This window comes from Heloderma suspectum, chromosome 2, assembly GCF_057233095.1.
Source record: "Heloderma suspectum isolate Gila_16-S chromosome 2, 16-S_ref, whole genome shotgun sequence".
Classification (NCBI taxonomy): domain Eukaryota; kingdom Metazoa; phylum Chordata; class Lepidosauria; order Squamata; family Helodermatidae; genus Heloderma; species Heloderma suspectum.
This window is the reverse complement of record NC_139459.1, coordinates 406,500,226-406,640,295: the sequence shown is the minus strand read 5'-3', so window position 1 is coordinate 406,640,295 and position 140,070 is coordinate 406,500,226. Positions and strand designations below refer to the sequence as shown.

Sequence of the window (140,070 nt, the reverse complement as noted above, 5' to 3'; positions counted from 1 at the left end):
CCCATTCTGGCCCCTTTGGTTTTCTCCTTTGTGTATTTGAGTTATTTTATTTGGGCATTCATGCCACTAATGTCTATCTTGTCCACACTGGGCACACTGGTTCTTTTTTAAGAATCTTCTGCCTCTGCCAGGTCTTCTTCTTTTCTTCTTTCGTTTACGTCTTCTTGGGCCTCTTGGTCGAGGGGGGTGTACTGGCGATAGGCATCTGAAAGACGCTCCAAGCACGCTCTGGGGCCTCGGTGGCACCTTGCAGCACTTTAGACACTTTGGTCATATTAATTGACTTCTTTATACCTGCTTTTACGGCTTTTAACAGCAGGGTTTGATACTGGGTGAGGTGCTCTGGCCCCACTTGTGTTTTGGGATTCCGGCGGGGGGGGGGGGTTACTTACAAGGAGACTTTATTGGGTAACTTACAGCACACAGGCGTACCTAATGGTTGGATCAGACAGCTTCTCTGAACCACGAGCTATTGGGCTAAATGGGTTTTATACCATACATGTTACCCATGAGGCAGCACAACACTAGCAAGCATTTTCAGCATAGGCTAGAAGTGTTTGGTTCTCAGGCACAGCTTCCTGTAAACAACTTCGCTTCCCAAAGTGCTTGTTAACACTTTTATTCATTAGTATGGGAAGACAAATTTTTTCTCTTTCTTTTGCTTTCTTTTTCTTTGCTGATCTGCCTGTATTGCAGATCATGTTTCAAACTTTTTACATAAAACTTTCTGCTCCATGTACCAGCCTTGTCTCTTCATTTGTCTTTTTTCAAGTTAAACTCACTTCCTTAAACCTTTCTGCCTTACACTAGTCCCAATGACACACATTTGGGATAGGCTCTTCTTCTCCTTCTAGTTACATTTTCTTTATCTTAAAGAACTATTACATTATTGTGGCTACTTTACCCCAGGTAATAAGCTCCAGGCACAATCAGCTGCTTTTAATTTACCCTGGGGCAACTATGGCCACGCTTCTTTTTTACAAATGTTTTTTCTTTGCCTCTTGCCTTTTTTTTTCTTTTTTTTCTCCCTCTCTATCTGTCTTCTACTTTCTCTATTCCTTCTTTTCTACTTGCTTTTGTCTTTCTTTCCTTGTCATTCATTGGGAACCACACTTAGTATTATTTGGAGTTGCAACTAACACTAATCTGCAAATATCACATATATTTTATGATATTTAAGAAATCATAAAATATACACAACAAACTTTTTCTGCAAGTTAACACAATGAATGGAAAACACTTCTTGCATGGTAAGGCATGATGGAGCAGATCCAGCAATTATACTGCTCTTCTGGCTGAAAGCTCAGGGCTCATCAAAATCAAGGGACAGGCATACCCACACACGCAAAGAGTTCTAGGTCACCATTTTTGCATCGGCAACTCTATGCTGCATGAGTTCTGGCAGAAGGAAATCTAAAAGTCACAGATCAAACTCAGCCTGCTGTACACTGAGCTGACTACAAACACAGACACACGGTCCACAGCGATGAGAGTTCAAGTTTATCAAAAGCTTCACAGCACTGTCCATGGCAAGTCTTTGACAATTTAAAATTTTAGTCCATGTGCAGAGTGTCTCTAAAAAGCCCAGACAATGATGGAGGCAAACAGAGAAGGCTCTGGGCAATGAAGATGCGATGTTTCCAGCAAAGGCTCTCCACTTTTGCATCAGTTTAAAAAGGGGAAATGTGGCCCTACACCCCTTCTGACAGACAAGGGCCTTTAACTTTTTAGCAAGGCCTCTGTCTAAACAGAGCGGCACGGCTCAGCTCTCTAGCCGTGACGCTTTAACCTGGGCAACTCCTTTGTAAATTTTATTTTACTTCCGTCAGGTTCTCTCACAGACATTTTAAAAACTTACTCTTTTTTTTTCTCTTCTAACCTGGTACACGAAAGCACTGAAACAGTGAGTGCCGAAACTCAGGACGCTGGGGGGTGATGGGCATCGCCTTATACTTGCATTTTTCAGGCAGCCATTAATCTTCGGGGAGGCGGTGGGGTGATTTGCAGGACTTCAGAGGCAAGCTTCCCAGTTTGTTTGTATTTGTAAATCCCAAGCTCAAAACAGGACACGATGAGGTGCAGGGCAGCCAAATTCTTGCTTTGGCACGGGCAACAAATAACTCGGGTCAGCTTTCTTCGCTGGGGTCTCAAACAGGAAAACAGTCTTAATTTAAAGTTGTAACATCACTGACAGCGTCAGCCAGCCAGCTACACAGATCTCATTGTTTTTCAAGACAGTTGCTCCAATATCTTATTTTCTTCTCAATCAGGTTGGGTCTCCCAGCTTACACAGTTTATTGCAGCTTTTAGGAGCACGGTAGTAGCGCGATTTTGGCTTGGCCAGGAACATGCTGTCTGGTTTCTCGGTCTCTTCAGCACACACACTTAGGCAGTGTAACACGACACTCAAATCAGTGAGATTTCTTCATTGCAGGGAATCCCACGGCAAAAGCTTAATGGTTACGCTCTTCAGAAATCATATAGCCGATGGTCAGTAGCTACAGGCTCTATGCAATTCTAACACAGCTCAAAGCTAAACACGGCTACCTTGACAGAGATCTTCAACATGGTCTCTCCGCTTCATTCTGCTTTGGGCCAGTTCTATGGCATACTTTTCACTCGAAGAGGGGTCTAGCCTGTGCTCTGGGGGCTGATTCTTCACCTTTATTTCTATTTTGCCTTCATCTTCTGGGTCTTCATTTTCAGTTTCTATTCCTTAGGGATTTCATCTCAATTAGGCGAGGTGATGATGTTGCACAACTCAGAACATTGTGGGCAATTTTCCTGCCCCCCCCCCCCCCTCGGCACGTTAGGCTAACAGCTACTTCTTCGGCCTTACGCTCTCACGCTCCCACGCTTTGTTAAAAGCCAGGCTGTCCTGCAACATTTCTCTAATTAACAGCCTCAGATCTTGTTCTTTTTTTTCTCTCGGCTTGGCCTTGAGCTTTTTGCTGTTTTTTCTCTCTATTCTGAATCTTTTTAAAAAAACCTTTTTCCTTCTTTGTTTGACATATATTCCAAGGGGGTGCAAGGTTTGCTTCCCCCACCACCCATAGCCTCCCTCCTAAATTGAAGACAGACACAATTAGGGAATGGGAATTGGTCAGTGAGGAAGTCTCACTGGCCGACACAAGAGGATTTTACACACCACGCACTTTGCTACTGGCCTGGGCACCCAGACGGTCAACGGTATGCGTCGGAAACCGCAGTAGCCACTCGCACAATCATCAATCTCTCCACTGCATCCATATGTCCCTGCCACCCACTTTTCCCACTTTTTACCAGAGCGGAAAGCGGCTTCCCCAGCTTCCTACTGAGTACTGGCGTGCTGGGTACTGGCGCCCACTCGGGGGTGTGATCAGGCCCCCCTTCTACCCGCAAGGAGTAGGTTCTTTTGCATACGTATACCACCAACACTGACCTTCCTCATAAGGCGGGGCCCTCTTTTTCTGCCCAGTGGCCTTTCTCCCTAAAGGCGGGGCCCTCTTTTTCCCATATACTTGCCTTTCTCCTGAAGGCTTCCAATGTGGGTTTCAACGCAATTGCAGCTGCGATACAGGCAGGGCTCAAGTTCCTTCCTCCGCTTCCCAAGGTTCTCTTGCTGCTCGCTGCCGTTTGGGCGATCCTGGCGCAGGCCTTCTCCCATTCACTCGACAAAAAGGTCGGTGGCGCCAAGAAAGGGAGGCATGCGCCGAGCTTGTCCTCCCAGTGCGGCGATCAAGAGCAGGCAACTGCCACCTGTCTGGCTCAGAGCCTGCCGCATCCGAGTCACGGCACCATTTATGTTGCAGAACCCAGAGTCAGAGAGACCACGGAGTGAAGGAAAAAGAGATTCTTTATCTAACGCGCGGGCTTAAGGCTGGAATCATTTCCAAAGAGCCAGAAGCCCCGAAATACATCAGCACATTGCTTTTATAGACATTGTGACACATATGAAACGGCTCCTCCTCCCCCTCCCGCGTGGGGTTGCAGTCCTCAACATTTCTTCTCCTAGCACCATTGTTTATAATACAAGAACTGGGTTATAGGGTAGCCGTGATAAGGAGAGAACAGAAGAGAACAGCAGAGAACAAGATATACAATTGTATGACCTTTGACAAGATAAGGAATTCCTGTGTCTCGTCAGCTTACAACAATATATTCGAGGGAGAAAGAGCTCAGCAAGAACATGAAGCATGAGACAGCATGAGGCTACTTAGTCTGACCCTCGATATGGCTGCTACACAGCAAAAGCTACCCAAGAGTTTTTCAAGGCAAAGAAGTGGGATGTTCCTCAGTGGCCAAGTCAGTCACCTGGTCTCAGCCCAACAGAGCATGCTTCTCACTTGCTGAAGACAAGACTGAAGGCAGAAAGACCCACAAACAAGCAGCAGCTGAAGGCAGCTGCAGTGAAGGCCTGGCAAAGCATCTTGAGGGAGGAAACTCAGCATTGGGTCATGTCCATGGGTTCCAGAGTTCAGGCAGTCATTGACTGCAGAGGATTTTCATCCAGTTATTAAAGGCGGTCCTTCAGTTTGAAATGATGTTGGTTTGTTCCATTACTTATGAGCCACCACCGATGGGGTGTGTGTGTGTCTGCCACTGGCTGTCCTTCCTGAATGGCTAGTGCCCCACTTTTGTCACACCCCTTGAATTACAGCTGGAAATCCTGGCTTCGCTCCCATCTGTGTGTGTTTCCTTTCAGCTTCAATGTGGTGGTGTACAGAGGCCAACTGCCAAAGCAGTTATCTTTGTTCCAGTATTTCTGGCCCTGACTGTACTTGCTAGGCACTTCTGGGATAAAATCTCTTGCATCTGCCGGGATTAAGGCTCCAGTGATACAGCAGGTGAATCAGGTGAGGTATCCAGAGCAAAGAGCACAGTTTTCTTGGATGAATTTCAGTTGGCACAGTTCAGGAAACAGCCTGGGTCACCCTTTATGATATCGTATGTTGGGAGAGAGACAGGGAGTGTGACCTTGTTGACTTTCCTTGACCTCTCGGCAGCATTTGATCCCGTCGACCATGCTGTCCTTCTGGGACGGCTCTCTGAGCTGGGAGTGAGAGGCACTGCATTGCAGTGGTTTCGCTCCTTCATGGTTGGCTCCAGAAGGTGCTGGTTGGAGAGTATTGCTCAGTCCCATGGAATCGCCAATATCGGATTCCGCAGGGGGAGGCTTTGTCCCCCTGCTGTTCAACCACATGATGTTGAGTGCGGTCAACCAGAGTTCTGGGGTGTGCTGTCGTCGGTATGCTGATGCCACACAACTCTGTTTCTGTTTTTCTTCTTCATCTCATGAGGCTGTGGATGTGCTAGATCAGTGCTTGGATGAGGGCTAATCAACTTAATCTTCTTGGTGGTGCCCCCCCTCCCATTACGGAACAATCTCCCCAGTGACGCTAAGCCTGGCTTCGACGTTGTTCTCTTTTCAGCACCATGTTAAAACCTTCCTTTTCTCTCAGGCATTTGGCAGCATATGATGAGGTTTTAATTAGGTCCTGGATTTTATTGTTGATTGTTTAAAAATGCTCAGCTTTATATGTGTGTGTGCACTGTCTGCTTATATGTTGTATGTTTTTTAATACTATGTCAGGTGCTCCAGACCCCAGTGTGCCCCAGACACCTTTCTTGGCCCCCACCAAGGTGCCCTGCCCATCCCACTTTTTCTTTCTAATTAACACATTTTCTTAGCAGCAGCTGGGATTGCTGCGAAAGTGGTTCCTGTTGCTGCTGAAAACTGTCGCTTCAAAGGAGTTATTGAGTCTCATGCACGTACACCTCGCCCCTCTGCCTTGTACTCAGTCTTTGGGGCAAGTTACTTGTCCTTTGCCATCCCTCCCATGGGAGCCATTTTGTGGTGATGCCCAGGACAGTTCCTTAAATTGCCAAATGTGCCCATAACCCCAAAAGGTTGCCTTCCCCCATACGATGTGTAATACTGTATTTTCATTTATATTGCAATAACGGAAATGAAAATGAAATGAACTCCCCAGCTAGGAAAGAATCTTGCTTGAAATGCTGGAGCCCTGTTGCTGCCGGTCAGTGCTGACATGCTGGGCTGGATGGACCCAGGGTCTGACCCAGTATAAGGCAGCTTCCTATCTCCCTATGAACAGAAAACTTTAATAAAAATAGGAGTTACATTTTGGGGGTGGAGTTCAATACTGCTCGCGTACACAGTGCTATGTCTGGCTGCTCAGAAGCAAGTCCCATTACGTGCAATGAGACAAGAGTCCCAGGAAATCATACATAGGATTCTGGCACAAATTATTTTTGTGGGGATGTTTGCAGCCTGATATTCTGCATGTTCACTCAGAAATAAGTCTTGAGCTGTGAGTGTGATCCTGCAGCTTTAATAAACTGCCCAGCCATTTCCAGTCCACTGAACACCTCTTAAAATACCGCATATTGCTCTCACGAATTTCGTTTGCACCGCCTCCAGTGGGACAAAATTTTCATGTACACATAATTCTGAGGCATACAGCGTCTGGGCTAGTTAGTACCTTCACAACAAAAACCTGGATGGCCAAAGGGACATGCTGCCCTCCTTTGTTATAGAAGAAGGGATGCCTTTACACTCCTCTGCACATTTGCAGGAGCATGTTTTGATCCCCCACCCCCATGCCCCGTTCCTGATGAGTGAAAGGTTAGTCCTAAATACCTATAGGTAATAAAACTGCTCGAGTGGATGGTCATGTATTTGCCATTGGTGCTTCACCTCTTCCTGGAAAAAAACACAACCTTCAATTTACCATAGTTGACTACTAATTGTTCCTTTTTAGAGTAACTATTCGGGGCCCTCATCAAGTGCCTCAGTCCAATTCTTGTCAGTGATAAAAGGACCGTATTGTCTGCATAAAGCAGAACTGACAGAGGTCTCTTAGACAAACTGAGGAGCTGAGAGCAAACCTCCACTAGGCTTTTGGCCAGGGAATTAAAGTAAAAGGGTGGGGGCTGCCCCCCCCCCCGTTTCTCTCCAGTAAAAGTAGGACTAGGCCTAGATAGGCGGCCCATGCTGTTGCATCTTGCCCGCAGTTGGGTATTTTCATACAGGCTGCAAATAAAAGTCAACAAATGACCAATATTAGCGACCTCAAACTTTCCCCACAATCTATCTATTGATATCAGATCAAAGAGCTCTCCCAGATGTAGCTGTGTACTTCTCAACCAGATATTGCAGAACAAACCCATGCTCCGCTGTGGAGCTTGCGCCCATAATCCAGCCTGCTCATCTTCCGAAATGGTTTCCTGCTCCAGCCAGTTATGCAATTTTTCAAGTAAATGGCTAGCATACAGCTTACCAATAATATTCCGCAAGCTATTAGGTCTGTAATTCGCAGGATCAGATCTTTTCCCTTTTTTATAGATTGGAATAATAATAGCAAGCCCTCAGGAATACCTGCTGAGTGATTGATACATGTGATCAATGAAAAGATACATTTTTCTCTGTACAGGGAACAAACGTGGCGGCTTGCTGTTTGGATTAACAGAGGAAGAAATGCGTAATGGCGAGGCAGATCCTTCTGAATATAATAAATAGCCTCTAATGATGACTAGACCTGACAGAGTGGCGTGCAGAGCTTCTATTGGTTATCAGTATTTTTGATGTTTATGGGCTGCCTATTGGAACATAGTCTCTACAAGAGGGCTCACAGCAATAGGTAAAAACTGCAATAAAACCAAAATTTGTAATAGAAACCAGGCAGAGGTTTGCAGTGTGTTTCTTGCCACCTCTGTTCTACCTCTTAACCGAAGCGTTTCATTGCCTTCAGCTCCTCAGGACGCCGAGAGCTGGCACGGCCCTTTGTGAACCGTCTTTACCAATAGCCCTGCCTTCCCAGATAGAGGCTAAGGCCTCAGAAGGAGCGCCAGCTAAAACTACAGGAACCACCTTTGGGTTCAGCAGTCACCAGGGGCAAATTTGATCTTCCGTGCTGGTAGAGGTAACCTGAAAGCCCATCTTGATCAGGTGGTGGTTCCATTCATGACAATGGAGCTAGCAAAGCCGCCTCTAGCCACAAGGCATCCTCGCCCATTCCTGAGAATACCAGATCAAGGTATTCTCTGCTAGTCAAGCAGTCTTGCTGGGCAGGCATAGAGTTTCCAGAGAGAAGCTAGAGCAGTAGCCAAGGTCAAATGCATGAGGTATCCATCAAGCAGAATCAGAGTCCAAAAGGTAGTGCCAGGAAGAAATTTTGATGTTTAGTAGGGCTAGAGACCATGATATGGCAAAAGATCAGTTACCACCTTTGGCTTTTCTAGCCAGCAGTTCCCCTGTCGATATTCCTAAGAAAACCTTACCTTTCCACAAGGCCAGGAGATCTGCAGGTTCAACCAGGCCATTCCCAGACCAGCAAAAAATCTGAAACAGCCAAGTAGAACCAGAGTGGGTCTTTATGTCCTTGGATTTCCAGACTCAAGACATTGACTCTGACAGACAGATTCCAGGGTCCAGGCTTCTCTGGGTACCAATAGTGAAATCTGCAGACCAGATCAGGCATGTGAACACTAGAGGCCTCTTCCCATGAATGTTTGTTATACCTCGCTAGAGGGGCCCTCCTCCCATGGGTCTGCCCCTGACAGACACAGAAGAGGGGAGTTCTGCTTCAGAGGAAGAGGCTGAGTGCTCACCCAGTCCCAGAGAGGCAGATTAGTGGGACTTGTCTAAGATGAAGTACACAACTCCATGTAAGAACTCCTTGGGAGCAAAGATAGTAACGAATAGCAGCTGAGCTGTGGGTGGGGCTCAGGAGGCCCTGGGAATATGAGGCTTCATTTTTGGTCAGGACTTTGCTGAAAACAACATCAGTTCTCAGCCCCGGTTTCTTGTATCCTGACCCTGACTTGTGTTCGGACCTCCATCTTATCAACCTTGGACTTCTGCCTGATAATGCCTCTGGATTCTGATTCTACCTGCCCGATATGCTGTGTGTGTGTGTGACCTAGGCTATGTTCCTGACCTGGGTGGGAGCATAGGGTGGGCGGGAGCTGTTGCACTCATGCCCTGCTTGTGAGTTCCCAGTCAACAGCTGGTTGGCCACTGTGTGAACAGAGTGCTGGACTGGAGGAACCCTTGGTCTGGGTTCTAGACTTATCTCTAGAAAATTCTTGTTGGCCAGGAAAAACTCTGTTTCATTCTTGGGTGGCGTAAGTGATTCCTCCATTGCAATTAACTGTGTGTGTGTGTCTGTCTGTGTGTTTGCATAGCACGCTGCTCTTCCGGTCTGTACCCCACCCTGTCAATGAGGTACTGAAATCAGCCATGGAACAGACAGAAGTAAAAAATTCTGGCCACTTCATACTTCTCTTTTCCTCCCTTGATTACTGGAGGTGGAGGGACAGTCTGAAAGGGTAGAATCCAGTAGAGATGGATGGAAAGCAGGGTGAATTTGTAAATTTACTGAGCTGTGAATTGTGGGGCATGATTGCATATGATAGCTTCGGTTGGGCCATGTCAACAGAAGATACGATGGGTGAATAAATGATCCGTGTACATGGGCCATCTTTGAAAACGGGTCTATCATGGCAAGAGTAGTATTATGACTATTTGATGGAGGTAGATCCATAATGAAGGTCAAAGACAGTGCCGTCCGTGGCCCTACTGGACTCTGCAAAGGCTGGAGTAATGTGGCCAATTTACCAGGCTGATCCTAGGCTTGGTGGCTGGTCTCACATTAGTCTGGGAGAGAAGGCTGGACCTTGGTTTTCATCACAAAGGTTTTTTTAAATTGTTCCTTTATGATCTTGAGGTGCTGAATACACATCGGAAAAGTACCTCTCTCTAAACCTTGGGGAAATTTCATGATTTCAGCTCTAAATTTCTCACTATAGCAGACTGAACCCTTTTGTTTTTCTTTGATACTTTCATTCAACTACATGTTGTTGTTCAGTTGTTCAGTCATGTCCGACTCTTCGTGACCCCATGGGCCATAGCACGCCAGGCCTTCCTGTCCTGCGCTCTCCTGGAGTGTGCTCAAGTCCATATTCATTGCCTCAGTGATGCTATCTAGCCATCTCATCCTCTGCCGTCCCCTTCTCCTTTTGCCTTCAGTCTTTCCCAGCATCAGGGTCTTTTCCAGAAAGTTTTCTCTTCGCAGTAGGTGGCCAAAATATTTCAGCTTCAGCATCTGTCCTTCCAATGAGCACTCAGGGTTGATTTCCTTTAGGACTGACTGATTTGACCTCCTTGCAGTCCAGGGGACTCGTAAGAGTCTTCTCCAGCACCACAGTTCAAAAGCATCAATTCTTCGGCGCTCAGCCTTCCTTAGAGTCCAGCTCTCACAGCCATACATTACTACTGGGAGAACCATAGCTTTGATTAGATGGACCTTTGTCGGCAAGGTGATGTCTCTGCTTCTTACTATGCTGTCTAGGTTTGCCATAGTTTTCCTCCCAAGGAGCAAGCGTCTTTTAATTTCATGGCTACAGTCACCGTCTGCGGTGATCTTGCAGCCCAAGAAAATAAAATCTGTCACAGCTTCCATTTCTTCCCCTTCTATATGCCAGGAAGTGATGGGGCCAGATGCCATGATCTTAGTTTTTTTAATGTTGAGTTTCAAACCAGCTTTTGCACTCTCCATTTTCAGCCTCAACAAGAGGCTCTTTAGATCCTCTTCGCTTTCTGCCATTAGGGTGGTATCATCTGCATATCGGAGGTTGTTGATAATTCTCCTGGCAATCTTAATTCCGACCTGTGATTCATCCAACCCGGCGTTTCTCATGATGTACTCTGCATATAAGTTAAATAAGCAGGGCGACAATATGCAGCCTTGTCGTACGCCTTTCCCAATTTTGAACCACTCGGTTGTTCCATGTCTGGTTCTTACTGTTGCTTCTTGACCCTCGAACAGGTTTCTCAGGAGACAGGTAAGGTGGTCTGGTACTCCCATCACTTTAAGAATTTGCCACAGTTTGTTGTGATCCACACAATCAAAGGCTTTGGCGTAGTCAGTGAAGCAGAAATAGACATTTTTCTGGAATTCTCTTGCTTTCTCCATGATCCAGCGAATGTTGGCGATTTGATCTCTAGTTCCTCTGCCTCTTCGAAACCCAGCTTGTACTTCCGGTAGTTCTCGGTTCGCATACTGCTGAAGCCTAGCTTGTAGGATTTTGAGCATCACCTTGCTGGCATGTGAAATGAGCGCAATTGTGCGGTAGTTTGAACACTCTTTGGCGTTGCCCTTCTTTGGAATTGGAATGTAAACTGACCTTTTCCAGTCTTGCAGCCACTGTTGAGTGTTCCAAATGTGTTGGCATATTGAGTGCAGCACTTTAACAGCATCATCTTTTAGGATTTTAAATAGCTCAGCTGGAATACTGTCATCTCTGCTAGCTTTGTTGTTACTAATGCTTCCTAAGGCCCACTTGACTTCACTCTCGAGGATGTCCGGCTCAAGCTCAGTGACCGCACTATCATGGCTATCAGGGACATTCAGACCTTTCCTGTATAGTTCTTCTGTGTATTCTTGCCACCTCTTCTTAATCTCATCTGCTTCTGTCAAGTCCCTGCCTTCATTGTCCTTTATCATGCCCATCTTTGCACAAAACGGTCCCCTGAGATCTCCAATTTTCTTGAAGAGATCTCTAGTCTTTCCCATTCTGTTGTTTTCCTCGATTTCTTTGCATTGTTCATTTAAGAAGGCCTTCTTGTCTCTCCTTGCTATTCTCTGGAACTCTGCATTCAGTTGGGTATATCTTCCCCTTTCGCCCTTGCTTTTCACTTCCCTTCTTTTGTTAGCTACTTGTAAAGCCTCCTCAGACAGCCACTTGGCTTTCTTGCATTTCTTTTTCTTTGGGATGGATTTCGTTGCTGCCTCCTGAACAATGTTACCGACCTCCGTCCATAGTTCCTCAGGCACTCTGTCTATCAGGTCTAATCCCTGAAATGAATTCCTCACCTCCACTGTATATTCATCAGGGATATGATTTAGGTCATACCTGAACGGTTTAGTGGTTTTCCCGACGTTCTTCAATTTAAGCCAAAATTTTGCAAGAAGCAGCTCATGATCTGAGCCACAGTCAGCTCCAGGTCTTGTTTTTACTGACTTTATAGAGCTTCTCCATCTTTGGCTGCAAAGGACATAATCAATCTGATTTCGATATTGACCATCTGGTGATGTCCATGTGTAGAGTCGCCTCTTGTGCTGTTGGAAAAGAGTGTTTGCTATGATCAGCGTGTTCTCTTGGCAAAACTCTATTAGCTTTTGTCCTGCTTCATTTTGTACACCAAGGCCATGCCTGCCTGTTATCCCGGTGATTTCTTGACTTCCTACTTTAGCATTCCAATCCCCTATGATGAAGAGGACATCTTTTTGGGGTGTTAGTTCTTGAAGGTGTTGTAGGTCTTCATAGAACCGATCAACCTCAGCTTCTTCGGCCTCAGTGGTTGGGGCATAGACTTGAATTACTGTGATGTTGAATGGTTTGCCTTGGATTCGTACTGAGATCGTTCTATCGTTTTTGAGATTGTACCCCAGTCCTGCTTTTCCCACCCTTTTGTTGACTATGAGTGCTACTCCATTTCTTCTCAGGGATTTTTGCCCACAGTAGTAGATATGATGGTCACCTGAATTAAATTCGCCCATGCCTGTCCATTTGAGTTCGCTGATTCCCAAGATGTCAATGTTCAGTCTTGCCATCTCATGTTTGACCACCTCCAGCTTACCTTGATTTATTGATCTGACATTCCAGGTTCCTAAACAATATTGTTCTTTACAGCATCAGAGTTTCTTTTCACCACCAGACACATCCACAGCTCAGTGTCCCTTCGGCTTTGGCCCAGCCGCTTCACTCTTTCTGGCACTTCTTGGAAATACCCTCTGCTCTTTCCCAGTAGTATATTGGACACCTTCCGACCTGAGGGGCTCACCTTCCGGCGTCATCTCTTTTAGCCTTGTGATACGTTCCATGGGGTTTTCTTGGCAAGAATACTGGAGTGGGTTGCCATTTCCTTCTCCAGTGGACCACATTTTGTCAGAACTCTCTGCCATGACCTGTCCGTCTTGGGTGGCCCTGCACGGCATAGCTTATGGCTTCACTGAGTTACACAAGCCCCTTCGCCACAACAAGGCAGTGATCCATGAAGGGGAGACTAATCTAATTTAGATTCTAAGCATCTCAGTGGTGGATCCAAGGATACTGTTGGGAACACTGTTGGGAACACAATGGAGCCAATTCCCTGGGGAGGTGGCGGGCTCTCCCACACTGGAGGCGTTCAAGACGAGGTTGGACAGCCATCTGTCAGGGATGCTCTGACTTGGATTCCTGCACTGAGCAGGGGGTTGGACGCGATGGCCTTGTAGGCCCCTTCCAACCCTACCATTCTATGGTTCTGGAAACACTTTTCTGGGAGCGTTAAGCATGTTGCCTGCCTTTAGATAAAAATGCAGAATTCCAGTAATAATTCATTTATTAATAAATTTGCAATTTTAGATGGTATTTATAAGCATTAGAAGGTGTTAATATTACTAAATTTGGCCCTCTTCCTGTGGAACTCCCTGCCTTTAGAGGTCAGGCAGCCGCCAACATTGTGTTCCTTCCGGTGCCTCCTGAGGACGTTCTTTCAAGAGGCCTTCCTCGTATGACCAGCTGTGGTTTGTTAAATGCCACTTTGTCGGGGTGTGTCTTTTTTAAAAAATGTTTTAACTCTTTTAACCATTGTTTTATTATTTTATCATGTTGTTCACCTCTCCAAAATCTTCAGATGAGGAGCGGTATATAAATATTGTAAATAAATAAATAAATTTACAAATTAACTTACTGAGCCACGATTGTCATTGTCCTACAAAACCCTTGAACGACTTGGGACCAGGATACCTAGCAAACCGCCTTCCTTTATTGATACCCAGGCAACATCAAAGATCGTTGGAGGCGGCCTTGCTGGTCGTTCCAAAACCAATGGAGCGTCGCCATGAAGAAGCCTGACAGCAGGCCTTCTCAGGAGCAGCACCCGTCCTCTGGGAGAATAAAAAGGTCTTCATCTGGTGCCGAAAGGAGTACAAAGTAGTCGTCAGGCTAACCTCTGTAGGGAGCTCATTGATTCTATGATTCCAAAGCCAGGGGGCCATAGCAGAAAAGGCCCTCTTCCTGGTAGCCACCTGCCTCACTTCCTTTGGTGGGAGCTCCCACAGAAGGACCCGAGATGATCTTAGGGCCAGGGCAGGTACATAGGGTAGGAGGCAGTCCTTCAGGTAGCCTGGCCCCAAGCCGTTTAGGGCTTTGAACGTTAATACCAGCACTTTGAATCAGGCCTGGACGTGGACTGGCAGCTTATCTCTCGTTTGTTCCTCTGAGGTTTTTGCCAACCTGCGTTTATGTAGACTCTTTGCAGGGCCTGGGATGATCAGGGAACAAACAATACAAAAGCCCCAGTCACGATCCTTGACCCTGGAACAGCAGTGCAGGCAGCATAAAATGGCTGGGGCTTTGGCAAGATCCCTTTCCAGACCAAATCTGAGCTTACACACACCGTAGAGAAGGGGGTGAAGGCTGGAGGCTAGACTTTGTAGAAAGACCTCTGCAAATAAAGGAAGGGTTCAGAGATGCCTCCCCTGGGTCAGTGTGACCCATTCCTGATACTGGAGATGGAGGCACGTTGAGACGCCCGAGTCTCAGTTGGGAAGGACCACTGTGTCTGTTTTAAAAGGGGGCTTTTGCAGAGCTTCCGCTGTGGCAAGGCGAGGGCCTGAGTGGAAAGCGGAGGAGCAGTGAGAGCAGCACAGGTTCTGCGCTGATAATTGCTCTAACTTAACCACTGTGTATCTGTTAGCGAGTGGTCCGCGCTTGACGCCATGCACTGATCAGTTGCCCTAGGAAGGATTTCTACCTGGTTTGCACCAGCTCTTCCTCAGTTTGGACAGAACCTCCCTCAGGCCCGGCTCTGTGCTGCTGCTCTGGACTGCACCCTGAAGGCCTGGCCTGGCTTTTTCACCTCAGCCCATTTCATCTCATCCAGCCACCTATTTATTTATTGCATAGCCATAAGCTATGCCGTGCAGGGCCACCCAAGACGGACAGGTCATGGCAGAGAGTTCTGACAAAATGTGGTCCACTGGAGAAGGAAATGGCAACCCACTCCAGTATTCTTGCCAAGAAAACCCCATGGAACGTATCACAAGGCTAAAAGAGATGACACCGGAAGATGAGCCCCTCAGGTCGGAAGGTGTCCAATATGCTACTGGGGAAGAGCAGAGGGTATTTCCAAGTAGCGCCAGAAAGAGTGAAGCGGCTGGGCCAAAGCCAAAAGGACACTCAGCTGTGGATGTGTCTGGTGGTGAAAAGAAAATCCGATGCTGTAAAGAACAATATTGTTTAGGAACCTGGAATGTCAGATCAATGAATCAAGGTAAGCTGGAGGTGGTCAAACATGAGATGGCAAGATTGAACATCGACATCTTGGGAGTCAGCGAACTCAAATGGACAGGCATGGGCGAATTTAATTCAGGTGACCATCATATCTACTATTGTGGGCAAGAATCCCTTAGAAGAAATGGAGTAGCACTCATAGTCAACAAAAGGGTGGGAAAAGCAGGACTGGGGTACAATCTTAAAAATGATAGAATGATCTCAGTACGAATCCAAGGCAAACCATTCAACATCACAGTAATTCAAGTCTATGCCCCAACCACTGAGGCCGAAGAAGCTGAGGTTGATCGGTTCTATGAAGACCTACAACACCTTCTAGAACTCACACCAAAAAAAGATGTCCTCTTCATCATAGGGGATTGGAATGCTAAAGTAGGAAGTCAAGAAATCACTGGGATAACAGGCAGGCATGGCCTTGGTGTACAAAATGAAGCAGGACAAAAGCTAATAGAGTTTTGCCAAGAGAACATGCTGATCATAGCAAACGCTCTTTTCCAACAGCACAAGAGGCGACTCTACACATGGACGTCACCAGATGGTCAATATCGAAATCAGATTGATTATGTCCTTTGCAGCCAAAGATGGAGAAGCTCTATACAGTCAGTAAAAACAAGACCTGGAGCTGACTGTGGCTCAGATCATGAGCTGCTTCTTGCAAAATTTCGGCTTAAATTGAAGAACGTCGGGAAAACCACTAAACCGTTCAGGTATGACCTAAATCATATCCCTGATGAATATACAGTGGAGGTGAGGAATAGATTTCAGGGATTAGACCTGATAGACAGAGTGCCTGAGGAACTATGGACGGAGGTCCGTAACATTGTTCAGGAGGCAGCAACGAAATCCATCCCAAAGAAAAAGAAATGCAAGAAAGCAAAGTGGCTGTCTGATGAGGCTTTACAAGTAGCTGAGGAAAGAAGGGAAGTGAAAAGCAAGGGAGAAAGGGGAAGATATACCCAACTGAATGCAGAGTTCCAGAGAATAGCAAGGAGAGACAAGAAGGCCTTCTTAAATGAACAATGCAAAGAAATCGAGGAAAACAACAGAATGGGAAAGACTAGAGATCTCTTCAAGAAAATTGGAGATCTCAAGGGAACGTTTTGTGCAAAGACGGGCATGATAAAGGACAAAGAAGGCAGGGACCTAACAGAAGCAGATGAGATTAAGAAGAGGTGGCAAGAATACACAGAAGAACTATACAGGAAAGATCTGAATGTCCCTGATAGCCATGATAGTGCGGTCACTGAACTTGAGCCGGACATCCTCGAGAGTGAAGTCAAGTGGGCCTTAGGAAGCATTAGTAACAACAAAGCTAGCGGAGATGACAGTACTCCAGCCGAGCTATTTAAAATCCTAAAAGATGATGCTGTTAAAGTGCTGCATTCAATATGCCAACAAATCTGGAACACTCAACAGTGGCCACAAGACTGGAAAAGGTCAGTTTATATTCCAATTCCAAAGAAGGGCAACGCCAAATAGTGTTAAAACTACCGCACAATTGCGCTCATTTCACATGCCAGCAAGGTGATGCTCAAAATCCTACAAGCTAGGCTTCAGCAGTATGCGAACCGAGAACTACCGGAAGTACAAGCTGGGTTTCAAAGAGGCAGAGGAACTAGAGATCAAATTGCCAACATTCGCTGCATCATAGAGAAAGCAAGAGAATTCCAGAAAAACGTCTATTTCTGCTTCATTGACTACGCTAAAGCCTTTGATTGTGTGGATCACAACAAACTGTGGCAAATTCTGAAAGTGATGGGAGTACCAGACCACCTTACCTGTCTCCTGAGAAACCTGTACGAGGGTCAAGAAGCAACAGTCAGAACCAGAGATGGAACAACCGATTGGTTCAAAATTGGGAAAGGAGTACGACAAGGCTGCATATTGTCACCCTGCTTATTTAACTTATATGCAGAGTACATCATGAGAAATGCCGGGTTGGATGAATCAGAGGTCAGAATTAAGATTGCTGGGAGAATTATCAACAACCTCAGATACGCAGACGATACCACCCTAATGGCAGAAAACGAAGAGGATCTAAAGAGCCTCTTGTTGAGGGTGAAAGAGGAGAGTGCAAAAGCTGGTTTGAAACTCAACATTAAAAAAACGAAGATCATGGCATCTGGCCCCATCACTTCCTGGCATATAGAAGGGGAAGAAATGGAAGCAGTGACAGATTTTACTTTCTTGGGCTCCAAGATCACCGCAGACGGTGACTGTAGCCATGAAATTAAAAGACGCTTGCTCCTTGGGAGGAAAGCTATGGCCAACCTAGACAGCATAGTAAGAAGCAGAGACATCACCTTGCCGACAAAGGTCCGTCTAATCAAAGCTATGGTTTTCCCAGTAGTAATGTATGGCTGTGAGAGCTGGACTATAGGGAAGGCTGAGCGCCGAAGAATGGATGCTTTCGAACTGTGGTGCTGGAGAAGACTCTTACGAGTCCCCTGGACTGCAAGGAGGTCAAATCAGTCCATCCTAAAGGAAATCAACCCTGAGTGCTCATTGGAAGGACAGATAATGAAGCTGAAGCTCCAATATTTTGGCCACCTAATGCGAAGAGAAAACTCCCTGGAAAAGACCCTGATGCTGGGAAGGACTGAAGGCCAAAGGAGAAGGGGACGGCAGAGGATGAGATGGCTAGATAGCATCACGGATGCAATGAATATGAACTTGAGCACGCTCCAGGAGAGAGCGCAGGACAGGAAGGCCTGGCGTGCTATGGTCCATGGGGTCACGAAGAGTCGGGCACGACTGAACGACTGAACAACAACAACAACAACAATCCCACCTTTTTCCCTCCTGAAGGCGCCCAAGGCAGTGTACATAATCCTCCTCCTCTCCATTTTAGCCTCACAACAACCCTGTGAGGTGGGCTGGGCTGAGAGTCTGTGACTGGCCCAAAGTCACCCAGTGAGCTTCCACAGGCAAGCAGGGACTCGAAGCCAGATCTCCCGGCTCCCAGTCCAACACTCTGGCCACTACACCACACTGGCTCGCCCATCCCTCATCCTTCTACTGCTCAGTTTTGATCCTGGATTTATTAGTTGTTTACTGTTTATGTTATGTTAAATACAGATGAAGCTTTAAGTTATACAGAAGTGGATTGGATGTGAATTTAAATGCCTGGATAGACACACAGCCCAATGCGTGCTGAGGCCAGAACACAGTGCTGCATGTTTTTCTCTCTCTGACAGAAAGCATTTCCACAACTAGCAAGGTTGAAATGGCCTCTTTTTCCAACCACAGACTACCACACTGAAATTAGCAGAACATCAGCTGTTTATTAACAATACAGATCAGATTTAGACTTTTGTTTTTGTCACGAGATGCTCCTTTGTATTCAGATCGGGCCTCAGTACAATGATGTAGCACTTGGGAAGGAAGATGCAGCCCAGCAACCCAGCACTGGAGGCCAAGATGGAGAAGACCTGCACGGCCACCATGTATTTCCCCTTGGTGCTCAGGTAGGTGGGCACAAAGGACACCCACACGCTGCAGAAGACCAGCATGCTGAAGGTGATCAGCTTGGCCTCATTGAAGGCCCCGGGCAGCTTCCGGGCTAGGAAAGCCACCGTGAAGCAGATGGCAGCCAGGAAGCCCATGTAGCCAAGGGCAGCATAGAACATGGCGACAGACCCTTCATTGCACTGCAGGACGATCTGTCCAGGCTGGGAGTGCATGTCGGAGTCAGGGAACGGGGGAGAGAGGCCCAGCCAGATGGTGCAGATGATAACTTGGGCACCGGAACAGGAAATGACAATGGAATTGGCCAGACTCTTCCCCAGCCATCCCCTCGCTCTGTTCCCTGGCTTTGTGGCCAGGAAGGCCAGCACCACAGTGATTGTTTTGGCCAACAGAGAAGAGATGGCAACCGAGAAGATGATGCTGAAAGCCATTTGTCGGAGGAGGCAGGTGGCTTTTCTTGGCCTCCCAATGAAGAGGAAGGAGGACAAGAAGGAAAGCAGGAGGGCGACGAGGAGAATATAGGAGAGGTCCCGGTTGTTGGCTTTGACTATTGGGGTTTCAAGGAATTTAATGAAGATTCTCAGTACAAGTCCCGTGGTTAAGGACAAGAATAGGGCAAAGGAAGCCAGGATGATCCCCAGATACTCTTCATAGGACAGGAAGGTTGTAACCTTCGGGATGCATTCATCTCGGTCCTGGTTTGGATGCTGCTCGTCCGGACACCTGCTGCAATGGTCCGCATCTGGAAAGAACAGGAGTACCATCTCCCTTATATCTTTAGCCTTCTCTGCCCTTTCACAATCCATCCAAGATATTTCTCTGGTGTGACAGCCACCACACGTTCATTTCATGCAGGACACAGACCAGCTGGGCCTCCTCGTTCTCCCATGTGAACAAGCCACAGTTGGTGTTCCACGTGTTTCAACATGACTTTAACCCTGTGATGGGGAACCTCCAGCCTTATCCGGCCTGCAGAGGTTTGCCATCTGGCATGTGAAGCCTTCATGAATTCCTCAAGGGACGGGGCTTGGCCTCTGATCTCCAACCCTGCTGTTATCTCTGAACTGTAATTGGAGATAACAGAGGGGAATGTGGATGGCGAGGGACTTGGCCGCTCCTCCCAGCTCAGCCTGTGTGTGTTACTCATTGTGCATCACCCCCATAGGGAAGGTGTGTGGCACACACAGCCTCAGGGCCTGTAGAGAACTGCCTGGGGGGTGACCCAGCCCCCGCCGTAATTTAGTTCCCTGTCCCAGTCATATTGTTATAAGACTTGGGTTGGACAGGTGAATGGATTCAGGAGTATTCCTGGAGAATGCCTTTTTAATCCTCAGAAACTTGTCAAATATCTCCTCCTTTGCTACAGAAATTACTACTCAGTGGCCCACAACGCCTGGGAACTCAGAGATTCCTCTGAAAGGTGAGAGCAATTTGGCGGAAGGGCATGCCTTTCTTCCTCCCCCCATGCCTTAGTTAAGGCTGACGTAATCTAGGTGTAATATAGAGAGTGAAGTCAAGTGGGCCTTAGGAAGCATTAGTAACAACAAAGCTAGCGGAGATGACAGTATTCCAGCTGAGCTATTTAAAATCCTAAAAGATGATGCTGTTAAAGTGCTGCATTCAATATGCCAACAAATTTGGAACACTCAACAATGGCCGCAAGATTGGAAAAGGTCAGTTTATATTCCAATTCCAAAGAAGGGCAACGCCAAAGAGTGTTCAAACTACCGCACAATTGCGCTCATTTCACATGCCAGCAAGGTGATGCTCAAAATCCTACAAGCTAGGCTTCAGCAGTATGCGAACCGAGAACTACCGGAAGTACAAGCTGGGTTTCGAAGAGGCAGAGGAACTGGAGATCAAATCGCCAACATTCGCTGGATCATGGAGAAAGCAAGAGAATTCCAGAAAATCGTCTATTTCTGCTTCATTGGCTACGCTAAAGCCTTTGATTGTGTGGATCACAACAAACTGTGGCAAATTCTGAAAGTGATGGGAGTACCAGACCACCTTACCTGTCTCCTGAGAAACCTGTACGAGGGTCAAGAAGCAACAGTAAGAACCAGAGATGGAACAACCGATTGGTTCAAAATTGGGAAAGGAGTACGACAAGGCTGCATATTGTCACCCTGCTTATTTAACTTATATGCAGAGTACATCATGAGAAATGCCAGGTTGGATGAATCACAGGTCGGAATTAAGATTGCCGGGAGAAATATCAACAACCTCAGATACGCAGACGATACCACCCTAATGGCAGAAAGCGAAGAGGATCTAAAGAGCCGCTTGTTGAGGGTGAAAGTTGTTGTTGTTGTTCAGTCGTTCAGTCGTGTCCGACTCTTCGTGACCCCATGGACCATAGCACGCCAGGCCTTCCTGTCGTGTGCTCTCTCCTGGAGTGTGCTCAAGTTCATATTCATTGCATCGGTGATGCTATCTAGCCATCTCATCCTCTGCCGTCCCCTTCTCCTTTTGCCTTCAATCCTCCCTAGCATCAGGGTCTTTTCCAGTGACTTTTCTCTCCGCACTAGGTGGCCAAAATATTTGAGCTTCAGCTTCAGTATCTGTCCTTCCAATGAGCAGTCAGGGTTGAGTTCCTTCAGGATTGACTGATTTGACCTCCTTGCAGTCCAGGGGACTCGTAAGAGTCTTCTCCAGCACCACAGTTCGAAAGCATCAATTCTTCGGCGCTCAGCCTTCCTTAGAGTCCAGCTCTCACAGCCATACATTACTACTGGGAAAACCATAGCTTTGATTAGACGGACCTTTGTCAGCAAGGTGATGTCTCTGCTTCTTACTATGCTGTCTAGGTTTGCCATAGCTTTCCTCCCAAGGAGCAAGCGTCTTCTAATTTCATGGCTACAGTCACCATCTGCGGTGATCTTGCAGCCCAAGAAAGTAAAATCTGTCACTGCTTCCATTTCTTCCCCTTCTATATGCCAGGAAGTGATGGGGCCAGATGCCATGATCTTCGTTTTTTTAATGTTGAGTTTCAAACCAGCTTTTGCTCTCTCCTCTTTCACCATCAACAAGAGGCTCTTGAGATCGTCTTCGCTTTCTGCCATTAGGGTGGTATCGTCTGCATATCGGAGGTTGTTGATAATTCTCCTGGCAATCTTAATTCCGACCTGTGATTCATCCAACCCGGCGTTTCTCATGATGTACTCTGCATATAAGTTAAATAAGCAGGGTGACAATATGCAGCCTTGTCGTACTCCTTTCCCAATTTTGAACCACTCGGTTGTTCCATGTCTGGTTCTTACTGTTGCTTCTTGACCCTCGTACAGGTTTCTCAGGAGACAGGTAAGGTGGTCTGGTACTCCCATCACTTTAAGAATTTGCCACAGTTTGTTGTGATCCACACAATCAAAGGCTTTGGCGTAGTCAACGAAGCAGAAATAGACGTTTTTCTGGAATTCTTTTGCTTTCTCCATGATCCAGCGAATGTTGGCGATTTGATCTCTAGTTCCTCTACCTCTTCGAAACCCAGCTTGTACTTCTGGTAGTTCTCGGTTCGCATACTGCTGAAGCCTAGCTTGTAGGATTTTGAGCATCACCTTGCTGGCATGTGAAATGAGCGCAATTGTGCTGTAGTTTGAACACTCTTTGGCATTGCCCTTCTTTGGAATTGGAATGTAAACTGACCTTTTCCAGTCTTGAGGCCACTGTTGAGTGTTCCAGATTTGTTGGCATATTGAATGCAGCACTTTAACAGCATCATCTTTTAGGATTTTAAATAGCTCAGCTGGAATACTGTCATCTCCGCTAGCTTTGTTGTTACTAATGCTTCCTAAGGCCCACTTGACTTCACTCTCGAGGATGTCCGGCTCAAGCTCAGTGACCGCACTATCATGGCTATCAGGGACATTCAGACCTTTCCTGTATAGTTCTTCTGTGTATTCTTGCCACCTCTTCTTAATCTCATCTGCTTCTGTTAAGTCCCTGCCTTCATTGTCCTTTATCATGCCCATCTTTGCACAAAACGGTCCCCTGAGATCTCCAGTTTTCTTGAAGAGATCTCTAATCTTTCCCATTCTGTTGTTTTCCTCGATTTCTTTGCATTGTTCATTTAAGAAGGCTTTCTTGTCTCTCCTTGCTATTCTCTGGAACTCTGCGTTCAGTTGGATAGATCTTCCCCTTTCTCCCTTGCTTTTCGCTTCCCTTCTTTCCTCAGCTACTTGTAAAGCCTCATCAAACAGCCACTTGGCTTTCTTGCATTTCTTTTTCTTTGGGATGGATTTCATTGCTGCCCCCTGAACAATGTTACAGACCTCCGTCCATAGTTCCTCAGGCACTCTGTCCATCAGGTCTAATCCCTGAAATCTATTCCTCACCTCCACTGTGTATTCATCAGGGATATGATTTAGGTCATACCTGAATGATTTAGTGGTTTTCCCTATGTTCATTAATTTAAGCCGAAATTTTGCAAGAAGCAGCTCATGATCTGAGCCACAGTCAGCTCCAGGTCTTGTTTTTACTGACTGTATGGAGCTTCTCCATCTTTGGCTGCAAAGGACATAATCAATCTGATTTCGATGTTGACCATCTGGTGACGTCCATGTGTAGAGTCGTCACTTGTGCTGTTGGAAAAGAGTGTTTGCTATGATCAGCATGTTCTCTTGGCAAAACTCTGTTAGCTTTTGTCCTTCTTCATTTTGTACACCAAGGCCATGCCTGCCTGTTATCCCGGTGATTTCTTGACTTCCCACTTTAGCATTCCAATCCCCTATGATGAAGAGGACATATTTTTTTGGTGTGAGTTCTAGAAGGTGTTGTAAGTCTTCATAGAACCGATCAACCTCAGCTTCTTTGGCCTCAGCGGTTGGGGCATAGACTTGAATCACTGTGATGTTGAATGGTTTGCCTTGGATTCGTACTGAGATCATTCTATCGTTTTTAAGATTGTACCCCAGTCCTGCTTTTCCCACCCTTTTGTTGACTATGAGTGCTACTCCATTTCTTCTAAGGGTTCTTGCCCACAGTAGTAGATATGATGGTCACCTGAATTAAATTCGCCCATGCCTGCCCATTTGAGTTCGCTGATTCCCAAGATGTCGATGTTCAATCTTGCCATCTCATGTTTGACCACCTCCAGCTTACCTTGATTCATTGATCTGACATTCCAGATTCCTAAACAATATTGTTCTTTACAGCAACAGAGTTTCTTTTCACCACCAGACACATCCACAGCTGAGTGTCCTTTCGGCTTTGGCCCAGCCGCTTCACTCTTTCTGGTGCTACTTGGAAATACCCTCTGCTCTTCCCCAGTAGTATATTGGACACCTTCCGACCTGAGGGGCTCATCTTCCGGCGTCATCTCTTTCAGCCTTGTGATACGTTCCATGGGGTTTTCTTGGCAAGAATACTGGAGTCGGTTGCCATTTCCTTCTCCAGTGGACCACATGACCTGTCCGTTTTGGGTGGCCCTGCACGGCATAGCTTATGGCTTCACTGAGTTACGCAAGCCCCTTCACCACAACAAGGCAGTGATCCATGAAGGGGGAGGGTGAAAGAGGAGAGTGCAAAAGCTGGTTTGAAACTCAACATTAAAAAAACGAAGATCATGGCATCTGGCCCCATGACTCCCTGGCATATAGAAGGGGAAGACATGAAAGCAGTGACAGATTTTACTTTCTTGGGCTGCAAGATCACCGCAGACGGTGACTGTAGCCATGAAATTAGAAGATGCTTGCTCCTTGGGAGGAAAGCTATGGCAAACCTAGACAGCATAGTAAGAAGCAGAGACATCACCTTGCCGACAAAGGTCTGCATAATCAAAGCTATGGTTTTCCCAGTAGCAATGTATGGCTGTGAGAGCTGGACTATAAGGAAGGCTGAGCGCCGAAGAATTGATGCTTTTGAACTGTGGTGCTGGAGAAGACTCTTACGAGTCCCCTGGACTGCAAGGAGGTCAAATCAGTCCATCCTAAAGGAAATCAACCCTCAGTGCTCATTGGAAGGACAGATACTGAAGCTGAAGCTGAAATATTTTGGCCACCTACTGCGAAGAGAAAACTCTCTGGAAAAGACCCTGATGCTGGGAAATACTGAAGGCAAAAGGAGAAGGGGACGGCAGAGGATGAGATGGCTAGATAGCATCACCGATGCAATGAATATGAACTTGAGCACACTCCGGCAGAGAGCGCAGGACAGGAAGGCCTGGCGTGCAATGGTCCATGGGGTCACGAAGAGTCGGACACGACTGAACAACAACAACAAAATCTAGGTGTCTGTGAAGGGGAGGGTCTGAGCGAGAAGAAGAAGAGATGCCGAGAGCAGAGTGTGGGGTCTCCAACCATCTCGGCACTGCGCGCTCTCTCTCTCGCTCTCTCTCTGGAGATCTGACGTCAGAGCAGTGGATGTTGGTTGCCCATTGGGGTGTTCAAGCCAGCTTCCCCAACATGATGCCCCCTTGGATGTGTTGGACTACAACTCCCATCATGCACATCCTGCATGGTTTAAACTGTTCCTCCACCTATGCTCAATCTATGCTCAACTAGGGTCATCCCTTGAAGTTGAAAGTTGAGAGATTAAGGACAGAGAAAAGGATGTCCTTCTTTGCATAGCACAGAGATCAACTTTGGAACTTACTACCACAACATATAGGGTGTGTCTACAGGAGCGCTTGATTGCATACTTGTGAATGGTCACTCATGGAAGTTTGCGAGTCCTTTACATAACACTGTCAACCTCCAGGACATCTCCCCCTTTATCCCACTTTCAAAAAGACTGGACATAAGCTAGTAATAAAAGTTAATGGAGCCATATTGGCAGTGTGTAATACTGGCGTGGCGCGATGAACTTGCCAAGGAAGGACTTTCCTCGATTCATTTCAAACCACATGTCTGCCATGTAAATGCCTGAGCACATTTCTCCATCGATGGGAGGGAGAAGAGTGTAAAATGCCTCCCTGCAATGAAGGGCGACAGATCTGACCCCACCCCCAAAATCAGAATCGACATCCTCTGTTGATTCAGAGCAAAGTTGAATGGGGCTTACTCCAAAGTAAGTGTGCCGAGGGTTGCAGATTTACAGCACAATCTTACGTCTACCCAGAAGTAAGTCATAGCTTTCCTGGGGGCTGTGAGGAAACAGTACAGCGTAAGTTAAGTGATGAAAACAAGAACGCCCCCCCCACTCCTTTGCACACGTGCCAGAAAGGGAGGGAGGTGCTCCCTCGATTCAAACCATGTGTCTGCCATGTAAAGGAGCCCATCATAATCCTGCAAAGAAACTGAAAGCAGAAAGCCCCAGTAAAGATGTGGGGTTTTTTTTGCTTACAATAGAGACACCCACAGTGATGGCCGCCAACTTGGACAACTTTAAAAGCGGATTAGAGGAATTCATGGAGGAAGGTAAGGCTATCCATGGCTACTGGCCCTGATGGCTATATGCTACCTCCAGTATCAGAGGCAGTGTGCCGCTGTAGACCAGTTGCTGCGAACATGGGCGGGAGGGCCCCGTTGCACTCACGCCCTGCTTGTGGGCTTCCCACTGGGGCATCTGTTTGGCCACTGTGGGAACAGAAGCCTGGACTAAATAGGACTTTGGTCTGATCCAGGAGGGCTCTTCTTACGTTTTTATATACTTGTGTGAATAAAATCAAATATTACAAAATGCCACTAAACCCTCACTGCCCTCCTTCCAAAGGAACCCAAACCTTGGTGAGCACTCCCTCCCTGGGATTTCTCATCTCCCAGAGAACTGGGTGAATATAACAATATCAACCATGTGGGCCTTGCACATGATTTAAAGTGAAGAAGACACATGTAGGCTGGTGGTGCTGATCCCATCCACTGTCTCCCCACCCTCCAGCCCTCAGTCCATCCTCCCAGGTCATTTATTGTGAAAAAAAAATGGATATTGCAGGAAAGGATCCAACTTTAGAAAGGCCTTTAAGGAAACCTTTGGAGGACATGTGTGGGTCAATCTTCACCCTCCTCCTCAGGGGCTGCCTTCTCCTCTGGTGTCACCCACCTTCCTGGCTGGAGATGGTCCCTTCCGCGCAGGGAGTGCAGTCATAGCAGCAAACGGGCCTTCCTTCCATCACCACCTTGACAAATCCCGGGCGACAGCTTTCCACACATCTGGAACGCGGCAGGGTCTAAGCAGAAAGACGAGGACCAACAAGGAAAATGTGTTAGGACGCATTTATCTGTAGCAATGGTTTGGTACAGTCGGAAAGGACCCAGCAGAACCTCTAGGGTTTACCGTGAAGCCTGCAACCAAGCCTGAGCATGTGCAGCTGAAGCAACTGCATGTTGCTTCCGTGTTTACTCCCCCTGAGCCTCCACTTCCTTCCCCTTCCTCTGCTATTTCCCTCATGTTGAATTTTGGATTGGAAGCACCTTGGGGCAGGGACCTGTCCTCTTGTGGTCCATAAAGTGCCAGGCACAGTGGCAGGTGTTATATACATGGATCAATAATGTGAGTACCAAGTAACCCGCAGCCTGTGGTGGAAGGCAGTCCTTCGGGGTCCATCTAGGTAAGGGAGTGAGGTAAACGCCCCACTCTCCGAGATCCTGAAGAACTGCTGCTGGTTAGAAATGACAGGGAGCCAAAGCCACAAGAACATAAGAAGAGCTGTGCTGGGTCAGACCAAGGTTCATCTAGTCCAGCATTCTGTAGCGCCACCTAGACCAGCCTCCTCCAGTCTAAGAGCCATCTGGATGTGTTGGAGTACAACACCAATGGGAATACGGGGGGTGTGCGCACGCGCGCGTGCACGTGTGTCAGTCTTAACACACTGCATGGACACCAGGTTCTGCAGGGCTGACCTAGAGTCTGTGGAATTTCTTAGAGGTTAAGGGAGAAAAATAAAACCAGTGAAATGAATGATTTTCCTCACCTGGTTGAGCCATTTGGGCCACACAATGGCATCCTGGTTGATGGTGAACGTCAGGCCTGGGGGTCCCCGTCTTTCCATACTCCCAAATTTAACCCTAACGACGGACTTATTGGGAAACTTCACCCAGTTCATGATGTCAAAGTCGGCTGCCAGGTCCCCGTTCTCCAAATGCACTCCGTCCATAGAATTATTGTAGAACTGGGGGTTTCTCAGGAAAGGGTGAAGCTAGAATGCCAGAGGAAACACCAGCATGGAGAAGACAAGAAACCACACTCCATGCCTCGGTTGTGCCCATGTCGCGCCTGAATCTTGCAAGGCTCATGGCTGGTTCAGATTCAAGTGTCTGAGTGTGTCTCTCAACATTCACAAGGGAAATGATTTCATCCCTGATTGTCCCTTAGCAGTTTGGGAACCTGAAGCCACTAGGCGTACACACCCAGTTTGCACATAACAATAATTCCTGGTTTGTTTAATCTAGGAACTGCGGTGGCTGAGCGGGAGCAGAGGAGCGTGCTTCCTCCCGTGCCCTTGCTGCTTCTGCCATCAGTCAACAACCCAGGGCTGTTGGCACGGCGCTGGAAGCTGGCGAGAGTTCTGCAGTCGGGGCCTGGCCGTACCCTCAGGCTGAGGGTGGACAGCCACTTCCTGGGACGCACGCTGGGCACCATACAGAAAGGTGGCAGATTGCCAGGTGTGTGTAATCTTAAACACATTGACCTGGGAGTAAGTTCGAACTCAAGGGGATATGGCATTCATTATGTAGTAAACATATTATTTATATATAATATATACTATTAAATGTGTAGAGTGTGCTTGGGAGAGACACTGAATTTCTTGCCTCAGTTGTACAGGTTGATTATAAAAATGCCCCTAACACACAGCTGTTATGTTCTTGATATACAGACAGATACAAGAAACACTACTAGATATAAAACTTCAAACATCATACTGCCTTCATACAAATGCATGACACGATCACACTTGGAATACTGTGTACTGTCCCAGTCACTGCACCTCAAAAAGGATATTGTAGAGTTGGAAAAGTTGCAGAAATCGCCAGTTAAAATGATCAAGGGGCTGGAGCATTTCCCTTGTGAGGAAAGGTTTCAACATCTGGGACTATTTAACTTAGAAAAAAGTGGGTAAGGGTACTGTGCTGTACTTTTTGTTTAGTATGTGCTTGGGAGAAGCATCTGAATGTTTTGGCTCAGGCATCATGGAATTGTAGAAGTTGCTTTTAAAATATCTTCCCACCACAAAACTATTATCTACTCAATATAAAAACAGATGCAAGGAACACTTTTACACATAGTGGAGAAATTATGGGGAAATGTATAGCTTGGCACAAGATTAAAAGTCACCAGAAAAATAAGAAAACTGCATGCCTATCAAACACAATCAGCACATGAGCCATCCAGACACCTAGTCTAGGGTCCAGGACGACACAGACACTCCTGCCAATGAGAGCTTGGGGAGGGAGACAGGCAGGGGTGGTCCTGAACTAGCTGCCAGCAACTGGTGCCCTAGGCGAACCATGCAATTCCCCCGCCCCCAGTCCAAGGGCAGATCTAGGCTGAGTTTTTTGGTAAAGTGGGAAACAGTGTGCCCCTATTTTCCATTTAATGAAGAGGCAATCCTCCACCCTGCATCTTTGGAAGCAGAAATATTATGATTTATAACACACTATCTATCTGTCTATCTACCTACCTACCTACCTACCTATCTAAAGCTCTGTCTCCCAGCTGAGCAGAGCAGAGGAAGCTGCTCCAGCTGGTCTAGGGGCTAGACAAGGAAACCAGCTCCCAGAGAGGATCGGAGCAAGCGATCAGGGACAGCCAACAGGAGTTGGCCAAGGGAGTTGCAGTGGAAGAGGAGACAAAGGCAAAGTGTGAATAGAGGACACAGCACAGGCTATTCCAGTACAAGCAGAAAGCTAGAAACATAAAGGGAATAGAGACTATCGAAAGAAAAGATTCTTCAGTGGTGGTGACCTGCAAGGTCTGCACCATGTTTGTTTTCTTGCCTGAGATCAATATGGCCTACATCTGCAACAAGTGCAAGCTGATCATGCTGCTGGAAGAAAAAGTAGGAGGACTGGAGCAGCGAGTGTTGACCCTCCAGGGGATAAGAGTACACCAAGAGTTCTTGGACAGAATGGGGGAACTACAGCAGCAAAGTGAAGAACAGAAGCTAGAAAAGCAATAGCAAGCTGAGGCAGAAGAGGAAACTGCTGAGGTGAGGAAAAATGAAGTAGAGGATACTCCTTGGAAAAGGGTGACAGTTAGGAGCAGATGAACTAGACGCCACTCTGCGCCAGTGGAAGCAGTGAAGCTGTGGAACCGTTTCCAGGTACTTGCGGATGAGACTGGAGGACAGCCTGCAGAGGAAGAATCACAGGGGAACCTGCATGAGAGTGAGCAAGAGGCTGAAGGTCAGTCCAACAGAGGCGATGAAACCCAGGCCTACAACAACAAGAAGAGAGGAGTGGTAGTAGTGGGAGACTCCTTGCTGCGTGGGATCGAGACCCAAGTATGTCGCGAAGTCCCGTGGACTCGCCAGGTATGCTGCCTCCCGGGAGGACGGATTAGAGACGTGACTGAAAGGTTGCCTGCACTCATAAAGCCCACTGACAGGTATCCCTTTCTTGTCATCCATGTGGGAACAAATGATCCCGCCAAGTGGAGCTACGAAGAAATCACGTCAGACTTTGAAGCTTTGGGAAGGAAACTCAAGAACTTTGGAGCCCAGATAGTTTTCTCATCCATCCTTCCAGTAGTTAGAAGAGGGATAGAAGGTGGTGCTGACGAGAGAGATTTGGATTCTGGGACCATGGGCTATACTTCTGGGAAGATGGGCTATTGGCAAGGGACGGGTTGCACCTCACAAAGGCTGGGAAGAATGTGTTTGGCCACAGCATGAAGAACTTCACCAGGAGGGCTTTAAACTGAATCCTATCGGGAAAGGAGATGTAGAAGTGGGGGTAACAATGGACGAAGGCTCATGCACCACAAGGGAGAGAACAGCTCTAATAGAGCCCAATAATAGTCTTCAGAAACATGTAGGAAGAAAGCCAGACTATGAAGCACATGGTCATCGATGTCTATATACTAATGCCCAGAGTATGGGAAGCAAACAGAATGAACTTGAACTCTTAATACAGGAGGGAAATTATGACTTAATAGGTATAACTGAGACTTGGTGGGATGACTCTCATGACTGGAATACAGCAATTGAAGGATATAACTTGTTCAGAAAGAACAGGAGGAACAGAAAGGGAGGTGGAGTTGCACTATATGTTAAAAATACATATCTCTGCACAGAAATACAGGAGGATGAGCTTGGTAGCCCCGTCGAGAGCATGTGGGTTAAAATAAATGCAGCAAAGAATAAAAGGAACATGGTGGTCGGAGTCTACTACCAGTCACCCAATCAAGGAGAAGATGAGGATGAAACTTTTGAAAAGCAAATAGCCAATGTTTCAAGGAAGCATGATGTAGTAGTAATGGGAGACTTCAATTTCCCCGATATTTGTTGTGAGAAGGATTCTGCAAAACATGGCCCCTCTAAGAGATTCCTGACTTGTGTTGCTGATCATTTCCTCCTACAGAAAGTAGAGGAAGGAGCTAGAGGATCAGCTATCCTTGACTTGATCCTAACCAACAGAGATGACTTAGTAGATCAAGTAGCAGTTTCGGGAACTTGGGGGGAAAGCGACCATGTTATACTTGAGTTCTTGGTTCTAAAGGAAGCAAAATTTGCAGATGACACAAAATTGGGCAGGATAGCTAATACTTTGGAAGACAGAAACAAAATTCAAAGTGATCTGGATAGACTGGAGCGCTGGGCAGAAAACAACAGAATGACATTTAATAGGGATTAATGCCAAGTTCTGCACCTAGGAAAAAGAAACCAAATGCACAGTTACAAGATGGGGGATACGTGGCTCAACAACACGACAAGCGAGAAAGATCTTGGCATTGTTGTCGATCACAAGCTGAATATGAGCCAACAATATGATGTGGCTGCAAAAAAGGTCAATGCTCTTTTGGGCTGCATTAATAGAAGCATAGCTTCCAAATCCCAGGAAGTACTAGTTCCCCTCTACTCAGCACTGGTTAGGCCTCACCTGGAGGACTGTGTCCAGTTCTGGGCACCACACTTTAAGAAGGATGCAGACAAACTGGAGAGGGTTCAGAGGAGGGCAATGAAGATGATCAGGGGACTGGAAACAAAACCCTATGAGGAGAGACTGAAAGAACTGGGCATGTTTAGCCTTGAGAAGACTGAGGGGAGATATGATAGCACTCTTCAAGTCCTTGAAAGGTTGTCACAGAGAGGAAGGCCAGGATCTCTTCTCCATCATCCCAGAGTGCAGGACACGGAATAATGGGCTCAAGTGACAGGAAGCCAGATTCCGGCTGAACATCAGGAAAAACTTCCTGACTGTCAGAGCAACATGACAATGGAACCAATGACCCAGGGAGGTGGTGGGCTCTCCCACACTGGAGGCGTTCAAGACGAGGCCGGGCAGCCATCTGTCAGGGATGCTCTGACTTGGATTCCTGCATTGAAGGGGGTTGGGCTTGATGGCCTTGTAGGCCCCTTCCAACCCTACTATTCTATGATTCTAAGCACTGTATCAGTACAGAGAGACTGATAAAAACAACAGGATGAGTGCAGCCCTGGAAGAAGCAACCCTGGAAGAAGGGTCCCAGTTGCATCCTCGGGGCGACATGGCCACAAGGTGCAGCCAGCTCCTTGGCTCAGCCCTCCGAGGGCCAAGGAAGCAGCTGCTCTGGGGAGCTTCTCAGTCCCTGCCTCCAACTGGGAGCAGCCGCGGAGTGGGAAGAAACCCTGCGTTGGTTACGGGAGGCCCCGGTCCCAAAGGCGGGCAGGTGGCCTGACTCAGCCCCCCATCCCCAGATGGTCCCTCACTCATGTCCACAGCCTCTGTCGTATTCCCTCTGTGAGTGCACGGGAATTGAAACAATGACATCTTTGTTTTATTTGCATTTCTTAGTCGGTACGCTTCCCCTCAAATTTGGTGCCCCAGTTACGTTGGCGCCCTACGCGACCACCTCATTTACCTATATGGGTGGGCCATCCCGGCTACAGGGAGGTGCTGAAGAAGCAGCCAAGAGAGGAGGCAGGAAGGCTGAGGGAGAGCCAGCAAGATGGCCGACTCCAGTGGGGGAGCCGAGGGAATGGGCCTCTGCAGAGACAGAAGAGCTGCACCAGTGATGGGGGTCTGCGAACGGATGGGCCGAATCCCCTGCGGCCAGGCTGAGGGGGCAACAGAGGGACCACCACAGGGTTTCACAACTGTGTTTTGTGCATAATTTGCAAGATTTCATCTCATTTCCTCATATTAGAACTTCAAGGCAATCATTCTGGAATTCTACGATTGATCACCACGTTCAGCAGGGACACCTGTGATGGAACAGGGAATACCTGCCATGGCTGCAGCCTTTGAACGCTCAGCCTGTCTCTACCCTCCACCACCTTCCTCTTGAATCTGGATGAATAAGCGGCATCTAAGGAATGTGCCACAGCGTGGACGGTGTTGTAAATGACGTAGCTGTCTAGAGAGAGGATTCTCTCCACGCTCTCTGGGTGCAGGGCCTCCAGTTTCTCGTTCTCTCTGCATCTTGTCCAGCCTTTCACAGACAATGCATGCTTTGAATATGAGCAGTGAAAGGCCTTCTCCACAAACTGCTTGAAAGGAGAGAAAAGGGATAGAAAAACAACGTATTTTCTCTGTTTATTTGTCTGGATAAAGAAGGAAAAAAAACCATGGATGTGCTGGAAAGAGATGTCATTATACATCAACTCCAAGGTGATGTCCCACAAAGCAGTTGTGATCCAGACTTTCCCTACAACAGGTTTCATCAATGTTTTAATTACTTTTTGCATCATGTGTATTCCATTTAAGAAGGAACGTGTCTCTGCACAATAAACAAAGACATTAACTTGTCTCCACTTGTGCAATGAAGGATAACGGATCACCACTTTGTTAATATTCATTCCTGGGATGGTTTGCGTGAAACCAACGCAGACACCGTTCCTGCTGAGCTCCGGCGTCAAGGTCTTCACACATCTCTCTCCGTTGTCGGTGTCTGGAGCGATGAGACCTGTCATTGTCCACCTGAAATGCAGGAGCAGTTTGACAATCCCTGGGTACTGGGTTCCTTCTTTGGGGACCGTCGGGTAGAAAAACGGGAACTGAGTCTGATCACTCAGAACATGAGAAACAAAACCATAACTGACCTGGCAAAGAAAAGAAGAGACGGGTGGTTTGTTTTGCTTCACAACCAAATTTCAATTCTTAACTGGATATCTCTGAAATCTGGCAGTATTCACCCCACTTTCCCAGCAGAATTTAACATGGCCAAGAGACACAACCCTGGAGAGGAGGATGCTTGAATTTTAGGTGATCCACAGCTGCAGAATGGTTTGCCCTCCTCTCTCAGAAAAGTCCCTGTGTGCCCCTTGCTTTCTGAGCTATAAGTGCACAACTGAGGACCCAACCACACATTACGTTTATCATGTGATTTGCCCTTGAGTGCTGGATTGTTCTTCCACAGATAGCCAGAGCGCCCCCCCACCATACCAATTGGGACCCTGGTGTGAGGGTAGGGGTGCTTTGCACCTCATTGTGCATCCAGATCACCCCCATGCCTCCTATTTACATGGGGAGGGGAAGTGCCTCTTGAAGTCTTTTGGATAACTTTTTGATTTCATAGAATCATAGAATAGTAGGGCTGGAAGGGGCCTACAAGGCCATCGAGTCCAACCCCCTGCTCAATGCAGGAATCCAAGTCAGAGCATCCCTGACAGGTGGCTATCCAGCCTCGTCTTGAACGCCTCCAGTGTGGGAGAGCCCACCGCCTCCCTGGGTCATTGGTTCCATTGTTGTATTGCTCCAACAGTCAGGAAGTTTTTCCTGATGTTCAGCCGGAATCTGGCTTCCTGTAACTTGAGCCCATTCTTCCGTGTCCTGCACTCTGGGATGATCAAGAAGAGATCCTGGCCTTCTTCTCTGGAGAGAACCACAAAGCAGAGTTAGATTCAGCCTGCAACCCTGCCCTCCCCCTGCCCCACCTGTGGGATTTTGTGGATGCCCAACATGGATGAAATTTGGATGGAGATGTCAGAGTCGGCCCCTTCCAGAACAGCCAACGGGGGATTCCGTCTTCCACAGCTGTAGTTGGGAACATTCGCCTGGCCAGGAGAGAGCAGGTCTACCAGGGCATCAGAGGTCATTCTTGCATCAAAATAGTTATCATGGATGCCGTAGCCCAGGGTGAGGTTGGTCAAGATCCTGGGATTCTGGTTGATCTCCTGGGTGGCAAACAAGAAGGACAGGATCTTCCAGTATTCTGTGTTTGCTCTGGGGAAACAAGTGTCACATTGTCATCCCATCTTCAATGAAAGAAATATATTCAGTTGTTGCTTCTTCAACTTGCATCAGCCTTTCAAGGCAATACATATTTCTGCATTACGTTTCTAGAACTTTCCTCAAGCTAACACTGATTCCTGAGCGAAAGCCAGAAGCACAACAGCCACTCCCCACTTAATGGCTGATGTGTTTCTGGGGATGAGAGGAAGTAGCCTTTTTTCAGGGCCAGGACCCATGATCCATTTTAAAACAATACGAGTTCAGATGTGCATTCCAGCACTGGAGTTAGAAACATTAAATCCTTGAAACTGAGGGATAAATAGTGACAGGACAATGGGTGAGGATTAAGGTTTATTGAATGATTGAGCATTGCCCTAAAGCGGCCTTCCCCAAGTTGGTGACTTCCAGTTGTTTTGGACTACAACTCCCAGTATTCATGACCACTTGTGATGCTGTCTGGGGCTGATGAGAGCTGAAGTCAAAACATCTGAAGGGCACCAGGTTGGGGAAGGAAGTTCTAAGGGGAGTGGTTGCTTTGATCATATTTGCTACTGAAATGAAGGTGGGTGTACTTGTGGTAAAATAGAGCAACCAGCCTCTAAATTTGGGAGTCAATAAGTGAGCGAATATTTTGTGTGTGAATGTGTGTGTGAATGTGTGTGTGAGGGTGTGTGTGAGACAAGGGGAGGAAGATGTCATGACCACACTTGAGTTGTTGCCTCCTGCAGCTCTTCTTCTAGCAATTTGCTCTGCATCACTCCAAGATCTCTGCTCTTAAGATTTCTGTGCTGGGCAAAAGTCCAGGGTTTTGTAAGTCACTGTCTCAGCTTTAGCTCTCACCCTGCATCCTAGAATCTGTGTTGTAATAACTACACAACAGCAAAAACAACAATACAATTACACGAGCCCTCTTGGATGGGAAAGCTAATTTCACTGCAGCTCTACAATTCTTACCTTTTATACTGTACTTTAAGGTACTGAAAGCATGCCATATTTACACAGCTACTTTTATTCTTAGCCTTGTATTATTTATGCCACTATCTTCATAGTTTGTCCAATAATTCAAAGACATGCATGAGGCATATGACCTAGTCGAATTGTCACGGGACCAGCTATGCACTGATCCATGTGAGGATTTCCCCTGGCTGCCTACACCAAACAGCCTTAAAACCTTCTGGGTCTCTTGTAAATACCTTTAGGTAGTGTGCGCTTTGGCTCTTAGGCATGGTGTGAGTAATCCAACAAGAAAGGAGACCACAAGTTTAAACAACAAAATTGTTGCTAAAAAAATTGTAAGTAGGAAAAAAGTTTTAACATCTGAATGGTTATAACATATGCACACACACTGAAATCACGTGAAGTACTAGTTCCCCTCAGCACTGGTTAGGCCTCATCTGGAGTAATCTGTCCAGTGCACCACACTTTAAGAAGGATGCAGACAAGCTGGAGAGGGTTCAGAGGAGGGCAACAAAGATGATCAGGGGACTGGAAACAAAGCCCTATGAAGAGAGACGGAAAGAACTGGGCATGTTTATCCTTGAGAAGAGAAGACTGAGGGGAGATAGGATAGCGCTCTTCAAGCACTTGAAAGGTTGTCACAGAGGGGAAGGCCAGGATCTCTTCTTGGTCATCCCAGAGTGCAGGACACGGAAGAATGGGCTCAAGTTACAGGAAGCCAGATTCCAGCTGCACATCAGGAAAAACTCCCTGTCAGAGCAATACGACAATGGAACCCATGACCCGGGGAGGCGGTGGGCTCTCCCACACTGGAGGCCTTCAAGACGAGGCTGGACCGCCATCTGTCAGGGATGCTCTAACTTGGATTCCTGCACTGAGCAGGGGGTTGGACTCGATGGCCTTGTAGGCCCCTTCCAACCCTACTATTCTATGATTTTGTGAAAACAGAACCCATCTTTCTCTCAGAAAAGATCCTTCTGCACTCAAGAACTGAGCAAAGCTCCTGACCTGGTTCAAAAATGAACCAGCAGGCTGAGCACTGGATGGTGCACATTTGCAACAAGTCTGAGCTGGTTGTGCTGCGCTGCCAGGTGGAAGAGAGCATGGACAGAGCACAGGGGGCACCGCAAGGACAACTGCAGCGGGCCACTTGGAAAGAGGAGCAGGATGAACAGAAGGAGTAGCAACCTGCATGGATGACGGTGACGCTCGCGGGGAAGAGGACTTGGGGCTGTGTTGGATCGCTCAGTGAAGGGCATATTTATTGGGATCATAAGGAAAAGAATAACAGAATTTAAGTTTAGGCTTGGAAGGGATCTTGGGGATGATCTTGTTCAACCCTGTGCTCAATGCAGGATCTGCAGTGTAGGAAGCAACAGCAGAGGCCATCCAGCCTCTGCTTCAATGCCCCCAAAGAGGAGAACCCCCACCTCCCGAGGACACCTGCTCCGCCGAACTTTCTCCTGATGTTCAGCTGAAATCTGCTGAATTCTGCTTCCCCGCAATTTCCACCCGTGCAGTGTCCCAGTCCTGCCCACTGGTGCAACAGGGAACACCTCTGCCCCATCTTCTGCATGGCAGCCCTTCAGATGTTTGGAGGCCGCTTTCATGTCCCCCCTTGATTGGTTCTCCTGCCAAAACATGCCCAGCTCTTTCCAGCATTCATCCCTGGTTTCCACACTGGCCAGACGCTCACTAGACTTCGCAGCTCCAGAGGAGCCCGGCAGCTGCGGGTTCAGCTTCTGGGGCAGCAGGCTGAGTGCTGGTCTAATTGCTCTTGATCAAGCTGTCCTGCAGTATGTTACTGCACCTTTAAAAATGAACCCGCAGGCTGAGCACTGGATGGAGCCTTTCTGATGATGCCCCCCAAAGGCAAAATAGGGACAGCAATTTACCAGGGACCAGATGACACAGATAGTCTTACTGATTGGGGATAATTGGAGCTCATGAGATTAGTAGCGAGTGGAGCAGCAGGAATTCCATCACACACACGATGACTTACGAGAGACCTCTGATAGCAGGAGTCTTGCTGAAAGTGACTGGCTCAAAGAAAGTATCTGTTGCGGAGATGACCCCGCCCAGGAGGAGGTCCCCTGGCCGGTAATGGTTCCGTGGGTCTATTCCAGCCCTTTCCAGAGTCAAGGGGCATTTGGCCTCGAGCGCCCCACAGGCTGCCTGGGGCAGGGGCAGCAGCAACAAGAGCGGCAGAACCATCCTGGGTACGCCTGGCACAGCCTCCGCCATGCGCTTCTCTACCACCTGGAAGAATTAGGAGCTGCCAAATCCCCCTTGCAAGACTGAGGCTTCCATGGATTTCCTAGCAGAGCCCCGCCAGCCACGGCTTCCCATCTGAAGGGGATGGCAGGAAGGCAGCCTCACGCCCACACAGGCCTCCTCACCTGCCCCGAGCCTCCTCCCATGCTCTCAGTGGCACAGGTTTTACGCATCAGTCCTTTTGCACCTGGAAGCCAGACATCTCCTCACGTTGCTCTTGAGTCTGATGTCTATGGCAGTGGACTCAAGGGTGACTTCTTTTTCTGAGAGTGGAAGTCCCTTGGGCTTTGGTAAGAAGAAGAATAAATCACTATGATCTGGGTAATTATACAGGGGAAGAAGCGGCACCCCCTCTGCCAAGTCCTGAACTCTGCTCAGTTCCATGCACAGGTGCACGGCTGGAAGAAAGCATGTTTATGATGACTGGCCGATGTGGCTCCATCCTCTTGACACAGGCCAGTTGGGGCGGGGGGGGGGAGGTGAGCTTGGCCTGACCTTCACCCACAAATCTCCTTTGAAAGGGCCGGGATCAAGCATGTCCCTATGATATGTATGAACCCGAATTAGTCGGTCTTGGACAAGTTAGCCTTGAAGGCGCCTCCTGCAGCATCAAATGGTTGCTAAATGCAGCCCAGCGTTGCATCTGGCAGGCCAGGGCTGTTCTGTAGGGTGTCTGCAAAAGGGGTCCATGAAGAACCACTGTTTTTTGCGCCCCCCCTTTATGGGTATGCTCAGCAAAGGTCTCAGCAGGCTCAGAACCTGGCATCTCCACAGAATCATAGAATAGTAGGGTTGGAAGGGGCCTACAAGGCCGTCGAGTCCAACCCCCTCCTCAATGCAGGAATCCAGGTCAGAGCATCCCCGACAGGTGGCTGTCCAGCCTCGTCTTGAAGGCCTCCAGGGTGGGAGAGCCCACCGCCTCCCTAGGTCATGGGTTCCATTGTTGTGTTGCTCTAACAGTCAGGAGGTTTTTCCTGATGTTCAGCTGGAATCTGGCTTCCTGTCACTTGAGCCCATTATTCCATGTCCTGCACTCTGGCATGATCGAGAAGAGATCCTGGCCTTCTTCTCTGTGACAACCTTTCAAGTACTTGAAGAGCGCTATCATATCTCCCCTCAGTCTTCTCTTCTCCAGGCTAAACATGCCCAGTTCTTTCAGTCCCTCCTCATAGGGCTTTGTTTCCAGTCCCCTGATCACCTTTGTTGCCCTCCTCTGAACCCTCTCCAGCTTGTCTGCATCCTTCTTCAAGTGTGGTGCCCAGAACTGGACACAGTACTCCAGATGAAGCCTAACCAGTGCTGAGTAGAGGGGAACTAGTAGGAATAGGGCTGCAGTTTGAAAAAAGAAGTGAGGAGAAGCTGGGCACCCTGTGCCCCAGAACCCCACATCATTTCAGCAGCAGAGGGAGAGAGGGAATGAGGGATGGTTGGCAGGAGCCCTTCAAAGCCAACGTCTTTAGATATTGGTCAATGGAAATCATACATTATTTACTTCTTACCTACAGAAACACTGAATGTACACACAAAATAAATGATCAGAAACACCTATTAAAAGTCTGTTAATATTTCACACAACAGTGTCTAATATTTACTGAATTATGGTCAGGAACAGGTCATTATATCTAGAATTTCTGTTATTACTATAGATGGTGGTTGCTGATAAGAACATCTGGACTCTGGATATTAGTTGCGATAAGATTATTGAAAATCTTTACTTTTGTCTTTTTCTGCAGTAAATCAAAGACATAGGGTTGAAACTAGACTTAGAATAGACCCAATCAAACCATTTTTTTATTTATTTACTTTATAGCCCACCTTTTTTTCCTCCTGCAAAGAACCCAAGGTGGGTTCCTCCTCCTCTCCTTTTTATCCTCACAACCACCACCTGTGGGGTAGGTTGGGCAGAGAGTCAGTGACTGGCCCAAAGTCACCCTGTGAGCAGACCGCCCGGCTCCCAGTCCAACGCTCTAACCACTACACCACACTGATTTTATGTAACTCATGAAAGAGAGACAGTATAATGGAACATTCTTTCTGAAGTAGTTACACTTATACAAGTGTAGCATGAGAGGGAAGTTTAGCAAGCTTCCCTTTGTTTTACTAAAAGGCCCTCTGCACTGACAAAATGAGGAATAAACATACCAGGGAGGGCACACCCAAGACAGCCTTCTTTTGGAAAGCCCCTACCAGGAAGTGTTTTTGCTGAAGGAAATTATGGCAGGGGTTGCTGCCCTGGAGGTCTGGGATTGCCCCCCTTCTCAGGCCTCCATTGGGAAAGAACCCCAAACGTTGCCTCTGACTGGAAACAGTGCTAGGGGCTCCCTGGGATGTGCGCGGGGACTGCGAGTGGCGCATGAAGGAGCCGGTCTTCCACGAGCCGGCTTGTGTCCTTTTCTGCACTGCTGCCGCCTTGTCGGGACAGCATGTGAAGGCGGGGGCCAACTTGACCAATGCATGGACAAGCTCCTCTGCACACCAGGCGACTTACCCATTGCTCCATGGGCAGGGCATGAGGTGTGCGATGGAGGCACCTGGCCAGCCCTTTCTCTGTGCTGAGAGAGGCAGAGCTCTGCCTCTCAGCGCAGAGGAAGGAAAAATGGCCAATCTTCCACTCAAAGCCCAGGCAGGGACGGAGAGCGAATCCTGATCCTCAGCAACATTCAACTCAGGGAGGAGATGAAGAAGAAGCCAATCAATAAGACATCATTTAATCAAACCATTCTGGCACAGAACCAACAGGGTGGGGAGAATAAAAAATTATTCCAGTGAAAAAATTATTCCAAGAAACATACCGACTGTAATATTAGGCTCCAACAGAGATTCCCATTGGCTTATAAAATACCCCTTGATCAGGCAGTTTTCCTTGTGGATCTCTCCTTGGGGCTGAGAGGCAGCACTGACAGGTGAGCAGGTGGGGGCCTGATCATAAGACTACTCAGGTGAGTGGCCCCAGCTGAGGTTCGCTGCCCAAACCTGGCCAAACGATGGATGTTCCTGCCACATCTTGGGCATTGATACATTTAGTCCTTTGTGTGAAATCTCTCTTGGTAATTAAGGTTCAATTGGTCAGCTGAACTCTACTGTAATTATTTATATGATTTCTCCTGGGTTTTAATCTTTTAAGATGCTCCACGAGGATCTTCCCACATCCCAATTGCAGGATTCCGCCTTGTCTGTGATTTTTCATGCGATTCCATGCTTTTGCTGGGACAGAAGCTCTTCTTTTTCTTTCCATTTTTATTGTTATGCTTTCAAAACCTAAATACATAATTACTCAGCCTACAAAGTTCAATTTCTTCCAGAAAGTGATTGACAGTTGCCATAAAAAAACCCAAAATAAAAAAAGCCAAATACAACACAAGGCACGGCAATTTCTGTCGTGCACCCTGTGTGTTGATTTATCCATCTGAGCGATTTCTAAAGACTTAACCATCTTCCAGGCATGGACAGTTAAAACATTGATAAGAATCATTTTTATTTTGCTGAAGATCATTTTTAGCTTGTCTGCTATAACTAAGAGCGAGGGTCAGACACACCCTAGCAACGGGCCTTAAGGAAAGGGGAACCTAAGAAAAGAAACTTGGGATGCTTCCATAATGTGCCAGACATTGCCTGGAACATATTCGCTCACTTTGCCAACTGTTGCTTTCTAACTTGGCTATTTGTTGAGTCTGTAAAAACTTTGCAGTAGAGCAGTCCTAATTTAGAATAATCATATGATTAAGAAACTGCTGTGAATAGCGGATATTAGATGCTATATATGGTGATATACTGTGATTGGTCCTCGGGCCGTTTGTCCCCTCAGGTATATGAATGTGTTGTTCTGGAAGGAGGGTTGTTGTTTCCCCTTTGCTGGCAGCCAACCTTCATGCATGAATAAAGGATTTGTGTTAACTCAGCCTTGACCTCCAGCCTCATTCCTTATTGAGTGGAGAACCCGACAATTTGGTGTCAGTAGTGGGATGGTTTGCACTCCCGGGTAGCCTGCTTGCAGCCGGGGTTCTGGGTACCAGACAGTACACATGTCATCTAGAGGTAAGAGATCCTTCTTAGAAAATCCCCTGGCGCTTCAGCCCCCCCTTGCGCAGCAGGGACTACTGCGGGCGGTAAGAGTCATTTCCCCTTAAAATGATATTTCGGAAATGGTTGAGTTATACACATTCAGGATCTGGGATTGACTACACTGTTGTCTGGTTTTTGGCTTTTGAGCGTGCATGTGAATGACTGTGTTTGTGTGCCTGGAATACAAAACACTGCCATGGTAAGCCCCACAAGGCTTTGACCTGCGGTGTCTGGGCTGATGCCCGGGTTGAAAGAGACTGACACAGGAAGTAGTTCCCTTCGAGAACAGGCTCCTAAACCAGTGGAGTAGTGTGGTGTGTTTGTTTGTTTGTGTGAAAGCCAGGTGGGTGTGCGTTCTTCTCTTTGACAGTCCTAGCCTGATAGCTCAGTTGTCAGCTGTGGAGAACTAGGCTGGAACTCCACCATGGGGGCTTTGCAATCAAAGAGATGGCCACCTGGTTCTCTGTTGGCACAAACAATAAAGATTTTTAGTCAGCCAGGAAAATTGCCAGCTGGACAGTCCATAAAATGAATGGTTTTTCTCTGCCATGTTTGGAATGGGTTTGATTCTACGATTCTACGTATGAAAAGCCAGCATTGCAATGGCCTGAAGTAGGTTCTTTGGATTTAGCAAAATTAAATTATTTAAAAGGGTACTTAGAGGACCCCAAACCCAGGCAAATAGATTATTGGTATTTGTGGAGAGTTGTTGCTGACAAACAAAAATTAGCCACATCGTCAGTCAGTCTGAAAAAGTAAAGAAGTTAGAACAACAGGTGAAAGACATGACTGAAAGTTTTCATAAAGGAATAGTCCCGAAATGCCACCAAACACTTAGAGTCTGTTCCTCTGTATGTTCCTCAGTATCCCTCTCTGCCTAGTTGTCCCCCTGAACCTGAAGATCTTGTTGATCAGTGGTCTCCTTCTGTAGTTTATAAATATAGACAATATATATTGAACAACCGACCTTCAATACTCCTGGACTCTGGATAACTGCAGAAAACATGGATCAATTCTGCATCCACCCTCCCACACTTCCAACAACTGAACCCATTCATCCTTTATATTCTGTTCATTCTTTGTGGAGTCATATACTATCTCTAAAGAAGCTTTACTTCTTCAGAGGTTTCTAACCACACTCTGTCTTGTATAGATCTTCCAAAATCTCTCTCCCATCTCTTCTTAGACTATACAAACATATTTTTCCATCCTACTTCAACCTCCCAGAGACCTTTGGCTATTGGACAGTATAGAAATGAAATGAAATAAATAGAGTATTGTGTCCAGTTCTGGGCACCACACTTTAAGAAGGATGCAGACAAACTGCAGAGGGTTCAGAGGAGGGCAACAAAGATGATCAGGGGACTGGAAACAAAGCCCTGTGAAGAGAGACTGAAAGAGCTGAGCATATTTAGCCTTGAGAAGAGAAGATGGAGGGGAGATATGATAGCGCTCTTCAAGTCCTTGAAAGGTTGTCAGAGAGAGGAAGGCCAGGATCTCTTCTCGATCATCCCAGAGTGCAGGACACGAAATCATGGGCTCAAGTGACAGGAAGCCAGATTCCAGCTGCACATCAGGAAAAACATCCTGACTGTTAGAGCAATACGACAATGGAACCCATTCCCTAGGGAGGTGGTGGGCTCTCCCACACTGGAGGCATTCAAGACGAGGCTGGGCAGCCATCTGCTGGGGATACTCTGACTTGGATTCCTGCCTCGAGCAGCGGGTTGGACTCAATGGCCTTGTAGGCCCCTTCCAACCCTTGTTGTTGTTGTTCAGTTGTGTCCGACTCTTCGTGACCCCATGGACCATAGCACGCCAGGCCTTCCTATCCTGCGTTCTCTCCCGGAGTGTGCTCAAGTTCATATTCATTGCATCGGTGATACTATCTAGCCATCTCATCCTCTGCCGTCCCCTTCTCCTTTTGCCTTCAATCTTTCCCAGCATCAGGGTCTTTTCCAGAGAGTTTTCTCTTCGCAGTAGGTGGCCAAAATATTTCAGCTTCAGCTTCAGTATCTGTCCTTCCAATGAGCACTCAGGGTTGATTTCCTTTAGGATGGACTGATTTGACCTCCTTGCAGTCCAGGGGACTCGTAAGAGTCTTCTCCAGCACCACAGTTCGAAAGCATCAATTCTTCGGTGCTCAGCCTTCCTTAGAGTCCAGCTCTCACAGCCATACATTACTACTGGGAAAACCATAGCTTTGATTAGACGGACCTTTGTCAGCAAGGTGATGTCTCTGCTTCTTACTATGCTGTCTAGGTTTGCCATAGCTTTCCTCCCAAGGAGCAAGCGTCTTTGAATTTCATGGCTACAGTCACCATCTGCAGTGATCTTGGAGCCCAAGAAAATAAAATCTGTCACTGCTTCCATTTCTTCCCCTTCCATATGCCAGGAAGTGATGGGGCCAGATGCCATGATCTTCGTTTTTTTAATGTTGAGTTTCAAACCAGCTTTTGCACTCTCCTCTTTCACCCTCAACAAGAGGCTCTTGAGATCGTCTTCGCTTTCTGCCATTAGGGTGGTATCGTCTGCATATCGGAGGTTGTTGATAATTCTCCTGGCAATCTTAATTCCGACCTGTGATTCATCCAACCCGGCGTTTCTCATGATGTACTCTGCATATAAGTTAAATAAGCAGGGTGACAATATGCAGCCTTGTCGTACTCCTTTCCCAATTTTGAACCACTCGGTTGTTCCATGTCTGGTTCTTACTGTTGCTTCTTGACCCTCGTACAGGTTTCTCAGGAGACAGGTAAGGTGGTCTGGTACTCCCATCACTTTAAGAATTTGCCACAGTTTGTTGTGATCCACACAATCAAAGGCTTTGGCGTAGTCAACGAAGCAGAAATAGACGTTTTTCTGGAATTCTTTTGCTTTCTCCATGATCCAGCGAATGTTGGCGATTTGATCTCTAGTTCCTCTACCTCTTCGAAACCCAGCTTGTACTTCTGGTAGTTCTCGGTTCGCATACTGCTGAAGCCTAGCTTGTAGGATTTTGAGCATCACCTTGCTGGCATGTGAAATGAGCGCAATTGTGCTGTAGTTTGAACACTCTTTGGCATTGCCCTTCTTTGGAATTGGAATGTAAACTGACCTTTTCCAGTCTTGAGGCCACTGTTGAGTGTTCCAGATTTGTTGGCATATTGAATGCAGCACTTTAACAGCATCATCTTTTAGGATTTTAAATAGCTCAGCTGGAATACTGTCATCTCCGCTAGCTTTGTTGTTACTAATGCTTTCTAAGGCCCACTTGACTTCACTCTCGAGGATGTCCGGCTCAAGCTCAGTGACCGCACTATCATGGCTATCAGGGACATTCAGACCTTTCCTGTATAGTTCTTCTGTGTATTCTTGCCACCTCTTCTTAATCTCATCTGCATCTGTTAGGTCCCTGCCTTCATTGTCCTTTATCATGCCCGTCTTTGCACAAAACGGTCCCCTGAGATCTCCAATTTTCTTGAAGAGATCTCTAGTCTTTCCCATTCTGTTGTTTTCCTCGATTTCTTTGCATTGTTCATTTAAGAAGGCTTTCTTGTCTCTCCTTGCTATTCTCTGGAACTCTGCGTTCAGTTGGATAGATCTTCCCCTTTCTCCCTTGCTTTTCGCTTCCCTTCTTTCCTCAGCTACTTGTAAAGCCTCATCAGACAGCCACTTGGCTTTCTTGCATTTCTTTTTCTTTGGGATGGATTTCATTGCTGCCTCCTGAACAATGTTACAGACCTCCGTCCATAGTTCCTCAGGCACTCTGTCTATCAGGTCTAATCCCTGAAATCTATTCCTCACCTCCACTGTATATTCATAAGGGATATGATTTAGGTCATACCTGAATGGTTTAGTGGTTTTCCCTATGTTCTTCAATTTCAGCCGAAATTTTGCAATAAGAAGCTCATGATCTGAGCCACAGTCAGCTCCAGGTCTTGTTTTTACTGACTGTATGGAGCTTCTCCATCTATGGCTGCAAAGGACATAATCAATCTGATTTCGATATTGGCCATCTGGTGACGTCCATGTGTAGAGTCGCCTCTTGTGCTGTTGGAAAAGAGTGTTTGCTATGATCAGCGTGTTCTCCTGGCAAAACTCTATTAGCGTTTGTCCTGCTTCATTTTGTGCACCAAGGCCATGCCTGCCTGTTATCCCGGTGATTTCTTGACTTCCTGCTTTAGCATTCCAATCCCCTATGATGAAGAGGACATCTTTTTTTGGTGTGAGTTCTAGAAGGTGTTGTAGGTCTTCATAGAACCGATCAACCTCAGCTTCTTCGGCATCAGTGGTTGGGGCATAGACTTGAATCACTGTGATGTTGAATGGTTTGCCTTGGATTCGTACTGAGATCATTCTATCGTTTTTAAGATTGTACCCCAGTCCTGCTTTTCCCACCCTTTTGTTGACTATGAGTGCTACTCCATTTCTTCTAAGGGATTCTTGCCCACAGTAGTAGATACGATGGTCACCTGAATTAAATTCTCCCATTCCTGTCCATTTTAGTTCGCTGATTCCCAAGATGTCCATGTTCAATCTTGCCATCTCATGTCTGACCACCTCTAGCTTACCTTGATTCATTGATCTTACATTCCAGGTTCCTAAACAATATTGTTCTTTACAGCATCGGACTTCCTTTTCACCACCAGACACATCCACAGCTGAGTGTCCTTTCGGCTTTGGCCCAGCCGCTTCACTCTTTCTGGCGCTACTTGGAAATACCCTCTGCTCTTCCCCAGTAGTATATTGGACACCTTCCGACCTGAGGGGCTCATCTTCCGGCGTCATCTCTTTTAGCCTTGTGATACATTCCATGGGGATTTCTTGGCAAGGATACTGGAGTGGGTTGCCATTTCCTTCTCCAGTGGACCACATTTTGTCAGAACTCTCTGCCATGACCTGTCTGTCTTGGGTGGCCCTGCACGGCATAGCTTATGGCTTCACTGCATTATGCAAGCCCCTTCGCCACAACAAGGCAGTGATTCATGAAGGGGAGCCATACATTACTACTGGGAAAACCATAGCTTTGATTAGACGGACCTTTGTTGGCAAGGTGATGTCTCTTACTATGCTGTCTAGGTTTGCCATAACGTTCCCCCCAAGGAGCAAGCGTCTTTTAATTTCATGGCTACAGTCACCATCTACAGTCACCATCTACAGTCACCATTCCAGTGGACCACATTTTGTCAGAACTCTCTGCCATGACCTGTCCATCTTGGGTGGCCCTGCACGGCATAGCTTATGGCTTCACTGAGTTATGCAAGCCCCTTCGCCACAACTATTCTATGAATCTCAAACATAGTCCTTTGTCTCAAATGTATTATTTTTAGGTCATAAAAAATGAAAATCCTGATATGGAAAAATGGGGATGACCTCTGCATCAATTAACAATTCTCCTAACCTACAGCAGTCATGAATTCCCCATTGTTCAAAATTCCCTCCTATATTGACAAATGTTTTAAGTCTACCAGGGTAGTGTAGTGGTTAATGTGTTTCACTGGGACCTGGGAGATCCAGGTTCTATTCCCCACTTCTCAATGAAGTTCACTGGGTGACTTTTGGCCAGTCACTTTTGGCCTGACCTACCTCACAGGGCTGTTGTGAGAATAAAATGGAGAGAAGGACCACGTAATCCACCTTGGGTACCTTGCAAGAGGAAAAAAGTTGGGATATAAATGTAGTGATAAAAATATATTAACAAAATTATTTAAAGGTGGAAACTCTGGGCTGAATATATTCCTACAGTTAGGCTAAGTAGTCAATATATTATCCTGAATAATATTCCCTGCAGCTTCCTTTGTCATCCACGCAAGAGAACCTCAAGGAAGTTGAATTATTTTTGTTCCAGCAAAAAATCTAGATATGAACTGTTCCGCCAAACCACAACTTCATTCATGCCGACTGGGAAGCTTCGAAATGCAAGGAAAGGCAAGTCCACCTTCACTCAAAGGTGCATGCAGTGTGGAAGCTCTTTGATGATGTTTCAGGCTTTTGCCATCAGTAAAACGCTCTTCACACTCAGGGCATTTATAGGGCTTCTCCCCTGTTTGAATTATTTGATGGTTTGTGAGTTATGTGTTTTCATTGAGCATTTATAAGGCTTCTGAGCTGTGTGAATTTGCTGATGCTTTTTAAGGCTTTCGCCAGCAATAAAACACTTTCCACTCACTGCATTTATAAGGCTTCTCTCCTGTGTGAATTCTTTGATGCAAGTTAAACTGGGAACTCCAGGTGAAGCTCTTTCCACACTTGGAGCATTTAAAGGGCTTCTCCCCTGTGTGAATTCTTTGATGTGAGTCAAGGCAGGAGCTCTGACTGAAGCTCTTTCTGCACTTATATGGCTTTTCCCCTGTGTGAATTCTTTGATGTTGTTTAAGGCTTCTGCCATCAATGAAACTCTTTCCACAGGATAAAAGCTCCGCGTGAAGATGTCCTTAGATATCCCATCTGATTTTATGACATCTGTACTGCTCTTATAAATAAACAAAAAACTTGTGGCGGGTTCATACAGTGCTCTGCCTGAAATAAGCTCAGTTACAATGCCTCATGAGCTCCTGACAAAACCATGAGGATTTAAAGCCGTCTCTGATAAGACTTTTTGCACGGATCCCTGGTGCAGCCGGCACAAAAAGACACACACACACCCAGTCAGAAAAATGCCAACATCTGACATGGCTCACATCATCAGATGACCTTTCTTGTTCTTGGGCTGCACACGTGTGCCAAAACCAGGGGGCTTCCAGGACACAATCCAACAACAGACAGAGCTTCCAGGGGGATGCAAGGGAGCAGGACTCAGCAATGAGGCTGAATGGTGGGAGATGCAAAAGGACAGACCAAAGGAGGCTGGCGGATTGTTCTAGGCAATTTTGTTGTTGTTCAGTCGTTCAGTCGTGTCCGACTCTTCGTGACCCCATGGACCACAGCACGCCAGGCCTTCCTGTCCTGTGCTCTCTCCCGGAGCGTGCTCAAGTCCATATTCATTGCATCGGTGATGCTATCTAGCCATCTCATCCTCTGCCGCCCCTTCTCCTTTTGCCTTCAGTCTTTCCCAGCATCAGGGTCTTTTCCAGGGAGTTTTCTCTTCGCATTAGGTGGCCAAAATATTGGAGCTTCAGCTTCAGGATCTGTCCCTCCAATGAGCACTCAGGGTTGATTTCGCAAAAGGGGACACGTCCTGAAAGCACAGGGCCGCCTTTCCACGCGGATGGTTTCACAAGCCGCGTCCCCGGGGCGGCAGGCGGGGCCCGCGGCCCCCACAGGCCGCCTCTCCCAGCAGGAGCCCTGGGGCGCGTCCACACGACGGCGGCGCCCTCTTCCTCCGGCGCCGCCTCCCCGCTCCATGTGGCGCCGGTTCTGCCTCCGGACCCGCAGGCGCGGCGCCGCTCCTCGCCCCTCGCCGCCCTCCAGCCTCGCCCCACACGAGGGCGGGGGGCATCCCGCGATTTCCCCGCCTCGCGCCGACTCCGCGCCGCCGCGGGGCAGCGCCGCCCCCGCCCGGCCCGGCCCGGCCCGGCCGGGCGCCTCCGCGCGCGCCGGGGACCAGCCGCCCGGCCGGCGCCCGCGCTCCCGCACGACGGCCAGCGCCGCCGCCCCGGCCCGCCCGCGCCCGGGCGGCTGCGCCACGCGCGCGTCCCGGCGGAGAAGCCGTCCGCGCCCAGCCGCCGCCGGCCCGCGCGCGCCAGCGGGGCGGCTTTCTGCGGCACGGGGCGGCGCCTGTGCCGTACGGGGCGATGCCAGCCCCGCTGCGCACAGGACGGGCGGGTGGCGGGGGCATGGGAGGAGTCGCCGCCCGCCTAGCTGGGAGGCCCTCGGGAGAGGGAGAGTAGCCCGGTGCCCACCGCGTGCCCTGCGGGCCGGGGGCGGGATCGGGTCCCCTGTCGCCAAATGTGCCCCCCCCCCCCGAATGTGCCCAGAGAGCTCAGTAAAGGGAAGGCACAGGGGGATTCTCTCTGTAACCAGCGGACAAGGTGGCTTCCCCGAATGCTGGTGAAATGCACCGACACGGCCGGGCGAGGGAAGGGAAGCCGCAGCGCGACGCAAAGTCCTGCAGGGGATGTGCGGATATCAGACGCGCCTGGATGTGTGCAGTAGCTAAAGCCAGTACGCGAGCGTGTCATAAACGCAGAAAAGGGTAGCACAGCATTCCAGCACGTTTTGTATTCCAGACGTATGATTTTGCCATCACACTGAATTTCACAGTGCACGTGCAGAAGAAGTCCTTAGAAAACTATCAAAATTGAGAGACATAATTGGGAAATATGAGACCCCATTCACACGAAATGGTAAAATACTGCAGAATAACACGGAGAAAGCAGTTTGGGTACAGCGGCCTGCATGGCCAAACTAGAGTAGGTCTGAGGTATGCTGTGATATAATTATACGCAAACTGAGAAGTAGAACAAGCTCTATATCTTTTAGGGAATATTTTGCATCCTGAGGAATTGTTTGGGGTCAATCACAGTTGAGTAGAAGGTTAGCGTTATTAGACTATATAAGGTGAATTCATTTGACTAGAACAAACAACACTTATTGAAAGAAATTGCAAATGCGTGGGCTTGATGGGGCAGCATCCCAAGAACAATTAGCTCTGGCCACAGCAGTAATTCCCAGGATTGGAAGTAATTCCATGTAAGAACCCAATCTGTAGCAAAACGGATTACTGTAAATAATCTGCTAGTAAGGTTACAAGAACATTCTGACCAGTAGAAGAAAAATCAAGTGAGCTTCTCAAACACTCATGTGGCCCAAAGAGGGTCATAATGTAAACCACAGTTCTGCAGGGTGTAAAAAGCAAAATCTAGCTCATAATAACACTCTTGTAGCTATGCGTCCAGAGGTGTACTGAAGAACCACTGCAGATTATGACCCAACTAAAACTTACAAATAATGTTACAGAAGTTACTGTGCGTCATCAATAAAACCACTTCATACAACATTACATTATACATTCTTTATACTCTTCTAAACCAACGCATAAACTAGGCACATGCAAATTCTCATCGAGTCCTCTGGGTTTCTTTTCCTGTGTATATTACTCCTTTACATTACAAACCTGTGGGGCCCCATCTGTTACACACAAGGCAACAGCTTTCTTTCAGCTGATCCCCCATCCCACTGCAATTATACTTTTCTTACAAATATAATTTATATATACTGCCATTCGTGTCTTGTGCTGCGTTGTCAGAAAGGGGAATCAACATTTTCATTTTTTAACTGAAAAAATGGCGAGTGCATGCAGTTATTCAGGCTCTAATGGAATTACAGAAGCATTAACAGTAATAAAGACAGAATAGAATAGCTGTTCTTTCTTGTTCTAGCCAATAGTAGCATTTCAGAGGTTAATCTGGTGTAAACTGGATGTAATATTCATGCTTATCACATATTAAAATATCTGCATAATCAGAATATCAAGTAGGGGAATGTTGATGCAGCACTGAAAGGGTTGAATAATGTCGCTAACAGAAGACTGAAGAGGCTGCTTCAAAGCGTACGTGGCTCATTCAGTCTGGAAGGGTTGCATAGTCTTGACTGTGGGCTTTGGGGAGTCCTACAAGAAGCCCCCCCAAAGACCCCGGACACATATTTAAGAGGACTGCAGATTTATCTTCCAAACCCCTCATCCATGGGCAACTTCACCCTGCCAAAGTAACACAGCCTGAAGGACGGAGCGCTCCGATGTCGGAGGGCAAGAGCCTGGCAGGGCAGAGGCTCTCGTAGCCCCTCCGGCCTCCCACTTAGCTTCTTCCCTTACACGGGCCTCTGAGCCTGTCTACCTCACTCACCCTGTGGGGGGCGGGGAAGGTTGCTGAGGGGCATTGGGGTCCAGAGGATCCGCACCCTCCCTTCTCCCACCCGCTGGTACACCCCCGCCCCTCCGCCTCCTTTCTCTTCCCGCGGATGGAGCTCAGACCTCCGCAGAGAGAGCCAAGCCGCACGGGGCAGCCGGGAGGGAAGGCCGCAGGTGGGAGGGACACCCCTGCTCAGATTCTCCTCTCCAAGGTCGTAGCTCTGTCCACATCCTCAGGGGGCCGGATTTATCCCTTCCCAGCACCCTCTGGCCCCTCAGACACTGTCTAAGGGCATTATGATAGTGCTCTTAAACTCTCACTCACAAAGAAAAAGAGCTCCACCTTTGAGGAAAAGAACGAGATGGCAAATTGCCAGCGCCAAGCTAGAATGTTCAGGCCCCCTTCTGACGAATGCTAGATAAAGGCAGCCCCCCCACTCCGCTCATGCCCATCACTGTCACTCAGGATCCCATTTGCTCAGAGCAAGATTAAGCAGGGAAGCCAAGGACAAGCAGCCAAGTCCATCAAGCAGGATCCAAGAAGAACCAGGGAAGGCAAGCCAAGGCAGAGGCAGAGTGGCAGGGGGAGCGATCCGTAAGCAGGAGCAGCAGACCAGCCTCCCAACAGCCCCTCCCTCCTTCCTCTTCGAGGGGCTGCTGGGAGACGGGAGCCAAAGAGCACAGCCTGCCTGGAGCTGCAGGTAATCCTGCATGCAAGGATGTGGAGCGAACCCTGGCCCTTTCCGCATCTAAGTGCAGGAGGAGCTTTTTCCTGTGTGAATTCTATGTTGACATGTAAGGCTTCGGACATGACTGAAGCTCTTTCGGCAGTCTAAGCATTTGAAGGGCTTCTCCCTTTGTGAGTTTTTTGATGCGAGTTAAGGTTCGAACTCTGATTGAAGCTCTTTCCACACTCTGAGCATTTGTAGGGCTTCTCCCGTGTGAATTCTTAGAATCATAGAATCATAGAATCATAGAATAGTAGGGTTGGAAGGGGCCTACAAGGCCATCGAGTCCAACCCCCTGCTCAATGCAGGAATCCAAGTCAGAGCATCCCTGACAGATGGCTGTCCAGCCTCGTCTTGAAGGCCTCCAGTGTGGGAGAGCCCACCACCTCCCCAGGTCATTGGTTCCATTGCCGTATTGCTCTGACACTCAGGAAGTTTTTCCTGATGTTCAGTCGGAATCTGGCTTCCTGTAACTTGAGCCCATTATTCCGTGTCCTGCACTCTGGGATGATCGAGAAGAGATCCTGGCCTTCTTCTCTGTGACAACCTTTCAAGTACTTGAAGAGCGCTATCATATCTCCCCTCAGTCTTCTCTTCTCAAGGCTAAACATGCCCAGTTCTTTCAGTCTCTCTTCATAGGGCTTTGTTTCCAGTCCCCTGATCATCTTTGTTGCCCTCCTTTGAACCCTCTCCAGCTTGTCTGCATCCTTCTTAAAGTGTGGTGCCCAGAACTGGACACAGTACTCCAGATGAGGCCTAACCAGTGCTGAGGAGAGGGGAACTAGTACTTCCCGGGATTTGGAAGCGATGCTTCTATGAATGCAGCCCAAAATAGCATTTGCCTTTTTTGCAGCCACATCACATTGTTGGCTCATATTCAGCTTGTGATCGACGACAATTCCAAGATCCTTCTCGCTCGTAGTGTGGTTGAGCCACGTATCCCCCATCTTGTAACTGTGCATTTGGTTTCTTTTTCCTAGGTGCAGAACTTGGCATTTGTCCCTATTAAATGCCATTCTGTTGTTTTCTGCCCAGCACTCCAGTCTATCCAGATCACTTTGAATTTTGTTTCTGTCTTCCAAAGTATTAGCTATCCCTCCCAATTTTGTGTCATCTGCAAATTTGATCAGCATTCCCTGCACCTCCTCCTCCAAGTCATTAATAAAAATATTGAAGAGCACTGGGCCCAGGACTGAGCCCTGCGGTACCCCACTCGTTACCTCTCCCCAGCTTGAGAAGGTCCCATTGATAAGCACTCTTTGGGTCCGATTCTGTAGCCAACTGTGGATCCACATGATCGTTGTTTCATCTAGCCCACTTCGAGCTAGTTTGCTCATCAGGATATCATGGGGCACTTTGTCGAAAGCTTTGCTGAAGTCGAGGTATATGATGTCTACAGCATTCCCACGGTCTACAAGGGAGGTGACTTGATCAAAAAATGAGATCAGATTTGTCTGGCAGGACTTGTTTTTGACAAATCCATGTTGGCTTCGAGTAATCACTGCATTGTTGTCAAGGTGCTTCCAGATGGATTGCTTTATGATCTGCTCCAGAATTTTCCCAGGGATTGATGTCAGACTGACTGGTCTGTAGTTCCCAGGTTCCTCCTTTTTACCCTTTTTGAAGATAGGGACAACGTTAGCCCTCCTCCAGTCATCTGGCACTTCCCCGGTCCTCCATGATTTCTCAAAGAGAATAGACAGCGGTTCTGAGAGCTCTTCTGCCAGTTCCTTTATGACTCTAGGATGCAGTTCATCTGGCCCTGGAGATTTGAACTCATTCAAAGTAATGAGGTGTTCCTTGACCATATGCCTGTCGATCTCAAGCTGCAATCCTGCCCCTTCAGCCTGTACTTCGCCTTTGCCAGGGGGGTCATAGACCCTCTTTTGGGAGAAGACTGAGCCAAAGTAGGAATTGAGCACCTCTGCCTTTTCTTTGTCCTCTGTTATCATTTTGCCATCCTTATTTAATAGCTGAACAACCATTTCTTTCCTCTGCCTTTTACTATGCACGTAGCTGAAGAAAGCCTTTTTGTTGTTTTTAGCATCCCTCGCTAACCTCACCTCGTTCTCCGCTTTAGCCTTCCTGACGCCATCCCTGCAATTCTGTGCTACCTGCCTGTACTCTTCCTTTGTTACTTGGCCTTCTTTCCACTTCCTATATGTGTCCTTTTTTGTTTTCAGGTCATCCCTAAGCTTTTTGTGAAGCCACATTGGCTTCTTCTGTTGTCTTCCACCTTTTCTTCTTGTTGGAAGTGTTTGTGATTGTGCCTTGAGAATTTCCTTTTTTAAAAGTTCCCACCCATCTTGGACTCCTTTTCTCGCTAGCATTGCTTGCCATGGGACCTTACTGATCATTGTTCTGAGTTTATTAAAATCAGCTTTCCTAAAATCCAGGGTACGCGTTTGACTACACTCGGCTTTTGCTTCCCTTAGAACCAAGAACTCAAGTACAACATGGTCGCTTTCCCCCAGAGTTCCTGTAACTGCTACTTTATCCACTAAGTCATCTCTGTTGGTTAGGATCAAGTCAAGGATAGCCGATCCTCTAGTTCCTTCCTCTACTTTCTGTAGGAGGAAGTTATCCGCCACACAAGTCAGGAATTTCCTGGAGGGGCCATGTTTTGCAGAATTTGTCTCCCAACAAATATCGGGGAAATTGAAGTCCCCCATTACTACTACATCATGCTTCCTTAAAACATTGGCTATTTGATTTTCAAAAGTTTCATCCTTGTCTTCTCCTTGATTGGGTGGCCGGTAGTAGACTCCGACCACCAGGTTCCTTTTATTCTTTGCTCCATTTATTTCAACCCAGATGCTCTCGATGGGGCTACCAAGCTCCTCCTCCTGTATTTCTGTGCAGAGATATGTATTTTTCACATACAGTGCAACCCCGCCTCCCTTTCTGTTCCTCCTGTTCTTTTTGAACAAGTTATATCCTTCAACTGCTGTATTCCAGTCATGAGAGTCATCCCACCAAGTCTCAGTTATACCTATCAAGTCTATCAAGTCTATCACAACTTTGATGTGAGTTAAGGTCAGAGTTCCGACAGAACCTCTTTCCACACTCTGAGCATTTATAGGGGTTCTCGCCTGTGTGAATTCTTTGATGTGAGTTAAGGTTGTTCCTCCAACAGAAGCTCTTTCCACACTCAGAGCATTTATATGGCTTCTCTCCCGTGTGAATTATGTGGTGTTCTTTAAGGTGGGAATTCCGACTGAAGTTCTTTCCACAGTCTAAGCATGTATAGGGCTTCTCTCCTACATGAATTGCATGATGAAGCTGAAGGGTAGAACTCCGATTGAAGCTCTTTCCACACTCTGAGCATTTATAAGGCTTCTCCCCTGTGTGAATTCGTTGATGTGAGTTAAGGTCGGAGCTCCGACAGAAGCTTTTTCCACACTCTGAGCATTTATGGGGCTTCTCCCCTGTGTGAATTCTTCGATGTAAGTAAAGTTCAGAGCTCCAAGAAAAGCTCTTTCCACACTCTGAGCATGTATAGGGCTTCTCCCCTGTGTGAACTCTTTGATGCTGTTTAAGATGGGAGCTCTGACTGAAGCTCTTTCCACACTCTAAGCATTTATAAGGTTTCTCCCCTGTGTGAATTCTTTGATGTGAGTTAAGGTCGGACCTCCGACAGAAGCTCTTTCCACACTCTGAGCATTTATGGAGCTTCTCCCCTGTGTGAAATATGTGATGCTCTTTAAGGTGGGAACTCCGACTGAAGCTCTTTCCACACTCGGAGCACTGATAAGGCTTCTCCCCTGTGTGAATTATGTGATGAAGCTTAAGATTGGAACGCTGACTGAAGTTTTTTCCACACTCTGAGCATTTATATGGTCTCTGCCTGGCATGAATTATGTGATGCAAATTAAGCTGAGAGCTCTGACTGAAATGCTTTCCACACTCAGAGCATTTATATGGTTTCTCCCCTGTGTGGTTTATTTGATGTTTTTTAATATCTTTAAAATCCTCTGAGTGGATTCTTTGATGTCGTTTAAGATTGGATCTTCGATTGAAGCTCTTTCCACATTCTGAGCATGTATAAGGTTTCTCACCTGAGTGGATTCTTTGATGTCGTTGAAGGTGGTAGCTCTGATAGAAGCTCTTTCCACATTCTGAGCATGTGTAAGGCTTCTCACCCAAGTGGATATTTCGCTGTTTATGGTGGGAGGTGTGCTTGAATCTGTTTCCACATGCTGAACTTTTCTCCTCTGGGTGAGTACTTTGATGCAGGTTAAGGCCTGAGCTGCAAGTGAATTGTATTTCACACTCCAAGCATTTATATGTTTCTTCTCTTGTGTGAATTATTTGATATTTGGTTCGATTCATCCACTGACTGAAGCTCTTTCCACACTGAGAGCATTTCAACAGTTTCTCTCCATTCTGAATCATTCTTTTGTTTCCTTCAAAACATTCTTCTGGTATTACAATTTCCTGGAAGTCAGCCCCTCCAAAGGAAATAGATTTTTTCTGCCACTGCTGTTCATCTTCAGTTTTCCTTCTCTGCTGTTTGCCGTTTTTATTGCTGTCCCTCCCATCAGCTGAAAGAATGAAAAGAGACATTTCCTCAGTTAAGGGAACAAAACCTGTGCTTTGCTGTTTTGATCAAGAATCGAGTGGCAGATTCTTCCAAATATATTGAATAGCTTCTAATGATGAATAGAACTGATAACCAGAGTGGCATAAGGATATTTTAACATGTTTATACCAATAGTTATTGACTGCCTATTAGGACATGATCCATACAAGATGGCTCAGAGTAATAAAAATACAAATGATAATAATAAAAATTCATAATAAAAACCAGGCAGTGGAACAAAATTTGTCTGAAAACATATGCCAGTTAGAAATAACAATAGCTCAACCCAGCAAAAGGCACCATCAGGGTTGGCCAGCCCATGATGCGGTCTCATCTGGCCAGAGCGTGGTGGCGGAATGGGAGAAGCACATTGTTCCACCTCCCCCTGCCCCCACGAGGACGTGCTGCATCCTCCCACACGTGCTCCTGAGAGCCCCACCAGCTGCTCTCCCGTCGTGGCAGTTGCCGTACTGAGAGAGCGGCCGGCGGGGCTCTCTGGAGCCCCTGCCTGCCCTCCTGGCACATGCCCACTCTCGCACAAAATCTGGCGAGGCTAGACTGAATTCTCCCGGAACCTCTCTGAAGTCCCACGAGGGTCTGACTTCGTCTGGGTCTCATGAGACTTCGGGCTCCCCGCAGCCAGGAAGGCATCGGCGGGCAGGCGGTGCTGATGGCTTCCTGCATCAAGTGGAAAAGGTAGATTGGGCCGGGCCTGCCTACCATGGTGAATGGCTGAAAGCCAGTGATACATGCCAAAGAACCAACATGATTAAACTGTCCAGTTCCCAGTGTCAGTCCTCCACCAGCATGAACATTTGGGATCCAAATACGCAGTATTCTCCAAGGCCACCTGGAGTTGAGAGGACACCACCTTCTCCCATACCTTGCCCCCAGAAGGCAGGCGAGGAATTGGGTGATTGCTATCAGAAATCGTGGACTCCAGGATTTCTTTAACAATGACCGGCCGTAAATGGCCTTACCATCTGGGCTCGGTCCTGCCTGCAGCGTGCTCCCTGCCATCCGGGTTCTACCCTCCGATCCAGGCGCTTCCTTGCCTTCAGCCCCTCGGAACGCCAGGGGGCTGCCGGGGCCCAGCCAAGCGCTGCAGCGGGCCTCGGGCTTAGCCATCGGGACGTGATCACAAGTGATCTGGAAGGGTCAGATCCCTGCCGGCAGTGAGAAGCCCAAAGGGTTCATTGCTCATTTCAGGGCAAGGGGAAGGGGGCAGGCAGCTTAAGTCTGATCAGCCCGTGAGATGCCAGAATAAACGTGAGCTCCTCTCTCTCTTTTCTTAGAGGAAAGCAGGGGAATCGTGTCACTCCCGTCCAGCTGCTAGTTTTCAATCTCGAATGTCATGCCTGCAGTTAAAAAAGTGAACAGCCTCTCCGTGAGATGACAGCAGAAGGCTGGGGTGTTTCACAGGCGTCACACAGAGTGATACGTCAACTCAAGAGGGCAGAATAAAAACACCCTGTTTAGCATGGGGCTCATTTGTGGGCCAAAATCCCGTCAATGAGATTCTTGGGAGATGTGTTACTGCAGCCCCTCCCTCGCTTTTAAGCCGAGGCCCGCGCTGGGAGCCTTTGCTGGGAACATCGTCTTTCCTGCCCATCTTTTTTTCCTGGTGTCACCATCTGTCACTCACTGCCTGCTTCATGTTTGGGACTTCCTCTGAGCTGCAAGAAACACTTAACCCCTGGACTTTAGTCTGCTTCACTTGAATTTTCAGTGAAACCTAGAACACCATTTGACCTGTGAATCACTAAGAAGCTGCCATGGACTGCATCACTCCACTTTGTGCATCTTCATTTTCGATAGTGCAGCGTGCCTACTGGTTTGGACCGAGCGTCACTCTTGGATTCTTCCATGCCTTGATCGAAGTAGCATGGAGATACCGAATTGGAAGCTAGGGTGGCCGAAATGTCTGTGTGTGTGGAATTACTTTGCACTTACTCCTGAATCTATGTTTTGAGTCTTGGAGTTGATAGGCGTTGACCCATGTAGTCTGGAGGTAGCAACGAAGAATCCAAGGTTGGGCTAAATCTGTGTGTGTGTGGATTTACGTAGGTCTTTTTCCTAGAAACCTTTTCTTTGATTGCTTGGGATGGTTTAGGCCAGGAATCATTCGAGCCCTTTGCCCTGTATTCTGAATTGTAGAGACTGCATTGGGGAAAACAAGCTGTATAGATCTCTGACACAGTCATAGTTATTAGCTTTTGACTGTTCTTTGAATCAAATAATGAGCATACAGTGATTTTCCATCAGGTGTATGATTTCTGGAGACTTCTAACCATAATGCTTTTGCTTTTGACGGAGGCCAAGGCCTCAGACGGAGTGCTGGCCAAAACTGCAGGAACTGCCCAGGGGATTTATCAACCTCTAGCGGCAAATGTGATCCCCACTTTTGCAGACGTAACATGAAGGGCCAACTTGAGCAGGAAATGATCCGTCCATGACACTGGAGCCACCAAAGCTGCCTCCACCCACCGGTCATCTTTGCCTAGTCTTGAAGAGAATACCGAGACTGTGCCCTGCAACATGGCTTGGAACGGATTTCACTCAGGAAATCCTGAACGGCTGCAGACAAGGTGGTCTCTGCATGGATACTGACATCCCCCAAGACCACCACCTTTGGGAATCCCAATGCCACAGCAAGGACCACCTGTTTCAGCCAAAGTAAAGAGACTGCTGGGCAGAGGAATGGACAGACTGTTGGGCAGAGGGGTGGTCTGTGAGCTCTGGAACAGACAGATTATGGAACAGTTTACCTGTCTAAGGAGTCTGAATAGTTAGCATGCATAAGGTCACAGGTCCCATCCCTGGCATCTCCAAATGAAAGTGCTAAAATAGCTGAGCTGGGAAGACCTCCACCTAGGAGGCCCACGCCCAGTTAATGTAGAAAATGTGGGGCAATATGAGAGACAGTGTGGTCTCCTTCATAGAGTGCAGGGCTGGGACCCAGGAGATCTGGGTTGTAGTCCCCACTTGGCCATGAAGCTCACCTGACCTGACTCACAGGATTGTTTTGAGGATAAACTTGAGAGGAGGAGAGAAATGGGGAGGCATAATGCATTAATGAATAAAACAAAAGCAAGTAAAATGAGGGTATGGCCTTTCAGGACTGATATTCGGTAGATGTTTTCCCCGCACTCCAGACGCAAACTAGCCTTTTCCCAGTTGACCGTGTCTCTGACGGATCTCTGAAGACAAAGAAACGTCTTTCCCAGAAGAAACATCTGCTAGAACACAGATCCTGGTAGGCCTGCGGACCAAAGGTCCAACCAGAGCTAAGCACCCACCTGCTGACCTCTCGCCTTCCTCAGAGGCCTGGAAAAATGGATCATCCGCTTCTTCCTGCCAGGAGAGAAGATCAGATCTGGGGACCAGAAGCCCTTTTGCAGAGGAGAGAAACAGGGAAGTTACTTCTGGCACTTCTGACAATCACGCTGGGTTGGGGATTTCAAAGCCCCCAGCCTGAATGCCCCCCCACCTCCCCGTCCCCATCCAGGTCAGGCCTTGTAGCTCCACACGGGGAGGCAGGAGGGCCGGGCAGTCATCAGATACTGCTTGTCCAAGAAGTGTCAGTCCGACAAGACAGTGCGCTCGCTGATGTTAAGCCCGGCTCCCGACGGTACTATGCAGGCAGTCACGAAGAAGGGGCCAGCGGTCTGCCTTGGCTACGTCAGAGGGAGGGCGGGCAGCCCCCACCTGGAGGGAAGCACCGCCTAAGGACACCCTGCAAGGACACCCTGCCAGAGGCTCAAAGTGGGCATTGAGACGGACCCCGCAATCTGGCCAGCTCCAAGAGGGGGATGGGGGCGTGCTAGTGACACGCCCAAGGTCTTGTGTTCACGGCCTGGCGGACTCCAGCGGGAACCGAAGGGCCACAGACGTCCTTCGCGGCACCCCACAAACGCACCGACACAGACCAAGAGGGCAGCTGCTCCACAGCGCACAGCAGGTCAGCTCTGTCGCAAAGCTCTCCGCCTCCCGAGAGCGAGCAGCTGTGGTGAGCCGAGGGGACTTTCCTGCGGGGTTCAGTGGGAGGTGTCGCAGGAGAGTCCATGGGAATGGAAGAGTCATCTAGAATTCCAAGCACTAGGGAAAAGGAGCGACTCGCTGAATGACCTGCAGGGTTTAGCTGAGAGGGCCCCAGTGAGACATCGACGGAAGAGGGAGGTTGGGAAGAGGAAGAAAGCAAAGGGCACAAGGAAGGAGAATGGAAGGAGGCGACACGCGGACTCAGGAGAATCAAGGGACAACGACTGTCTCTAGTCCTCACCAGGACAGCGAGGCCGGTGAGGGCTAGGGAGAGGGCTTTTTCTGTGTGGTGGCCCCCGCTTTGTGGAATTCCCTCCCTAGTGACCTCCGCCATGCCCCCTCTTTGATGAGTTTCCGCAGGGCTTTGAGCACCTGGCTCTTCGGGCGGGCATTTGGGATAGGGGCATTTGGGGGGTTTTAGAGCAAGGTTGTTCTGCTGAGTATGTTGCATTTTCTGTTGTTTGTACTGTACGCTGCCTAGAGCGGCTGGGTGGCCAGCAAGGTGGGTAGCTAATAATCTAATAATTACATAAAATGAACAATCTGCGGCGCTGCAACGGCAGGATGGATGCTCGCATCTTGCCCACGGAGGACAGCCCCAGGCAGCCTGCAGAGGAGATGCCACCCTGCACTGCAGAGGCCACACAGGAAGGCCCTCAGGCCCACAGAGAGGGGAGGAATTCCAGCACCAGCAGAGGATGACCAGCTGAGAGTGGCCTGAGCCCTCTTCCGGAGCGGGACGGAGGAAGCTGTGAACACAGCAGACGTCTCAGCTCAGGAAGCGTGTTGCTTCCCCAGAGTGTGGGCCTCAAACGTGGTGGGGAGGCTGCCGAAAACCATCAGACCCACGGGCCCCTCTCCGCTCCTGCTGGATCCACGAGGGAACAAATGATGCGGCCAGAAGAAACGCTGAAAGGGTCTCCCCAGACTACGAGGCTCTGGGTAGGGCAGTGAAGGCTCCAGGGGCACAAGTGCAGTTTTCATCAGTCAGGGCACCGGTACGGAAAGGACACTGGAAGAGAAGAGCTGTCGGCACAGATGGTGTCCTTTGGAAAGCTTTGGCTTCAAGGGCCAGGGCCTACGATAGCAGCATGGAGGCCTCTCACAGATGACGGGGTGGACCTCGCGGGGAGCGGGAAGAGTATTGTAGGCAGGAGCCTGATCGAAAGGCCTTTGAACTACGCCGGGGTGGGGTGGCAGAAGTCCAGAGCTAACCGCCACGCCACGTATTACAAAGAAAAACACCGAGCACCGAGGAGGAGACGAGGCAGTGGAGGTGGGCCCCGCAGGGGGTCAGTCTAGATGGCCTCCAAGACCTTCCGATTCTAGGATTCCAGGATGTGTCGGCCGAGGGAAAGAGGGGGCCTTACCCAGGGAGGCCAGAGTCCTGTAGTTCTCCGCCATGACTTCCCTGTGCAGATCCCTCTGGCCTGGGTCCAGCAGAGCCCCCTCCTCCGCCGAGAAGCGCACGGCCACCTCCTCAAAGGTCACCGGAGCCTGGAAGAGAAGAGTTTCCTGGGCAATGATGCCGGAGAGGCAGGAAGGGGGCCGGTTGGAGGCCCCCCTGCGGGATCCAGGGCCCGTGGGGGACATTCAAGGCCTTCCTGGCAGCCACCTGTGATGGGCGATCCTTTCCGGCCCAGGGAGACGTGCAGGGGGCCGAGGCACCCAGGCCTCCCATACCTGTTCCAGCTGCCCAGAAGCTCTTTCCACTCTGACACCAAGAGGCGAAGGCCGAGAAGGAGCCCCCGGGGTCCTCTCGCCATCTCTGGGCATCGCCCCCCCTCCTGAGAGGAAGACAAAGAAGGAGGCAAGGTACTCTATAGTTCATACACATTCGGAATTTTAGATGCTCGTGTGAAATCAGTCTGTCTCCACCCGGCTTTTGCTCATAATTCAGCGTATATGAAGACTTAATCTATTGAAACAAAGCTCCGTTTTTCACCTGCTTATTTATTATTTCATGTCTCTACGGCCCAACAGCAGACATTCTCTGGGCGGTTCACAAAAATCAGGCACGTTCCTTGCCCCAACACAGGCTCGAGGGGAACGTGAGAGCCGCCCATGCCTGCCCGGCGTAGGCGACAGAGGGAGCCCGTGCCGTGTTGAAGTATGCCCCACTGATCCTTACCCGGAGAGGTGGCATCTCCGTCCCCCTCGGGCAGGACCCCCCCGAACAGCGGCCTGTGTCCGGTGCCTGATGGAGCCTTCGCTGGTTCCGCAACATCCGTGGCCCCGTGGGCCGACGTCCCCTGCAGCTGGGAGAGGAGGAAGGCGCCCAGGGAGGGAGGTATTATGGCCTTGTTTCCCACTCCTTTGCACCCAGGCCCCCTTCCGCACTCATTCCGCCCCCCAAGCCCCGCAACTCTCTCACGGCCGGCTCTTTGGCAGGTGGGCACACAAGCATCCCTGGACTGCGGCAAGTAAATCAACGCTGGCCTTGGGAGAGGCCTAGCCAGGGCATCTCAAAGCCCCTCCGAACACCCACTCTGCTCTGCTGCGAGGACCGTACCCCTGGCTGGAGAAGGGTCCCCTCCTTCCCTGGACCCGCCCCCCCCCCCTGGAACAGCCAGACCCACACGTTCAGCACCACCGCCCAGTGGAGCGGAGGAGGGACCCCCTTCCTCGGAGGCCCTGGGGGGGATTCTGGCGGCCCCTGCCCCCGGGGGCTCCCAGAGCGAGGGTCCCCCCACCTGCCGCCGCCGCTCCTCGGCCCGGCCCAGCAGGAAGCCCTCGGCCAGGGCCACCGCCTGGCAGCTGCTCTCCGGCCGGCACTCGCGCACCCAGCGCGCCGCCTCCGCGGGCAGGACGGCCAGCAGCTGCTCCAGCACCAGCAGGTCCACGATCTGCCGCTTGGGCCGCCGCTCCGGCTCCAGCCAGCGGCGGCACAGGCGGTGGAGGCGGCCGCAGGCCTCCCGCGGCCCCGCGGCAGCGCCTCCTCCGGCCGGGCCGGCCACCGCCCTTCCGGCTCCCCGCCCGGCCCCTCCTGCCCCGGCCCGGCAGAGTCCGGCTGCTCGGCCTTCGTCCCGGCTCCATCGCGGGCTCCTGCAGGGCCCCCTGCGCGGCTGCAGCGCGGCTCCGCCCGCCACGCAGCTCCCGCGCCCCCGCCGCGCCGCGGACTCCTCGCGGGAGCGGCGGGGCCATTCGCCCTGGGCCGGCTGGGGGCCTCGGGGAAGGAGCCCCCTGACCCCGCGGCCGCGCAGGCAGGCGCCTGCCTCAGGACCCGCCGCCCCGACCCCGCGGCCGTGAAGCGCCTCCCCGGAGCCGCCGGCCGCACCCCGGCGCCCGCGGGCGCGCTCCGGCTCCCTCCTCGGCCCCGCCCGCCCGCGCTGGCAGGGCTTCCTGCTGAGCCCCGGGGCAGGGGCCTCCAGACCCGCCCAGGCCTCCGAGGAACGGGCCCCCTCCTCCGCCCCGCTGGACGGTGGCGCTGAACGTGCGGGTCTGGCTGTTCGGGGGGGGGTCCAGGGAAGGAGGGGGCCCTTTCCGGCCGGGGCACGGCCCTCGCCGCAGAGCAGTGGGTGTCCGGAGGGGCTTCGAGATGCCCCGGCTAGGCGGGCAACGCCGCCCCCGCCGCCCCCGCGCTCGTCCGGTGCTGAAGCCGGCGGCCGAGCAGAACATCGAGCGGGCCTGGCGCTGACGGGGAGCACGACGGCGCTGAGAGAAGCTGCTTCGCCTGCCTCGGCCGGCCGGCGATGGCCGCGTAGGCTCGGCCGAGGACGCTGCGGAGAGGCGCGGAAGGCCCCGGGCGCATGCAAGGGGCCGCAGAGCCGCAGCCCAGCCCGCTGGTGCAGGCAGGCAGCTTGACCGTGCGAGCCGCGCAGCCCGCGGACGGAGCGCCCCGATGTCGGAGGGCATCGGGGACGCGGCGCCCCGCGGCAGGGCCTGGCGGGGCTCGCAGGCGCGGCGGGGCGTTTATTGGCCTCGCCGCCCCCCGCGGAGCTTCCTCAGGCGGGCCCTGAGCCCCCGCCCCGCTCGCCCTGCAGGGCCGGGTCCGGAGGGTCCGCACCCCCCTCCTCCCCCCGCTGGCCCGCCCCGCCCTCCGCCTCCAGGCCTCCGCGGCGGGGCCAAGCCGCACGGGGCAGCGGGGGGGGCGCGGGGGGCGCCCCTGCTCCGATTCTCCCCTCCGAGCTCGCAGCTCCGCCCACATCCTCGGGGGCCGCACTGGCCCCCATCAGCAAGCTGCGCCCGCGGCCGCTGCCCGGGCGCCGCAGCACTGCGCCCGAAACCTCTGGCAAACGAAGGAAAAGAGCGAGGCGGCGAACTGCCAGCGCCGAGCCAGAATGTCCAGGCCCCCGCACGATGTACGCGAGACGAAGGCCCCCGCACGCCGCCTCACGCCCCTCGCCCTCGGTCAAGGCGCACGCTGAGCCCCCCTGCACGGGGCAGGATCAAGCAGGGAAGCCGAGGACAAGCGGCCGAGCCCGCCGCGCAGGATCCGAGACGAACCGGGAGAGGGCAAGGCAAGGCGGAGGCGGAGCGGCGGGGGAGCCACCCGCCAGCGGGAGCAGCAGACCAGCCCCCCCAGAGCCCCCCCCTCTCCGAGGCGGGAGCCAAAGCGCGCAGCCTGCCTGGAGCCGCAGGTGACTCCGCCAGCCCCGCACGCCAAGGCCGGGCAAGGCTGCGGCGCGAACCCCGACCCGCTCCGCATCCAAGCGCAGGAGGGGCTTTTGCCCCTGTGTGAACTCGCCGATAACATTGAAGGCTTGGGCCTAACTGGAGCTCTTTCGGCAGTCTGAACATTTGAAGGGCTTCTCCCTTGGTGAGTTTTTTTATGTGAGTTCAGGTGGGAACTCTTGACTGACGCCCTTTCCGCACTCTGAGCAATTATAGGGCTTCTCCCCTGTGTGAGTTCTTTGATGTTGTTTAAGTTGGGAGATGTGATTGAATCTCTTTCCGCATTCTGAGCATTTATCGGGCTTCTCTGTATGAGTATTTTGGTGCAGGTTAAGTTCTGAGCTGCAACTCAATTGTTTTTATTTATTTATTTTTATTTATTTATTGCATTTATATCCCGCCTTTTTTCCTCTTGCAAAGAACCCAAGGCAGCTTACATTTTTCACACTCCAAGCATTTATATGTTTCCTCCTCAGTGTGAATTATTTGATATTCAGTATGTTTTATCCGCTGACTAAAGCACTTTCCACACCGAGGGCATTTCAATGCTTTTTCTCCATTATGAATACTTCTTTCGTTTCCTTCAAAACATTCTTTAAGTATTCCAATTTCATGGAAGTCAGCCCCTTCAAATGAAACAGATGTTTTCTGCTGTTCATCTTCAGTTTTCCTTCTCTGCTGTTTGCCATTTTTATTGCTGTCCCTCCCATCAGCTGAAAGAATGAGAAGAGAAACTTGCTCAACTCTGGAAAAAACTCAGCAGTTTATGTATTTATGTATGTATGTATTTATTTATTTATTTTATCATTGTATTTATATCCCGCCTTTTTTCCTCTTGCAAGGAACCCAAGGCAGCTTACATTATCCTCTTCCTCTCCGTTGTATCCTCACAACAACAGCCCTGTGAGGTAGGTTGGGCTGAGAGTCTGTGACTGGCCCAAAGTCATCCAGTGAGCTTCCATGGCCGAGTGGGGACTAGAACCCGGATCTCCCGGCTCCCATATCATAGAATCATAGAATAGTAGGGTTGGAAGGGGCCTACAAGGCCATCGAGTCCAACCCCCTGCTCAATGCAGGAATCCAAGTCAGAGCATCCCTGACAAATGGCTGTCCAGCCTCGTCTTGAAGGCCTCCAGTGTGGGAGAGCCCACCACCTCCCCAGGTAATTGGTTCCATTGCCGTATTGCTCTGACACTCAGGAAGTTTTTCCTGATGTTCAGTCGGAATCTGGCTTCCTGTAACTTGAGCCCATTATTCCGTGTCCTGCACTCTGGGATGATCAAGAAGAGATCCTGGCCTTCTTCTCTGTGACAACCTTTCAAGTACTTGAAGAGCGCTATCATATCTCCCCTCAGTCTTCTCTTCTCAAGGCTAAACATGCCCAGTTCTTTCAGTCTCTCTTCATAGGGCTTTGTTTCCAGTCCCCTGATCATCTTTGTTGCCCTCCTTTGAACCCTCTCCAGCTTGTCTGCATCCTTCTTAAAGTGCGGTGCCCAGAACTGGACACAGTACTCCAGATGAGGCCTAACCAGTGCTGAGTAGAGGGGAACTAGTACTTCCCGGGATTTGGAAGCGATGCTTCTATGAATGCAGCCCAAAATAGCATTTGCCTTTTTTGCAGCCACATCACATTGTTGGCTCATATTCAGCTTGTGATCGACGACAATTCCAAGATCCTTCTCGCTCGTAGTGTGGTTGAGCCACGTATCCCCCATCTTGTAACTGTGCATTTGGTTTCTTTTTCCTAGGTGCAGAACTTGGCATTTGTCCCTATTAAATGCCATTCTGTTGTTTTCTGCCCAGCACTCCAGTCTATCCAGATCACTTTGAATTTTGTTTCTGTCTTCCAAAGTATTAGCTATCCCTCCCAATTTTGTGTCATCTGCAAATTTGATCAGCATTCCCTGCACCTCCTCCTCCAAGTCATTAATAAAAATATTGAAGAGCACTGGGCCCAGGACTGAGCCCTGCGGTACCCCACTCGTTACCTCTCCCCAGCTTGAGAAGGTCCCATTGATAAGCACTCTTTGAGTCCGATTCTGTAGCCAACTGTGGATCCACTGGATCGTTGTTTCATCTAGCCCACTTCGAGCTAGTTTGCTCATCAGGATATCATGGGGCACTTTGTCGAAAGCTTTGCTGAAGTCGAGGTATATGATGTCTACAGCATTCCCACGGTCTACAAGGGAGGTGACTTGATCAAAAAATGAGATCAGATTTGTCTGGCAGGACTTGTTTTTGACAAATCCATGTTGGCTTCGAGTAATCACGGCATTGTTGTCAAGGTGCTTCCAGATGGATTGCTTTATGATCTGCTCCAGAATTTTCCCAGGGATTGATGTCAGACTGACTGGTCTGTAGTTCCCAGGTTCCTCCTTTTTACCCTTTTTGAAGATAGGGACAACGTTAGCCCTCCTCCAGTCATCTGGCACTTCCCCGGTCCTCCATGATTTCCCCAGTCCGTCACTCTCACCACTACACTACACTGGCTCTCAGTTTACTGTTTAGATTAAGAGTCGAGTGGCAGGTTCTTCCAAATATATTAAATAGCCTCTAATGATGAATAGAACTGATAACCAGAGTGGCGTATGGAGAAAGTAACTTCTTTACACCTATATTTATTGACTGTCTATTGGGACATAGTCCCTGCAAGATGTCTTATAGTAATAAAACCATCAAACTACTATAAAATAAACATGCATAATAAAAACCAGGCAGTGGAGCAAAATTTGTCTGAAAACATAGGCCAGTTACCAATAACCCAGCAAAGGGCACCATCAGAGTTTGCTGGCGCATTATGTGGTCTCATCTGGCCAGAGCAGGCAGCAGAGTGGGAAGAGGAGGAACGTGTTCCACTTCCTGCTGCCCCCATGAGGAGGACATGCTGCCTCCTCCCCCGCGTGCTCCTGAGAACTCCACCAGCTGCTCTCCCGCCGTGGCAGTTGCCGTACCGAGAGAGCGGCCGGCGGGGCTCTCTGGAACACCTGCCTGCCCTCCTGCACATGCCCGCTCTTGCACAAAATCTGGCGAGGCTAGACTGAATTCTCCCGGAACCTGTCTGAAGTCCCACGAGGGTCTGACTTCGTCTGGGTCTCACGAGACTTCGGGCTAGCTCCCCGCAGCCAGGAAGGCATTGGCAGGCAGGCGGTGTCGGGCTTCCTGTGTCAGGTGCAAAAGGTAGATTGGGCCGGGCCTGCCTACCATGGTGAATGGTCCTGAAAGTCAGTGATACATGCCAAAGAACCAACATGATTAAACTGTCCAGTTCCCAGTGTCAGTCATCCACCAGCATGAACATTTGGGATCCAAATATTCAGTATCCTCCGAGGCCACCTGGAGTTGAGAGGACACCACTCTCTCCCATACCTTGCCTCCAAAAGGCAGGCTAGGAATTGGGTGATTGCTATCAGAAATCGTGGACTCCAGTCTTTAACATTGACCGTAAATGGTCTCTTGTGATCTGGTTTTGGTCCCGCTTTTCAGAGTTTCGGAATTTTGGTCCTGCTTTTTCGGTCCTTTTTCGGTTCTTGCTTTTTTGGCCCTTGCAATCTGGTTTCGGTCCTGCTTTTTTGGTCCTTTTCAGAGTTTCGGTCCTCCTTCTCAGAGTGTTTCTCACCGCCTTCAGGGTTGTACCCTTCGACCCAAGTGTTTCATTGCCTTCAGCTCCTCGGAATGCCAAGGGCCTGTCAGGGCCCAGCCAAGCGCTGCAATGCGCCCTCAGGGTTACAGTCAGCATCTGGTCAGAAGTGGTCCAAACATGTTTGGAACCCAGTTCAGTACTGAGAGGTCGAGGGCCTTAGGAGTTCAGCTATGCCTGATTATTCATTTAATGGCAAGTGGAAAGGGGCGGGGGAGGCGGTTTGGGCCTTAGCCTGTAGAATGCCAGAGAAAAAGTGTTCCCATCTCTGTCAATTCTCTCAGAAGAAAGCACTGTCCATGGAGTCATTCCCATCCAGCTGCTAGTTTTCAACCTTGAAAGTCCTGCCTATAATTAAGTAAGCCTCTCCCTGAGATAACGGCAGAAGGGCTGTGGGGATTTGGCGGTGTCACACAGATGACTAGGTCAATTCAAGAGGGCAGAATAGGAATGCCCCGCTTGGCACGGGGTTCATTTATGGGCTACTATCCTCTGTCAATGAGATTCTTGGGAGGTGTGTTATTGCAGCCCCACCCTCGCTTTTAAGCCGAGGCTAGGGCTGGGAGCCTTTGCTGGGAACATCGTCTTTACTGCCCATCTTTTATTGTCTGGTGTCACCATCTGTCACTCACTGCCTGCAACCCTTCATGGTTGGGACATCCCTCCCTCTGAGCTGAGAGAAACTCTTCTCCCCTGGACTTTTGGATGCTTCACTTGAATTTTCAGTAAAACTTAGAACACCATTTGATCTGTGAGTCAGTAAGATGCTACCATGGACTGTATCGCTATACTTTTCATAGACCCAGAGTTCCTTTTTGCTATGGATTGTGTATCTTTGACCCTGACTCTTGGATTTCCCTACGCCTTGACCCATGTAGCACAGAGATAGAAAAGTGGAAGCTCTGGTCATCAACAACTCTGCGTGTGTGGAGTTACTTTGGACTTACTCTTCAACCTACATTTTGACTCTTGGATTTGATAGCCCTTGACCCATGTAGTGTGGAGGTACCAATGAAGAATTCAAGGCTGGACTAAATCTCTGCATGTGTGGATTTACGTAGGTCTTTTTCTAGTACCGTTGTCTTTGAGTGCCTGGCAAGCCTTACACCTAGAATCATTCGAGCCCCGTGCCCTGTATTCTGAGCCATAGAGATTGTGATGGGGAAACCAATCTGTATTGATATCTGATGCGGTCAGAATTATTAGCTCTTGACTGTTCTTTGAATTAAATGATGAATCTATAGCTAACTGCCATCTGCTATATGATTTCTGGAGAGTTGCAACCATGAAGCTTTTGCTTTGGACAGATGCCAAGGCCTTGGAAGGAGTACTGGCTAAAACTGCAGCAACTCCCCAGGAAACCCCACTAGATTCATAGAATCACAGAATAGTAGGGTTGGAAGGGGCCTCCAAGGCCATCGAGTCCAACCCCCTGCTCAAAGCAGGAATCCAAGTCAGAGCATCCCTGGCAGATGGCTGTCCAGCCTCGTCTTGAACGCCTCCAGTGTGGGAGAGCCCACCACCTCCCCAGGGAATGGGTTCCATTGTCCTGTTGCTCTAACAGTCAGGAAGTTTTTCCTGATGCTTAGCTGGAATCTGGCTTCCCGTCACTTGAGCCCATTATTCCTTGTCCTGTACTCTGGGATCAGGGGTGTTGCTAGGTTCTTAAAAGGTCTGGGGCACAGGACCATAACATAAATTTGCATCAATCTATCTATCTATCTATCTATCTATCTATCAATCATCTTTATATCTGAGTCTAACTGCACCTCTAATATGTGTGTGTATAGATTACATGCATATATACATACATAAGAAGTGTGCACTGACCCCCCACCCCACTTCAACTCAGACCCCGATTCAGCGTTTTGGAAAACATCCTGCTTCTGTGCAGGCCATTTTGTAGTCAGATCATTTCAGCTCAGCACCAAACCTGAGTCAAGGTTTGGAAAAATGAGACTTTATGCTTCTGTTGACTACCATTGGAATTTTTTTTTTAAAAAACTGTAACTTTTTTCTCTTGGTCAGAACTGGATGATAATTTCAGGCATACTAGCCCCCTAGAGGGGGATTACACCTGCCCAATGTCAGGAAAAATAGGTGCAGGGTTTATATTTTGATTTTCTTTTAAAGGGAACTGCCAATAATTTTTTTATTACTTGGAAGAATTGGATACACATTTCAGGATGCATTGCCCCATCAGAGGAGATCATATCTCCAAATTTCAGAATGATGGCCCCAAGGGTTTTTGTGCAAGGGTGGCCTTGACATTTTGAGGGCTCCAAAAGAGGACATACTTCTGTCCTTATTTTCCTTGTGGACCATTGTTCTGAAAATTACAGACAGCCTAGAGTTGTCCCTAAGTAAGAAGCCAGCAAAGTTTCAGAAGGATAAGTGCAGCAGTTCATGTGGAAGGGGAGTTCTCCAGTTTGGGGAGGGAGTGATTAGCTTTCCCTTCACCCCTTCCCCAGTAGTTTTTTGGGTAAATTGTATGAAAATGCATAGGCCATTAGAGGTGTCTCCCAGGCAAGAAACCTGCAAAGTTTCTGAAGGATATACATACATGAAAATTTAGAATGACTATAAGTTATTTACATTTCAGCAATGTTAGCAGCAGGAGAACATGGGCAGGAAGGTGCTATTGCACTCATGTCCTGCTTGTCGGTTTCCCATGGGCATCTGATTGGCCACTGTGTGAACAGAATGCTGCACTAGATGGACCTTGGTCTCATGCAGCACGGCTCTTCTTATGTTCTTAAATAGAGAGTACCTCTGAGCATATGCAGAATGCTTTTCTTTCACCACTAAGCACTTGCATTCTCCCCCTGCCAATTCTATTCCTCTCCATGCAACCATCCCTCCGCATCCTACCATCCTCCAGCAACTCTTCATAAAAACAGATGTCTTGTTTTGTGCAACTCCTCTCTGCCTCCTCCTTGTTATGCACAAGCTCTCATTGTATCTTCCTCCCCATGACTTCATTTGTGCCAAGACTTCACCAGGATTCAGCCAATGGGTCTGTTTTCAAAACTAGGGCTAAGTTATGGAGAAACTCTGAGCATGCACTAAGTGCCTTTCCCTCACCACTGAAGCTAGAGTTCATGCAAAATAAAAAAAAACACCACCACCCCAAACCCACAAATGACAAAACATGCATAGGATTGAGCTGAAAGGGTAGTCAATTCATTAGGTGGAATTGGGTAGGCACTGTATTAAGCCTGCAATGCCATGCTCACAACATATAAAACCTGTGAAAATTCAAGGAGAGAATGTATTGGATTGTTTCAGAAGAATGGCAAGCAGTCAGGTGTGAATTTGCTCAGAATCATATGCAGTAATAATGCAGTGATCGATAGAACAAGTACGCTGATTTGCTAGAAAGTTAGCAATTTTCATGATTTTAGAGTTTGTTCTCATAGCAGTATTCACATGGAGTGAAAGCCACGTTTTTTCCTACTCACAGAAGCTAAAATAATGCTCCGTACTTGCTCTTCACACTGTATACCTTCTAACTGATAAGGAATGCTTCTTTCTGTACTGTGAGAAAACTTACTTTGCTGCCAAAAAAATGAGAAAGGCCTTGGTGAAGGGGGGCCAGCAGTGTGTACACTTTCTGCCAGTTTTCTAACTTAGTGAACTTGCTGTATAAAATCCTGAGTGAATTAGCCTGTTATCTGTTCTCGCCTGAGAGAAAGGTGGACCATCTGCTCAGATAACCAGCCCCAGTATATGGCGACCCGTCACTCCCCTGGAAACCAGAGTGATTGAACCGAGAGTTAAGAGATGTGTAAGCTTTCTTTTAACAAATAGATTTCATTCAAATGAAGAAAAGTTCTTTTACATATCTATTCGTAGTTGTGTGTACAAAGCTCTGCAAATTCAACAGCATCTCCAGTGCCCCTACCATCCCCAGCCAGCCAGGCTAGTAGGAAAAGAAGAATGAAGTCTTAAAGGACAAATTAGCCAAAATCTGTGCTAAAACTGGCCTTAAATGGCCAGATGCTCTACTACTACCACCACCACCACCACCACCATTATTAAATATTTATTTATATCCCATCTTTTCCCCAATACTGGGACTCAAGGCGGCTTTACAACATTAAAACTCATACAATTAAAACCTATAAATGGAAATACAAATACAAGTGTACAAAAGTTAAAAATATAATTAAATCCTCAATACCTTTGGCCCTGATAAACATACGTGCCACTTCACACCGACAATCTGTACTCAGTGGCCATGAGATCCTTATAAAGAAGCCCATGAGAATCTTGTCTTCAGCACTTATTAAAGGACATCTTACTAACTTGCACTTAAGGATCTTGGAATTGTTGTACATCACAAGCTGAATATGAGGCAACAATGTGGTGTGGCTGAAAAAAAGGCAAATGCTGTTTTGGGTTGCATTAATAGAAGCATAGCTTCCGAAAGCCGGGAAGTACTAGTTCCCCTCTACTCCGCACTGGTTAGGCCACATCTGGAGTACTGTGTCCAGTTCTGGACGCCAGACTTTAGGAAGGATGCAGACAAACTGGAGAGGGTTCAGAGGAGGGCAACAAAGATGATCAGGGGACTGGAAACAAAGCCATATGAGGAGAGACTGAAAGAATGGCGCATGTTTAGCCTGGAGAAGACTGAGGGGAGATGGGATAGCGCTCTTCAAATACTTGAAAGGTTGTCCCAGAGAGGAAGGCCAGGATCTCTTCTCGATCATCCCAGGGTGCAGGGCATGGAATAATGGGCTCAAGTGACAGGAAGCCAGATTCCAGCTGCACATCAGGAAAAACTTCCTGACTGTTGGAGCAATACGACAATGGGACCCATGACCTCGGGAGGTGGTGCATCCAATGGATTTTGTCAAAGGCCTTTTCTGCATCCATTGAAATTATGGCTGCCTGGTCAGTTCTTTCAGAGTTTAAAGCAACTAGATCAATGACTAAGATTATCAGCCTCCTGTCTATTTTTAATAAATCCCACCTGGTCTGGTCTAACCAATGCAGCCATAACATGTTGTAATCTATCTGCCAAGATTGCTGTTAATATTTTGATGTCTACATTAATTAATGATATAGGTCAATAGTTAGCACAATAGGTATGATCCTTGCGAGGCTTAGGAATCACAGTAATATAAGCGTCATTTAACGATGAAGAAAGGGAGCCCGCCTCAAAGTATGGTTATAGAGGCAGTACAACTTTGGAGCTAAGAACTGGAGAATGTTTTATACCACTCAATGGGGAATCCATCCAGACTAGGTGATTTCCCAGTGTTCATTTTCAAGATTGCATTCATATTTCCTCTAAACGCAGAGGAGCTAAAAGGAGCTGTTGTTGTGAAGAATCTAAACATGGAAGACTGATCTGAGAAAAAAAAGCATCCATATCTTGCTCTGATATCTTGCTACTGGTACTGTAAAGATCAAAATAAAACTCTAAAAACTGAATTTATGTCTATAGGAGTATATACTTTGCCACTCTCATCTTTAATAGCTGAAATGACATTTTGATGTTGATGCTGTTTAAGACGATGTGCAAGGATCTTACTAGGACGTTCACCATTTTCCCAATATTTCTGTCGTAGACAAGTCAGAGCAAATTCCACCTGCTGTGAAAGGATATTATTCAGCTCATGCTTATAAAAGCTTTACTGGCCTCCCACTCAATGGCACGCAAATCTGCCATACTCTCATTAGTATTAAAATATTCTGTTAGTTCAGCTAACATCTGGGTTTTAAACTTCTCATCACTGAGAAGGGAAACATTAAAGCGTAAAAGCCCAGGGGCCGTAGGAGTGTCAGAAAATTGCAGTTCCAAACATACTGGGCCATGATCTGACACTACCAAGGTGTCAATCTTGCAATCTTTAATTTGACATACTAAAGATGTAGGGATCAAAAAATAGGCTAATCTAAGGCAATTATGGTGAACTGGTGAAATAAATCTCTGTCAGCAGGATGTGAAATTCTCCAGGCAGCAATTCAACCATATTCCATCATGTAAGCCTGGAGTGCCAGTCTCACAGCGGACTGGGTCTTAGGAGGAGGTGTACTCCTATCCAGCAAAGGATCTAAGAGCTCGTTAAAGTCCCACCACAAATAATCTTAAATCATAATAATTGTTTAGTAAAATAATCATGAAACATATTCGCAGCCGGCATTGAACGAACAGCACCGGCTGCCCTCTGAGGCCAGAAAATCGACCTCAGAGATGGGGAAAGAGGGGCGTTCTGGTGGGCAGGGAGGGGGGAGACCAGAGAGGCTGCGATACCAGTTATCCTGAGCCTCTTGCAGCCCCCTCCCTGCCCCCTCCCAAGTGCTGTCTGTAGACAACTAAAAAGCCCATCTTGCAAAATATGCCGGGCGGGAGGACGGGGGACAGGGAGATCCCCTCTGCCACTCCTCCTGCCCTGCATTGGATGATCGGAAGCCCCTGGGTTCGGGGGCTTCCGATCGTTGTGGGCACAATCGGAATGATTGCGCCCTTATCCACCTATGTAACCCGAGCCTTACTACCTGAACCCAGGCAGTCTACTGTTCACGCACATCCGGACAAGGGCAAGTCAAATAACAAAGGATTTATTGTTACACATTAAACAAATACGAAATCCCAAGAAAACGTCAAGGCTCACCCCGACCAGTCCTTGGCAAAATAACCACACACAACTGAGAGGCATGTCCCAGTTTCCCGTATCTCCATGGGCAGCTTACTCCCAAACACCACAAACCCCAAGTCTCGTAGCAGCTACAAAAGGGTAGCAAGATACAGCCACCCTCAGCCTGGGCTCAGGAGACCCCCAGCCTCCAGGCCCCAGCTCTGTAGCAGCCAACACATCCCAGGTTGCACGACCGAGCTCTCACACCTTGCAGGAAAACCCTCTCTCTTGGCCGTGTTGCAAAGCAGGTTCTTGCCTGGCCGGATCAGCGCAGCTGTCTCTTCTCCAGGAGGCGACGAAATTTAGTACGACACCCCTAGCTTCCTTCTCGAAGCCCCCAGGCTCTTCTTCTGTCAAACCATCCTTTGGAGAGGTAGCAGCAGCCACAGGAACGCCTTCCTGCCCCCTCTGCCTCAGGGCCGTTGTTTCAACGCACCCATGCTAACTCTTTGCAGGCCATAACAACACATCGTACAAGATTACAAAGCTGTGGGCCCCATCTGTTACATGTAAGGCAACAGCCCTGATTCCCCCATCCCACGGTAATTATACTTTTCTTACAAATCTTTTTATCTGCATGGCCATTAGTGTCTTGTGCCGTGTTGTCAGAAAGGGGAATCAAATTCTCACCGTGCCAAAGTAACTGAAAAAATGACGGGAGTGCACATAGCTACTCGGGCTCAAACAGAGTTACAGACGCGTCAACAGTAATATAGAATAGCTTTTCTTTCTTGTTCTACTCAATAATAGTATTTCAGGGGTTAATCTGGTTTAAATTGGATGTGATATTCATGCTTATCAGATATTATATCTGGATAATCAGAATATCAAGTAGAGGAATGTTGGCAGCTTCAGAGTGTACGTGGCTCATTCAGTCTGGAATGGTTGCATAGCCTTGACTGTGGGCTCTGTGGAGTCCTACAAGAAGCCCCCCTAAAAGACCCAAGACACATCTTTAAGAAGACTGCAGGGGTTATATTCCAACCCCTCATTCACGGACAACTTCACCCTGCCAGAGCAGCACAGCCTGAAGGACGGAGCGCTCTGATGTCGGGCGACATCGAAATTCCAACCCCCTGAGGGCAAGAGCCTGGCAGGTCATGAGACAGGGCAGAGGCTCTCTTAGCCCCTCCATCCTCCCACTTAGCTTTCCTTAGATGGGCCTCTGAGCCTGTCTACCTCACTCACCCTGTGGGGGGCGGGGAAGGTTGCTGAGGGGCATTGGGGTCCAGAGGATCCACACCCTCCCTTCTCCCACCCGCTGGTACACCCCCGGCCCTCCGCCTCCTTTCTCTTCCCGCGGATGGAGCTCAGACCTCCGCAGAGAGAGCCAAGCCGCACGGGGCAGCCGGGAGGGAAGGCCGCAGGTGGGAGGGACACCCCTGCTCAGATTCTCCTCTCCAAGGTTGTAGCTCTGTCCACATCCTCAGGGGGCTGGATTTACCCCATCCCAGCACCTTCTGGCCCCTCAGACACTGTCTAAGGGCATTATGATAGTGCTCTTAAACTCTCACTCACAAAGAAAAAGAGCTCCACCTTTGAGGAAAAGAACGAGATGGCAAATTGCCAGCGCCAAGCTAGAATGTTCAAGCCCCTTTATGATGTATGCTAGATAAAAGCACTCCCCCTACACACCTCCTTACGCCCATCTCATTTGGTCAAGATACACACTGATCTCCCTTGCACTGAGCAGGATCAAGCAGGGAAGCTGAGGACAAGCAGCCATGTCCACCAAGCAGGATCCAAGAAGAACCAGGAGAGAACAAGCAAAAGCAGAGGCAGATCAGCAGGGGGAGCGATCCGTAAGTGGGAACAGCAGACCAGCCTCCCAAGAGCCCCTCCCTCCTTCCTCTTCGATGGGCTGCTGGAAGGTGGGAGCGAAACAGCGCAGCTGCCTGGAGCTCAGGTGATTCTGCCAACCCTGCACACCAAGGCCAGGCAAGGATGCGGAGCAAACCCTGACCCTGTCCGCATCTAAGCGCAGGAGGGGCTTCTCCCCTGTGTGAATTCTTTGATGACATTTAAAGCTTCGGCCATGACTGAAGCTCTTTCTACAGTCTAAGCATTTGAAGGGCTTCTCCCCCTGTGAATGGTGTGATTTAAAGTTGGAACTCCGACTGAAGCTATTTCCACAGTCTGAGCATTTAAAGGGCTTCTCCCCTGTGTGAATTCTTTGATGAAGCTTAAGGCTGGAATTCTGATTGAAGCTCTTTCCGCAGTCTGAGCATTTATAGGGCTTCTCCCCTGTGTGAATTCTTCGATGAAGCTTAAGGCTGGAATTCTGATTGAAGCTCTTTCCGCAGTCTGAGCATTTAAAGGGCTTCTCCCCTGTGTGAATTCTTTGATGTGATTTAAAGTTGGAACTCCAACCGAAGCTCTTTCCGCAGTCTGAGCATTTATAGGGCTTCTCCCCTGTGTGAGTTTTTTTATGTGAGTTATGGTGAGAACTCCAGCCGAAGCTCTTTCCGCAGTCTGGGCATTTATAAGGCTTCTCCCGTGTGTGAATTCTTTGATGACACTTAAGGCTGGAACTCTGATGGAAGCTCTTTCCGCAGTCTGAGCATTTAAAGGGCTTCTCCCCTGTGTGAATGCTCTGATGAAGCTTAAGGCTGGAACCCTGATGGAAGCCCTTTCCGCAGTCTGAGCATTTATAGGGCTTCTCCCCTGTGTGATTTCTTTGATGAAGCTTAAGGCTGGAATTCTGATTGAAGCTCTTTCCGCAGTCTGAGCATTTAAAGGGCTTCTCCCCTGTGTGAATTCTTTGATGAAGTTTAAGGCTGGAATTGTGATTGAAGCCCTTTCCGCAGTCTGAGCATTTATAGGGCTTCTCCCCTGTGTGACTTCTTTGATGTGAGTGAAGGTGAGAAATCGAACCAAAGCTCTTTCCACAGTCTGAGCATTTATAGGGCTTCTCCCCTGTGTGACTTCTTTGATGTTTGTAAAGGTGAGAAATCGAACCAAAGCCCTTTCCACACTCTGAGCATTTAAAGGGCTTCTCCCCTGTGTGAATTCGTTCATGGGAATTAAGATCGGAGCTCTGTCTGAAGCTCCTTCCACACACTGAACACTGATGGGGCTTCAACCCTGAGTGAATTATTTGATGTCGTTTAAGGTCGGAGCTCCATCCGAAGCTCTTCCCACACTCAGAGCATTTAAAGGGCTTCTCCCCTGTGTGAATTCTTTGATGAAGCTTAAGGCTGGAATTCTGACTAAAGCTCTTTCCGCAGACTGAGCATTTAAAGGGCTTCTCCCCTGTGTGAATTCTTTGATGAAGCTTAAGCCTAGAATTCTGATTGAAGCTCTTCCCGCAGTCTGAGCATTTAAACGGCTTCACCCCTGTGTGAATGCTTTGATGAAGCTTAAGGTTGGAATTCTGATTGAATCTCTTTCCACAGTCTGAGCATTTATAGGGCTTCTCCCCTGTGTGAATTCTTTGATGAAGCTTAAGGCTGGAATTCTGATTGAAGCTCTTTCCGCAGTCTAAGCATTTGTAGGGCTTCTCCCCTGTGTGATTTCTTTGATGAAGCTTAAGGCTGGAATTCTGATTGAAGTTCTTTCCACAGTCTGAGCATTTATAGGGCTTCTCTCCTGTGTGATTTCTTTGATGAAGTTTAAGGCTGGAATTCTGATTAAAGCTCTTTCCACAGTCTGAGCATTTATAGGGCTTCTCCCCTGTGTGACTTCTTTGATGTGAGTTAAGGTGAGAACTCGAACCGAAGCTCTTTCCACAGTCTGAGCATTTAAAGGGCTTTTCCCCTGTGTGACTTCTTTGATGCTTGTAAAGGTGAGAAATCGAACCAAAGCCCTTTCCACACTCTGAGCATTTAAAGGGCTTCTCCCCTGTGTGAATTCTTTCATGCGAGTTAAGATCGGAGCTCTGTCTGAAGCCCTTTCCACACACTGAACATTGATGGGGCTTCAACCCTGAGTGAATTATTTGATGCCGTTTAAGGTCGGAGCTCCATCCGAAGCTCTTTCCACACTCAGAGCATTTAAAGGGCTTCTCCCCTGTGTGAATTCTTTGATGAAGCTTAAGGCTGGAATTCTGACTGAAGCTCTTTCCGCAGTCTGAGCACTGAAAGGGCTTCTCCCCTGTGTGATTTCTTTGATGTCGTTTAAGGCCAGAGCTCTGACTGAAGCTTTTCCCACACTCTAAGCATTGAAAGGGCTTCTCCCCTGTGTGAATTCTTTGATGTGAGTTAAGGTCAGAGCTCTGCCTGAAGCTCTTTCCACACTCTGAGCATGTATATGGCTTGTCCCCCGAGTGCAGTCTTGGATGTTGTTTAAGGTGTGAGCTTTGAGTTAATCTTTTTCTACATTCTGCTGAAAAAATGAAAAGAGAATTTTTCCTCAATTCAGGGTACAAAGACTGTGGTTTGCTGTTTTGATTAACAGGGAGGAAAAAACTTAGTGGAGTGTCAGATTCTTCTAAACATCGTCAATTGCCTCTAATGATGAATAGAGCTGGTAACTAGAGTGGTGTAGAAAGATTTTCTCTTATTTATACCAATATTGGTGGACTGCCTGTGAGGACATAATCTATTCTAGGTAGCTCAGACGAATAGGTAAACACAAACTACAATAGAATAAAATTTCCTAATTAACCCAGGAAGTGGTACAAGATGCATTTGAAAACACAGGTCCACTGAAAAATAACAATAGCCCAGTCCACCAAAAGATACCATCAGGCCGGAATCCCATTATGTGGTCTCATGCGGCCACCAGGTGCTGGAGTCAGAGAAGCAGTGTGTCGTGCTGCTGCCACCTGCCCCCACCAGGAAGGCCGGCCTCCTCCTCCAGAGGGTGCGCTTGAGAGCCCTGCCAGGCGCTCTCCCGCTTGGGCAGTTGCAGCAGTGACAGAGCGGCTGGTGAGGCTCTCTGGAGCAGGTGCCCATTCTCCCAGTGTGGGGCCCTGCTTGCCCAAATTCCCATGAGAGTTTGGGTGAGGTTCCCACAACTGGGAAGGAAGGTGGCGGCAGCAGGCTGGTGGTGGGGACAGCTTCTTGCTTCAGGAGGCAAGATCGGTTGGGCTGAACTTGGATATCTTGGTCAAAGGTACTGAAAACCACTGAAAGATCCCGAAGAAACTATATGGTGAAACTGAAGTTCCCAGTGTAAGTCCTCCACCAGGGTGCAAATCTGGGATCCAAATACTCAGTGTCCTCCAAGACCACCGGGAGTTGAGAGGCCACCACCCTCTCCCATACTTTGCCCCCCAAAAGAAGTTTATAAATCAGGAGATATGTATGACTCTCATGAATGGAATACAGCAATTGAAAGATATAACTTGTTCAAAAAGAACAGGAGGAACAGAAAGGGAGGTGGGGTTGCACTATATGTTAAAAGTACATTTCTCTGCACAGAAATACAGGAGGATGAGCTTGGTAGCCCCATCGAGAGCATCTGGATCAAAATAAATGGAGCAAAGAATACAAGCAACCTGGTGGTCGGAGTCTACTACCGGCCACCCAATGAAGGAGAAGACGAGGATGAAACTTTTGAAAAGCAAATAGCCAATGTTTTAAGGAAGCATGATGTAGTAGTAATGGGGGACTTCAATTTCCCCGACATTTGTTGGGAGACAAATTCTGGAATACATGGCCCCACCAGGAATTCATAGAATAGTAGGGTTGGAAGGGGCCTACAAGGCCATCGAGTCCAACCCCCTGCTCAATGCAAGAATCCAAGTCAGAGCATCCCTGACAAATGGCTGTCCAGCCTCGTCTTGAAGGCCTCCAGTGTGGATTAGGAGCAGGCAGCCCAAAAGGCCAATGCTCTTTTGGGCTGCATGAACAGAAGCATAGCTTCCAAATCCCGGGAAGTGCTAGTTCCCCTCTACTCAGCACTGGTTAGGCCTCATCTGGAGTACTGTGTCCAGTTCTGGCCACCACACTTTAAGAAGGATGCAGACAAACTGGAGAGGGTTCAGAGGAGGGCAACAAAGATGATCAGGGGACTGGAAACAAAGCCCTATGAAGGGAGACTGAAAGAACTGGGCATGTTTAGCCTTGAGAAGAGGCGACTGAGGGGAGATAGGATAGCACTCTTCAAGTACTTGAAAGGGTGTCACAGAGAAGAAGGCCAGGATCTCTTCTTGATCATCCCAGAGTGCAGGACACGGAATAATGGGCTCAAGTGACAGGAAGCCAGATTCCAGCTGAACATCAGGAAAAACTTCCTGACTGTCAGAGCAATATGACAATGGAACCCATTCCCTAGGGAGGTGGTGGGCTCTCCCACACTGGAGGCCTTCAAGACGAGGCTGGACAGCCATCTGTCAGGGATGCTCTGACTTGGATTCCTGCATTGAGCAGGGGGTTGGACTCGATGGCCTTGTAGGCCCCTTCCAACCCTGCTATTCTATGATTCTAGGATTCTAGGATTCAACCAGAGCCAAGCACCCACCTGCTGATCTCTCCCCTCCCTCAGAGCTCTGGACAAACGGATAATCTGCTTCTTCCTGCCAGAAGAGGAGTTCGGATCTGGGAATATTAAGCCCTTTTGCAGAGGAGAGAAAGAGAGAAATTACTTCTGGCACTTCTGTCTATAATATTTGCTTAGGGATTTCAAAGCCCCCAGTCTGAAGCCTCCCCCTCCTCCCCAGCCCCATCGAGGTCAAAGGGAGGATGGGCAGATCCTGTAGCTCCTTCACACAGGGAGGCCAGAGGGGTCTGCAGTCAGATGCAGCCATGGAGAAGGGTCCAGTGGCCACATCAGAGGGGAGGGAAGTCCTGGACACTTGGAGACGCGAGACCGCCCTGAGCGCCACAGAAGACTGAGGGCGGCACCCAGACCACACGGAGGGGGGAGGGGCAGGCAGGCATGTGACAGTGGTGGGAGACCCCCTCCGGAGGGGGCAGAAACAGCCGAGTGCCTGCCGGACATCTCATCTGGGGAGGCGTGCTGCCTTCCCGGAGCATGGAAGGAATGCTGATTGGGATCCAGAGACTGCAAGCCTGGGGGTAGGACAGGGAAGGACTGGGGGCACAAGTGGAGTTTTCGGCAGCTCTTCCTGTCAAAGGCCAGGGCATTAGTGCGGAGAGAAGGATACTGAAAGCGAACAGCTGGCAACACAGATGGTGTCCTTGGGAAAGGGCTGGTCTGACGGACTGTGGCCTCCAATACCAGTACGAAGGAGCCCTTGCGCACGGTCGGCTGCACCGCGCGGGGACTGGGGAGAACGGTCTTGGCAGGAGCCTCACAAACCTGATCGAGGGGCCTTTAAACTAACTCACAAGTGGGGTGGAAAAGCCCAGAGCCCAGGAATACTAGGCCATGTTCCATGGAGAAGAACATGCAGGACTGCGAGGAGACAAGGCACGGGAGGTGGATCCCTCTAAGGCCTATGCACAAAAGCAGGGAGGATGGGAAGCAACCAGGATGAACGTAATATCCTAATGCAAGACGGTGTGATCTGAGAGGCATCACTGAGACTCGGTCAGATGAGACTCGTGGTTGGAATGCAGCCATTGAAGGGAAGACCTTGTTCAAACGGAACAGACCCAGCAGGAAGGGCGGGGGGGAGAAGCATTATATGCCAGGAATATATCCACCTGGGAGGAAACCCATGATGCTGAGCATGGAAGCCCGGCTGGAAGCCTTCGGGTCAAGAGGGGAGGGAGGAAGAAGAGGGATCTTGGTGTGGGAGTTTGCCAGGCAGCCAGCCAGCCAGAAGACACGGACGGTGCTTTCCTGGCACAGGGGACGACACTTTCACAGAGGCAAGCAGGCGCAGCCATGGGGGAATTCAGCTGCTCTGACATCTGCTGGGAGTCTCACCCTGCAAAGAATGGAACATCCCACACGCTTCTGACAGGGAAGGAATGGTAGATGAAGCGGGAGTGGCAGGAACCTGCCAGGAAAGTGTCATCTTGTGAACTGTGGCAGAGAGGGCAGTGAAAACTGAGCTTAGCTGGACATGCTCCTTGGACGTCCGGAAAGCCAAATTCAAGAAGCTCAGGGAAAATGTGGGAGGGATCCCATGCCTAGAGGTCCTGAAGGAAAAAAAGAGCTCAAGAGGGAAGGGAGAGCCCGAGAACTGAAATATTGAAGGGATAATCACAAACTATTCCCTGAGAGGGACATTTGAAGAAGCCTGACTGGCTGCACAAGGAGCTGCACCCTGCAGACCAGGGGGTACACCGAGCAGGGGGTTGGTCTGGATGGCCTCTGGGGTCCCTTTCAACTCCACAATTCCAGGATGTGTCAGTCACGAGAAAGAGGGAGCCTTACCCAGGAAGGCCAGAGTCCTGTAGTTCTCCGCCATGACTTCCCTGTGCAGAGCCCTCTGGCCTGGGTCCAGCAGAGCCCCCTCCTCCGCCGAGAAGCGCACGGCCACATCCTCAAAGGTCACTGGAGCCTGGAAGAGGAAGGGTTTCCCTGGGCAGATGATGCAGGAGAGGCTGGAAGGGGGGGGGGGCGGTTGGAGCTTCTCCTGTGGGATCCAGGGCCCCATGGGGGACATTCAAGGCCTTCTTGGCAGCCACCTGGATGGACGACCCTTTCTGGCCCAGGGAGATGTGCAGAGGGCTGAGGCCCCCTGGCCCCCCGTACCTGTTCCAGTGGCCTGGAAGCTCTTTCCATTCCAACACGAAGAGGAGATGGCTGAGAAGGAGCCCCCAGTGTCCTCTCGCCATCTCTGAGCGTCGTCCCATTTCCTAATAGGAAGACAAAGAAAGATGGTGGGAAGATACTTTAGAGCTCATAATCATTTCTTTTTTAGTTCCCTCAGTGTAATTAGTATTTCTCCACTTTGTTTTTGACCATAATTCATTCCATGTAAACTCATAATCTAATGAAGCAAATCACTCTTTTTTTTTCAATTTACAAAGATACGTTGCATTTTAGTTCTTTCTGTGAAATCAGTCTGTCTCCACATGGCTTTTGTTCATAATTCAATGTACATAAAGTCTTAATCTATTGCAACAGAACTCGATTTTTTGTATGTTAGAGAGGCTTTCTTGTCCCCACAAGGGCTCAAGGGAAATTTAAGAACATAAGAGCCATGCTGGATAAGACCAAGGGTCCATCTCGTCCAGCTGTCTGTTCCCACGGTGGCCAACCAGGAACCAACAAGCAGGACATGAGCACAACAGCACCCTCCCGCCCATGTTCCCCAGCAACTGCTGTATCCAGCCTCACTGCCTCTGGTTCTGAAGGGAGCACATAGCCATCTGGACTAGTAGCCATCGATACCCTTCTGCTCCAGGAATATGTTGAACCCCCTTTTAAAGCTGTCCAAAGGGGTGGCCATCACCACATCCTGTGTAGCAAATTCCACAGTTTGACTGTACGCTGTGTGAAGAAGTCCGTCCTTTTATCTCTCTCATATCTCCCAACAATCAGCTTCATGGGGTGACCCTGGGTTCCAGTATTTTGAGAGAGGGAGAAAATGTGTCTCCCTACCCACATTCTCCACACCTTGCATAATGTTGCACACCACTGTCATGCCTCCCCTCACCCTCCTTTTTTCCAGGCTAACAATCCCAGCTGTTGTAACCTTCCCTCATAGGGGAGAGGCTCCAGCCCCTTCATCATTTTAGTGGCCCTTCTCTGCACTTTTTCCAGCTCTACGATATCTTTTTTAGGCGTGGTGACCAGAACTGGACACAGTATTCCAAGATTTGTACAGGGGCAGTATGATATTGGCCATCTTATTCTCAATTCCTTTTCTAATTATGCCTGCATGGAGTTTGCCTTTTTTACAGCAACCACGCTGGGCTGACATCTTCACTGCACTGTCCACCACAGCCCCAAGATCTCCTTCCTGGCCGGTCACTGCTAGCTTATACTTGAAGTTGGGACTGTTTGCCCCAGCGTGCATCGCTTTACACTTTTTTACACTGAACCACATTTGCCCTGTGGATGCGCATTCTCCCAGTTTGGAGAGATCCTTTTGGAGTTCCTTGCAATCCTGTTTTGTTTTCACCACCCTAAATAATTTGGTATCATCGGCAAACTTGACCACTTCACTGCTCGCTCCTAATTTCAGACCATTAGTGAACAAACTGAAAAGCACTGGTCCCAATACAGATCCTTGTGGGACCCCACGATTGACTTCCCTCCACAGGGAGAATTTACCATTTATTCCCGCTCTCCTCTTTCTGTTCTTCAACCAGTGACTGATCCATAAGAGGGCCTCTCCTCTTATTCCACGACTGCCAAGTTTGCTCAGGAGTCTTTGGTGAGGGGCTTTGTCAAAAGTCTTTTGGGAGTCCAAGTAAACAATGTCTACCGAATCACCCCTGTCTACATGTGTATTGACATTCTCAGAGAACTCTAACAGGTTAGTGAGAAAGGACTCACCTATGCAGAAGCCGTGCTGATTCTTTTTCAGCAGGGCTTGTCCTTCTATATGCCTACTAATGTTATCTTTAGTCATGCTTTCAACCAATTTACCTGGAACAGATCTTAAGCTAACGGGCCTGTAATTGCCCGAATACATTTAAAAGCAGCCCATGAATGCCAGGCGCAGGTGACAGAGGGAGACGATGTTGAAATATGTCCCATTGCTCCTTACCGAGAAAGGCGACAGCTCCATCCCCCTCCTGCAGGATCTCCCCAAACAGTGGCCTCTGTCTGGAGCCTGACAGAGTCTTCGCTGCTTCAGCAACATCCGTGGCCACTTGGTAAAACATCCCCTGCAGCTGGAAGAGGAGAAAGGAGCCCAGGCAAGGAATTCTTATTTCGTTATTATGTGTTCAGTTGGGCAGGGAGAGGCCGGGGGCGTTTCCCTGTCTCTTTGCATTCAGGCCTCCTGCTGCGCTCATTCTGCCTCCCAAGAGCTGCAACTCAGTCACAGCTGGGTCCTCGGCAGGTGGGCACACAGGGCTGTCTGGACTGGGGCTAGTAAATCAGCCCTGGCATTCGGAGAGGGCCAGAACGGGGAGTCCCAAACCCCCTCCCAACACCAACCGGGAGGAGAGGGAGAAGCCCCCGCATGTTCCTGTTCTGCTGGCTGGAGAAGGATCCCCGGCCCCCTTCCCTGGAACCTCTGAGCCCCCTTCCACTGCCTTGTGCTCTGCCCTCAAGAGGGGCCGGATCCCAGCATTCAGAACCACTGCCCTGTGGGGCGTTCAGTGGTGGGGGTGGGACCCCCTTCCTCGGAGGCCCTGGGGGGGATTCTGGCGGCCCCTGCCCCGGGGGCTCCCAGAGCGAGGGTCCCCCCACCTGCCGCCGCCGCTCCTCGGCCCGGCCCAGCAGGAAGCCCTCGGCCAGGGCCACCGCCTGGCAGCTGCTCTCCGGCCGGCACTCGCGCGCCCAGCGCGCCGCCTCCGCGGGCAGGACGGCCAGCAGCTGCTCCAGCACCAGCAGGTCCACGATCTGCCGCTTGGGCCGCCGCCCCGGCTCCAGCCAGCGGCGGCACAGGCGGTGGAGGCGGCCGCAGGCCTCCCGCGGCCGCCCGGTAGCCGCAGCCCCGCCCGCTTCCTCCCCGGCGCGCCCCGCGGCCCCCTCCCGGCCGGCGGAGCCCGGCTCCTCCTCCTCCGCCGCCTCGCAGCCCCCTGCCGCGGAGGGCCCGAGTCCGCCCCCGCAGCGGCGACTGCGGGCGGGGCCGGGCTCCCTCGCGGTCGGCGGGCCGCGCGCGCCCTCCCCGGCCTCGGGGCGGGCGGCGGGGGCGGCTCTCTCGCCCGCCTCTCCCGGACGCGGGGCCCGGCGCCTCGCCTCGCCTCGCCTCGCCTCGCCTGCTGCCCGGGCGGCGCCCGCCCGGCCCGCGGACGGGGCGCTTCCCGCGGAGGGCGCATCTCGGCCCCGAACGATTCGTGGTCGTCGGCTTGCTTTATTTAGTCACGTCATTTCTGTAGCGCCCAATAGCCGAAGCTCTCGGGGCTGTTCACAGGAATGAAGACCGGGAAGCGCGCAGTAGCGCGATACACAACATACACAACATTGAAACCACGGCGGAGCAGCACAGCCAGAACGACGCCTCGCAGGGGCGCCGCCATTTACAATAGAGGTTTAAAGCAGCAACGCTCAGGCTCTGCGCGCCGAGCAGCGCCTCGCGCGCTCTCCGCGCGGCCCTCCTCGCTCCGCCACGCAACAGCTCTGCCGCACGCGCGTCTCGAGAGAGACCTTTGTTCCCGCTCCCCGTCTCTACACTTTCCGGTACTTCTCCACAGGGCTCTGCTCCAGCTTCCCCCAACCCGGCGCCCTCCAAACTGAAACCAGCCGTTCATCATCCCTCTCGTCTTTGGTTCTCTCACAGCGTCTCTGCACCAGCCCCAAGTCCCGCAACTAAAACAGGTTTTTCTGCTTCCATTTTAAGTGCAGGATCACGAGCGACTCCCTTTACACGCGCTTCCTCCCCACCTTCCCCCATCATCCAAGTCTTCCACACGTTTCATTATACTGCCACTAGATGGCGCTGTGGTCGAGCGCCTCTTATTGTCAGTTTTCCTCTTAGCAGGAGGGAACCGAAGTGGAACTCAAGCGCTGCAATTTGAAAGCTCGTTGTTGTTCAGCCGTTCAGTCGTGTCCAGCTCTTCGTGACCCCATGGACCACAGCACGCCAGGCCTTCCTGTCCTGCGCTCTCTCCCGGAGCGTGCTCAAGTTCATCTTCATTGCATCAGTGATGCTAGCCATCTAGCCGTCTCATCCTCTGCCGTCCCCTTCTCCTTTTGCCTTTGATCTTTCCCAGCATCAGGGTCTTTTCCAGGGAGTTTTCTCTTCACACTAGGTGACCAAAATATTTGAGCTTCAGCTTCAGTATCTGTCCTTCCAATGAGCACTCAGGGTTGATTTCCTGATAGCTCATTATCTCCCATCTTTTCAACAGTGGAATAAAGGTCATGTAGTGCAGGAGACAGCCTGGAGGTCAGTGACGTCACGTAAAGGACTGCAAACCTCCATGAGTAACCAATCTCAACAGCAGGATAAAAGCTCTGTGTGAAGAAGCCCTTAGGTATCCCATCCAATTTTATTGATTGATTGATTGATTGCATTTATACCCCACCTTTTTTCCTCTTGCAAGGAACCCAAGGCGGCTTACATTATCCTCCTCTCCATTTTATCCTCACAACAACAACCCTGTGGGGTGGGGTGGGCTGAGAGTCTGTGACTGGCCCAAAGTCACCCAGTGAGCTTCCATGGCCGAGAGGGGACTAGAACCCGGATCTCCCAGCTCCTAGTCCAACACTCTTGCCACTACACCACGCTGTTTATGCCATCTGTGCTGCTCTTCTGAATAAGCAAAAACCTTGTGGCAGGTTCATCCAGCGCTCTGCCTGAAATCACCCCCCTTACAATGCCTTATGAGCTCCTGACAAAACCACGAGGCTCTGAAGCCGTCTCTGAGAAGACTTTTTGCACGGACCCCGGCGCAGCGAGCACAAAAAGAGACCTCCCCAGTCAGGAAAACGCCAGCATCCGACAACGGCCCGCTTGTCTTTGCTGCAGTCGTTTTTGGAACGTCGTCCCAATATCCCATATCTCAGACCCAGGCTCTGCTAGCCGAGGGCGCTTCGCTGAGGGTGCTGCCTCCACTCCCGCACAGCTTCCCGGACCTCCTCGCTGACCCTGCGCAAGGCCCCAGGCTGGCCCTGCTGCGTCCCCTCCAGCTACAAGGACCTCAGCTGCAAAGACCCTCCTGTGTCTGAGGGACAGAGAGCCCTGCGGCCCCTTAAAGATGATCCCATTAATTCCGGCCTGTGTGCCCAAACCATGGCGCTTCCAGGGCACAATCCGAGGGCAGACGGCGCTTCCGGGAGGAGGCAAGAGAGGAGGGGAGGACCCAGGCAGCGCAGCATCGCCATGCGGCTGAATGGCAGGAGGTGCGGAAGAACAGACCAAGGGGAGCTGGGTGGACTGTACGGATGGGTGCGGCCAGAACCCTGCCCCTACCTTCACCAGGCTGACAAGACTGCGAGGGGGTGCAGGACTCATGCCCCCTCTCCCTGCCCCCCTTCCCTCAGGAGAAAGACCCCTGGCCCCTCAGCCTGATCTCCGCTTTAGGACTAACATTACCTGCAGCAGACGCTAAGGAGACTCCCACTTAATCCTGGAAAGAGCCTCAAGTTCTGGGTTCAAATCCTGGTGGAAAGCTTCACAACTTCGAAACTTCAAAGATCATGCCTGAATTAGGAAAAAAAATCGCAGAGAAGCCCCAATTCTGCAAGGATAACGCCTTAATTAAAAAAAGAAAATCCGGCATGGGGGATAGGCGGGGATAAAACTTAATCTCATTTGAAGGGATAGAATAACCTCCTGCTTAGTGCAGGAAGCCTGATTCCCAGGCGGTCGCCCATCCAACTACTGACTGGGGCCGACCCCACTTAGCTTCCGAGATCAGACAAGCGCGCGCACATCCAGCCCTTTGCTTGTCGCTGAGGAAACGGGCTGCTGAGGAAGCTATGCGATCAGTAGCCGGAAGAAGACATGGGGCCGTCGGGAGCTGTGATTGGACAGGAGGGAAATGCAAACACCGCCGTATATGGACAGGCCGGGGAGGGGACTGCGACCGGATACGGTAGCGAAGGCGGAACATCAGAGCACATTAAGGGGAAATACCGGGACGTTAGGGTATTGAAAGCGGGAGCACGGAAGCGGGAAATTCCGGTTCCCATTCAAGGCGGGTGCTGCGTAGTGTGAAAGGCAGGCGGTGAAACCTCATTGGAAGTGAAAAAAGGCAGTAAGTGTAGATCCAGCCCTAGTCAATAGTTGCAATTCCGGGGTTAATCTGGTTTAAATTGGATGTGATATTCATGCTTATCAGATATTAAAATATCTGGATAATCAGAATATCAAGCAGAGGAATGTTGGCTGCTTCAAAGCATACGTGGCTCATTCGATCTGGAATGGTTGCATAGTCTTGACTGTGGGCTTTGGGGAGTCCTACAAGAAGCCCCCCCAAAGACCCCGGACACATATTTAAGAGGACTGCGGATTTATATTCCAAACCCCTCATCCATGGGCAACTTCACCCTGCCAAAGTAACACAGCCTGAAGGACGGAGCGCTCCGATGTCGGAGGGCAAGAGCCTGGCAGGGCAGAGGCTCTCGTAGCCCCTCCGGCCTCCCACTTAGCTTTCCTTAGATGGGCCTCTGAGCCTGTCTACCTCACTCACCCTGTGGGGGGCGGGGAAGGTTGCTGAGGGGCATTGGGGTCCAGAGGATCCACACCCTCCCTTCTCCCACCCGCTGGTACATCCACGGCCCTCCACCTCCTTTCTCTTCCCGCGGATGGAGCTCAGACCTCCGCAGAGGGAGCCAAGCCACGATGGGGTAAACGGCAGCCAAATCTTTGCCTTGTCAGGGGCAACAAATTACTCAGGTCAGTTTTTTTCTGCTGGGATCTCAAACAGGAAAGCAGTCTTAGTTTGCAATTGTAACATCACTGACAGCGTCAGCCAGCTGGCTACACAGATCCCTGTGTCTTTGGAGACAGCTACTATGGTATCTTCTTTTCCTGAGCTCGGTTTTCACTGTCCTCTTTGTCACGATTCACAAGATGAGACGGTCACTTTCCCTGAAGGTTCCTGCCACTACCACTTCATCTACCATTTCTTCCCTGTTGGTCAGGATTAAGACCAGGAAAGAAGGTTCCTTTATTCCTCCTTCCACCTTTTGAGAGATGAATTTGTCAGCAGGACAAGTCAAAAACATATTAGATCCACCATTCTTTGCAGGGTGAGACTCCCAGCAGATGTCAGAGCAGCTGAATTCCCCCATGACTGCGCCTGCTTGCCTCTGTGAAAGTGTCGTCCCCTGTGCCAGGAAAGCACCGTCCGTGTCTTCTGGCTGGCTGGCTGCCTGGCAAACTCCCACACCAAGATCCCTCTTCTTCCTCCCTCCCCTCTTGACCCGAAGGCTTCTAGCCGGGCTTCCATGCTCAGCATCATGGGTTTCCTCCCAGGTGGATATATTCCTGGCATATAATGCTTCTCCCTCCCCCGCCCTTCCTGCTGGGTCTGTTCCATTTGAACAAGGTCTTCCCTTCAATGGCTGCATTCCAACCACGAGTCTCATCTGACCGAGTCTCAGTGATGCCTCTCAGATCACACCGTCTTGCATTAGGATAGTACGTTCATCCTGGTTGCTTCCCATCTTCCCTGCTTTCCTACACAGGCATTAGTAGGATCCACCTCCTGTGCCTTGTCTCCTCTCAGTCCTGCATGTTCTTCTCCATAGAACGTGGCCTAGTAGTCCTGAACTCTGGGCTTTTCCACCCCACCTGTTTAAAGGCCCCTCACAGAATCATAGAATAGTAGGGCTGGAAGGGGCCGACAAGGCCATCGAGTCCAACCCCCTGCTCAATGCAGGAATCCAAGTCGGAGCATCCCTGACAGATGGGTGTCCAGCCTCGTCTTGAAGGCCTCCAGTGTGGGAGAGCCCACCACCTCCCCAGGTCATTGGTTCCATTGTCGTATTGCTCTTACAGTCAGGACGTTTTTCCTGCTGTTCAGCCGGAATCTGGCTTCCTGTCACTTGAGCCCATTATTCCGTGTCCTGCACTCTGGGATGATGGAGATCCTGGCCTTCCTCTCTGTGACAACCTTTCACGTACTTGAAGAGCGCCATCATATCTCCCCTCAGTCTTCTCTATCAGTTTCGTGAGGCTCCTGCCAAGACCGTTCTCCCCAGTCAGTCACTGTGAGGTGCAGCCCATCGTGTGCAAGGGGTCCTCCCTGCTTTTGTGCATAGGCCTTAGTGGGATCCACCTCCCGTGCCTTGTCTCCTCGCAGTCCTGCATGTTCTTCTCCATAGAATGTGGCCCAATAGTCCTGCGCTCCGGGCTTTTCCACCCCACTTGTGAGTTAGTTTAAAGGCCCCTTGTTCAGGTTTGTGAGGCTCCTGCCAAGACCGTTCTCCCCAGTCCCCGCGAGGTGCAACCCATCTTGTGCAAGGGGTCCTTCATACTGGTATTGGAGGCCACGGTCCATTCCTGAGCTGGGCGGCAGGGGTTAGGTGATGCCGTTATGAGAGATTTCCTGCTCTGCAGCAAGCTGCCCTGCTCTGAGTAACCCCAGCTGTGATCTGTAGATCCTGTGCCAGGGAGGACTCCCATGACTGGTCGGCGTTCCTGGGGGTCCAGCTGGAGCCCACACGGCCGTGAACATGAGACTGCAGAAATCCTGCTACCGCTCTGGCCTCCCCCTCCTCGAGCTGGTTGGAGAGTGGGCTTCAGCCCTCGCCTGGTGGGCTTCTCGTTTAGCCAAGCATCCCCGCGTCCCCCTCTTCCACTTTGGCACTCACACTGCTAGCTGGTGAACTTTTTTTTAGAAGCCTGCTTCACATTACTCTAAAGTAAGCACACTCTTAGCAAGTGTCCCCGTCAGGCTATGTCTGAGCGTGCACTTTCAGACATGCACCCTTGACCCCTGAATGCATCTTTCAACATCGAGCACCGAGCGCCACGAAGCTTAGCACCTCGAGGGGTTTGGGGGATTCAGAGGTTGAGGACGCCGCTGTTTAAGCCAGGAGCAATCTACCGAAAAGAGTTCAAAGCCCACATTCAAGAGACCAGGTCGTGGCAAGAGGCATGCGGAAGGACGGCTGTTCCTTTGCACAGAACGCCAGTTCCAGTTGTTAAAGGCGGACCCACGGGAAGCGACGCTTTGGCATAACTGACCAGCGGAGAAGGGGGGAAGAAGTCCGGAGGGCGGGAGGCAGCGGAGGGAGGGGGGTGCGGGGACTGGCGGGGGAGGGGACGGGGGCTGGCAGCAGAGCAGGCGAGCCCGGAGGAGGCTGGCAAGGCGCGTATTCCGGGAGACGCCCAAGCCCGCGGACGAGAAGAGAGGCGGGGAGAGCCGACCGCGTCGTCCAGCAAAGGGGGAAACGACGGACGGGCGAGACGGAGGCCCGGCAGCTCCCGGGCGCGCCGGCGAGCTGTCCCAGACCCGTGCAGGCGGGGCGCCAGGCGGTCGGAGGCGCTGGGCTGCCCGCGGGTGCTTTGGGCCAGCGCTCCCGGATGCTCGACCCCCGCGGAACACGCCGCCCCTCAGCCCTCCCGCCCGCTCCCGCCACGCGCCCCGGCGCCCCTGCGCGGCAGCCCTCCAGGGCGCTCGCCCCTCCGGCGGGGAGCGTCCCCGGCGCCCCGCCCCGCCCCAGGCGCGGCCCCGTTCCGGGCGCTTGCCTCCGCCACCCCCCCGGATCGCAGCCCGCCCGGTCTCCCAAGCGCGCGAAAGCGCAGGCCCGCCCCTCGCGCTCCGGCGCGCCGCGGCTGCCGGGGGGCCCGAGCGGCAGCGGGTGCCGGGCGAGGAGCGCGAGGCGGGCGGGGCGGGGCGGGGCTGCGCTGCGCACGCTGGCGGCGAACGGGGGGGGGCGAGCGCTAGGCGGGAGCGGGAGCCCCTTGGCGCAGCTCAGGGCGCCGCGGGGGTCTCCCGGGCTGGAGCGGGATGCCGGCTCGCCGCGGGACCGTCGCTCCCGTCGAGGCCGGGAGCCTGGCGCTCGCATCCGCCTGGGCCTGCGCGCCGCCCCTCCGACGCGCAGCTCTGCGGGACACGCGTGTCGCTCCCGACGCACCCGCCGCCTCCGCGGAGGAGACCTCCCGCTCCGGAGCCCCGCCCCGGCGCCGAACCCCGCGGAACTCCCCGCCTCTCCCCGCAGGCCGCGCCTGTGTTGCTCCGCGGCCGCCGCGCAGCTCCCCACCCGGGAGGGCGCCGTGTTTTACTGGCACGCTCGCCGCTCGTATGGAAACGGGGAGCTCTTCCAGAGCGAGAAGGGGGCAAAGATCTCAGTTTGGGGAACAAACATACGCCCTTCCGCAAGCCGGGGCCCGCAAGACGGGATGGACCACAAGTCCCACCATCCCCAATAGCCGCGCGGTCGTGCGTGACGGAAGTTCAAGCCCAACACGTTGGGAGGTCGGCAGGCTGCGACAGTACACAGCACGCGGCCGCGCGCAGAGCCAGGCCCCTGGTCCACCTCGCACCGCACTGTCTGCACCGGGGGAGGCAATGCGCCGCCCTCCAGATGTGTTGGACTACAATCCCATCAGCCCCAGCCAGCATGGCCAATGCTCCGGGATTGTGGGAATCATAGTCAAAAACAGCTGAAGTGCCCCAGGCTGCCAGCCCCGCGCCCAGCCCCGCCTGGAGACCTGCGGGAGGCTCAACCTGGGACCTTCCGCGTGCTGAGCAAGGGCCCCTCCCCTAAAAGAAAAGGGGGTGGGTTTTTTTTAATGCCTTTCCCTAAACCTTGTGATTTCCTGCAACTCCAGCAACAGGCAGCATCACTTGTAACTAGCGGTCGATCAACTTAGACTGGAATCCGCTGGCGTGTCTCAGGGATGCTGTTCAGAACACTGGCGATGCAGATGCAACACAGGTGAACGCAGACAGATGCGATGCAGCAGCTCCGGATGAATGCAGAGAGCTGACCCCGGAGTGAGTCTCCCCCTGTTTGGGAAGGGGGTCGTCTGCATGGTCCTGCCAGGTGAGGAAGAGACTCTGACCCATTCTCTGCTCCTGATCAGAAATCCAGGGAAGGAGAAGGATCTTCTCAGCACCTGGCAGGATGAATCCTCCTTGCATACCCCCCGCCCCAAGAAAACCCCTGAAACCAATGAAGAGACACAGGAGAAGGCAGCCAGTGCTGGGAGATGGTAGCAGGAGGAGGGCCAGGCTGCAGGTTCTTTTTTTCACACCCTCCAGTTTTGCATCTTCCCAGAAGTAAAGGAAAGCACTCCAGTAGCTTTCGAAAGAGTTGTTTTCCATGTTGGGACTTGGAGCTGGATGGATTAACTGATGAGTGCTGGGAGAAAATGAAAATGTACAGTAACGCACATAAATAAATAGGAAAACGTATGTTTGGATGATGTGTGAGATGAGAAAACAGTCTGGAATGTTGACTTGCCCAGGGGCTCTCCCATCCACACCCTTCCCACTGCAGCCCTCACATGCCACCACCAACCCACTCAGAATGACTGACAGATCTTCCAGAATGGCACACTATGCAGGGCAGGGGGCCGCAGCCCAGTGAGGGAGACCCCACCCCGTCAGCCTCCTTGGATGCTCTGCTGCTGACCCAAAGGTCAACATTTTTGACAGACCATATTTTGACAGGCTCCAGAATGAAGTGGCTATCTTAGAATGATCCACAAGTTTGATTCTATTCATTTAGGGCTTAATTGGGACGAAGGATGTACCTCCTCTTTTGGAAGTATTAAATTAGCATAGCAAAACTAGGAAGTCTAAATTATCTCAATCTGTGAATTGTCACTGTGCTTATATTGAAAGCACCCCTTGCATTTTGATGTCTTTGGGCCCCTCTGAGTGGATTTCCCCCTTCTGAATCCATCTACATCTGTCAACAGGCTTGCAATTAATCTGGCTTGTAATAATAAGAATTATTCATGATGCTGCTCCATTTTCTGTTTTTGTACTGTTCGTATTGTTGGAGTTGCAATTGTTTTTAAGATGTATTTTAAGCTGTGATTTTAATACTGTTATATGTATCCCACTCAGAGATTTTATTATATTTAGAATAAATAAACAAATAAGCACACAAACTGAGGACAGCCCTTCTGGCATCTGAGGAAGTGGGCTCTGCCCAAAAAAGGTCCTGCCACAAGAAATCTGCAGGTCTTCAGAGCAGCGCAGGACTCCTGGTTGTCTCGGCTGCAAGAGAGTAGCAGGGCGGCTGCTTCTGGATGCCACAGAGGAGCTGCACTCTGGACACCGGCTTTGTGGGGGCTTTTTGAAACTCTTGGAAACTACCCTGGACAAATGCTTTTGAAATGGCAGGATGAAAATAAACACAAGGAATTGGGGGAGGAGGTGCGGAGAGACCTTACCTGCAGGTGGTTGGATGGGTGTTGCTAAAAGGAGAGAGAGACGGAGACACAGTTACATCCATAGGTGGGGGTGCTGCTGCTTATGGGAGGATGAAAGCAAGACCCTCCTTCCCTCCACCATGACCTGCCCCTCAAGGCACAAACCCCTCCTGCCTCTTTTCTCTGCCCAGCCAAAATTCGGTATTGTGGCAAGACACAGCCTGCCTTTCCGACCCAGCAGCTAGGTGCAGAACTTGGCATTTCTCCCTATTAAATGTCATTCTGTTGTTTTCTGCCCAGCGCCCCAGCCTATCAAGGTCACTTTGAATTCTGTTTCTGTCTTCCAGGGTATTAGCGATCCTGCCCAACATCCATGGAGGGGGGGTGCTGTTTATGGAAGGATGAAAGTGAGACCCTCCTTCCCTACACCATGAACTGCCTGCCAAAGCACAGAACACACCTGCCTCTTTGCTCAGCCAAAATTCGGTATTGTGGCAAGACACAGCCGGCCTTCCTGACCCTACAGCTGAACTGACCTCTGCTTGAGGGGGATCTTTCCAAGCAAACCCTCCTCAGAGGCCTCCGTTGTCCTGGCGGATGGGATGGCGCTGAAGCACAAGGACCCCCTTCCTGGGGTCACAAGCTCCCCTGAGCGCTGGTGCAGGATCTGTGCGACTCCCAGCATACGCATTGTGGGGAGGGGAGGGGCTGCGGTGTTCAAGCCCTTGCTTGGCATGCAGAGGGTCCCTCTGCCCAGGTCCTTCCCGGCATCTCCAGGGAAGGAAGGGTGCCCGGTACGAGCAAGTGATGGGGGAGACCCCTCCCTCTCTGCCCAGAGCCCTGGAGTGCCGCTGCCAGTCAGAACAGGCAGCAAGAACACTTCCCATTTCCAAGTGCTTTGAATTATTCGAAGCGCTTCACATGCATTGCCCAGCTGTCATCCTAACTACAACAACGACCCTGTGAGGTAAGCCAGTGTTGTTATCCCCCATGTTGCAGGTGGGGGGGATGGAGGCCGAGAGGGAGCGGCTTGCCCAAGGCCACCTGTGAGTTCGTGGCAGAGGAGAGATTAGAACTGGGGGCCTCCTGATTCAAGGCTCAGTCTCTAAGCCACTGTGCTTGGAGGAGGGTGCTCCCTCTCCTTGGATCAGGCCCCATGGGCCTTTTAGAAGGGAATTACCCAGGGGATCCTGGGGGAGCAGAACCTGGGAGGTTCCTGGGCAGCTTCTGCTGGGGAGGAGGGGGCAGGGAGGAGGGCAGGTGACCCCCATCCAAAATGCCATCATCCCCCACAATGCTCCGCTGCTGCCACCCTTTTCTCTCTGTCTCTGTTTCTCTCTCTCTCTCTCACACACACACACACTCGATTACCTGTCTTGCTCTTCAGGCAGAGGGAGAGTCCCACGGCCACAAAGACCACGCCCAGCACAGCCCCCACGGCCCCCGTCCACACTTTGCTCTTGGCAGAGTCAGACCGCCCTGGCTCTGTGGAAGGGGGAGGAGGGGAGCCTCACGTGAGCAGGAGGATCGGGGCAGGTCTGGCCTCTCAGCCTCCAGCTTTCGAAAGGGGGATCCGTTCCATGTGCTACACACGGGGGTCCAGCCCACACTGCTGCCCTCTCCTCAGTCTCTTGCATTCAATAAAGCAAGTTTAAGAGTACAGCATGTTACTCTGGTGCTGAAAGGGTTAAAGAGCGTGGCTAACAAAGAGTGAAGATGCCCAGTTTGACCTGGAATGGTTGGATGACCTGATGAGGGTTTGGGGGAGACCTACAAGAAGAGCCCTTAAAAGACCCCAGACTCGTATTTACGAATCAGCCTTCTATTCCAGACTCTTGGCTGCCGGGTGAGAAGAGCTTGAGGTTTTTACTCTGTTCCGATTGATGTAATTTCACTGCCTGAGACTCTAACTGAGATTCTGCAGGACTGTCTTGGAAGAATGGAAGAGAAACGCAGCTGTCTGCACAAGCAGCTTTCCAGGGCTTGTTCGAGGCCACGAAGTGCCGGCAGAGTGCGTGAGGGAGATGAACGGAGGGACCGAGCCTGCTCAGAGGCCACCGAGAGGAGGAAAGGGCTGTTCTGACACCTCGAGGTGCTGATAAGAGAGTGTCCTTCTCGACGCTGGTTGGGCAGGGAAGCTGTAGCCCTGAGCACGAGTGACAACCGGGGGGAGGTGTTCAGGAGGAGATGGCCAAAGACGGCCACAGATGACCGTGACTCCAAAGAAGATGCACCAGGGAGAAATGTGTCAGTCGAGGTAACATGCCCAGGTGGCAGGCTGTGGGCCACATTCAGGGACATTTCAAAGTAACCCGTTCGTAGTGGTGCCAGAGATGTTCCCCAAACACGTGAGATTGTGGGAGATAGAGGAGGCCCCAGACCTCTGATTGGTGAGCAGGTGGTTCAACCACACACACCCTGTTTTGATGGGGAGATGGTTCTCTCCTCACCCCTCAGGGCCCCACATCTGACCGGAGCGAGGGCATAACGGCACAGGCAGGGAGAGCCCATTCCCGCTGCTATCCCACTGCTGCTTCACTGCGCTCTTTCTGGCTCGCCACCAAGCCCGAGGATTTGGGTCACTGTGGACCTCCGTAGACTCTTCGACTTAGGAACTTAGAATATTTTCTGAAAGTAGAATTAGATTTATTTCTGAGCTTGAGACTTGGGAGTTATTTCTGAAGAGGGGACTTAGAATTATTTCCAAGTCTTGGGTTTTTCCTTGCACTCTGACTTCTACACTCTATTCTTCACAGGCCGAGGGGAACTCAGTAATGCTTTAGCATAGTGTTTACATTCAGGTAAGGTGCAGGACTGGTTTGAAACTCAACATTAAAAAAACGAAGATCATGGCATCTGGCCCCATCACTTCTTGGCATATGGAAGGGGAAGAAATGGAAGCAGGGACAGATTTTATTTTCTTGGGCTCCAAGATCACCGCAGACGGTGACTGTAGCCATGAAATGAAAAGACGCTTGCTCCTTGGGAGGAAAGCGATGGCAAACCTGGACAGCATAGTAAGAAGCAGAGACATCACCTTGCCGACAAAGGTCCACATAATCAAAGCTATGGTTTTCCCAGTAGCAACGTATGGCTGTGAGAGCTGGACTATAAGGAAGGCTGAGCGCTGAAGAATTGATGCTTTCGAACTGTGGTGCTGGAGAAGACTCTTACGAGTGCCCTGGACTGCAAGGAGGTCAAATCAGTCCATCCTAAAGGAAATCAACCCTGAGTGCTCATTGGAAGGACAGATAATGAAGCTGAAGCTCCAATATTTTGGCCACCTAATGCGAAGAGAAAACTCTCTGGAAAAGACCCTGATGCTGGGAAAGACTGAAGGCAAAAGGAGAAGGGGACGGCAGAGGATGAGATGGCTAGATAGCATCACCAATGCAATGAATATGGACTTGAGCACGCTCTGGGAGAGAGCGGAGGACAGGAAGGCCTGGCGTGCTCTGGTCCATGGGGTCACGAAGAGTCGGACACGACTGAACGACTGAACAACAACAAAGGTGCAGGAGGAAGTAGCAGAAGAATTAACATGTTTTAGTTTAGCTTTAAGCTGGAAGCAGTAAACAGGAGAAAGTTGGAAGGAGGAGTAATAATGTTAGATAAAAAGTTCTTGCTTCTGGTTGAAAGAAAGGATGCCAGGCAGGCAGCAGTGGATCCAACACTATTTTATTACTCGTTTTGCAAAACGGGTGCAGAGCAGTCTGGACCCTGAGCTAAGCGTGCACAAATCTTTTATACCCCCCCCCCCTTTACAATTTTCTGTTAGCCGCAAGACATGTCAACTGACTGAGCCGTTAGCTGACTCATTAGAGCGCGACTGTGTCAACATGTTTATTTCTGATTATGCTTATGTGACTGTCTCACTAGACTTCCCCTTTTTCTAACAATAACAAGGCGAGAAGCTCCAGCCATGATCCTATTAGCCAAATTCATAATACCACCTTTGGCAATCACAACTCTTTTCATTAAGCTTCTATTTTTGTTGCTTTCTCTTTCCTTGTAATTATAGAGAAAGTTTCTAACACTCATATAACTGCTCCAGCTCTCAGAAGCACCAGGTGCTTCTGAGAGCTCCAACTGAATTGGAGGGCTGTGCCTGAGTTTCCCGCCTCCCAGCTGAGCAGAGCAGAGCAAGCTGCTCCAGCTGGTCCAGGGACTACAGAAGCAGGCAAGCTCCCAGAGAGCGAGCGACCAGAGCGAGCAGACAGGGGGAGCAAACAGGAGTTGGCCAGGGGAGTTCGGCAGGGGAGGTCAAGGGGGAGGCCCCTAACATTTTTTTATTTTTTTTTATTTTATTTTTTTTTTACTAACTTTTTTTCATTTGTTTGTCTTGTAACACACACTTCCACACCAGTGGGACTCTGCTTTTAACCTCTACTGAGCAGAGGAGCAGGCACAGGCTAGTCTAGAACAATCACAAAGCTAGACACAAAAAGGGAAAAGAGGCTATGGAAGGACAAGACTCTCCAGTGGTGGTGACCTGCAAGGTGTGTGCAATGTTCGCTTTCTTGCCTGAGAACAACATGGCCCACACCTGCAACAAGTGCAAGTTGATCACGCTGCTGGAGGAAAAAGTAAGTGGACTGGAGCGGCGACTGTCGACCCTCCGGGGAATAAGAGAACACGAAGAGTTCTTGGATAGAATGGGGGAACTACAGCAGCAAAGGGAAGACCAGAAGCTTGAAGAGCAACAGCAAGATGAGGCAGAAGTGGGAAATGCTGAGGAGAAGAAAAATGGAGTAGAGGAGACTCCTTGGAAAACGGTGACAGGAGAAGAAGAACTAGATGCCACTCTGCACCAGTGGAAGCAGTGGAGCTGTGGAACCGATTCCAGGTACTTGCGGATGAGACTGGAGGACAGCCTGCAGAGGAAGAATCACAGGGGAACCTGCATGAGAGTGAGCAAGAGGCTGAAGGTCAGTCAAACAGAGGCGATGAAACCCAGGCCTACAAGAAGAAGAAGAGAGGAGTGGTAGTAGTGGGAGACTCCTTGCTGCGTGGGATCGAGACCCAAGTATGTCGCGAAGACCCATGGACTCACCAGGTATGTTGTCTCCCGGGAGGACAGATTAGAGACGTGACTGAAAGGCTGCCTGCACTCATAAAGCCCACTGACAGGTATCCCTTTCTTCTCATCCACGTGGGAACAAAAGATACCGCCAGGCGGAGCTACGAAGAAATCACGTCAGACTTTGAAGCTTTGGGAAGGAAACTCAAGAACTTTGGGGCCCAGATAGTTTTCTCATCCATCCTTCCAGTAGTTAGAAGAGGGATAGAAAGGGAACAAAAAATACTCCGGGTGAATGACTGGCTACGAAGGTGGTGCCGACGAGAGAGATTTGGATTCTGGGACCACGGGCTATACTTCCTGGAAGAGGGGCTGTTGGCTAGGGACGGGTTGCACCTCACAAAGGATGGGAAGAATGTGTTTGGCCACAGCATGAAGAACGTCATCAGGAGGGCTTTAAACTGAATCCTACGGGGAAGGGAGATGTAATGTTGGGGGTAACAATGGACATAGGCGCATGCACTGCAATGGAGAGAACAGCTCTGATAGCACCCAATAATAGTCTTCAGACACATGTAGGAAGAAAGCCAGACTATGAAGCACATGGTCTTCGATGTCTATATACTAATGCCCAGAGTATGGGAAACAAACAGAACCAACTTGAACTCTTAATACAAGAGGGAAATTATGACCTGATAGGTATAACTGAGACTTGGTGGGATGACTCTCATGACTGGCATACAGCAATTGAAGGATATAACTTGTTCAAAAAGAACAGGAGGAACAGAAAAGGAGGTGGGGTTGCACTGTAAGTGAAAAATACATATCTCTGCACAGAAATACAGGAGGAGGAGCTTGGTAGCCCCATCGAGAGCATCTGGGTTGAAATAAATGGAGCAAGAATAAAAGGAACCTGGTGGTCGGAGTCTACTACCGGCCACCCAATCAAGGAGAAGACGAGGATGAAACTTTTGAAAAGCAAATAGCAAATGTTTTAAGGAAGCATGATGTAGCAATGGGGGACTTCAATTTCGTTGATATTTGTTGGGCGACAAATTCTGCAAAACATGGCCCCTCCAGGAAATTCCTGACTTGTGTGGCGGATAACTTCCTCCTACAGAAAGTAGAGGAAGGAACTAGAGGATCGGCTATCCTTGACTTGATCCTAACCAACAGAGATGACTTAGTGGAGAAAGTAGCAGTTACAGGAACTCTGGGGGAAAGCGGCCATGTTGTACTTGAGTTCTTGGTTCTAAGGGAAGCAAAAGCCGAGTGTAGTCAAACGCGTACCCTGGATTTTAGGAAAGCTGATTTTCATAAACTCAGAACAATGATCAGTAAGGTCCCATGGCAAGCTATGCTAGTGAGAAAAGGAGTCCAAGATGGGTGGGAGCTTTTAAAAAAGGAAATTCTCAAGGCACAATCACAAGCAATTCCAACAAGAAGAAAAGGTGGAAGACAACAGAAGAAGCCAATGTGGCTTCACAAAAAGCTTAGGGATGACCTGAAAACAAAAAAGGACACATATAGGAAGTGGAAAGAAGGCCAAGTAACAAAGGAAGAGTACAGGCAGATAGCACAGAATTGCAGGGATGGTGTCAGGAAGGCTAAAGCTGAGAATGAGCTGAGGTTAGCGAGGGATATTAAAAACAACAAAAAGGTTTTCTTCAGCTACGTGCATAGTAAAAGGCAGAGGAAAGAAATGGTGGTTCAGCTATTAAATAAGGATGGCAAAATGGTAACAGATGACAAGGAAAAGGCAGAGGTGCTCAATTCCTACTTTGGCTCAGTCTTCTCCCAAAAGAGGGTCTATGACCCCCCTGGCAAAGGCGAAGTACCGGCTGAAGGGGCAGGATTGCAGCTTGAGATCGATAGGCATATGGTCAAGGAACACCTCATTACTTTGAATGAGTTCAAATCTCCAGGGCCAGATGAACTGCATCCGAGAGTCATAAAGGAACTGGCAGAAGAACTCTCAGAACCGCTGTCTATTCTCTTTGAGAAATCATGGAGGACGGGGGAAGTGCCAGATGACTGGAGCAGGGCTAACGTTGTCCCTCTCTTCAAAAAGGGTAAAAAGGAGGAACCTGGGAACTACAGACCAGTCAGTCTGACATCAATCCCTGGGAAAATTCTGGAGCAGATCATAAAGCAATCCATCTGGAAGCACCTTGACAGCACTGCCGTGATTACTTGAAGCCAACATGGATTTGTCAACAACAAGTCCTGCCAGACAAATCTGATCTCATTTTTTGATCAAGTCACCTCCCTTGTAGACCGTGGGAATGCTGTAGACATCATATGCCTCGACTTCAGCAAAGCTTTCGACAAAGTGCCCCATGATATCCTGATGGGCAAACTAGCTCAAAATGGGCTGGATGAAACAACGATCCGGTGGATCCACAGTTGGCTACAGAATGGGACTCAAAGAGTGCTTCTCAATGGGACCTTCTCAAACTGGGGAGAGGTAACGAGTGGGGTACCGCAGGGCTCGGTCCTGGGCCCAGTGCTCTTCAACATTTTTATTAATGACTTGGAGGAGGAGGTGCAGGGAATGCTGATCAAATTTGCAGATGACACAAAATTGGGAGGGATAGCTAATACTTTGGAAGACAGAAACAAAATTCAAAGTCATCTGGATAGACTGGAGCGCTGGGCAGAAAACAACAGAATGGCATTTAATAGGGACTTCGTGACTTCATGGACCAGCCCACCCCAGAGCTTCCTGTCGGCCGTCGCCACCCCCAGCTCCCCCAAGGTCGAGCCCGTCACCTCCAGAATATCATCCATCCACCTTGCCCTTGGTCGGCCCCTCTTCCTTTTGCCTTCCACTTTCCCTAGCATCAGCATCTTCTCCAGGGTCTCCTGTCTTCTCATGATGTGGCCAAAGTACTTCAGTTTTGCCTTTCATATCCTTCCCTCAAGTGAGCAGTCTGGCTTTATTTCCTGGAGTATGGACTGGTTGGATCTTCTCGCAGTCCAAGGCACTCTCAGAATTCTCCTCCAGCACCACAGTTCAAAAGCATCTATCTTCCTTCACTCAGCCTTCCTTATGGTCCAGCTCTCGCAGCCATAGGTGACTACGGGGAAGACCATTGCTTGAACTGTGCGGACCTTTGTTGTCAGTGTGATGTCTCTGCTCTTCACTGTTTTATCAAGGTTTGTCATTGCTCTCCTCCCAAGAAGTAAACGTCTTCTGACTTCAGGGCTTCAGTCAGCGTCTGCAGTAATCTTTGCGCCTAGAAAGACAAAGTCTGTCACTGCCTCCACGTTTTCTCCCTCTATTTGCCAGTTATCAGTCAAGCTGGTTGCCATAATCTGGTACCAGAACATTTATTCCCTGGTTTCTGTGGAGGGTTTGTGGCTTCTTGCATCAGCCCCATGCAGTTCTGTGTAGCTGGTGAATTTGGGTTGCTTGGTTCACTTGGAACTCATTGATCCTGGTGGTTCTTAAGAATATGGACCATTCCTCTGTTCAGATACCAGAAAAAGGTTTCTGTTGAGGCTCAATGGCTTATTCCATTCCTCCCATGGAGTCATGTCTGAGTGGTGGATTTGGTTGATTTGGCTTGTTTGGGAGTTGCCGTTCCAGGATATTTTTCTGGAATGTCGTCTATTGCCTGGAACGGCTACAGAAACATGGTCACCGTGGACATTTTATGGCTCATTGCCTCCCTCCCATGTAGCTATATATGCCTGGTAAATGTGGTTGACTTGGCTGACATGGAAGTTGCCGTTCCAGGCCATTTTGCGGAAGATGACTACTGCCCAGAGCGGATATTGGAACGTGGCTTCTGTGGACATTTTGTGGCTTGCTGCATCAGTCTCTACTGGAACATTGTTTCTGTGGAAGTTGTGTGGCTTATTATATCAACCCCATCTAGCCATGTGGCACTGATGAATTTGGTTGATTTGGCTCACTTGGAAGGTGCAATTCCTGGCTATTTTGCGGAATGTGGACTACATCCCGGAACACTACTGAGACGTGGTTTCTATGGACCTTTTGTAACTGATTATATCAACCCCATATAGTAATATGTGACTGGTGAATCTGGTGGATCTGGGTCACTTGGAAGTTGCTGTTCTGGGCTGTTTTTCTTGAAAACGGACTGTTGTCCAGAACAGGTACTGGAACGTGGTTTCTGTGGACATTTTCTGGCTTATTGCATCCCTGCCATGCAGTTATGTGTGACTGGTGAGTTTGGTTGATTTGCTCACTTGGAAATTGCCATTCCAGGCCATTTGTCTTGAATATGGATTGTTGCCTGTAATGGAAAAAAATATTCTTCCCGAGTGCCTCTAACATAGCCCACCATTTTTGGCATGGTTTTTTTAAAATAAAGGGGCCATTCTGGCCTGTTTCATTCTGGCTTTTACACCGTCCCCTTATGATGTGGGATACCTGGGGGGGGTGAAGTATCCAACTGGTGGCTCCCCCCGACACACATGACAGAACTTCATCCGTGACACTGCAGAGGTTTGGGGACCCTCTGGAGTAGATTGTGGGGTGTCCTGCGTGCAGATTGGGGTTAGGTTGAGGGAGCAACTTCCAACAACCCTGCAGTGTTATCCAGTGCTGTTTTCCTTACACTGCAGGTTGGGGGAGGGAGTCGGGGAGGACAACCCTGCAGTGCAGACCAGTGTTATTATAAGTCTTCCAGAATGGAGGGGCCTACGGGCAGCCCTGCATTGTAGTCCACTGCTGGGACGGAGGCTGGTTGGGATCATCAGCCCAAACTCCTCCTGCAAAACCGCGCTCAAGATGCTGCAGCAGAGGCCCCCCGCTTCACTGGCGGCCCCCCTTCAGTCCCCCTCCAAGTCTCAATCAGGCCCTGAACTGCAGGCAGAAGCTTCTTCCTCTGCGGACTTTCAGTGTTCAAAGATGAAACAGGAAGGAGTTGTTTTCGCATAAAAAAAAACTGGGCACAGAGCCAGCCTGCAGACCGGGGTGGGGGTGGAAAGGGCAGGCGAGCCAAGGCAGGCAGCACCTGACCTCCTTCTCCGCCCCCAGGACTGGGCCAAGCAGTTTTGGCTTCCTTAGGAAAGCCAAAGTCCTCCACCCATCTCATAGTTGTGCATGAGTTTGTTCAGGCTACTCCAGAGGGAAGTAAATACACTCTGCACATGCTCAGGGGCACATTTGTATTACGACCACATGCTTGATTCAGGGGTGGATACCAGTATGGAAAAGCGTTTCCAGCCTCAGGCTCAGATTAAATAAGATGCCACATCACAGGTGAGCAACAGAGGGAACCGGGCTGCGCAAACGGGCTGAGGGAAGCAGCCAGGTGAGGCCAGCACAGAAATGGCTGAAGAGCAGCAGGTGAGACCGGTCCGGACTTAGCATGGAATGGAATAGTGGCAAAATGGGTCCCTTGTGAAGAGGAACGGAGGAAGCGTTCTGGTCCCCGACTGAAGCCTCGGCCCTTCCAGCACAGGACGGTCTCCGGGGACTGGGAGGGGCTCTCAGGGTTGGGGGGGGGGTCTTGCCCAGCCCCAGCTGCTTCCGGGGATGAAGCCTCTGAGTGCCATGCAGGCGCTCAGCCCCTGAGCAAAGGCCCCTCTCCCATGATCCCAGGACCCAGCGGGGTTATCCCATGACGCTGGATGGTGGGAGGCAGAAGGAAGGGCTCCTTCCCATGGCAGCGCAGAGTCGGACTGTGGAACTGGCTACCAGGACTGTAGGGATGGCCACTGCTGTCAAGGGCTACTACGAGGGGGGGGGCATGGCTCAGTAAAAAGCACCTGCTGTCCTATGATGACGGCCATATAATTCGCTGCGTTGGGCGTCATGACGGTGCCCAGTCAGATTAAGGTGCTGCAACTCTAGAAACGAGACCAAGCAAAGGGGACCCTGGTCCTAGAATAGTAGGGCTGGAAGGGGCCTACAAGGCCATCGAGTCCAACCCCCTGCTCAATGCAGGATCCAAGTCAGAGCATCCCTGACAAATGGCTGTCCAGCCTCGTCTTGAAGGCCTCCAGGGTGGGAGAGCCCACCACTTCCCCAGGTAATTGGTTCCATTGTCGGATTGCTCTAACAGTCAGGAAGTTTTTCCTGATGTTCAGCCGGAATCTGGCTTCCTGTCACTTGAGCCCATTATTCCGTGTCCTGCACTCCGGGATGATCAAGAAGAGATCCTGGCCTTCTTCTCTGTGACAACCTTTCAAGGACTTGAAGAGCGCTATCATACCTCCCCTCAGTCTTCTCTTCTCAAGGCTAAACATGCCCAGTTCTTTCAGTCTCTGCTCCTAGAGCTTTGTTTCCAGTCCTCTGATCATCTTTGTTGCCCTCCTCTGAACCCTCTCCAGTTTGCCTGCATCCTTCTTAAAGTGCGATGCCCAGAACTGGACACAATACTCCAGATGAGGCCTAACCAGTGCTGAGTAGAGGGGAACTAGTACTTCCCGGGATTTGGAAGCCATGCTTCTATTAATGCAGCCCAAAAGAGCATTGGCCTTTTTTGCAGCCACATCACATTGTTGGCTCATATTCAGCTTGTGATCGACAACAATTCCAAGATCCTTCTCGCTTGTAGTGTGGTTGAGCCACGTATCCCCCATCTTGTAACTGTGCATCTGGTTTCTTTTTCCTAGGTGCAGAACTTGGCATTTCTCCCTATTAAATGTCATTCTGCTGTTTTCTGCCCAGTGCTCCAGTCTATCCAGATGACTTTGAATTTTGCTTCCGTCTTCCAAAGTATGAAGACGAGGCCTTCAAGACGAGGCTGGACAGCCGTCTGTCAGGGATGCTCTGACTTGGATTCCTGCACTGAGCAGGGGGTTGGGCTCGATGGCCTTGTAGGCCCCTTCCAACCCTACTATTCTATGATTCTATGAGCCTCCCTGAAGGATATACACAGGATCAGGACTTTGTCAGCAGAGACAAACTCAGCTGTGTGTCATGGTACAGCCCCGTGCAAATTAGGGCTGTGCACGGACCCGCCACCTCAGTTCAGACCACTTCGGACCCCATCCGCTTCACTTCAGATTCAGATCCAAGTGAGATTCAGATATCCGAATAATTCTGATATGATGTTTTCGGCCATAACATTTTCTGTCTTCATGATAAATACATGTATTTGGGGACCTCTTGGCCGCCATGGAGGAGATTCCACCTGCCAAATTTCAGACAGTTTTGGCCCAGTAGTTTTTGTGCTAAGCGCAGGTAAAACCTGATTTTTTCAACAAAAACTCTCTAAGCAAAGAGCTATAACTTTTCACTGGGTGCACAGAGGTCCCATGGAATTTGGGGACCTCTCAGCCCCCGTGAAGGGCATCCCACCTACCAAATTTCGTGATATGGAAGAAGTCACTATCCCTACTCTCTGCTGTAGGTTTCTTTTATTTATTTATTTTATTGCATTTAAATCCCAACTTTTTTCCTCTTGCAAGGAACCCAAGGTGGCTTACATTATCCTCCTCGTCTCCATTTTATCCTCACAACAACCCTGTGCAGTAGCTTGGGCCGAGAGTCTGTGACTGGCTCAAAGTCACCCAGTGAGTGGTGGTGGGTGGAAGGGCCAGAGACCCACCACGGCGCAGACTGCTGTGAACCCTTTCCCTCGACCGTCGATGCGGCACACTTGCAGCCACTGTGCTGGCCTGGTCTTGGTGCCACACCCACCTGGATCCCCTAAGGGACGTGGGGAGCCTAATCCTGCTCTCCCAGCCCAGTGCTTATCACGCCACAAGAGGGGGGTGCGTCGTGCTGCTCCCCCGCTTCACCTCGACTCGAACAAAGAACAACAGTGGTCTCTTGTCTGGCCGAGGCAGGAAGCAAACACAGCAACCCTGCCAGGCAGGCATTGCAACTTGCCTCCGCACTCAGCTGCCCTGCTACACCAGGACGCCCTATCCAGACTGGGGCAGAGCCAGCTTGCCTACCGGTGCTGCTAGTCCCAACGGCACCTCACCCACCACTGCCCCTGCCCAGACCCCGAAGGTGCCTCATGTTGGGCTGGCTGGCTTTGCTACAGTGTACTATTATATTATTGGAATAATAGGTATTACTGTGTGTGTGGTGCTTTGCCCACTGTTTTGAAATGTGGACGTTGTGCTGTGCTTGAACACAACACACGCATGCACACAGAGACACACAAGAGCAAAAGAAAAGGAAATGCAGAACTACTGGGGAAAAGATATAGAGTTCCAAAATGGGAAGGGAAGGAATACAGGAACTGAGAGGGCAGGTCGGGGGAGAGCCAAGAACAAGAAAAGGAAAATACTTTTTCTATATATTATTTTGTGTATTTTTTTAAAGGATCCAGCCAGAACACTACAAAGAGATAGTTGACTTGAGAATGGGGGGGGGGGGGAGCTAAAGAACAAGGCCAGGCAAGTGAAAAAACCAACTATTTCAATATGTCTTGCTTTTAAAAAAATGAAGAATCTAGGAAGACAAACAGAGAAAACAAATAAGATGGTTGAATAATTCAGAAGGCGGAGGGGATAGCCAAACAACAAGCCAAGAGGTACTAAATGTTTTGGTTTTTAAAGACATAATCTAGAAGAAAGCAACGGAGAACTGCTGGGTCGGAAAGGGTCCAACGAACGCCCCCCCGGCCCAAATCTATCCAAATAACTACAAAGCTCCAGATCTCTCTCTCTCATGCGTGCAATGAGCAAACGCAAGCTTTTATCTTCAATATGTCCAGTATTCCCCTCCCTCCTCCACCACTGTCATCGACTGGAGACTGCTGGGTTTATTTATTTATTATTAAATTTATTAATCGCCCATCTGGCTGGTCACCCAGCCACTCTGGGCGATGTACAACATACAATAAAACAGTTTAAAACAATAAAATTCTACAATAAAAACATTTTCTAAAATACCCTAACCCACCCCAAATGCCTGCCTGAACAACCACGTTTTTAATGCACGACGGAAGCTCATTAAAGAGGGGGCATGGTGGAGTTCCCTAGGGAGGGAGTTCCACAGAGTGGGGGCCACCACAGAAAAGGCCCTCTCCCTCGTCCCCACCAGTCTAGCTGTCCTGGCTGATGGCACAGACAGAAGGCCATCCGAGGCTTCTTGTTAAGCGGCCTGTCTGGTGCTGCTGGAGGCACTCCTTAAGATAGGCTGGGCCGGAACCATATAGGGTTTTAAAGGTCAACACCAACACCTTGAATTTGGCCTGGAAAACAACTGGTAAAACAACTGGGTTTCGTTCAGCCCTAATTTGGCTCCCTCCCTCCTCCCCCTCCCTGATTTTTCTCAAGTTGATAAATTTTGGAGACAGCTGGTCTGGGCTTCAGAAGGCATCAGAAGAGCTCTGAATCTTCACTTTGCTTCGGGGTGCCTCGGTGCTGCTCTGATCCACTTCGCACCCACCTCGGATATTACCTATGGCTGACAGCTTCAATGTGAATTTAGAAGTAAACATTGTAAGATTCAAGGTTATGTTACTGCCTTGCAGTCTGTTTTGTTTTCACAGGTTTGCGACACCGCACCAATCCTGGCCTTTAGACGCTCCAGTGCATAATCTCAGTCCCGGGGATTGGGTGCTGATCCAGTCCTAGAAAGATGGGCCACCTGCCGAGAAGCGGAAGGGTCCGTTTCAGATCCTGCTTTCCACTCCCACTGCTACAAAAGTCGCTAAAGGCCGCGCTTTCACGACTCGGCCGCGCTCGCCGTGCGCGCGGAGGAGCGGGCGCGCTTCGGCCTCCCGCCCGGGCGGCGCTCCTCGCCGCGCGCGGCGCTCCCGCAGGCGGACGCGCCCGGCCCTCCCTGGCGGAGGCGGAGCCGCCCTCGGGCGACGGGCGCGACGCGAGCGGCGGGGCCGCGGCACCAGGCGCCCCGCGGCGCGTCCGCCGAGGGGAGGCGCCCCCGGGTGCCCGGCCGGCGGCGGCAGCGGCGGCCTCCTCTCCGCGGCTGGGCGCGTCCGGCCTCGCCGGCGAGGCTGCGCGGGCGGTCCCGGGAGACGGCTGCGGGCGGGAGCCGCGTGACCGGCGCTCCTGGGCGGGCGCTTCGCCGGGAGGCGGCGCGGCGGGCCGGCCCGCTCCTCCCGCCCGGGCAAGCGGCCCCGCCGGGGCGCGGGGGCGCGCCGCGGCTGCTGCGGAGGGAGGTCGGGCCTGGCCGCGGCGGCTCGGGCGCAGCTCGCGCCGCCGGGCCCTCCGCGCCCCGCAGGAGCCTGAGATGCGGCCGGGGGCGCCGGGCTCCGCCGGCCCCGGGGCAGGAAGGCGCCCCGGCAGCCGCCAGGAGGGGCGCCGCGGCGCGCCCCAGGGAAGCGCCGCGCAGGAGGGCCGGGGCGGCGGCGGCCGGCGGGCGGCCGCGGGGCCGCGGGAGGCTTGCAGCCGCCTCCACCGCCTGTGCCGCCGCTGGCTGGAGCCGGAGCGGCGGCCCAAGCGGCAGATCGTGGACCTGCTGGTGCTGGAGCAGCTGCTGGCCGTCCTGCCCGCGGAGGCGGCGCGCTGGGTGCGCGAGTGCCGGCCGGAGAGCAGCTGCCAGGCGGTGGCCCTGGCCGAGGGCTTCCTGCTGGGCCGGGCCGAGGAGCGGCGGCGGCAGGAGCAGCAGCAGGTGGGGGGACCCTCGCTCTGGGAGCCCCCGGGGGCAGGGGCCTCCAGACGCCCCCCAGGGCCTCCGAGGAACGGGCCCCCTCCTCCGCTCCACTGGGCGGTGGTGCTGAACGTGTGGGTCTGGCTGTTCCGGGGGGGGGGGGGGCGGGTCCAGGGAAGGAGGGGACCCTTCTCCAGCCAGGGGTACGGTCCTCGCAGCAGAGCAGAGTGGGTGTTCGGAGGGGCTTTGAGATGCCCTGGCTAGGCCTCTCCCAAGGCCAGCATTGATTTACTTGCCGCAGTCCAGGGATGCTTGTGTGCCCACCTGCCAAAGAGCCGGCCGTGAGAGAGTTGCGGGGCTTGGGGGGCGGAATGAGTGCGGAAGGGGGCCTGGGTGCAAAGGAGTGGGAAACAAGGCCATAATACCTCCCTCCCTGGGCGCCTTCCTCCTCTCCCAGCTGCAGGGGACGTCGGCCCACGGGGCCACGGATGTTGCGGAACCAGCGAAGGCTCCATCAGGCACCGGACACAGGCCGCTGTTCGGGGGGGTCCTGCCCGAGGGGGACGGAGATGCCACCTCTCCGGGTAAGGATCAGTGGGGCATACTTCAACACGGCACGGGCTCCCTCTGTCGCCTACGCCGGGCAGGCATGGGCGGCTCTCACGTTCCCCTCGAGCCTGTGTTGGGGCAAGGAACGTGCCTGATTTTTGTGAACCGCCCAGAGAATGTCTGCTGTTGGGCCGTAGAGACATGAAATAATAAATAAGCAGGTGAAAAACGGAGCTTTGTTTCAATGGATTAAGTCTTCATATACGCTGAATTATGAGCAAAAGCCGGGTGGAGACAGACTGATTTCACACGAGCATCTAAAATTCCGAATGTGTATGAACTATAGAGTACCTTGCCTCCTTCTTTGTCTTCCTCTCAGGAGGGGGGGCGACGCCCAGAGATGGCGAGAGGACCCCGGGGGCTCCTTCTCGGCCTTCGCCTCTTGGTGTCAGAGTGGAAAGAGCTTCTGGGCAGCTGGAACAGGTACGGGAGGCCTGGGTGCCTCGGCCCCCTGCACGTCTCCCTGGGCCGGAAAGGATCGCCCATCACAGGTGGCTGCCAGGAAGGCCTTGAATGTCCCCCACGGGCCCTGGATCCCGCAGGGGGGCCTCCAACCGGCCCCCTTCCTGCCTCTCCCGCATCATTGCCCAGGGAAACTCTTCTCTTCCAGGCTCCGGTGACCTTTGAGGAGGTGGCCGTGCGCTTCTCTGCGGAGGAGGGGGCTCTGCTGGACCCAGGCCAGAGGGCTCTGCACAGGGAAGTCATGGCGGAGAACTACAGGACTCTGGCCTCCCTGGGTAAGGCTCCCTCTTTCCCTCGGCCGACACATCCTGGAATCCTAGAATCGGAAGGTCTTGGAGGCCATCTAGACTGACCCCCTGCGGGGCCCACCTCCACTGCCTCGTCTCCTCCTCGGTGCTCGGTGTTTTTCTTTGTAATACGTGGCGTGGCGGTTAGCTCTGGACTTCTGCCACCCCACCCCGGCGTAGTTCAAAGGCCTTTCGATCAGGCTCCTGCCTACAATACTCTTCCCGCTCCCCGCGAGGTCCACCCCGTCATCTGTGAGAGGCCTCCATGCTGCTATCGTAGGCCCTGGCCCTTGAAGCCAAAGCTTTCCAAAGGACACCATCTGTGCCGACAGCTCTTCTCTTCCAGTGTCCTTTCCGTACCGGTGCCCTGACTGATGAAAACTGCACTTGTGCCCCTGGAGCCTTCACTGCCCTACCCAGAGCCTCGTAGTCTGGGGAGACCCTTTCAGCGTTTCTTCTGGCCGCATCATTTGTTCCCTCATGGATCCAGCAGGAGCGGAGAGGGGCCCGTGGGTCTGATGGTTTTCGGCAGCCTCCCCACCACGTTTGAGGCCCACACTCTGGGGAAGCAACACGCTTCCTGAGCTGAGACGTCTGCTGTGTTCACAGCTTCCTCCGTCCCGCTCCGGAAGAGGGCTCAGGCCACTCTCAGCTGGTCCTTCTCTGCTGGCGCTGGAATTCCTCCCCTCTCTGTGGGTCTGAGGGCCTTCCTGCGTGGCCTCTGCAGTGCCGGGTGGCGTCTCCGCTGCAGGCTGCCTGGGGCCGTCCTCCGTGGGCAAGACGCAAGCATCCGTCCTGCCGCTGCAGCGCCGCAGATTGTTCATTTTATGTAATTATTAGATTATTAGCCACCCACCTTGCTGGCCACTCTAGGCAGCGTAGAGTACAAATCGCGCAAAATGCAACATACTCAGCAGAACAACCTTGATCTAAACCCCCCCAAATGCCCCTATCCCAAATGCCCGCCCGAAGAGCCAGGTGCTCAAAGCCCGGCGGAAGCTCGTCAAAGAGGGGGCATGGCGGAGGTCACTAGGGAGGGAATTCCACAAAGCGGGGGCCACCACAGAAAAAGCCCTCTCCCTAGCCCTCACCAGCCTCGCTGTCCTGGTGAGGACTAGGGACAGTCATTGTCCCTTGATTCCCCTGAGTCCGCGTGTCGCCTCCTTCCATTCTCCTTCCTTGTGCCCTTTGCTTTCCCCCTCTTCCCAGCCTCCCTCTTCCCTCGATGTCTCACTGGGGCCCTCTCAGCTAAACCCAAGCATGGCCCTCACCCTGCAGGTCATTCAGCGAGTTGCTCCTTTTCCCTAGTGCTTGGAATTCTAGATGACTCTTCCATTCCCATGGACTCTCCTGCGACACCTCCCACTGAACCCCGCAGGAAAGTCCCCTCGGCTCACCACAGCTGCTCGCTCTCGGGAGGCGGAGAGCTTTGCGACAGAGCTGACCTGCTGTGCGCTGTGGAGCAGCTGCCCTCTTGGTCTGTGTCGGTGCGTTTGTGGGGTGCCGCGGAGGACGTCTGTGGCCCTTCGGTTCCCGCAGGAGCCCGCCAGGCCGTGAACGCAAGACCTTGGGCGCGTCACTAGCACGCCCCCATCCCCCTCTTGGAGCTGGCCAGATTGCGGGGTCCGTCTCAATGCCCACTTTGAGCCTCTGGCAGGGTGTCCTTGCAGGGTGTCCTTAGGCGGTGCTTCCCTCCAGGTGGGGGCTGCCCGCCCTCTCTCTGACGTAGCCAAGGCAGACCGCTGGCCCCTTCTCCGTGACTGCCTGCGTAGTACCGTCGGGAGCCGGGCTTAACATCAGCGAGCGCACTGTCTTGTCGGACTGACGCTTCTTGGTCCAAGCAGTATCCAGTGACTGCCCGGCCCTCCTGCCTCCCCGTGTGGAGGAACTACAAGGCCTGACCTGGATGGGGATGGGGTGGTGGGGGAGCATTCAGGCTGGGGGCTTTGAAATCCCCAACCCAGTGTGATTGTCAGAAGTGCCAGAAGTAACTTCCCTGTTTCTCTCCTCTGCAAAAGGGCTTCTGGTCCCCAGATCTGATCTCCTCTCCTGGCAGGAAGAAGCGGATGATCCATTTTTCCAGGCCTCTGAGGAAGGCGAGAGGTCAGCAGGTGGGTGCTTAGCTCTGGTTGGACCTTTGGTCCGCAGGCCTACCAGGATCTGTGTTCTAGCAGATGTTTCTTCTGGGAAAGACGTTTCTTTGTCTTCAGAGATCCGTCAGAGAAAAGGCTAGTTTGCGTCTGGAGTGCGGGGAAAACATCTACCGAATATCAGTCCTGAAAGGCCATACCTTCATTTTACTTGCTTTTGTTTTATTCATTAATGCATTATGCCTCCCCATTTCCCTCCTTCTCTCAAGTTTATCCTCAAAACAATCCTGTGAGTCAGGCCAGGTGAGCTCTGTGGCCAAGTGGGGACCACAGCTCAGATCTCCTGGGGACCAGCCCTGCACTCTGCGAAGGAGACCCCGCTGACCCTCATATTGCCCCACATTTTCTACATTAACTGGGCGTGGGCCTCCTAGGTGGAGGTCTTCCCAGCTCAGCTATTTTAGCACTTTCATTTGGAGATGCCAGGGATGGGACCTGTGACCTTATGCATGCCAGCTATTCAGACTCCTTGTAAACTGTCCCATAATCTGTCTGTTCTGGAACTGTTTGGAGCTCACAGACAGCTCAGGGATTCTGTGGGTGTTTTGTCCACCCCTCTGCCCAACAGTCTCTTTACTTTGGCCGAAACAGGTGGTCCTTGTTGTGGCGTTGGGATTCCCAAAGGTGGTGGTCTTGGGGGATGTCAGTATCCATTCAGAGACCACCTTGCGTGAGTGAAATCTGCCCCAAGACATGTTGCAGGGCAGAGTCTCATTATTCTCTTCAAGACTAGGCAAAGATGACCGGTGGGTGGAGGCAGCTTTGATGGCTCCAGTGTCATGGAAGGATCATTCCGTGCTCAAGTTGGTCCTTCAGGTTACTTCTGCCAAAGTGGAGATCACATTTACCCCTAGAAGCCGATAAATCCCCTGGTTTTCCTGGGGAGTTCCTGCAGTTTTAGCTGGCACTCCATCTGAGGCCTTGGCGTCTGTCAAAAGCAAAAGTGTCATGGTTGCAGCTCTCCAGAAATCATACCGCTGATGGCAGTTATCTATAGATCATAGAATCATAGAATAGTAGGGTTGGAAGGGGCCTACAAGGCCATCGAGTCCAACCCCCTGCTCAAGGCAGGAATCCAAGTCAGAGCATCCCTGACAAATGGCTGTCCAGCCTCGTCTTGAAGGCCTCCAGTGTGGGAGAGCCCACCACCTCCCCAGGTCATGGGTTCCATTGTCGTATTGCTCTTACAGTCAGGAAGTTTTTCCTGATGTTCAGCCAGAATCTGGCTTCCTGTAACTTGAGCCCATTATTCCATGTCCTGCACTCTGGGATGATCAAGAAGAGATCCTGGCCTTCTTCTCTGTGACAACCTTTCAAGTACTTGAAGAGTGCTATCATATCTCCCCTCAGTCTTCTCTTCTCCAGGCTAAACATGCCCAGTTCTTTCAGTCTCTCTTCATAGGGCTTTGTTTCCAGTCCCCTGATCAGCTTTGTTGCCCTCCTCTGAACCCTCTCCAGTTTGTCTGCATCCTTCTTAAAGTGTGGCGCCCAGAACAGGACACAGTACTCCAGATGAGGCCTAAGCAGTGCTGAGTAGAGGGGAACTAGTACTTCCCGGGATTTGGAAGCGATGCTTCTATGAATGCAGCCCAAAAGAGGATTGGCCTTTTTTGCAGCCACATCACATTGTTGGCTCATATTCAGCTTGTGATCGACAACAATTCCAAGATCCTTCTCGCTTGTAGTGTGGTTGAGCCACGTATCCCCTATCTTGTAACTGTGCATTTGGTTTCTTTTTCCTAGGTGCAGAACTTGTCATTTGTCCCTATGAAATGTCATTCTGATGTTTTCTGCCCAGCGCTCCAGTCTATCCAGATCACTTTGAATTTTGTTTCTGTCTTCCAAAGTATTCACTATCCCTCCCAATTTTGTGTCATCTGCAAATTTGATCAGCATTCCCTGCACCTCCTCCTCCAAGTCATTAATAAAAATATTGAAGAGCACTGGGCCCAGGACTGAGCCCTGCGGTACCCCACTCGTTACCTCTCCCCAGCTTGAGAAGGTCCCATTGATAAGCACTCTTTGAGTCCGATTCTGTAGCCAACTGTGGATCCACCGGATCGTTGTTTCATCTAGCCCACTTCGAGCAAGTTTGCTCATCAGGATATCATGGGGCACTTTGTCGAAAGCTTTGCTGAAGTCGAGGTATATGATGTCTACAGCATTCCCACGGTCTACAAGGGAGGTGACTTGATCAAAAAATGAGATCAGATTTGTCTGGCAGGACTTGTTTTTGACAAATCCATGTTGGCTTCGAGTAATCACGGCATTGTTGTCAAGGTGCTTCCAGATGGATTCCTTGATCATCTGCTCCAGAATTTTCCCAGGGATTGATGTCAGACTGACTGGTCTGTAGTTCCCAGGTTCCTCCTTTTTACCCTTTTTGAAGATAGGGACAACATTAGCCCTACTCCAGTCATCTGGCACTTCCCCCGCCCTCCATGATTTCTCAAAGAGAATAGACAGCAGTTCTGAGAGGTTTTCTGCCAGTTCTTTTATTCCTCTAGGATGCAGTTCATCTGGCCCTGGAGATTTGAACTCATTCAAAGGAATGAGGTGTTCCTTGACCATATGCCTATTGATCTCAAGCTGTAATCCTGCCCCTTCAGCCTGTACTTGGCCTTTGCCAGGGTGGTCATAGACCCTCTTTTGGGTGAAGACTGAGCCAAAGTAGGAATTGAGCACCTCTGCCTTTTCTTTGTCATCTGTTATCGTTTTGCCATCCTTATTTAACAGCTGAACAACCATTTCTTTCCTCTGCCTTTTACTCTGCACGGAGCTGAAGAAAGACTTTTTGTTGTTTTTAGCATCCCTTGCTAACCTCAGCTCATTCTCAGCTTTAGCCTTCCTGACGCCATCCCTGCAATTCTGTGCTATCTGCCTGTACTCTTCTTTTGTTACTTGGCCTTCTTTCCACTTCCTATATGTGTCCTTTTTTGTTTTCAGGTCATCCCTAAGCTTGTTGTGAAGCCACATTGGCTTCTTCTGTTGTCTTCCACCTTTTCTTCTTGATGGAATTGTTTGTCATTGTGCCTTGAGAATTTCCTTTTTTAAAAGCTCCCACCCATCTTGGACTCCTTTTCTCGTTAGCGTCGCTTGCCATGGGACCTTCCTGATCATTGTTCTGAGTTTATTAAAATCAGCTTTCCTAAAATCCAGGGTACACGTTTGACTACACTCGGCTTTTGCTTCCCTTAGAACCAAGAACTCAAGTACAACATGGCCGCTTTCCCCCAGAGTTCCTGTAACTGCGACTTTCTCCACTAAGTCATCTCTGTTGGTTAGGATCAAGTCAAGGATAGCCGATTCTCTAGTTCCTTCCTCTACTTTCTGTAGGAGAAAGTTATCCGCCACACAAGTCAGGAATTTCCTGGAGGGGCCATGTTTTGCAGAATTTGTCTCCCAACAAATATCGGGGAAATTGAAGTCCCCCATGACTACTACATCATGCTTCCTTAAAACATTGGCTGTTTGCTTTTCAAAAGTTTCATCCTCATCTTCTCCTTGGTTGGGTGGCCGGTAGTAGACTCCAACCACCAGGTACCTTTTATGCTTTGCTCCATTTATTTTGACCCAGATGCTCTCGATGGGGCTACCAAGCTCCTCCTCCTGTATTTCTGTGCAGAGATATGTATTTTTCACATACAGTGCAACCCCACCTCCCTTTCTGTTCAGCCTCTTGCTCATTCTCATGCAGGTTCCCCTGTGATTCTTCCTCCGCAGGCTGTTCTCCAGTCTCATCCGCAAGTACCTGGAATCGGTCCATAGCTACATTATTTCATTTAATGAGCTGAGCAGAGCAGAGCAAGCGGCTCCAGCTGGTCCCGGGACTACAGAAGCATTATTTCACAGATACATTATTTCATTTAATGAACAGTCAAAAGCCAATAACTATGACTGTGTCAGATCTGGGGCACAGCTCAAAAGATCCATGCCCTTGCCCAGGTGGGGCTGCACCTAACGACGCCCCTGGTTCTGACCCCTTCTGGATCACTTGTGAACAGATTCTGACTGTAAGCCAGAGGGCCCACTGCAGTGCTTGGCTGGGCCCGAACAGCTCCTTGGTATTCTGAGGAACTGAAGGCAATAAAGGGCTTGGATCGGAGGGAGCACACTGCAGGCAGGACCGAGCCCAGATGGTAAGGCCATTTACGGTCATTGTTAAAGAAATCCTGGAGTCTATGATTTCTGAGATTAATCACACAATTCCTAGCCTGCCTTCTGGGGGCAAGGTATGGGAGAGGGTGGTGTCCCCTCAACTCCAGGTGGCCTTTGAGGATACTGAGTGTTTGGATCCCAAATGCCAGCCTATTTGAATCCCAAATGTTCATAGAATCATAGAATAGAATCATAGAATAGTAGGGTTGGAAGGGGCCTACAAGGCCATCGAGTCCAACCCCCTGCTCAATGCAGGAATCCAAGTCAGAGCATCCCTGACAGGTGGCTGTCGAGCCTCGTCTTGAAGGCCTCCAGTGTGGGAGAGCCCACCACCTCCCCAGGTCATTGGTTCCATTGTCGTATTGCTCTTACAGTCAGGAAGTTTTCACTGATGTTCAGCCGGAATCCGGCTTCCTGTCACTTGAGCCCATTATTCTGTGTCCTGCACTCTGGGATGATCGAGAAGAGATCCTGGCCTTCCTCTCTGTGACAACCTTTCAAGTGCTTGAAGAGCGCTATCCTATCTCCCCTCAGTCGCCTCTTCTCAAGGCTAAACATGCCCAGTTCTTTCAGTCTCCCTTCATGGGGCTTTGTTTCCAGTCCCATGATCATCTTTGTTGCCCTCCTCTGAACCCTCTCCAGTTTGTCTGCATCCTTCTTAAAGTGTGGTGCCCAGAACTGGACACAGTACTCCACATGAGGCCTAACCAGTGCAGAGTAGAGGGGAACTAGTACTTCCCGGGATTTGGAAGCGATTCTTCTATGAATGCAGCCCAAAAGAGCATTGGCCTTTTTTGCAGCCACATCACATTGTTGGCTCATATTCAGCTTGTGATCGACAACAATTCCAAGATCCTTCTCGCTTGTAGTGTGGCTGAGCCACGTATCCCCCAAAGCTTTTTGTGAAGCCACATTGGCTTCTTCTGTTGTCTTCCACCTTTTCTTCTTGTTGGATTTTTTTGTGATTGTGCCTTGAGAATTTCCTTTTTTAAAAGCTCCCACCCATCTTGGACTCCTTTTCTCATTAGAGTCGCTTGACTACACTCGGCTTTTGCTTCCCTTAGAACCAAGAACTCAAGTACAGCATGGTCGCTTTCCCCCAGAGTTCCTGTAACTGCGACTTTCTCCACTAAGTCATCTCTGTTGGTTAGGATCAAGTCAAGGATAGCCGATCCTCTAGTTCCTTCCTCTACTTTCTGTAGGAGGAAGTTATCCGCCACACAAGTCAGGAATTTCCTGGAGGGGCCACGTTTTGCAGAATTTGTCTCCCAACAAATATCGGGGAAATTGAAGTCCCCCATTACTACTACATCATGCTTCCTTAAAACATTGGCTATTTGCTTTGCAAAAGTTTCATCCTTGTCTTCTCCTTGATTGGGTGGCCGGTAGTAGACTCCGACCACCAGGTTCCTTTTATTCTTTGCTCCATCTATTTCAACCCAGCTGCTCTCGATGGGGCTACCAAGCTCCTCCTCCTGTATTTCTGTGCAGAGATATGCATTTTTCACATACAGTGCAACCCCGCCTCCCTTTCTGTTCCTCCTGTTCTTTTTGAACAAGTTATATCCTTCAATTGCTGTATGCCAGTCATGAGAGTCATCCCACCAAGTCTCAGTTATACCTATCAGGTCATAATTTCCCTCTTGTATTAAGAGTTCAAATTCGTTCTGTTTGTTTCCCATACTCTGGGCATTAGTATATAGACATCGAAAACCATGTGCTTCATAGTCTGGTTTTCTTCCTACATGTGTCTGAAGACTATTATTGGGCGCTATCAGAGCTGTTCTCTCCATTGCAGTGCATGCGCCTATGTCCATTGTTACCCCCAACATTACATCTCCCTTCCTCAGTTTAAAGGCCTCCTAATGACGTTCTTCATGCTGTGGCCAAACACATTCTTCCCAGCCTTAGTGAGGTGCAACCCATCCCTAGCCAACAGCCCATCTTCCAGGAAGTACAGCCCGTGGTCCCAGAATCCAAATCTCTCTCATCGGCACCACCTTCGTAGCCAGTCATTCACCCGGAGTATTTTTCATTCCCTTTCTATCCCTCTTCTAACTACTAGAAGGATGGATGAGAAAACTATCTGGGCCCCAAAGTTCTTGAGTTTCCTTCCCAAAGCTTCAAAGTCTGACGTGATCTCTTCGTAGCTCCGCCTGGCGGTATCATTTGTTCCCACATGGATGAGAAGAAAGGGATACCTGTCAGTAGGCTTTATGAGTGCAGGCAACCTTTCAGTTACGTCTCTAATCTGTCCTCCCGGGAGACAACATACCTGGCGAGTCCACGGGTCTTCGCAACATACTTGGGTCTCGATCCCACGCAGCAAGGAGTCTCCCACTACTACCACTCTTCTTCTTCTTGTAGGCCTGGGTTTCATCGCCTCTGTTTGACTGACCTTTAGCCTCTTGCTCACTCTCATGCAGGTTCCCCTGTGATTCTTCCTCTGCAGGCTGTCCTCCAGTCTCATCCTCAAGTACCTGGAATCGATTCCACAGCTCCACTGCTTCCACTGGTGCAGAGTGGCATCTAGTTCTTCTTCTCCTAACTGTCACCCTTTTCCAAGGAGTCACCTCTACTCCACTTTTCTTCACCTCAGCATTTCCCACTGCCTCATCTTGCTGTTGCTCTTCAAGCTTCTGGTCTGCCCTTTGCTGCTGTAGTTCCCCCATTCTGTCCAAGAACTCTTTGTGTTCTCTTATTCCCCGGAGGGTCGACAGTCGCCGCTCCAGTCCGCTTACTTTTTCCTCCAGCAGCGTGATCAACTTGCACTTGTTGCAGGTGTGGGCCATGTTGTTCTCAGGCAAGAAAGCGAACATTGCACACACCTGGCAGGTCACCACCACTGGAGAGTCCTGTCCTTCCATAGCCTCTTTTCCCTTTTTGTGTCTAGCTTTGTGATTGTTCTAGACTAGCCTGTGCCTGCTCCTCTGCTCAGTAGAGGTTAAAAGCAGAGTCCCACTGGTGTGGAAGTGTGTGTTACAAGATAAATAAATGGAAAAAAGTTAGTTAAAATAAAAAATAAAAATAATTAAAAAAAATGTTAGGGGCCTCCCCCTTGACCTCCCCTGCAGAACTCCCCTGGCCAACTCCTGTTTGCTCCCCCTGTTTGCTCCCCCTGTTCGCTCGCTCTCTGGGAGCTTGCCTGCTTCTGTAGTCCCTGGACCAGCTGGAGCAGCTTGCTCTGCTCTGCTCTGCTCAGCTGGGAGGCGGGAAACAGACTCATGCTGGTGGAGGACTGACACTGGGAACTGGACAGTTTAATCATGTTGGTTCTTTGGCATGTATTCATCCATGGTATGCAGGCCCAGCCCAATCTACCTTTTCTACCTGACGCAGGAAGCCTGACACCGCCTGCCCGCCAATGCCTTCCTAGCTGCGGGGAGGTAGTCCGAAGCCTTGCGAGACCCAGATGAAATCAAATCCTCATGGGCCTTCAGCTGGGCTTCGTGAGAATTCGGTCTACCCTTGCAAGATTTTGTGCGAGAGGGGGCATGCACCAGGAGGGAGGGTGGGTGCTCCAGAGAGCCCCGCCAGCCGCTCTCTTATACTGGGAAATGCCACTGCGGGAGAGCAGCTGGTGGGGCTCTCAGGGGCACACGCGGGAGGAGGCACAGTGTCCTCGTAGGGGGGGCGGGAGGTGGAACAATGGGCTCCTCTTCCCACTCTGCCGCCTGCTCTGGCCAGATGAGACCACGTAACGGGGCCAGCACACCCTGATGGTGCCCTTTGCTGGGTTATTGGTAACTGGCCTATGTTTTCAGACAAATTTTGTTCCACTGCCTGGTTTTTATTATGAATTTTTATTTTATGGTAGTTTTATGTTTTTATTACTCTGGGCCATCTTGTGCGGATCATGTCCTAATAGGCAGTCAATCACTATTAGTATAAACACCTTGAAATCTTCTTAATTAGATTCTTCATCATTAGAGGCTATTTAATATATTTGGAAGAATTTGCCACTCCCTCCTGACCAAAACACCAAAACACTGAGTTTTTTCCCTGTATTGAGGAAATTTCTCTTTTCATTCTTTCAGGTGATGGGAGGGACAGCAATAAAAATGGCAAACAGCAGAGAAGGAAAACTGAAGATGAACAGCAGTGGCGGAAAAAATCTATTTCCTTTGGAGGGGCTGACTTCCAGGAAATTGTAATACCAGAAGAATGTTTTGAAGGAAACAAAAGAATGATTCAGAATGGAGATAAAGCGTTGAAATGTTCTCAGTGTGGAAAGAGCTTCAGTCAGCGGATGAACCCTACTGAACATCAAATAATTCACACTGATGTGGAAAGACACAAATGCTTGGAGCGTGAAAAGCAGTTCAGTGGCAGCTCAGGCCTTAACTTGCATCAGAGAACTCACACAGAGGAGAAATGCTCAGAATGCGGAAAGAGATTCAATCGCAGCTCCCACCTTAAAGAACATCAAAGAATCCACTCGGGCGAGAAGCCTTACACATCCTCAGGTTCTGAAAAGTGCTTGAGTCAGAGCTCAGCCCTTAACTCACCTCACAGAATTCATGCAGGGAAGGGATCCTTTAAATGCCTAGAGTGTGGAAAGAGCTTCAGTTCGAGCTCCTACCTTAAGACCCATCAAAGAATTCACACCGGGGAGAAGCCCTATAAATGCTTAGATTGTGGAAAGAGTTTCAAGCAGAGTTCGTACCTTAAGTGTCATCAAAGATGTCACACTGGGGAGAAGCCCTATAAATGCTCAGACTGTGGAAAGAGCTTCAATCAGAGTTCCAACCTTAAGTGTCATCAAAGAAGTCACACCAGGGAGAAGCCCTATAAGTGCTCAGACTGTGGAAAGAGCTTCAGTCAGAGTTCCCACTTTAACTTACATCAAAGAACTCACACAGGAGAGAAACCCTATAGCTGCTCAGAGTGTGGAAAGAGCTTCTGTTGGAGTTCCAGTCTTAACTCACATCAAAGAATTCACACAGGGGAGAAGCTCTATAAATGCTCAGAGTGTGGTAAGAGATTCTGTTGGAAGTCCGACCTTAACTCACATCAAACAATTCACACAGGGGAGAAGCCCTACAAATGCTCAGAGTGTGGAAAGAGCTTCCGTCAGAGTTCCGGTCTTAAGCTTCATCAAAGCATTCACACAGGGGAGAAGCCCTTTAAATGCTCAGACTGTGGGAAGAGATTCGCTCGGAGTTCTCGCCTTAACTCACATCAAAGGATTCACACAGGAGTCGCTGTATAAATGCTAAGAGTGTGGAAAGAGCTTCAGTCATAGCCGAAGCCTGAAATGTCATCAGAGAATTCACACAGGGGAGAAGCCCCTCCTGCGCGTAGATGTGGAACAGGTCAGGGTTTGCTGCACATCCTTCCCTGGCCTTGGTGTGCAGGGTTGGCGGAATCACCTGCAGCTCCAGGCAGCTGTGCTCCTTGGCTCCCGCCTCCCAGCAGCCCGTCGAAGAGGAAGGGGCTCTTGGGAGGCTGGTCTGCTGCTCCTGCTTACGGATCGCTCCCCCTGCTGCTCTGCCTCTGCCTTGGCTTGCCCTCCCTGGTTCTTCTTGAATCCTGCTCAGTGGACTTGGCTTGTCCTCAGCCTCTCTGCTTGATCCTGCTCTGAGCAAGTGGGATCCTGAGTCTGTGCCTGTGATGGGCATAAGTGGGGGCGGGGGGGGAGGGCTGCCTTTATTTAGCATATGTCAGAAGGGGGCTTGACTCTGTAATCCAAACAAACACTTCCGAAAATTCACTCTGGGTGAAACTAGGCCAACGGAACCAATCTTTCAGCAGGCCTTCTTGTCTTTGGTTCTCTCAGAGCATCTCTGCGCCAGCCTCAAATCCTGCCTTTCGAACGGGGCTTTCTGCTTCAGTCTTAAGTGCAGGATCATGACAGACTCCCTTTACGCGTGCTTCCTCCCCCCTTCCCCCATCGCCCCAGCCGCTAGATGGCGCTGTGGTCAAGCTCCTCTTATTGTGGCTTTTCCTCTTTCCATGAGGGAACTCAAGCGGAACTCAAGCGTGGTAATGTGATAGCTCATTATCTTCTGTCTTTTAAACAATGGAATAAAGGTCATGTAGCAGACTTCCTCAATAGCAGGATAAAAGCTCCACGTGAAGATGCCCTTAGTATCCCATCTGATTTTATGCCATCTGTGCTGCTCTTATGAATAAACAAAAACCTTGTGGCAGGTTCATCCAGCGCTCTGCCTGAAATAAGCTCGGTTACAATGCCTCATGAGCTTCCGACAAAATAACGGGAATTTAAAGCTGTCTCCAAGAAGACTTTTGCACCGATCCCTGGAGCATCCGGTGCAAAAAAGAGACCTCGAAAGGCACAAAAACGCCAACATCTGACAGTAGACCACTCATCTTTGCTGGGGTCTATTTTGGAATGTTGACCCGATGAAATAGTATCTCAGACCCAGCCTCTACTAGTCAAGGGGGCTTAACCAGGCTGACGAGACTGCGAGGGGGTGCAAGGATTCCCCCCCTTCTCGGGAAGGACCCCTGGCCCCTCAGCCTGAACCCCTGTTTAGGACTAATGTTACCTGCAGCTGACGCTAAGGAGACTCCCCCTTAATCCTGGGAAGGGACTCAAGTTCTGGGTTCAAATCCTGATGGAGGGCGAACCCTGGCTTGCGCTGCCATGAGAAATCTAAATGAGAGAAGGGGAGAATTATGCAATCCCAACACGACTCCCTGTCTTTTTTCCTTAAGCTTTTACTAGTTTTCAAAAACAAAAACATCAGGAAAAAGAAGAAAGGAAGTATATAGATAAAAAGAAAGACAGTAAATTTGAATCTAATCATTGACAGGGAGTAGTACGTTTAACATCTATCCATCTTTTTGCGCTTTAGTTGATGGAAGTGGAATCCATAAGTTTTCGTTATAAGTCTTCAATATATCAAGATTATATTAAGTTCCTCTTCCATAATGTGAGGAATGGCTTTGACAACGCCCAGCCTTTGATGACGCGATTTACAGCTTTTAAGGACTGTGGCTTGTTTTTATCTGCTGTTGGGTTTCTTTGTCTGTGAGGTTGTCGTTTTCTCTGATGTTACGACGATAACAAGAGCCCTGCTGGATCAGACCAAGGGTCCACCTAGGCCAGCATTCTGTTCACACAGTGGCCAACCAGCTGTCAACTGGGAACTCACAAGCAGGGCATGAGTGCAACAGCCCAGCAACTGGTGCAGATAGGCTCACTGCCTGTGGTCCTGGAGGAAGCACAGAGCCATCCGGACTAGTAGCCACTGATAGCCTTCTCCTCCAGGAATTTGTCCAACCCCCTTTTAGAGCTGTCGAAACAGGTGGCCATCACTACCTCCTGTGGTAGCGAACTCCGTAGTTTAACTACGTGCCGTGTGAAGAAGTCCGTCCTTTTATCTCTTGATCTCCCACCGATCAGCTTCATGGGATGACTCCATTGGGTTCTAGTATTTTGAGAGGGAGAAAAATGTCTCCCTATCCACATTCTCCACACCATGCATGATTTTGTAGACCTCTGTCATGTCTCCCCTTCCCCTCCCTTTTTCCAGGCTAAGCAGTCGCAGGTGCTGTAACCTCCTCTCATAGGGGAGATGCTCCACCCCTTGATCATTTAGTGGCCCTTGCCTGCCCTTTTTCCAGCCTACAATATCTTTTTTTAGGTGTGGAGAGCAGAACTGGACACAGTATTCCAAGTGTGGTGGCACCATAGTTTTGCATAGGGGCAGTGTGATGTTGGCCACCTTATTCTCAATCCCTTTTCTAATTATGCCTCACATGGAGTTTGCCTTCGTTACAGCAGCCGCACACTGGGCTGACATCTTCACTCCGCTGCCCACCACAACCCCAAGATCTCTTTCCTGGTCGGTCACCACTAGCTCAGATCCCATCAGGCTAGACTTGAAGTTGGGATTTTTTGCCCCAACGTCCACCTCTTTACACTTGCTTAGATTGAACCACTTTGGCCATTTCGATGCCCATTCTGCCAGTTTGGAGAGCTCCTTTTGGAGCGCTTAGAATCATAGAATAGTGGGGTTGGAAAGGGCCCACTAGTCCATCGAGTCCGACCCCCTGCTCAATGCAGGAATCCAGGTCAGAGCATCCCTGACAGATGGCTGTCCAGCCTCGTCTTGAACCCCTCCAGCGTGGGAGAGCCCACCACCTCCCTAGGTCATTGGACGTCGGGGTGGGGGGAGGCAGGGGCCTTGAGATCTTTTCCACGGACTCACTCACCCGCTCAAACCCAAACATTTGGGGTTTTCAAGATATACTCTATGGAAGTGTCACCGTCTCCGCTCCGCCCCCATGGCAGAGCCCTTCTCTTTGAAACCGCCCCCTGGCACACACCCTTGGCGCCCGACAGGACCCATTAGCCTTCCCTCAGCTCCTGCATTATATCTCCCCCCCCCGCAGAAACGTCCATGCGCCCGGCTGGATTGAACCCCCACACACACCCCTTTCTCCCCTCCCTACAATGGATTTTGTCCCGTTTCCCTCCCCTCCGCCAGGTTTTGGTTGCCTGGGTACATGCCTTGTGCCAAGAAGAGCGGCTAAGCGAGCAGGTTGCGTCTGGTAATTCCACTTGCTGTAGAATTGAAGGTTCAAGAAGTAACAGCGCAATCTGATGGGTCTTTATTTCAAATTAAACTTACAGGGATCTTGGGGCGGCAGCTGAGGCAGCAGTCCAACGCACACTTGCCTGGGAAGAAGCCCAGTTTGGCCATTGAACACAGTGGGGCTGACTTCTGGTTGGAGCCAATGTCGCCCTTGCAGCATTCTGCGGAGTCTCGGGATGCAATCTCAAACAGCTTTTTAAAAGGTTGAAAAACCTTTTTATCTCTCCCCTGGAATGAAAAGGGGAGGCAGGAGCAGCTCTGCATGAAGTTTTGGAAGAAGAACTCTCGGCGTGATAGCAGGGGGGCTTGTCTGCCAGAGCTTAATCATCGCTCAAAGCTGTTTGAACCTCCTAATTAATTTGGAATTAATTAATTAATTAGGAGAAATTAGGGCTGACGTGCTCCATTGTAGTTTATGGATTAAGAAACACCAACAACGTTTGAGGAATGGATTAGGAAATATCAATAATTTTTGAGGACCTGCAAGATTTGTTTGATGAGAAGGATGACTACAAGGCGAAAAATATCTCTGCCTACCCCCCCCCCCAATACCTTCCTTGGCAAAGGCTCCAAGAAGCAAAAACACAGAGGAGTTAGTTGCTCTGATAACAGCTTTGTCCTTGCAATTTGCGGAACAGGCTAAGAGGCTGCATACCATCCAAAATTCCATCACCACCCTGCAAGGGGCTGTGGATTTAATCAACAGTTATTGGCAAAAAATGGAGGCGAAGGTTAACGAGATCGGGTAGCAGGGAATGAGACTACGTCACAAGCTTTTTTCAACAATCTCTGTCAGAATTTTTCAACTGGAGGCTTTTGTGTGCAGGGCAAATGTACGTTCCATTGGTATTAAAGATTTACCTACTGATATAAATGTGTCTACTTTTGTAGATAAGTTTTTGCATGAGATACTCCCTGTGCCATCTGATTATTCATCTGATATTGAGCAGGCATTCTGTGTGTCAAATGCCAAAGGGACTGGTTATCTAAAGAGCCTCTTGTTGAGGGTGAAAGAGGAGAGTGCAAAAGCTGGTTTGAAACTCAACATTCAAAAAATGAAGATCGTGGCATCTGGCCCCATCACTTCCTGGCATATGGAAGGGGAAGAAATGGAAGCAGTGACAGATTTTATTTTCTTGGGCTCCAAGATCACCGCAGACGGTGACTGTAGCCATGAAATTAAAAGACGCTTGCTCCTTGGGAGGAAAGCTATGGCAAACCTAGACAGCATAGTCAGAAGCAGAGACATCACCTTGCCAACAAAGGTCTGTCTAATCAAAGCTATGGTTTTCCCAGTAGTAACGTATGGCTGTGAGAGCTGGACTATAAGGAAGGCTGAGCGCCGAAGAATTGATGCTTTCAAACTGTGGTGCTGGAGAAGACTCTTCTGAGTCCCCTGGACTGCAAGGAGGTCCAATCAGTCCATCCTAAAGGAAATCAACCCTGAGTGCTCACTGGAAGGACAGATACTGAAGCTGAAGCTGAAATACTTTGGCCACCTAATGTGAAGAGAAAACTCCCTGGAAAAGACCCTGATGCTGGGAAAGACTGAGGGCAAAAGGAGAAGGGGACGGCAGAGGATGAGATGGCTAGATCGCATCACGGATGCAATGAATATGGACTTGAGCACGCTCCAGGAGAGAGCACAGGACAGGAAGGCCTGGCGTGCTCTGGTCCATGGGGTCACGAAGAGTCGGACACGACTGAATGACTGAACAACAACAACAAATATGATTATAGTCCAATTTGCAAGAATCTCCACAAAAAATTATATCTTGCTTTTGGCAAGAGAGGCTGGAAACCTTTTTTGGAAACATGATAAAGTTATGCTATTTCTGGATTACACCAAAGAAGTTGCTGATAAAAGAACGCAGTTTACCGAGGTGAAAAATATGGCAAAACAAATGAACTTGCAATATCACTTAAAAAATCCTGCTACATTTTGCATTTTTTCTGAAGGCCAGGTGAAGAAATTCCTAAATCATGAAATGGCAGGGGCATGGCTAAATGGAAAAATCATGTGAGATTTCTGTTCCAGCCTCATGAACTGGAAGCTACAAACATGTTTGCTAACTGGCTATGTTTAGTCTGGAAGATTCAGGCTAGGCCAGAGTTGTGTTTTTCCCCCCTTCTTCTCTCATTTTTTCTCTCTTTTCTTTAAATCCGTTCTCTTTATTATGGATATGATATACTGTACTTAAATTTACTGCCTGAGGGTGTATAGAAATGTGCACACATTTATGTAGCTAGTATAAAATATATTGGTGATTGTTGTGAGGTTGATTTTAAGCTTTATTATATAATATTATAACATTTATTAGTGATTTGTTGTTCAATTATTATTACTATCATTACTGGTTAGTAAGATTTTTGGCGGGTTAAATTGTTAAGCTTCACTATTATGTGTTAGCTGAAGGGCGATGTATGGTTACTGGCAGTGAATTGTAGGCCCTGCTTCTGTGCTACAAGACTGATAATATGATATTGAAATGTAAGGTTCATTATTTGTACTATGTTGAATACTGCCAACGTTATAGGTATAATTTTGGAATGGGATTTGAAGTTTCTGTGTAATGCAGTTTAAATTTAATTCTTTTAAATAACTTTTTATATTTTTTTCCGTGTTTCCCTTTTCTGTTTCTTTTATTGCTGTGTCCTCCTGAGAATACTGCATTGTTGGGAAATTGTCGTTATTGATTAGGTTGTTGGTTGTTGGAAATGTTTATTTCATTTGGAAAGATAAAAACAGAATAAAAAGTATTTAAAAAAAACACGCGGCGCGGCTGACTCCCGCGGGAACACGCGCAGGAGCGGGCGGCGGGGCGGGGCGGGGCGGGAGGCGGCTGCGCAGCTCCGCCGGGCTCCCCTCGCTCCGTGCCGCCGGCGCCCAGCGCGAACCGGCCTCCGCCGCGAAGGGCCGCTGCCCAGCTGCCTCCTGCGGAGGGAGGCGGCCGGGCCGTTTGCGCGCCGCAGCGCCGCCCTGCCTTCGCTCCCGCCGCGCCCCCTTTACGCGAATCGCCGGCCCCGCAGCGCAGTCGCGCCCCGCGTCGGTCCCACTTCTGTTTCTGGCTGCCGTGCGGGGCGCGGGGCTGCTGCCCGCCGCGGGGGCCGCAACCCCAAGCCGCCGGCATCGCTCAGGGGCCGCGCCCCACTGCCGGCGCCGAGGGCTGGAATCGGCGGGAGCGACATGCCAGCGGGAGGGGGCCGCGTCCGGGAAGGGCCGGGCCGGGGCTCGCGGGCCGCGCGCGCGGTGAAGCGAGGCGGGCGCGAGGCAGGCGGGGGCCGCCGCGTCGAGAGGTGCGGGGCGCGGGGCGTTTGGCGCCGGCCGTGAGAGGCGGGGCGGTGACGCCGCCGGGTCGCAGCGCAGCGCGTTCAGCGAGCGTTGGCGCGACCTGCCCGGGAGCTTCGCTGCTGGGCCGCGTGGGCGCCGGACGAAGAAGAGCAGCGCCGTCGTTAAGCACGAGGAGCCGGGGCGGGGCGGGGGGGGGGGGCTGCCCAAAAGGTTTTTCGTGTTACAGTGTTAAGCGCAGTAACGGCAAGAGTAGCAGTCATATCACGAGAGGGCATGGAATCGGGACCCGGGAGCCCCTGCAGATGACCGAGCCTGCCAAAGTTCGGACGGCTCGGTCCAGTGGCTTTTGCGCCAGCCACGGGTGACATTTGCTTTTTCCAAGAAAATCTGCCGAAGCCAAGAGCTCTAACTTTGTGCCGCCTCTCTGAAAGGAGCCACTTGGCTGAGGGAATTCGCTCTGCCCCCGCCCCGCGCACGTTTCCAGTCACCTTTTCTTCTCCCCTCCCCTCCCCTGTTCGTTCGTTCGTTCTTTCTTTCTTTCTTTCTTTCTCTCTCTCTCTCCTGTATTCCACACAGAGCATATCTTGGGGAATTCTTCAAGAGAATTCTCTTCGGTGGGCAGGAACAGTTCTGGTCTGTATTTGACTTTACACAAACAGACAGGAGGCCGGGTTTTCTCCTTCTCACCCAAGCCTTTGAGAAGAGTGGCTCCACGTGGCTGCAGAGAAACAAATTTGGGGCTGTTTGGTTTGTCCGCTGCCACCATCCAGCAACAGGAGGGGCTGCAGCTCCGTGGCAGAGCCCCTGCTCGGCATGCAAAGGGTCCCAGGCTCAATCCCCAGCACCCCCAGGTAGGGCGGGGAAAGAATCCGGCCTGAAGCCCTGGAGAGCCGCCACGGCCAGTCAGTGACAACAGTGCTGGGCTAGATGGACCCAGGGTCCGACTCAGCACAAGGCAGCTTGCTACGCTCCTCCGAACAGAAAGCTTTAATAAAAATAGGGGTTTGGGGTTTGTTTTTTAAGTGGAGGGGGAGGAAAGTACTGCTAATTTATGCAATCCTATGTATGCCTACTGAGAAGCCCCATTATGTGCAATGAGGCTTACCCTGAGGAAAGTGTGCGTAGGATTCCAGCACAAGTTACTGTTGCAGGGAGGGCTGCACCTTGATGTTCTGCTTGTTTACTCAGACATAAGTCCCGAGTTGTGGGCATGGTACTGCGGGCTTAATACAGTGCCTACCCAGTTCTGTCTAATGAATTCATTACCCTTTCAGCCTAGTCCTATGCATGTTTTGTCATTTGTGGGTTTGGGGTGTGTGTGGGGTTTTTTTGCACGAACTCTAGCTTCAGTGGTTAAGTAAAGGCACTTAGTGCATGCTCAGAGTTTCTCCGTAACACAGCCCTAGTTTTGAAAACAGACTCATTGGCTGAATCCTGGTGAAGTCTTGGCACAAATGAAGTCATGGGGAGGGAGATACAGTGAGAGCTTGTGCATAACAAGAAGGAGGCAGAGAGGAGTTGCACAAAACAAGACATCTGTTTTTATGAAGAGTAGCTGGAGGATGGTAGGATGAGGAGAGATGGTTGCATGGAGGGGAATAGAATTGGCAAGGGGAGAATGCAAGTGCTTAGTGGTGAAAGAAAAGCATTCTGCATATGCTCAGAGGTACTCTCTATTTAAGAACATAAGAAGAGCCGTGCTGCATGAGACCAAGGTCCATCTAGTGCAGCATTCTGTTCACACAGTGGCCAATCAGATGCCCATGGGAAACCGACAAGCAGGACATGAGTGCAATAGCACCTTCCTGCCCATGTTCTCCTGCTGCTAACATTGCTGAAATGTAAATAACTTATAGTCATTCTAAATTTTCATGTATGTATATCCTTCAGAAAGTTTGCAGGTTTCTTGCCTAGGAGACACCTCTAATGGCCTATGCATTTTCATACAATTTACCCAAAAAACTACTGGGGAAGGGGTGAAAGGAAAGCAAATCACTCCCTCCCCAAACTGGAGAACTCCCCTTCCACATGAACTGCTGCACTTATCCTTCTGAAACTTTGCTGGCTTCTTACTTAGGGACAACTCTAGGCTGTCTGTAATTTTCAGAACAATGGTCCACAAGGAAAATAAGGACAGAAGTATGTCCTCTTTTGGAGCCCTCAAATGTCAAGGCCACCCTTGCACAAAAACCCTTGGGGCTATCATTCTGAAATTTGGAGACATGATCTCCTCTGATGGGGCAATGCATCCTGAAACGTGTATCCAATTCTTTCAAGTAATAAAAAAATTATTGGCAGTTCCCTTTAAAAGAAAATCAAAATATAAACCCTGCAGCTATTTTTCCTGAATCCCCTTCTAGGGGGCTACTATGCCTGACCCACAGAAAAAAGTTACAGGTTTTTTTTCTCCTTATTTCCCATGGTAGTCAACAGGAAGCATAAAGACTGATTTTTCCAAACCTTGACTCAGGTTTGGTGCTGAGCTGAAGTGGTCCAACTACAAATTGGCCAGAGCATTTCATAACATATATACATAAGAAGTGGGGTGGGGGGGTGGTCAGTGCCTGCTTCTTATGTATGTTATGTATGTATGTGCAAAAGCCTGCAATGACAGAGCACGGCGGACCTCCAATGACAACCTGTTCCAAAAGTGCGGGGCCACTGCAGAGAAGGCCCTCTCACGTGTGGTCACCCACCTGACTGCTCTCATGGGTGGGCAAATGAGAAGGGCCTCTCTTTCTGATCTTGAAGTGCGGGCAGGCTGATATGGGTGTAGGCGGTCCTTCAAGTAACTATCTCTGTGTGTGTGTATGCGCAAATTTGTGTTATGGGCTACTATGCCTGAAATTATCATCCAGTTCTGACCAAGAGAAAAAAGTTAAAGTTTTTTTTCCTCTAATTTGTCAAAATACTGAATCAGGGTCTGAGTTGAAGTGGGGTGGGGGGTCAGTGCACACTTCGTATGTATGTATGTAATCTATACACATGCAAGCACACTGCATGCATGCACCACACACACAGATATTAGATGTGTGCTTAGACTTGTATATATATATATATGTGTGTGTGTGTGTGTGTGTGTGTACTGTATATATATATACACGCGAATTTGTGTTATGGGCCTGTGCCCCAGATCTTTTAAAACCCTAGCAACGCCTCTGTTTCAGGCCTTCTTAAAAGCCTGCAATGACAGAGCATGGTGGACCTCCAATGACAACCTGCTTCAAAGGTGCAGGGCCACTGCAGAGAAGGCCCTCTCACATATGGTCTCCCACCTGACTGCTCTCATGGGTGGGCAAATGAGAAGGGCCTCTCTTTCTGATCTTGAAGTGCGGGCAGGCTGATATGGGTGTAGGCGGTCCTTCAGGTAACTTGGTCCCAAACCGTTTAAGGCTTTAAAGGTCAAAACCAGCACTTTGAATTGGGCCCGGAAATGGACTGGCAGCCAGTGCAGCTGGAAAAGTACTGGCGTAATATGAGCTCGCAGGCCAGTCCCTGTTAACAATCTTGCTGCCCTATTTTGGACCAGCTGAAGTTTCCGGACCGTTTTCAAAGGCAGCCCCACGTATAACGCATTGCAGTAATCCAGACGAGAAGTGATCAGAGCATGGAGAACTGTTGCTAGGCTCTCTCTGTCTAGATAAGGGCGTAGTTGGCATACCAGCCTAAGCTGATAAAAAGTGCTCCGTGCCACTGAGTTCACCTGTGCCTCAAGTGACAGTTCTGGATCCAAGAACACCCCCAAACTACGAACGTGACCCTTTAGCGGGAGTGCAACCCCCTCCAGAACAGCTTGAATATCACCTAGCCAGGCAGACGAACCACCCACTAACAGTACCTCCGTCTTGTCTGGATTGAGTTTCAGTTTATTAGCCCTCATCCAGTCCATTACCGTGCCCAGGCACTGGTTCAGAACAGCCACTGCCTCACCTGGTTTTGATGAGAAAGAGAGGTAGAGCTGGGTGTCATCCGCATATTGATGGCACCTCAGCCCACACCTCCGGATAACCTCCCCCAGCGGTTTCATGTAGATGTTAAACAGCATGGGGGATAAAACAGAGCCCTGTGGAACCCCATGGCACAATTGCCATGGCACAGAGCAATAATCCCCCAGCACCACCTTCTGGAATCGGCCATCCAAGTAGGAGCGGAACCACTGTAGTGCAGTGCCTCCAACTCCTAACCCAGACAACGTATCCAGAAGGATACCATGGTCGATGGTATCGAAAGCCGCTGAGAGGTCCAGGAGAATCAACAGGGTCGCACTCCCCCTGTCCCTCTCCCGGCAGAGGTCATCCCACAGTGCAACCAAGGCAGTTTCCGTTCCAAAACCAGGCCTGAAGCCTGATTGAAATGGATCTAGAGAATCCGTTTCCTTCAACAGTGCCTGGAGCTGTCCTACAACCACCCGCTCAAGCACCTTGCCCAGGAAGGGGATGTTGGCCACTGGCCTATTATTGTTAACATCCTCTGGGTCCAGGTTAGGCTTTTTCAGGAGTGGTCTAATTACTGCCTCTTTTAAAGCGGCCGGCACCACTCCCTCTCTCAAGGAGGAATTTACAACCTCCTGGACCCAGCCAGACAACCCCTCCTTGTTTGATTTAATAAGCCATGAAGGGCAAGGGTCAAGCACACAAGTGGTCGATCGGACTTGGCCAAGCACCTTGTCCGCATCCTCAGGCCTCAGTAACTGAAACTCATCCAATAAAACTGGACCAGACGGTGCTCTGAACGCCTCTACCAATGGAACTGCATTAATGGTGGTGTCCAATTCATGACGAATCTGAGCGACTTTATCCTCAAAGTGCCGCGCAAACTCGTCACAGCGTGCTACCGAGGGTTCCACCGTCTCTCTCCCTGGCCCAGAATGTAACAGGCCGCGAACCACTCGGAAAAGCTCCGCCGGGCGACACTGAGAAGACGCAATGCTGGTGGAAAAGAACTGTCTCTTTGCCACCCTCACCGCCACAGAGTAGGCTCGATAGTGGGCTCTTACCTGTGTTCGGTCAGACTCAGCACGAGTGTTCCTCCACCTGCGTTCCAGCCGTCTCCCCTCTTGCTTCATTGCCCTCAGCTCAGGTGTATACCAAGGAGCTGGCCGGGCTCTGCTCAGAGGGAGAGGGCGCTTGGGCGCGATCGTGTCAACCGCCCGAGTCATCTCTGCATTCCACAGAGCGACCTGGGCTTCGACAGGAGCACCAGCCATACCAGCAGGAAAATCCCCCAGAGCCCTCTGGAATCCATCGGAATCCATTAATCTCCAGGGGCGGACCATTTTAATAGGTCCCCCACCCTTGCAGAGGGGGAAGGCCGCCAGGAGTCTAAACCTCCGCAGGAAGTGATCTGTCCATGACAAAGGGACAGATGTTAATTCCTCCACTTTCAGATCACCATCCTCCTGCCCCGTCGAGAAAACCAGATCAAGCGTGTGTCCTTTTATATGCGTTGCAATGACATGTTGGGACAGCCCCATGGTTGTCGTGGCGGCCATGAAGTCCTGAGCCGCCCCGGATACAGCAGCCTCGGCATGGAAGTTGAGATCCCCCAGGACCACCATCCTAGGGGTCCTCAACACCAAGTCCGAGACCACCTCCGTCAGCTCAGGCAGGGAGTCTGGTGGGCAGCAGGGTGGGCGGTACACCAACAGAATCCCTAATCTGTCCCGGGTACCCAACACAAGGTACAAACACTCAAGATCTGCACTCGAATGAGCAGGAAGCCTGGAGAGGGAGATTGAATTCCTACAGACCACGGCAACCCCCCCTCCCCGGCCCTCAAGTCGGTGTTGGTGCTGCACCGAGTACCCAGGAGGCACAGCTGGGAGAGGGTGACCTCTCCCAGTTCCCCCACCCAGGTCTCAGTAATACATGCCAGGTCAGCCCCCTCATCCACAATCAAATCATGGATGAGGGAGGTCTTATTTTGGGCCGACCTGGCATTCAGCAGCAGCACCACCAGACCCGAGGGCAGACTGGTAAGGCTGCCAGGAACCATCACGTTGGGGGAAGAACCGGAAGAGGGGACAGCTGTAAGGTGTCTAGCCCCTCTTCTCCTCAGCTGGCCTGTTAATCCCCCAACGCCATACCTCCCCCTGCCCGTGACCACAGTTATGGTGGCCCCTCCCCGACCCCCTGAGTTGCCCAATAGTCCTCCCAGGCACATATTAAAATGTTAGAGTATAAAATGATTCAACAGTATAAAAGAATATAAGAGATAAAAGAGAACAGCAGCTAAGGAGGAGCAGATAAAGTCCACGTTTGCCCCTTTCCCGTTGTCTTTAAAGCTGCTGCCCTCTGCTGCCGCTATTTGCTGCTGGTATTGTGGCTGCTGGTGTCTCTGGAGAAGCAGGTGGGTGGGTCTTCAGGTCCTACGTGACTCCAAGTGCGACGCTAAGTGCTCCTTCCCGAGCAGCCTCTGGCAGCCCCGCCTTAAGCACCTGTGGGCGGGGGCAGAAGCAGGCTCAGGATCGCCCAGTGCATTCTGCACAAGCTGCAGTTTCTGAACCATCTTCGAAGGCAGCCCCACGTATAGCACATTACAATAGTCCAGCCTGGACATGACTAGTGTGTGGATAATTGAGGCAAGGTCTGTCCTCCCCAGATAGGCGAACCAGTCCAAGGTGGTCAAAAACACTCCTTGACACCGCAGCCACCTGGGCATCCCCAGTTAGCCCAGAGTCCGGGGGGGCTCCCAGACTGCACACTCAGTCTTTCAGGGGGAGGGCAACCCCATCTAAGATCAGCTGTAAACCTCTGTCTGAAGATGACAAGAGGCGCTCAAAACCTCTGCTGAAATAGAGGGAGCAATGGCATATTTACAGAGAATATTTCTGAGCAGAGGACATGCTCCCACCCGCCCTGCCCCCTTTCAACGGCTGGCATCCTTTGTGGACATGCTGGAGAATTATGGGGCTGTTACGCTTTCCATGGGAGGCGGATGCCAAAGGGCGTGGAACTTTGCTCTGGGGAGCCAAGGGAATTCAGTGGAGCTGGCCCAGCGTGTGGGTGCTGGCACTCGCAGGAACGTGGCCAAAAGTGGAGCGGACTGGAGAAACTAGAACACGGAGGGCTCAGAACCCGGGTGTCTCGTTCTCCTGCCATGAAGTCTTCAAAGGCATGGTGGGCATCAGGTCTGACATCACAAAGTCGCCGGGAGAAGGTTATCAGGAGGTGCCCATGGCTGTTCCAGGCTGAAAGCAAAATGTTGGGGATCCTCTCCGCTGCCAGAAAGACTGCTTGACAGAACTAGCATGTGTGTGACCTGAGCAATGAGCTGCTGGCCCTCAGGGAACACAGGGCTGGCCTCGTGGGGGATTTCCCGAGGACTGGGAGCGTTTTGAGGTCACTTGTGGCACAAGACGTCGTGGCCAATATGCGGCCAACCACCAGCTTCTGTCATCAAAAGTGGCGTTAGCGGAAGGTCCTGGGCGTGCCTCTGTGACCTGGCAGTGACGTGGTCAAGAGGTGGGGCCGCCCCTCTGCCCCCTCCCATTCCCATTCCCTCATTTTCCCTATTGGCATCGCTGTCTCCAGGGAGAGTGATTCGGGAAAGTAGCCTGCCTGGCGGGGTGTTGTCCTGGGGAGCGAGTCTCTAGCCGGCCTTTTGCTGTTCATAAAAGTGCCGCAGGGCTGTTTCTAGCCTTCAGAATTGTGGATTAGTTGCTCTCCATAATGATGTCGTAGCAGGGGGGAGCCTGGGCAGGGGCAGGAAACAGGCCTGTCTCCTTGGCTGAGCAGCACCTGCCGGGCTGATGTGGTTCGGTTCTACTCTGCCCACCCGACCTGGAGGTATGTTGATTTCAAGTGCTGAGGGACGTGTCAAAAGTGGGGTTTTAAGTACGCTAACCTCTGAGTTCCTTGCTGCGTGTGACCCTGACGGACCGAAGCCAATTTTGGTGGAATGCGGATGATACCATGATGCGCTTCTCCTTCTGTTGTCGTGTAGATGGC

At 50.3% G+C, this 140,070-nt stretch overlaps 6 protein-coding genes across 10 annotated transcripts; 2 read left to right on the top strand and 4 right to left on the bottom strand.

The window, feature by feature from the left end:
• Positions 1-18,647: 18,647 nt before the first annotated feature.
• Positions 18,648-35,042, bottom strand: LOC146356769 (vomeronasal type-2 receptor 26-like). The gene is made up of 5 exons (XM_084830288.1): positions 34,760-35,042; positions 33,110-33,925; positions 27,659-27,883; positions 26,788-26,914; positions 18,648-19,552 (listed from the first exon to the last, which is right to left on the bottom strand). The coding sequence occupies exons 1-5, from the start codon at positions 34,919-34,921 to the stop codon at positions 18,648-18,650; spliced, it is 2,235 nt and encodes a 744-aa protein (XP_084686414.1). The 5' UTR covers positions 34,922-35,042.
• Positions 35,043-50,849: 15,807 nt separating this feature from the next.
• On the bottom strand, positions 50,850-65,620 carry LOC146356768 (uncharacterized). Its single transcript, XM_084830287.1, has 7 exons — positions 65,279-65,620; positions 64,167-65,192; positions 63,605-63,731; positions 63,157-63,260; positions 62,844-62,970; positions 60,732-60,824; positions 50,850-57,394 (listed from the first exon to the last, which is right to left on the bottom strand). The coding sequence occupies exons 1-7, from the start codon at positions 65,618-65,620 to the stop codon at positions 55,833-55,835; spliced, it is 3,381 nt and encodes a 1,126-aa protein (XP_084686413.1). The 3' UTR covers positions 50,850-55,832.
• Positions 65,621-71,858: 6,238 nt separating this feature from the next.
• On the bottom strand, positions 71,859-90,716 carry LOC146356766 (uncharacterized). 5 transcript variants are annotated; one of them, XM_084831961.1, is made up of 6 exons: positions 90,335-90,716; positions 86,894-87,020; positions 84,928-85,031; positions 84,607-84,733; positions 82,780-82,872; positions 71,859-80,694 (listed from the first exon to the last, which is right to left on the bottom strand). In XM_084831961.1, exons 2-6 carry the CDS (start codon positions 87,009-87,011, stop codon positions 78,158-78,160), a joined length of 2,979 nt encoding a protein of 992 aa, XP_084688087.1. In that variant the 5' UTR covers positions 87,012-87,020; positions 90,335-90,716; the 3' UTR covers positions 71,859-78,157. The 5 variants fall into 5 exon arrangements, with proteins under 5 accessions (XP_084688087.1, XP_084688086.1, XP_084688084.1 ...); XM_084831960.1 differs by having other exon boundaries at positions 71,859-80,697; positions 90,335-90,703; XM_084831958.1 differs by lacking the exon at positions 90,335-90,716 and adding an exon at positions 88,444-90,257 and having other exon boundaries at positions 71,859-80,697.
• Positions 87,032-88,149, bottom strand: LOC146356767 (uncharacterized; the record flags this gene model as incomplete). Its single annotated transcript, XM_084831989.1, has 1 exon — positions 87,032-88,149. A coding segment is annotated over one exon (930 nt), but the record flags the coding sequence as incomplete, so codon positions are not given.
• An 832-nt stretch (positions 90,717-91,548) lies between the features above and the next one.
• Positions 91,549-106,771, top strand: LOC146356765 (uncharacterized). Its single transcript, XM_084830286.1, has 6 exons — positions 91,549-91,639; positions 91,817-91,878; positions 92,083-92,221; positions 93,010-93,117; positions 93,941-95,742; positions 97,429-106,771. Exons 1-5 carry the CDS (start codon positions 91,549-91,551, stop codon positions 95,347-95,349), a joined length of 1,809 nt encoding a protein of 602 aa, XP_084686412.1. The 3' UTR covers positions 95,350-95,742; positions 97,429-106,771.
• Positions 106,772-110,825: 4,054 nt separating this feature from the next.
• On the top strand, positions 110,826-131,869 carry LOC146356764 (uncharacterized). Its single transcript, XM_084831964.1, has 6 exons — positions 110,826-112,617; positions 113,054-113,180; positions 113,525-113,628; positions 113,816-113,942; positions 115,973-116,065; positions 124,300-131,869. The coding sequence occupies exons 1-6, from the start codon at positions 111,625-111,627 to the stop codon at positions 125,472-125,474; spliced, it is 2,619 nt and encodes an 872-aa protein (XP_084688090.1). The 5' UTR covers positions 110,826-111,624; the 3' UTR covers positions 125,475-131,869.
• The last annotated feature ends 8,201 nt before the right edge of the window (positions 131,870-140,070 follow it).

Excerpts from the sequence above, each read along its gene's own strand:
- LOC146356768 (XM_084830287.1), bottom strand. The coding sequence starts at position 65,620 with ATGTGGGCGGAGCTGCGAGCTCGGAGGGGAGAATCGGAGCAGGGGCGC. Across the intron at positions 65,193-65,278 it reads CGGGCTGCGCGGCTCGCACG|CGTCCTCGGCCGAGCCTACG; the intron begins GTCAAGCTGCCT and ends GCCTCTCCGCAG. Across the intron at positions 62,971-63,156 it reads CTTCTGGGCAGCTGGAACAG|GCTCCGGTGACCTTTGAGGA; the intron begins GTATGGGAGGCC and ends CTTCTCTTCCAG.
- LOC146356769 (XM_084830288.1), bottom strand. The coding sequence starts at position 34,921 with ATGACCTCTGATGCCCTGGTAGACCTGCTCTCTCCTGGCCAGGCGAAT. Across the intron at positions 27,884-33,109 it reads AAAGGCTGCAGCCATGGCAG|CTTCACCCTTTCCTGAGAAA; the intron begins GTATTCCCTGTT and ends CTGGCATTCTAG. Across the intron at positions 26,915-27,658 it reads GGCCCAAATGGCTCAACCAG|ACCCTGCCGCGTTCCAGATG; the intron begins GTGAGGAAAATC and ends CTTTCTGCTTAG.
- LOC146356766 (XM_084831960.1), bottom strand. The coding sequence starts at position 87,011 with ATGTTTTACCAAGTGGCCACGGATGTTGCTGAAGCAGCGAAGACTCTG. Across the intron at positions 85,032-86,893 it reads TGGAGCTGTCGCCTTTCTCG|GAAATGGGACGACGCTCAGA; the intron begins GTAAGGAGCAAT and ends TCTTCCTATTAG. Across the intron at positions 80,698-82,779 it reads GGGAGGGGAGAGATCAGCAG|CAGAATGTAGAAAAAGATTA; the intron begins GTGGGTGCTTGG and ends TCATTTTTTCAG.
- LOC146356765 (XM_084830286.1), top strand. The coding sequence starts at position 91,549 with ATGGAGCTCAGACCTCCGCAGAGGGAGCCAAGCCACGATGGGGTAAAC. Across the intron at positions 91,879-92,082 it reads TCATCTACCATTTCTTCCCT|GAAAGCACCGTCCGTGTCTT; the intron begins GTTGGTCAGGAT and ends CCCCTGTGCCAG. Across the intron at positions 92,222-93,009 it reads CATCATGGGTTTCCTCCCAG|GCCTTAGTGGGATCCACCTC; the intron begins GTGGATATATTC and ends TTTTGTGCATAG.
- LOC146356764 (XM_084831964.1), top strand. The coding sequence starts at position 111,625 with ATGGGCCACCTGCCGAGAAGCGGAAGGGTCCGTTTCAGATCCTGCTTT. Across the intron at positions 112,618-113,053 it reads GGCGGCAGGAGCAGCAGCAG|CTGCAGGGGACGTCGGCCCA; the intron begins GTGGGGGGACCC and ends CTCCTCTCCCAG. Across the intron at positions 116,066-124,299 it reads GGAAGGCGAGAGGTCAGCAG|GTGATGGGAGGGACAGCAAT; the intron begins GTGGGTGCTTAG and ends TCATTCTTTCAG.